Source organism: Mustela nigripes, chromosome 5 (genome assembly GCF_022355385.1).
Source record: "Mustela nigripes isolate SB6536 chromosome 5, MUSNIG.SB6536, whole genome shotgun sequence".
NCBI lineage: Eukaryota > Metazoa > Chordata > Mammalia > Carnivora > Mustelidae > Mustela > Mustela nigripes.
Window position 1 is genome coordinate 85,978,870 of NC_081561.1, and position 123,397 is coordinate 86,102,266.

General features: G+C 40.3%; 1 protein-coding gene across 5 annotated transcripts; it reads right to left on the reverse strand.

Moving 5' to 3' along the window:
* Nucleotides 1-62,939: 62,939 nt before the first annotated feature.
* On the reverse strand, nt 62,940-103,226 carry OLIG3 (oligodendrocyte transcription factor 3). 5 transcript variants are annotated; one of them, XM_059399187.1, is made up of 2 exons: nt 103,075-103,226; nt 62,940-64,760 (listed from the first exon to the last, which is right to left on the reverse strand). In XM_059399187.1, the coding sequence occupies exon 2, from the start codon at nt 64,752-64,754 to the stop codon at nt 64,074-64,076; it is 681 nt and encodes a 226-aa protein (XP_059255170.1). In that variant the 5' UTR covers nt 64,755-64,760; nt 103,075-103,226; the 3' UTR covers nt 62,940-64,073. The 5 variants fall into 5 exon arrangements, with proteins under 5 accessions (XP_059255170.1, XP_059255168.1, XP_059255166.1 ...); XM_059399185.1 differs by having other exon boundaries at nt 62,940-64,860; XM_059399183.1 differs by having other exon boundaries at nt 62,940-64,863.
* Between the last annotated feature and the right edge of the window lie 20,171 nt (nt 103,227-123,397).

Here is a 123,397-nt window from a genome sequence, read left to right on the forward strand (position 1 = left end):
CTGGTGATCATCCTTGAGGAATCAGTCTGCAATCAGGAAGCCTTATTCAATAAAAGTTTTTCCTTGGAATATAAAAGTAAAACCCGTTATTTTGACAGTGCCCTACTAAACAATACCAGTATTGATCAAGAAGTAAAAGACAAAACTTGTAATCAGGTCATTCTGTCTGGTCCAACTGTCATAGCAACAGTGCCGCAGCCAGCAAAAACCTGAACCAAAGATAGATCAAGCAGTGGCTTCCTTCCCTTGTAGAGACCACGTTTTGGACCCACCAAAATGATACGCATGATTAAAATTTGCTATGGGAAGATCCTACAATATAGTTAACTTACCGAAAAGTGATGGCTATTGTCATTCTCTGCTAACTTGAATGTGTCTAAGTAATATCAGGGAACCCAAAGATGTATTTTCTGGGGCACTTGAATGAAAAGAGGACAGATAGGGAGAGTTCCTAAACAAACACTGTTCCACCATCCCTACTGCAATTGATAAAAATGCAAAGAGATAAGATTTTGATGATTACAAAATATCTGAGTTGCCCTGGGCAAACAGGCCCCAGCCAAGCTTGAGTGTTAGTTGGAGAGACCAATTCAAAAGAGGTCAAACACCCAACAATCAAGGGAAAGAGTCTATCTGGAAGGATCTTACAGAGAAAGAGTAGGAATTAGGCAACGGTATGCCAAGCAGAGACATCAAGGAAAGCAAGGGCTAATGAGTGAGTAGCCTGAGTCTCCAGAATGTAGACACAGCACATTATTTATTTTTATGGAAACCCACTGATCACTTAGGAATGAGAAGGAAGTTATCAAAGGTGTTGAGGAAACCTGGACAAAAGTATTGATTTTTGCCTTCTGACCTGTTTTTAATTCTTTGCTCATAGCCCTTCCTTTTCTTCTGCTGCAAACTCAAGTTCAAAGACCCATTTGTACTCCAGCTCTTTCTGTTGACTTATTAAAAGTAAATACTCCTTTCTCTTCTAGATACTGCCAAGAAAATGAACTCATTGTTTAGTCTTTGGAAAAAAGACCTTTCTTCAAACTTACCAAATTTTATTTATTTATTTATTTTGATTTTAATTTTATTTTTTATTTTTCTGTAGGTTTTATTTATTGGGTGGCTGGGTGATGAACATTGGGGAGGGCATGTGCTACGGTGAGTTCTGTGAATTATGTAAGATAGATGAATCATAGACAAGTACCCCTGAAACAAATAATGCATTATAAATTAATTTTTAAAAAAGATTTTATTTACTTATGTGTCAGAGAGAGAGCGAGCTAGTGCAGGAGCAGGGGAACAGCAGGCAGAGAGAGAAGCAGGCTCCCCACTGAGCAAGAAGCCCGACTTGGGATTCAGTTCCAGGAACCCTGGGATCATGACCGGAGCTACAAGCAGATGCTTAACCAACTAAGTCACCCAGGTGCCCCTATTTATTTTTCTAAATACATCACTATTACTTCGTTCATCCACTCTTCTCAAAGCACTTATAAGTATCAACTAGTCCCTGCATTTTCAGAGTAAAACATTTTAGAAGATCTAAAATGGCCCTTTGACCAATAATAGTTTAGGAGTCTATATGGCTAGTATTTTGTAGGACATTTTGTCAGTCTTAATCCTGAAATTTCCTCCTTTAAAATTAAAATTTAATTTAAAAATTAAAATTATGGTCCATGTCACATGAAAAGTTATCCCCTAACTTACTCAGTTATAGTTTTCTTTACTATTGCTAAAATCTGTGTTCTTGATCATATAATTTAAATATTAGGGCCCAATTATCATTGCATATAAATAACTCTTTAAATTTAAACTTAAAAACTTTTTTTTTCCAGAACATGAGTTATCTGAGTTTTCAGGATCTCATCCATTATTCATTCTAATTTTTTGAAGTATCTTTTGCTTTTACAGTCCTCTTTTTATTCTTTCTTCAAATTAGAAATAATATTTAATTCTGTTCATGATCACAGAATTAAATGAATTCTGTGAATTCTGTGATGTTCATGATCGTTTGCCTCAGAAGCATTAGTACTAACATTAATTTGACATATAGATATATATGTGTGTGTATATATAAAAGATTACACTGAAAACAGGTAATTCATTTAAAAAGCACTCTTATTTCAGATTTGATTTTCATCAAAATATCAAACACTTTGCTGATGTTTTGTTTCCAGAGCTTTAGATTGAGGAACCCATTTTTATTTACATTCATTAGTCAGAAAAAGATGATGTTTATTTTAAACACTACTTGCTTAAAACTTGTTTCTTTAAACTTCATACTTGTTAAGTCACTTGCTTTCATTTGAAGACACAAAAGTATGCCATTTTTTTTTCTAGATGACTTCCAAAGGTATCATTGGAACATCTATGGTCCTCAAAGAGCCCAGGAAAGTGCTTGCTGGCCTTTTAAATATGATTTTGCTTTCCATGGAGTACCACAACCAACATCTGATTATTATTTGGGAATTTGAGTTCTGTCCACGTCAAAAAGAGTCACTATGCTCTATTTTGAAATTCTGTGAGTATATGCATGTTCTGTCAAAGGGAATCTGTTAGCAGTGTAAACGATCCTCAGATCTTGGTGCTGGTTCAGGAGTGGGAGCTAGCTGCTGGCTGTGAATTCCTGAGCCAGGTATGATGGAAACAGGATTCTCCATTCTCCAACCTCTCCCCCCACCGGGCTAGCCACAAACCTCCATAGCCAGGCTGCCAGGCCGGCTGGGGCTGCTGGCTCAGAAAGGGGGGGAAGAAATGAGGAGCATGGCAGGAGAAGAAAAGTCTTCCAAGGCTTTTGGAGCCTCTTTGTTAGACTGTTGGGGAGATCTATAAAACACATTTTCATTCATCTTTAGTAAGGTTTGATATGTCCTATCATCTCCATATTTGGATTGCAGGTTTTTAAGTTTTGTCCTTTAAAAAAGCAGCCCTTCTAAATGTACTTGAGTAATTATGATGTTAAAATTTAAAAAAAAAAAAAACTTTCTTCATCCTCTACCTATTTTCTTCTTATTTTTAAAGTATGTGTCAAATAGTAAAGAATGCTCTTCTTCAACTGGCTAACATAGGTCTCCCATCTGTTACTATCCTTTATTTTTTTTTTCCCTTGAACCTGTAGTTAAATATTATGTAAGTCATAAGGGGCAAGTGAAATTATCCATTCCTATTTTAAAAAGCTGATGATAAGACAAATTCACATGTCTAGACCTGGGTACTTACTGGCTCCTAGAGTTGTCTCTCTGTCCTCACATGATGATTGCCAAGGAACCAGATTTTTAAAGTATTTTTTGACATCGCGTTAATGTCCAGATCTGTTTATGACCATAGGAAACAAAACATTTAGTAAAGTCGAGGAAAACCCCTCTCAAATTGCCCTTGACAACAAAAGCTTTAACTTTTGGCACCCCCAAGATTACTTTTTGCCTCTTCCATTGTCGGCCCTAGTGATTTCATCTGTAATATGTATAGTGATTGTTTGCAGCCTGGCAACAGCTCGAAGGAGTGAGGGGAGCTGGAAAACTATAGCCCCTTGTTAGTTGCAGTCCAAACTTCAAAGGCTTTGGGAACATTGAACAGACAGGTTTCAGCGGCGATAAAGCAGCCCTGCAAACAAAAGGCAGCTTCCCTCTCACCGAGGTGTCTCCAGATCCAGGGTGATTTTCAACCCACTTTTTTCTTTTATTTGTGATGAAACTCCTGGCAATGAGAAAGACTCATTCTGCCCACGGTTGTGTGCCCCCTTGATTCAGCATCAGAGGGAGAGATGGGCATTTATGGCACCATAAATCAAGGGATAAACCATACATGAGCAGCTGGCACATGTGCTAATAACTATAATTATTAATCATGTCAATTTCACACCCTTCAAATTTATGCTATGTGCTTTCTGTAGGAAAGCCATCCCTGGCGCCTTGAGCTGTTTATGGTATGAAAATATGATGTTCTGATGGTCTTTGATAATTGTCTTATGACAGTATTGATCTGCCTACAATTGGGTTTGTGGGGCATCGAAGCCCTGCAAAGTGGTTGTCCTCGTCTCCTGGTATATATCATTGTCACACATCCCCCATTGTTAGTGAGTGGCGTGAATTACTTTCAGCATTTGGCCAAGTCTCTGGCTGCTAGGTCACCATTATTCTATCCTTATGTCACTGTGAGGACATTTACTTTGATGTTTCCTTTGTACCTCTTCGAAGGCAAAATCCTTTAACTTCAGAATGGTAGCCTGCAGCAGGGTTTCAAAGAGGAAAAAAACACTACAGGTTTGGGGCGGGTGGAGACCAAACATTATAGAAAAATGTGCTCCCCCAAAGAAAGCAGTTTTTGCTTTCCTTTCCTTGCGCCCCCCCCCCCCCCAAAGGCTGGTCTGCAACAGAGAAGTGAACGGGGAACTGGAGAGTCCAGTCAATCGTCAAGTCTTGTGCTCACTAAATAGACCCTCTCAGAACACCCCAAAGTTGCTGCCACACACTGAATTATGAATTTCTGCACAGATGGCCAAGCTAAGAAATCAGGCTGGCCCTGAGTGAGCAGTTACCTGGGGTGAAAGTGGCCAGTTAACTCCAAATGATTCATCCACTCTGAAACCGGAATGTATCTTAAAAACAAACCCCTCCAAGACCAAGAGCAAAGCAGCACCTTGCTGGATGGTCTGCATATTAATTTGACCTTGCAGCCAATCATCTCTGAGAGGCCGCCAAGAGTGCAGAGTGCATGGGACTCTGCCCACTTGTCTGGAACTCTACACAGCCCTCATTGGGCAGTGTCAGAATCACTCCTGCTGTCTCTACAGCTGCTCTGTTCCAATGACCCCCGGAAGGTTCTGGGGATTGTTAGAAGAGATTTCTATTAATCAACTACAAACCGACTGTTACAATTTCACACTTTTTTTCCCATCATTTCACACATTTAATGAATTTGGGTGTCTTTTAAATTCAAAACATTTACAATCGGGCCAAAAAAAAAAAAAAAAAAAACAAAACCCCACCGCTCCCCTCACCCAAATAAACTCTCTAACACAATAGGCAGCAGCAAGACAGCAAAGGCCCCTTCCAGACTGAGTTGCTGAAACTGGCCATGTAACCAAGAGTGGCCGCCATTCTGTGGATGGCTTTCTGAAATTATCACCAGACAGCAGCAGTCCATGTAGCTCCTGATTAAATCGCCAGTGAGCAAACACTGAAGTCCTCTGAAGTTTCAATTCATTGTTCCTGGGATAATTTCAGGAAGTCCTTTTTTTAGGCCAGACTAGAGTCCAGAACTAAATCTTGCCTTTTCAAAAACAGACTCAAAGAAAACATGACATTACCCCCTTTCTGGGCAGTCCGAGACTCTGCATTTCTTGCAGAGAAGGGCCTCAGGCTCCCTTAGGAGACGGGAAGAAGTCAAATCTCTCCTGCTCCCTCTCCTTCCAGTGTCCCCAGGTCATCAGTTCCTGGAGAAATGCGGATTACTGGGGCTCTACAGACTAAAATCCGTGTATGACTCGCAAAGATCCAGAACCTTCAAAACAAGAAACACCACTTGCTCATTTTTAAATCTCTAAGCCTGTCATGGCTCAATTCTCCACTGCGTACAAAACTTCTTGGGTTGTGAGGGGCTTCAAGACCCTAACTACCAAGCGGGGCTTTAGTGTTCCCAAAAGCTTACCTTTCTCGGGCCTGTGAGAAACCTCTGCACGGAGACACAGGGGCCTGGACTGTTCTCTAGCAACCCCTGCTGGTTGGCACTGAACGCCAGAGACTAATCAGAGGACTTTCTACATTTCCCCCCAGAAGGGAAATAAAGAATTCTAGGGTTGCTGGGCAGCCGCAAACACAGGACAAGGTGGGTGTTACAGCAGGGAAGGAGCATTTAGTTATTCTTAAAAAAAAAAAAAAGTCACGGTGAACACTGAGTAATGTATAGAATTATCGAATCAATATGCCGTATATCTGAAACTAATTTGACATTTTATGTCAATTATATGTCAATAAAAAAGAATCAAAGTTGATTATTGTTAATATTTGGCGTGATGGGAATAAGACTCTACAAGTCTACAAGTCTGGGGAAATCTGAACATTTTTCTGTAAAAGTTCATTACATTTCATTGTTGACTATAAATTACTAAATACTATACTTTGTTTAAAAGTTTACTAATTTTGTCCACCTTCATTTGTATATTCTCCCTGGTTTTAAAGTCTGGCTCTTCTTCAGGGCCATATTATTACTTTCATGGCTCCTGGCTCCTACTTCGGTCTTTGTGAGCTACTCCCACCAAAATCATATCAATATGTTTCTGCATAAACTTAAATATGTCAACTTTGTTTTTTCTTCTTCAAGTAAAATGAAATAGATTTTTGTAGGTCCCTAAAAGTGTCGTGGGCACTGTGCCCGCTAATGGAGAAGACAGTTCTGTCTCTTGCAAATATCCCCTCAAGGGTGCTGGGACACTTTTCTTCAAATTGTCTTTGTATCTAAAGATGTTTTGGGACCAGTTTACCTGTTAATAAGAACACCTGGTTCTTACTTATATCTTTATAACCATTTTCTCCAACACCATACTGTACATTTTTAAACAAACTTTGGTTATGAGTCAGGAAGCCACTGTAGGGGAAGAAAAAGTTTTCCTCGACCCTCTTGGGGTCCCTGGATGGATGTGAAAATTAAACCGGCAAAGACAGGATAACAGGAGAAACGCATCCAAATTTATTTAATGTAAGTTTTGTGTGACACGGGAACTTTCATAAAGATCCAAAGAAACAGACCTGTGTATTTTTATGCTCGGTCTGAAGAGAGGACAGTCACAGAACAACATGGTAGGTGAAGGAGTCTGAGGTAAGTGTAGTAAAACTGGGAAAGACCTGTTCTTTGTTGTTGTTTTAAACTTTGATAAGTTTAATGAGATTAAAAATTTTAAACTTTAGTAAAACATCAGTAATATAAAAAAACTTCAAAATATAAAAAGATAATAAATCGTTAAAATATTTGCTGTAAATATAATAGACAAAGGACTAATATAATTAATATGTCAATGTTGGAATAGACCTGTTTGTTCGGCTTCTTCGTTGTCTTTGGACAGAAGGATGCTCTTTTTTACTGGGTACTCAGAGAGCATGTCTCCTACATGAGGGCTTTATGAACTGCTTGAGGGGAGATAAGAGGCAGACGGTCCTGCTTCTGCTCTTTTCTCAAACTCCTTCGGTTTAAACTACTCAGCCAGGGTGTCACATTTTGGGGGTAGCATGAACCCCATAAGCACCAAACAGCTACGTTCACAGGCTCTGGATTTCGTCCGGCTCTGGGATTGAAGATCTAGCCTTAAGTCCCTGTAAACATTTCACCCTACCTGGAGACGTGGGACAAAGGTGCAAATGAATGTCTTTGCCCATACCCACCTACTTCCATCCAAATTTGTTCTGGAAAAAATAAAACAAAAGCCGAAACACCTAGTTTCTCTTCTTTTAATTAAATTGACCCAGGACTTAGGGAATGAAACCAGAAACTTGCTTTCATAGGAAATTTTTCCAGAGGAAAATCAAAAAAAGCCTCATGTCAGTCATCTGAGCTGGTGATGTTCTATGACAAAAGCAAGCCTGTTCGTGAGAAATGCTGCTGAGTAACTGCGTTCCCAGGAGTCCAGGCTAGGTGTCTGCCTTGCCATTCAGCAAAAGGCAGGCTAAAGAGATGTCAGGGCAGTACCATTTTACCACTAGAAATGAGACATCCAAATTCAACAGGGAGTTTCTTCTTCTTCTTTTTCTTTTTTCCCCCCCTTTCCTTTTAAGGATCGTGCTCCCTGACAAGGAATATCGGAGAAAAGCACAGCTTCCTTCAGCTGTCCTTTTCTGTGGGTTTTCCCATACGAAACTATGCCCAGGCTGCCGCTTTGCACTTTGTTATTATGACAGGAAAAAATGAATTTCTAATGTGCTACCTCTACCAGCTGCAAGGAGCTTGTGGATCTTGTCACCAGGCACCCGAGGGCAATGAGTCTGAGCTGGAGTGGCAGGCCAGTGCACGTAACATCCTGTTAGGTTAAAAAAATAACATATATTTTTTTTGCAATCAGCAAGGGGATGTTTTTAAGAACAAAGGGAAATTTACAAACACACATTGGATGGAAAAATATCTGTACCAATGTCCCTTATTAAAACCTGACTGTCACATAGGTTATTTCATTAGTTCTCAGAACATTCTCAGATCGTGTTAGTTTTTACTAACCGAGAAACTGTAGGTCAGAGAGACCAAGTATGCTGCCTAAGTTAATAAGTTAGTAAGTACAGTTAGTAAGCAGCTGAGCTCCGGCATTTCCCACCCTGACACCCCATATTTTAATTATGTGTTGCCTTGTAATGAGCAGAAATTGTTTGTTCTCTACCCCATCATGTTGCAGGAAGGAGTCTGTCCGTGCTTCTGACGGCATTTGGTTTTTTATGAACACCCACTGAGTGCAGGCGTGTGAGGAAGCTCAGTTTTTAAATGTGCTTGGTTCTTTCCAGAATTTTCAAGCCATGCAAATTAGCAGCTACTCATATCACAGTAGACTGCTAGAAGGAACCAAGAAAGGTCTGAGAGGTTGTGTGGGTCCAGTCTGATTCTTACCTCTAGGACACCTTTGTGCATTCAGATTTCAACATTTCACCTTTAAATGATTGCAACAGCTTCGCAGCTGGTGATTGGTTTTACTTTGGGGCTCCTTTGACACGCAAGTGGAAAATTTCTAACCTGATTCTGATCATCTCAGGCTACCTGTTTGCTTATAAGTAATTCTACCAAAGTTTTTGGATTCTGTGGCAGCTTGACCTTTGCCTCTCAAATCCATTCTTTCCTTCTTCTGGGATGCATCCACTCTCCTCTAACCTCAGTTAGAGATCACGTTTCTTAACATCCCTTGGGACTAAGCGGTCAGGTGACTAAATTCTTACCAATGGAATAAGCTGAATTAATGAAGTGATAAACTTAATTAACATAAAATTGCACCTCCTGCTTTTCTTTTTTTGTGTCCCGTGAGCCGAAACGTGGATATGGCCAGGGCATTGTCGCAACAGTGCAAGCAAAGTCAGAGCCCCCACGGATGCAGAGTGACTAGGAGAAAAGAACACAGTCTCTGACCTACAGCCGTTTACCTCCAGGCTAGTACCTGAATTAGAAATAATTTCTGCTTTGGGGTACCTGGGTGGCTCAGTCGGTTGAATATCTGACTCTTGATTTTAGCTCAGGTCATGAGCTCAGGGAATCCAGCCCTTTGTTGCTCAGCGGAGAGTCTGCTTGTCCCTCTCCCTCTGCCCCTACTCCTGCTAAGGCGCACTCTCTCTCAAATGAATAAATAAATAAATAAATAATTTTAAGTTAAAAAAATAAAATCTTAAAAAGAAATAATTTCTGTCTTATTTAAGCCACTACAGCCTTGGGGCCCTTGGTTCCAGCAGTTTAGTGTAACCTTAACTAAAGAAGCATTACCCTTCACAATGGGCTTCCTGCCCCCTTTAGATATCATCAGTGGCCAAACCTCCAGATGCTTTCTACACTCTAAATATAAATTATAAATCTTCCAATTATATGATAAAAACGTACATTAAAAACCCTTTCAACCCTTTAACAGAGGATGTTGTTAACTGCCTATCCATCATACCTCCCCTTTTCCTGGCAATAATATTTTGATGTCCCCTTGAAAAACCTAACTCTCCTTTATTCTTAGCCATGTGATTAGGACAGGATTGGCCCACCTCCAGTTTTAGGGATGGTTCTTGATTGGCTAAAGCCATAGTTTCTTTCCATTAGCTACATGGTAAATTAAGATATGAGTACGTAACCCAGTCAGGTCTAAGGAGCAAAAATGAATCCCAAGACTTTTGCCACATTTGTCTAGATAATGGTGAGTACAGATATACAGAACTGATTTGTCGTTTTGCTTCCATAAGCAGACCCAGCCTGATGACAACAAAATGCAAAGCTGAGAGAGTCACAGAAAGATGGAACCAGAATCCTAATAACAGACCTTGACCCCTAGATCAAACTATAATTGAAGAGAGACCTACTCATCTTCTAATCCAAGCCAATTTGCATTGTGTAGTCTGTGATCTTTAACATAAAGTATTCTAATATACTTCGGCAATGATCTTCCTTTGGACCAGTTTGTTCTGAACACACTTCCCTGTTGGCAAAACTCCTATTCATTCTTCAAAACTTAAGCTATCTGGGTGCCTGGGTGGCTCAGTGGGTTAAAGCCTCTGCCTTCGGCTCGGGTTGTGATCTCAGGGTCCTGGGATTGAGCCCTGCATCAGGCTCTCTGCTTGGCAGGGAGCCTGCTTCCCCCTCTCTCTCTCTGCCTGCTTGTGATCTCTGTCTTTCAAATAGATAAATGAAATCTTTAAAAACAAAAACAAAAAACTTAAGCTATCTTTCACCTTCTCTGTGAAAACTTCTTTTACTCTCCACCAACCCTGTATCTTTTGGCCAGAGTCAGTTGCTTCTCCCAACCATGTCATTAGGCACTGGGGCTGAAGATCATGTCTATTTTTGCTATAAATTTTAATCTAGAAGAATGCTTGGAATAAAGTATTCAGAACATTTGTTATTATTTACTATTGGGTGAAGGGAACAATAAAGTTTATTTAAATTAGTAGCAAGAAAACAACTTAACAAATTCTTTTCATAATCTGAACTTGTTGCTTTGTGAAGCATTGAGCTGCCCACCATTGGAGGGGATGAGCAAAACCTGAGAATAGTAAGTAATAGTAAGCTTTGCTTACTATTGTAGTAAATGCAAGGCACGGGCATTCTTTCAGTTCTAAGATTTTCTGAGTGGTGTCTCATTTCAGTCCCATTGATTCTGTATGTATGGTGATTGGAGTAAAATCAAAGTAACCACAAAATAGGAAACCCAAAAGGTTAGATGAAAGTTTGGTTAAAGCCATTACACGTTGAAAATGTTCCATACTACTTATTTTCTTCCATAAAAGCCATCCTTCTTCCCACTCATGTATCTAGCTCTTCTCAGAAACTTTGAAAGTTTTACAGATATCCAAACCATATCTATCGATTTAAGAACAGTGCATCTTGAGGATCGGTGCTGGATACAATGACTTCTGAGGTTTTATTCCTTCAGTCCTGGGTTTCATGATTACATCACTTAAATGTGTGGGGCGTTGTAAGACTTTGGTGCCATCAGTCTCAAAGCAGGCGGTCTTTGAGAGTCTTTGAGACTTTGGCAGTCTCAAGGCCAGGGAGCAGGTGGGGAAAGATCAGAGCCTACTCCCGGGGAGAACAGTTGGGTATGTCTAGGTGCAGTTGCTCAGTAAGATTCAGTCTCTACTGGGAGGTGCAATGCCTAGCCCAGCACGGCAGAGGAAAACTAAAGTGACTCCTTCACAGGTGAATTGCTCCCACATTTGTCTGGGAGGTGATGCAGCTTCAGTGAGAAGGCAGGATGCTGACATTGGGAAGATGGAGGCAAGAACCAGACCTTGACCAAGTGTGTTGGGCTTCATGGTAAGGGATTCAGACCTGTGGGGAGACCGGGAGGCCATGGAGTGAGGCCCCCACAAGGAAGCCCAAGCATGAAGTTTGGATCAACCCAAAAATTGACCATGGGGCAACTTGGAGACCATTGGGCCTCACTTCTAGGAAACTGGATTGCATGGTTGGTTCGTGCTGAAATTCTCAGACCCAGGCAGATGAGTAAACTTGGGACTTGTGTTTGTAACTTCAGATTCCTGTGGACTCTAGAGTGAAGGCTGCTATCTGTGTTTTAGTCTGTCAGGACTGACTTAAAATATAGGGTCGCTGGATTCTGCATGGGGCACATAACAGTAAATACAGATGTAAGGGGCTGAGTTAGGATCAAGGCACAAGAAACAAAAGCAGAGCTGATAGGACCCATTAATTAATAAGGATGTTAATTAATAGAGACATTAACAGTCAACTGAATTCCTCTTATGGCTACGGTGATCATGGTTCACCCTGATATTGGCAGTGATTTTAAATTTAGTGTTAAGTCTCTATCCTGGGACAAAGTTTCGATATGCCATGTCCAAAATGTTCAGATATTGAGTTAAAATAAATATGTAGACTTCTCCCATCTGCTTTCTTTTCAGTGTTGAGCTAGCCATACATTTTTTTTTTCTACCCATACATTTTGCACTCACCCTTCCATGGAATAAAAGAGATATGATGAATCAGACTCCATTTAAGTGTTGCTAAAATAGAATTCAAGCATGTTTAGAATCTTTTGCTTTCTTGTGAGAATCTCTTATATAATTCCTTGTACTTTTCTCTTCCTAAGACTGGATAGTCACTTCCTCATCAGAATATAAACTCTCCAAGGGCAGACGTTTGCTCACCAATTATTCCAAGAATTGAGGACTTGGTGTCTGGTACAGCACCCTTGTTCAAAAAATATTTGTTGAATGAATGTTAGCATTGACAATTGGGAAGTGGGTGAGTTTTTTTTTTTCTTCCTTTCTTTCTTTTCATTCTCTAATATTTTCTTCTATCCTTGGTCTCTTGTTTGTTATGGCCCCTAGAATGTATTTGAGATTTTAAAGACCTATTCTGACTTAAAAATGATGTGAAGACTCTACCATTAATTTTTTAAAAAATGAAAAATCCCTGCTATGGACAAAATACCAGTTACTATGGGAACTACAAGTAGGAAAAAGAAGAGGACCCTGTCTTTTAAGTGTTTGCAGTCCAATAAAGGAGATGGAAATATTCATAAGTTACTGTAATGGGCATAGTATAAGATATGTCATTGAAAAAGAGGCATATAATCCATATTGTGATCTACATGTGGTTTTAATGGTGTGTACATATGCAAAAAATCATGGCACTATATACTTAAGGTTGTAAACTTCATTTTACATTGAAGTATAATTAATATTCCTCAAATTTATTTTATTTTATTTTATTTTATTTCATTAAGATTTTATCTATTTACTTGACAGAGAGAGACACAGTGAGAGAGGGAACACAGCAAGGGGAGAAGGAGAGGGAGAAGCAGGTTTCCCGAGGAGCAGGGAGACTGATGCAGGGTCCATCATGACTTGAACAGAAGGCAGATGTTTAACAACTGAGCCACCCAGGTTCCCTGATATTCCTCAATTTTAAAAAGGGTTCAGAGAAAGAGAGTTTATGACAAAGAGACAGGTTTCAATCCTTAGTACCTTATCTATTTAGCTAATTGACAGTATTTAGCCTAGATTTGTTTGATATTACAGTGTCAACACTAAAATAAACATTTAAAAATGTCTGTTTTTGCCATGCATAAAAAGTGCATGTTACTGTTACGTTTGCCTGAACGGCCCAATATTTTATTTTAAGTAGTGACCCATACATTTTAGGTAAATACAGAACAAATCTCACCCTTGATGGGCCTCACACTGACCACTAGTCATGAAGGTGAGCAAAATCACCAATATCTTTGGTAATTCTAAAGGTGGAGAGGGTCCTCGAACTCACAGGTCTGAGCAAAGAAGTCAGTGGCTTATATCTTCAGAACCCAGAGCATAGCCCCCACTGGGGACTGATGGCCAGCTGTCAGGCCTGAGTGACTGACTGACCATTGGCTGGTTCCCCGCAGGTGGTGGTGACATTGATGGAGGGTGATGGATGACTCCCGCACAGCCCCACCCCACCCACTTGCCCATATGCATGACAGAAGGGGTCCAACCTAGATACCCCGCCTGACAAAGCCTCCAAGTGGGCATTCAGATGTGTAAAAACAAAGCATTCAGATCCAGCAGTGCTTGCTGCAAACATGGAGGCATTTAATGAGTTGCTAATGTGAAAATAATGTTCTTTTCTGACTCTTGAATTGTAGGAATAAAGATAGATAGAGGGAAGCCATACAACTGGTAATGACTCTGTTGGGAAAAAAAAGAAAGTTGCTTTCAGGAAATGTAAAAAAGTTGAACCCATCCTGTCAGAAGTTGATAGGAGCTTCTTGAAACATCTCTCCTATACTTTTCTTGGCTTCCTCTCTCCACTCACCCCAAGCCCCCCTGCTTTGTGCATTTCTCCATCCCTCCTTCCATTCCTCACTCCTTCCCTTGCTTCTCCACTACCCACCCCTCTTCTCCACCCTCTCCTTATCCATTATTTTCACACAAGATTATTTTCCTTCTCTCATCCTTGTATTTACGAAGGTTTCAGGACAAGTGCCTTTAGAAATAAAAACCAGGAATATTGCAGCATAAAAAGAGCAAGGACAGTAAGAAAAGATTTTTCAAATTTAAAACCACCTTGGGAAAGGGGAGGGGAGAAGATTAGTCCCTCAGAATTCTCCTGTCTGTCTAGGGGGCCTGGTGGGGGAAGCCTCTCTGGACAGATCAGCTATTCAGGTGGCGTGACTGATGGGGTACCACGTGCACTGACACCATAAGGTTCACAGCCAGCCTCACTTCCAAGAATTCATGTTCTGGAAAATTCTGGCTAAATTAGGGAAGAGCGAATTATAAAGCACTTTCAAAGAAACAAACTTTTCAAGTACACACAATGACAGAATGAGTATCTTCAGTGGCGGCTTCTAGATCAGGTGGTTTGAGAACCATTTACTTCTTTTATTAACTGAAAAGCACTCTCTTCTGTTTTGCTTACATTATTAATGCCTGTGGCAAACACTCCTCTTAGAGAAAATACTGGCTAAAATTGATCCCAGGCACTACTTCAAACAATCACAAACCCTAATATTGTGAGACCTGTATTTTGTAAGTATTTGATATCTTCAAATAACCTTGGCTGCAAACACTTATAGACCAGGAATATTGGTTGAGCATACCTGTAATTTCTAGTTCTAAGTTGCTGAGAAGTGAATGGAACCTCATGTTACAAGTATTATATGACAACCAGCACCAGACCTTTGAACTTCTGGATTATGATCTACTTATCAGCCTCTTTGAATGTTTGCTCTGCACAATATAGGACTTAGGCAACACTTCCAGAAAAACTCACAAAGCATTACCAAATGGTTGTGTCATTAGCAACACCCAGGGTTTTTGTCTGAGTGTTAGACATCCACTCTTTGCTGGACCACAGGGATTTCTGTTCCCAGCCCTCACCTCCAGATTACTCCAGCAAGTCACGGAGCATCTGAAAGGACCAGAATATCCATCCAGGTAGAAAGCCGCTGCCTAATTAGTTAGGAAGATGTTGATAAGATAGAGAAGTTTCTCTTGGGGCCCTTGTAGGCTAGTTTTGAAACTCTGTCTCCTTGGAAAAGATGAAAGAAGGACACAGGAAGGATGTGGCATGAATGAGAAGGAGAACCTCAGGACAACTCTTGTTTCATAACCTCCAAAAGCTCTAAAATGGACCCACAGAAGTTACTCTTTATCTTAGTGGCTACTGGCTGCTGGGGGTCTCCGTGGCTTGGTCCACATGGATCTGCAGTATATAGAGGCCATTGGTGTGACCTAAACTATTGAGAGATTGCCAATTGGGGCACCAGCATGAAAGTAAAATTTTGGAGGCCGGCCAGTGCAAACCCTAGGTTTAAATCTGAGCTCTATGACTTACTTGCTCTGCTGCCTTGGATGAGTTATGTGCCTTAGATTCCTCCTTTAAAATGGAGCTGGGATAGATAAAATGATGTGATACCTGAGATTTGATTCAGAAATTGGCAGTCCACTAGCAGTAAATAGGTAAACTAGAATTAGCCATAAACAGGTAATTGTTGAGTTGGGTCATAGACATACTATGTTTATAGTATAGTATAGACATACTATGTCTATAGTACATATAGAACATATATGTTTATAGTACTACTCTCACTACTTGAAGTTTTCCATGATGAAAAGTTTGAGATTTTCCATTAAAAGTTTTTTTAATTTTTTATTTCTTTTCAGCATAACAGTATTCATTGTTTTTGCACCACACCCAGAGCTCCATGCAATCTGTGCCCTCCCTAATACCCACCACCTGGTTCCCCCAACCTCCTACCCCCCACCCCTTCAAAACCCTCAGATTTTTTTTCAGAGTCCATAGTCTCTCATGGTTCACCTCCCCTTCCAATTTTCCTCAACTCCCTTCTTCTCTCCATCTCCCCTTGTCCTCCATGTTATTTGTTATGCTCCACAAATAAGTGAAACCATATGATAATTGACTCTCTCTGCTTGACTTATTTCACTCAGCATAATCTCTTCCAGTCCTGTCTATGTTGCTACAAAAGTTGGGTATTCATCCTTTCTCATGGAGGCATAATACTCCATAGTATATATGGACCACATCTTCTTATCCATTTGTCCATTAAAGGGCATCTTGGTTCTTTCCACAGTTTGGCGACCGTTTTTAAAAGTAGCAGTCATCATTGTATCTACCTCACAAGGTTGTGTTAAGGATTAAAAGAGAAGATACCTAGAGCCCTTCAGGCAGTGTGCTACCTATAGGAAACACTTCAGGGGTGTCAGCTGTTAGCATTCTTCATGTTGTCGCTGTCATCAGCCGACCCCTGCTGCAGGCTTCACACCCAGATAGCTATTGTGGTAACTTGAAGAATATCAGAACTGGCTCATCTCCACAGTCCTATTCTTTTCTCTCTGTTTTGACTGCCAATATTTTAGTTCAAGGCCTCTTTTTCTCTTTCCCAAAGATTCCCAGAAGTTTCCAAGCTGCTTCCCTGTCTCTGCCTCACCCTCCACCACTTTCAACCTAGCCAAATGCAGGATGGATCTTGAAAGGGCACCAGGAGGTAGGAACTTCAGGGAATAAGCATGGCTGCTGCTTAGGATGTGGGTAGAGATGCAATGCTGCTGAGGTCAGATCATGGGCTGGATGGGGAGGGCAAAGGAAGCCATTTTGGAGGCTAGAGTAATACTCTAGATCTGAACTGATGGGAAACTGAATCAGGCCAGTGGCAATGAGAAGGAAAATAAGGTGACAGAAGAGAGAGAGAAAAAGAGAAAGTCTTCTGGAGACAGGCTGAATGTCAAGGCTGAGAAGGTGACAGAGGTATGAGAGGACCCTCAGAGCTTTAGGTCTGGATAAGTAGGACCATGGTCATAGCCACAGTGCGACCATAAGTGTTACAGGCAGAACTAGGAGGGCTTGGGGAAAGAGGATGGTTTGAGCTTCATGGGGGAGGGAAGAAGTTCTCCTTGATCATCTTAGGGTCCCTGGCTGGTCTGAAGAGTAAATTCACATAGACAGATTACTGGGAGAAAAGTATCCAAATTTATTTAATATGTTTTATGTGGCATGGGAGCCTTCATGAGGAAGTGAAGACCTGAAGAAATGGTTAAATCTGAGTGTTTTTATTTGGTATGATGAAGAGGGGACAGTCATGGGGGAATGCAACAGGTCAAGGAGGAGGAGGTACGTATAGTAGTAAACAAGGAAGTTTGGCAAGGCCTGTTTTTTGGCTCTTCATCTTGGAGATAGTATCACTCTGCCTTGGAGATAAGGATGCTTTTCCTCCTGGTACAGAGACCGTACCTCTCATAAGAGAATCTTATTCCTGCTTCAGGGTCAAGAATGGGGGAAAAGCAGAGAGACCTCCAGCTTCTATTGTTTTTCAGATTCCCTCAGTTTAAAATATTCACTCTACCAACATAAGACATTTTGGAGCAGCATGCCCTGAATCCCAGCAGTTCTAGAACTATGTTTGTTGTACCTCAGAATGTCTACAGAGAATTGTCAGGAAAGCCAACAGAAATGAGAATCTAGTTCATCAATGAGGTTCCCCTTTAATTTTTCCTTTTTGATACATAAATATGTTAAAAATATTTAAGCTTCTTCAAATAGAGAATAATTAGCATAAATTAAATGGGAGAAAAAGAAAAGACCTAATCAAGAAAGTTCTTCCTGATATGTCAAGGTCGAATACAGTTGAAATCAAGAAACAAATTGAATTCCAGGAAACAGGCTTAAAGATGACATTGAATTGCGTGTGTATGCATGTGATAGACACATCTAGATTCTCTTCTTTGCCTCCTGTATCTGTAGCCCCCCCCCCCCCCCCCCCCCCCCACTGTTTTCTCCATTCATCACGGAACAGAAAGAAACCACGGTGCGAGATGGAGTAGATGATCACACCCAGCGTCCCGGTTTGATTAATAAGTGTCAGAATCGTGTTCCTGTTTTCAGGGAGCTTTCCTATCATGGCTGTAATCTCTGGAGAGCCCAAGCCTACAAAGCGATAACATCTGGTGCCCATTATTTCCCCAGATCTGTTGTGATTAGTCCATATGATAAGCCTGGCCAATTGCTATGGGCAAGGGATGGCTACACTCCCCCCATCCGGGTACTGGAACCGTCACTTCTGGTTTGTGGCCCCTGTTAATTTGCCACCATAATTTCCAATATCTGCTAGAATTCCACAAGGAAATCTCAATGCCTTGCAGGGGCAATAGGCTGTGAGGTTGTAGACAGAAGGCTAGCCCCGATAATAAAAAGGAGAGGTTTATCAATTAACTCAAGCAGCACTGTGTAGACAGTGACCGGCTGCCTGCTCCCGCTCCCACTTCCGTTGTGCCTTGCTAGTAAAACAGTCAGGGAAAAGTTCAGAGTTGCTGCTAACAGAAATGAGGAAGCCTCAGAAAGTTCCAAGGGAGGAGGAAAAAAAAAAAAAGGATCAGAGTAAGTTTAAAAATGTATTTTATTTATTCTTCTTAATATTTAAGAAACGAGAATTATCCGGCTTTCCAAATCCTTCTCCATGTCCCTCACAAGCAACCATGCACAAGAATAATTGTTGGAGGCCATCCAGGTGAAAGGAGAGCTTAACACTTCAGATGGTTGAAGAAGGTTCAAGACCCCAGAAGAGCAGTTACACTATTTGATGGAACTCATTAGCATCACAGCTGACGAATGAATTATGGGTCCCCTTAAAAACTTTTACACAAGTTTTGCAAATTTATAAGGAACAATTATGTTGTGATTGCCAAAAGTGGAAAAAAACAAAAACAAAAACAAGCAGTCAAATAATTGTAATTTTTACAGAATCCTAAGGATAACTGAAGATCTTTTTCTCCAAAATGAATGTTAATTTTGTCATTAAATGAGTGCTACAGATGCAATGTGGGATATTTCACCAAACTAAGTTAGGAGGTACAGAGATTAAGTTAGCCCTTTCTAAATTTTTGTGTGTGTGTGTGATCACAGTAACCATTTAAAAATTATTTGGCTCAAAAAACATTTTTAGAAGCAAAATTTGTTTCGATGCCTTTGAAAGAAATATCAGTTAATAACTCAGAATTTGAAATTAAATAGTAAAATATAACAACTTGCTAGCACTTATTCAAAAGAATCTATAGTTCTTAACTAATTACATACCAAGTGTTGTGGCTAAATGTTGTTACCAATAACTTAAGTTCATATGTCACTTAGAGGAAGTAACACTGTCAATTAAGCAGGTTTGACAGGTGCTGGAATTTCTGCTCTGCCACCTAGGTGTTTTGCCATTGTGCAGATATGGACTGAAAGTCTAGAGAAGAAAAGGTAGCCTTGGAATTAACATCAGAGATGTTAGGAGCAACTAATTGCTAGATGCTTAATATTGTAAAAAACAGTCTGTTTTGTATAGCCAGAGTCACGCCAATAAATGTAAAGGTGGGTGAAATCAAAGAATGTCGGAAAGACAGAGGGAAAAGTTTGGTTTGAATGATCAAATAATTATACATCTTTTTCCATCAGCATCAGTGACAAGAAAGAAAAATGCAATGTTGACTTAAGGCACAATACAAATAGTCCTCTGATCTTACTTGGAGTCCAAAGAGCCTTTTTCCCTTTTCTTTTTTTTATTAATCCAATCCTAGTCTTGCTCCTGCTGTCCAGAACCCTTTTAACTCAGGACTTCTGGCCTGACCTTGGTGATCATTCATTCTCCTCTCCCTGCTTCCCCTTACTCTCCCCTGCCTTCTCCCAATCCTTGGCCTTTCTTCCCAACTCGGAGAGCCCCTCTTGCAATAACCAGGTCTACCTAGTAAGGTCAAGTAACCTCAGAACCTCGTAGCTCTTATTCTCACAACTATGGGACCTGATCATCTGGGCCGTAACTGGATTTGGAGAGGCCTGAATGTTATTGATTAGTTGTGTACAAACAACGTTTCCCCAGTAATTAACTCCTCCACTTCACTTTGAACACTGTTGATTTAACGCAGAGGTACCCTGTAGGCACCTAACCAAAGGGAATGGAATGAAAAATCCGTCATAAACGAATTGGCCTCCTGGTACAGATCTCCGAAAGCAGATCCTGGCTGAGTGAAGCGTGAAATCCTGGGCCGTTAATGTGGACAATGTCGGCCCCAAAGTTTTGCTCCAATCGTGATCCTCTTGCCATTGTTTCTGAATTACATACTAATGTATTGTTTCCTTCAAAGAGAAACTATCTTAAAAAAAAAAAAGGGGGGTTTTGCTGTTAACATGAGTAAATCAAAATGTAAAACTGATCTGCAGAATTATGTGAATGATACAAAAGTATTGGAATCAAAATGTAAAATTGTATTTTCAGTGTGTTTCTTTAAAATTGAAAATCAGTGCTTCAATATTTTGGTTTGTCTCTGCAGGAATAGTTATATTTTATCTTTTTAGAATAATATCCATCCATCATATAAAACTGATGATCCCAGTACAAAGTTAAGCTCTAGGAATCAGAATATTTTGCAAGCTTTCAGGTACATAAACAGATTCTGGTCGCAAGTAATTTACCAAAAGTAGAAGATAGTCCTAATCTTGGACATATTGTCAGTTTCTTTTTCTTTAAAGATCCCTTCTTTTTTCTTTAATAAATTTATTACCTAATATTTTCTTCTGTTAAAAGTAAATAATTCAGTAAAATTAAGTGTAATAAAAAATAAAGAAGACCCAGGAGCTGTTTTCACTGTGACTCCAAATCACATTACCCCTTTTTCCAGCAAATGTGTTTTGCCAAATTGTCACTTGCTGCTATGGATCCATCGCTCAAAAATGTAAAAGCCAAAATTCAGAGCAAAAAGTGAAGAATAAATTTGATTTGTGCTAGCACCAACACAGTTTTGGGTGTCCGTGTAGCTTTGTTGTGATGAAAACACAGTCATTCTGCTGGTTTAAAATATTTTAAATTAATAAATAGACTATTTATGATAGTTACTATTATTTTTTTAATCGTGAGTATCTGGGTATGTTTGAGTGCTTACTTATCCAACTTTGCCAAAATGATACTTTGTAACTTGAAAGTGGAACGACTCTTGCTTTTTGCATTTAGTGCAAGCTAATGTAGAGTAAAACCTCCTGGGGCAGAGACATGGTGTCCCAGTCCTAGCCCAACCTGGTGGTTCCACTTGACTGGGCTTACAGAGCAGCCGAAGGAGGTCAGACCCTCTCCATTGACACTAATGGACCGTTTTATGCAAAACTGTTCATTTTCCGGAAGGAACCATGTCTGACTGGTGGAGTGATTCACAAAATTCACTTCATTAAATGAATCCTCTTCATGCGTGGCCTTATTCCCTTTAGTCGGGTGGAAACCTAGAGCCATGCATGGGTACCCAAGGAGGGGGAGCTCATCCCCGCATCCTGAATCCGAACTGGAGTTCCAGTTCCTGTGCTCATAGAATGCCATTCTGAGGCTGGCACATAGGTGAAGGCCAGACTCATGACTCCATATTTCCCCCACATGCCTACTTCCGTGCACCTGAGCACCGCACTCTGAATTCAGGGAAGATAATCTCATAGGACAGTCCCTGAGAGTCCCCCCGTCTCTACAGTAGCCCTCGTTTTATTCTTCCCCTAATTCTCCACAGAGCAGCCAATGATGCTGTTCCCCGTGGGTGTGGCCAGTGGGGACTCCTGTCTGACTCCTTCTGGACAGGTGCTGGAAAGCTCTAGTCCCCGCGCACCTGGGAAACTAGCAGAAACCGAAAACGCTCCCTACTCCTGAAACAACACTCTCTCCCAGAAATTCCCTCACAGTCTCCAACAACGTGGCAAGTCCAAAGACACGAGACTATCAGAGGAGGAACGTCCTTCATTTGGAAAAGGAGAAGGAACAGGACCTACTGAGGTTTGGAAGGCAAAACGGAAGTAAAAAGATGAGAAGCCGAGGGGCTGGTGAGAGCGTGGTGAACATGCTGGGAGATTCAGGCACAAATGTACCCTAAACCTTTTGAAGTTCAGAAAACCACATTATCTTTGCCCTTGGGCTGCTCTCTTCTCAAATTGTCTTGCTCTGTCCAAGTCGGCTTCTAGCTGTAAAACGCCATAGCTTCTTGTCAGTCTGAATGGTGATTCTTCTTTTCTGATCAGGAAGACTCTCCTGTCGCTTTTCAGCCATTGCATTGGGTCTGGTGATATTAGATTTCGTTTACTGTTCAGACTCTAATCGCTTTGACCTTTCAAAATACTAAAAATGGTTCCTTTGCCTTTAAGAGTGCAATGGCCAGTGGTCTGTGAAAGGTCCGTTTTGCTGTGATTTGCACAGCCCAGGACTGCTCTGAGCTCAGCTGCACCAGGCTAATTTCCATAAGCATCATGTGGTGTTACAGAAACCACATTTTGCCAAGCTGTCAACTATACAGCCTTCTCTTTGCTAAACAGACTCCCATTAAAACTGTCTGCACAATTTGTCAGTTAAATGAGGTACAAGAGGGACGCTCTATTTGCCCCTAATTAGCTGCGCAGACTACCTTTGTCTGTTTGATTAAGCATTCACATTATCAATTTTGTTTAATCTGATTCATTTCACACACTTCCCCTGGGACAAAGCCCATACGGTTAACTAATCTCTGATATCATCTCTCATATCAGGCAGTTCTCATCTCCCCCAGAATAGATTCTACCCACAGGCACCATGATCAGGCTCCACAGAGGGGAGCTGGTCTGATGAGGGGCAGAAATTGAGCTTAGGGACTGGAGCTGAACCCTGACATGCTTAACTTAAAGCATACAGCAGATTCTCCCTCAGTGCCATCTGTCCGCCATCATCCATCCATTCATTTATTCATATTCACTAATTCATTCATTCCGGCAGTAAACATATTGTCCGCCTACTATGCACCAGGGGCTGTGCTGGGAGCTGGGAGGGAAACAAAGATGTATAAGATAAGGTTCCTGCTCTCCGATTGCTTATTTTCCCGGCCCTGGAGAGCACTGTGAAAACAGTCGACTAGCCCTGAAAAGCACACTTGCTCCCTGAGGCCAGTCCTCCTAATGTCTGTCACACATGGCCTGTTCCACTCAGCTACCAAGCAGCCCTCCGAAGAAAGATTTCAGATAAGTGCATAAAAGCAAGTGGCTTTTCATGGCTTCCTGAAATAATCTCCCTTCCCTCTCCCACTTGGAAAAGTAGTTGACCATGGAGAAGGAGTTTTCGGAATTAGGATGAACAGATCACTTGTTCATAAACAGATCTGAAATGTCATTGGATCTAATACTTTCACTGAAGGGATTGCTTAGAGAAGCTGAACTCGTTGCATTGAACCTGGTATCATCAGTAGGTTGACAGAATGAGCACATATCAAGCACCGGTAGAGCACAAGTCCAAGGGCTGAGAGAATTAAACTGACTGGCTTAAATTAGGGGAAGTAGACAACTCTTCTGGCAATGGGAGTAGTTGAAAAATAGATGGGAGTAGTTGAAAAATAGTTATTCGTGGCTCCTGAAACCCTTGTGTTCCCGAGGAACTGTATCAAACCCTTTACACTGATTAAGATATTACAGTTTCAGAAACATATTTCCCAGAAGGCTATTGGGTGCTGGGTGAAAAGCACTTGGAAATGAAGATTAGAACCTCAGAGTTGTCTACTACAATTCTCTGCTCTGTCTGGGAATCTCCTGGGTGACAGTCCCAGGTAGATGGTAGTGGAATTCTGCACAAGAGCCTCTGCAAACATCTTCTCCTGTCCTTCGAAGCTGCCTTCCTCTGGGGGCCTGTTCTGACTAGTATAAGTGTAGTCACACTAAAATCTGCACCTTCAAAACTCCCACTCGAGGACTGCGGGGAAGCAGAACCACGAGGTTAAGTCTAATCCCCTAACAATTTTGAAGACTGCTTTATGCCCCCTACCCAGAATTCCCTTCTCTAAGCACAACTTTTTCTTTTGTTGAGCATTTTCTTCATCGGGTTGCTTCTAGCTTTTCTACCATCTCCATTCCCTTTTCCAGATGTTCTTTGGTTCGTTTTCTTTCCTCTCAAAGTGTGGTCCCCAGAACTGAGAACTATCTCCAAGAATGTCTGACACTTGCAGCTGCAGTGGGACATGCCCAACTCCGGACCACAAGTGGTCCAATTCCACTTATGCAATGTAAGCTCATGTAAGTTCTTGCAGTAGCCTCGTGGCTCTGTGGATTTCCACGGACCTAAAACTCTTGGGGTTTGTTTATATGTTGCCTTTATATACTTCTCCCCACTCTGGATTTACCCTGTTTTTCAATTTTATGTCAATCCCTGTGACATATTATCTTGTTAACATCTGTTCATTTTAGTTTATGGCTTGAGATCTGTTTCTGCCCCTCTCAACTTTGTGTGGGCTCTCAATGTGAAAAGGATGACATGACTGTTTCATCCAAGTTAGTGATTAAAACCTAAAAAGAAGAGTAAAAGTGAGTAACAGAAAGTCACTGAGGTTTCCAGAACAATAAAAACAATTATTACCAGGTACTGAGTACATGCCAGACATTAAACTAAGTATTTTATATGCCTTCTGCCAGTTAGTATTCAGAAAACTGTATTTTTAGTATCATTAGCAGCAGGTTGGTTATAAGATGAGAAAATTGAGGCTGGGAACCTAATAAAATAACTTGTCCTAAAGAATGTGGTAGGGCACCTGTGTGGTTCAGTGGGTTAAAGCCTCTGCCTTCGGCTCAGGTCATGATCCCAGGGTCCTGGGAGCAAGCCCTACATCAGGCTCTCTGCTCAGCAGGGAGCCTGCTTCTCTGTCTCTCTCTGCCTGCCTCTCTACCTACTTGTGACCTCTATCTGTCAAATAAATCTTTTAAAAAGAAAAAGGTTGTGGTTAAATCACATGGGGCTAGAATTTCCGCCCAGAACTGACTGATGCCTGAGCCTGACTTATCAAACACTGTACTGTATTCACTATCTCATATCTAAGAAAAAGAAATCAGGCCTCAGGCAAAGATGATGATAGCAGTGAGAAAGAAAAATGCCATAAACCCTTGCCATTTATCTTGTTAATTTACCGTGCATCTTCCTCAGGTACAAAGAATTGAACTGATCGTACTCCCCTCTCTCAAGTCACATAATCATCCTTGGAGGGGTCTTTTTTCATGTTTTATTATTTTTCCTTTTAATCCCATTTTCACATCCATTCAAGAGATTTCAACCATTGGGGTGCCTGGAGGCTCAGTTGGTTAAGTCTCCGATCCTTTGCGTTGGCTCAGGTCACGATCTCAGGGTCATGGGATTGAGCCCTGTGTCAGGCTCCATGATCAGTTAGAGTCTGCTTGAGATTCCCCCTCTCCCTCCCTTCTGCCTCTTTCCTACTTGCACTCTGTCTCTCTAAAATAAATAAAATCCTTTTTAAAGAAGATTTCAACCATCAGTTGTAAGATAATGACTTTTTTAAAAAAAATTTTTTTATTTATTTGACAGAGAGAGAGAGATCACAAGTAGGCAGAGAGGCAGGCAGAGAGAAGGGGGGGAAGCAGGCTCCCTCCTGAGCAGAGAGCCAGATGTGGGGCTCGATCCCAGGACGCTGAGATCATGACCTGAGCTGAAGGCAGAGGCTTAACCCACGGAGCCACCCAGGTGCCCCTAAGATAATGACTTTTAAATCTATGATTGTCTTTTAGCTTTCTACGTATGTAGACTTTGGGCTTCAGAAATGCAGCATGTCTTATACTCATTATTTCTACCCTATCAGGTATCTGGGTATATGACTTAGTGACATTGCCATCTACCTAGCTGGCCAAACGTGAAACATCATGGACTCCGATGGCCAGTGTTTTTCCTTGATTCACTGCAGTCACTCACAACATTGTGCCAATTCTACCTCAGAAATGCATCTTTTACCTCTCACTTCCTTTCATTGTCTGTTACCTTACGCAAGTGCTCATGATGCATGGTCTCCGCTCTCAAATAAGCCTCCAAATGGCTCTTTCTGCAAAATACCTCTACTTTACACCATCCCTTCTCTACCATTGATGCTCATTACAAAAAACAGATGTGCGAGTTTCAGTTTTAGTATAGCAAGATGAGGAAGTTCTGGAGATGGATGTTGGTGATGGTGACACAGCAATATGAGTGTATGTAACATACACATATGCATATTTTACCACAATTTAAAAATGTGTATATATGGTCTTGTCATTCCCAAGCTCACAAGCCTTCTTTGCAATCATGATTGGCTTCTCACTACTTGCTATGGAAGAAAGTCCAAATGTCTTTGCAGTCTGACCCTACCCATCCTCAAGAGGCCATTTTGGCCATTGCACTCCATACTAAAGCACACTCTCATCCTCAAATATGCTTCAGTTTTACACATTTCTCTCAAAAAGTCATTCTGCCTCCAATGTTTTCTCTTTATTTATATATGATAAAAACTTACCTTATAGTTTTAAGTTTATACTTAAAACTTGTTCAAGTATACAGTTGAATCTCTTAACAAATTATATAAAATATTTTCAGCTCCCCAGATAGTTTCTCATACCCCTTTGCAGTCTACCCCACCTCCCTTCCCCTACCTCCTGGAAATTACTGTGATCTGTTTTCTGTCTCTGTAGTTTGTCTATAGGGATTCCTATAGATGAATGATAAAGTACATAATCTTTGTGTCTGGCTTCTTTCACTTAACACAATGCTCTTCAGAATTTTTTTTATTTATTGGTTTGTTGTAGAGTAGTATTCCATTTTATGGATATACATACACATAATTTGTTTATATATTCAGCACTTAATATACATTTTTGTTTCCAAACTTCTAGTAATACTTGAATACTAATCTTTGTATAGACATATGTTTTTATGTAAATTGGGTAAATATCAGGGGCATCTATGTGGCTCAGTCAGTTAAGTGTCCAACTCTTGATTTCAACTCAGGTCATGATCTCAGGGTCCTGGGACTGAGCTCTGCATCAGGATCCCCTGTCAGTGAGGAGTCTGCCGGTCTCTCTCTCCCTCAACCCCTCCTCATGCTCACAGTGCTCTCTCTCCCCCAAATAAATAGATAAATATTTAAAAATAAATAAATAGATAAATAAGGTGAATATCTCAGAATGAAATTGCTGAGTCATAGAGCAAATATGTATTAAATATTATAAGAAAGTACAAATCTGTTTTCCTGTGGTTATACTATTTTGTATCTCTGCAAGCAATTTTATAAGAATTCTAATCACTTCACATCCTCACCAAGATTTAAACATCGTAGAATTTTAAATTTTAGCCATTCTAATATGTGTGTAGCAGTATCTCCTGGTAGTTTGAATTTGCCTAAAGACTAATTACACTGGACGTTTTTTTTTCCAAGTAGTCAATCATATCATATGGTAAAATGTCTATTCAAATTTTTATCCATTTAAAAATTCAGTTGTCTTCTTATGATAGATAAGTAATAATTCTTTATGTATTAACAGAAACTAGTTCTTTTTCAAATATGCACTTTATAATATTTTATATAAATATTTTATAATATTTTCTCCCACTATTGATTTATCTTTTCATTTTCTTGATTACATCTTTAGAAGTTTATAACATTTATCTATAAACAGTTATAGTTATAAAAATATCTTATTCATTCTAATGGCTAGGGTAGACAACTCTTTATATTCATTTTATTGTAAACTTTATTTTTTTGATGACTGGATATCTAAAAACCTGAAAACACAGTTCTTGTATATCATCACATTTCAGCTGTTCAGCATTCTAGGGAAAACCAGAGACATTTACAAAATAAAATTAAAAGTTTGGGTGGTTCTGATGTTCTGAAATTTAATATTTTATAGCAAATAACGAAGTAATATGGTGAGATCTCAAGTAAAGTTGAGTCTAAGTTTTCAACATTGTCCTTTCTTTCCCCTGGATACTTCTTGCTTGCAAAAGGTTAAACAATATCTTCCTATTAAACTTGTATCTTTTAGTTCACATTCTCATGAACATAAATGTTTTCTTGAAGTAAATAGACATGTCACTATCTAATGGACTGTTGGCTGTAATCAGAGCCCATTTGTGTCAATAGAATTTTAAAGCAAGATTTAACATAGTTAAGCCAAATTAGGTCAAACAGTCAGGAACTGACTATATCTTTCTAGTCTGTTATATACATTTTATTTCAGGGTAAATAAAAATATTGTTATAACAAAGATAGCAGTTCATACATTTAGAATTATATACTTAGTAAACATTGAAAAGAAGGGTGATATGTCTGTACTGGTGAATAGTGTTTGTTTTAGATTATCTGCCTAGGTATATCTCTGTGCTTAATTTAAAAAGTCAATTTTTCCAAATAGAGGAAAGGGATAGAGGTTTTAAGTCTAGAAAATATAGAATTCATTTTTCCTGACTCAGAGAAAAAACTCTCTTTGGTATTTCTTAAAGTACAGGTCTACAAATGACCAATTTCCTCATTTTTTTCTCAAAAATGTTTATTTTTCTTCTTTTGTGTATGCCTGGGAGGCTTTTTTGTTTATTTCATTCATCCATTTGTTTGTTTTACATAAAATAACAAACATTATCATACTTTCTGTGAATCAGAAATACAAGAGTGGGATAGTCTGGCTCATAAGTTTCAATCAAGCTATCAGGCAAGGCTGCAGTCATCAAAAGCCTTGACTGGAGCTAGAAGGTCCTCTTCCACCTCCCTTTACATGACTGTCCGAACAAGGCCTCAGTTGCTTACTGCTATTGGCCAGAGGCTTCCATTCTTTTCCATGTGGGCCTCTTCACAAGAAGATTGGAGTATACTCATAACTTAGCAGCTATCTTGTCCCTATGCAAGTGATTAAAATTGCCATTTGCCTTATTTCTTGAAAGATATTTTTGTATGAATAAAATTCTAGGATGTTAGGATTGTTTTTCCTGTTAGTACTTTAAAGAAGACTTTCCATTGTCTCCTAGATTTCAGAGTTCCCGATCAAGAGTCTGCTGTAAGTCTTATCTTGCATCTTTGAAGATCACATCTTGATTTTCGGGCTGTTTTCACAATTTTCTCTTTGATGGTGATATACATGTGTGTTGTTTTCTTTGCATTCATTGTGTTTGTGGTAAGCTGTTTTTAATCTGTCCATTCAAGTATTTCGTTAATTTTAGAGACTTCTCATTTTTCTTCAACTATTATTTTGGTTCCATTTTCTTTATGGTTTGCTATTGGGACTCCAAGTACACATGGTAAATATTTTTAACAGCTCTAATATTTCTCACACTCTATTTTGTTTTGTTTCAGTAATTCTTTTTTCTCCCTTTCCATGCCTTAGTTGAATAATTTATGTTAACTATTTTCTAATTTTTTCAGTCCTCTGCTTTCTCCCATCTACTGTTAATCAATAAGGTCTTAATTATAGATATTATATTTTAAGTTATGAAATATTTATTTGATTTTAATATATTTTAATTTTCTACCAAAATCCTTCAACTTGTATTTATTTTGTCTGTATTTAACTCTATTTAAAAATAAATATATCAATCATAGATATTTTTCTGTCTTTCTTTGTTAATTCCAATATCTTGATCATCTCTGTGTCTTCTTCTATTGGTTATTACTTGTCTTCAATAATGATAAAATTTTCTGTTTCTTTGCATTCTTGTATTTTTTAAATTGTATGCCAGACAATTTGGATGATACATTTTAAACTGTCTAGACTATTTTTTCTTCCTCTGAGGATTATTCATTCTGTTGGTTTTATTCTGACAGATAATTAAATTATTGCTTATTACCTTAACCTGCCAGATATTTTTGCTAGACTTTATGAAGCTGACTTCATCTTAGTTTTTCTCTCTTTCCTAAGGTGTAGCCCTTACTTTTAGTACAGATTGTCTACTTAGTTCTCTCTGTTTTGACTGAGACCAAACTCCATTTCCTTGCAACTCTGAACTCCCCCAAATTTCTGCAAAGCACTCTAACCTCCCATAGTTATAATCTGTGAGGTCTGCTAGAATCTTACTCTGGGCATGTGTATTGAGGAGTCATCAAAGGAAAATTTTTAATGCATACTCAGGGACTTTTGATGTGTAGCCTCCCTCTTCTAAGGCACTCTATCCCTAACTCTTAACAGCCTTGCAACCCTGAATTCTGCTTTCTATTTTCTCCACCCAGGGGGGTTTTCACTCTCTGTTTGGACTTTGAACCCTGCACCACAGTTTAGAAAATAATCTTATGGAGAAAGCCAGTGTAAATGTTATACTGTCTTTGATTGTTTTCTTTCTCAAAGATTACATCCCTGAATTAGTTGCTGACTAATCCTTACAAATAATCTATATGAGGAATTTTTAAATAATTTGTGTTATCTTTAAGAAAACCTGATTTTAGAGAGGCACCTGGGAGGCTCAGTTGGTTAAGCATGCAATTCTTGGTTTTGGCTCAGTTTATGACCTCAGAGTTGTGCAACTGAGTCCCATGTGGGGTTATGTACTCAGTGTGGAGTCTGCTTGTCCTTTTCCCTCTGTTAGCCCCCCCCACACACTCACTCACTCTCTCTCTCTCTCACAACACACACAAATAAATAAATAAAATATTTTTTTAAAAAGGAAACCTGACTTATAAAAATAATTGACTATGATCAAGAAGTGCACACTACCAAAATGCAAATACATTTAAATTAGAACATATATAATGTACTATTTACAATAAAAGAGTAAAAAAGAAAACAGTATGATAATTTTCATAGATACAGGGAAGATCATGTGATGAAATTCAAGAACTATGTACAATTTTTTTAAAAAGCAAATATTTTTCTTCATGGTGAAATATTTTAAGCATTTACAATCAGCAAAAAGACAGTAATCTCTGATATCACCATTTCCATTCAACATTGAACCTAAGGTCATACATAACATAAGAAAAAGAAATTTAAGCACAGAGATTGGTAAGGAAATTTTGAGATTATCTTAATTCACAAAATTCTATACTAATAAAACAATGTAATCTATACACAAATTATAAAAGTTAGCAGAATAGCTTAATGTGGGGACTATAATAAAAATCAATATTGCATTTTTTAAATCAGCAAAAATACTAGGAAATAAATTTTACAAATAGTAATAAATCATATTATGAAATAGTACATAAAAATGATCCTGTTCAAATATTTTATATATATTTTGTTCATTGAAATTTGGGAAAATACTTGTCAAAATGCTAATCATAGTTTCCTTCAGAATCTTGCCTCATTTTTTGCTTTCATTAAAATAATTTCTATAAAGCTTAATTTTCCAAACAAATAGATTAACTTCATATCCAGTACATCAGGAATACTAGACATTATCAATTTTTAAAATCACACTTTTACTTCAGCTATTTAGAGCTGAAGAGTGAAATGTGAACATGTAATTACAGTTTAATATTAAAGTCTACTTCATTGCTGAAACTTCCAACTGGTGGGAAACAAATGGTCAGAATTAGTACTTGATGTTGTAAATTTAAACTGTTGGCTCATTGATTTATTTTAAAGATTTATTTACTTATTTGACAGATAAAGCCTGAGAGTGTGGGGAGAGACAGAGGGACAGAGGAAGAGGGAGAGAGACAGACTTCCTCTGAGCATGGACCCTAACTCAGAGTTCACTCTCACCACCCTGAGATCATGACCTGAGCTGAAATCAAGAGTTTGATGCTTAACCAACGGAGCCACCCAGGCACCCCGTTGGTACATTGATTTAATATAACTTTAAAGCTTTTTGAACCTCTTAGAACATTAGAGGATCCAACATTAGAGTTATCCAACAAATATTTGCTGAAAATCTCAGTAACTTAAAAATAGGCTTTTTGTTCCTTGGTTGAAATGATTAAGAGAAAAGATAGGTTTAGATAAAGGATTTAAGCTAGCAGTTGTTTAGAAAGTGTGTTTTGAGATCACTTAAATGTACCAAATGGAATTTTATTCCCATATTTACTTTCTTCTCAGTGTTTCCCTAACATCTACTTATATGTTTTAATTTTTAATTTAAGTATTCTAAAATCTCTTATTTCCCAATAAACAAACTGACTGATTTACATTTAAGACTAGCACTAATTCAGAACTCCAACCTCAAGAATAACTAGATTATTCTTCCTGGTATTAAACTTCTGTGAATAAACATAACTTGGAATGTTTATAAGCAGCAAAGAACATCTGGCTTACATTCCTAATAAAACAAAACAAAACAAAAACCCATAGGTTAAGAAAAAAAAAATGGTGGGTGTCCCCAGAAAAATTTAACTTCATATGGATTTTCTTTTCATCCCATTTATTTAAAAAATGAAATAATTACAGGTAGGAAACTAAACCGTTTTTTCAACTAATTACAAAAATACCATATTTATTGTGAAAAATATGAGAAGTTAGATTAATGTAAATGGATCATTCTAAACTTCATAGCAATGGCTTAAATTAATCAGTCCCTCATTTACACAAATAAGTTTTTAAATAGCTCTATATGCTCTGCTCTGGGAATCATTCTGACTCATTAGTTTCTTTCATTTGATGCTATTAAGTATCAATACTTATGCTCTTTGGCATTGCCATCAGTTTTATATCAATCTAATTAGTATCCCTATATGTAGTAATGTTAATTAAGAAGGATATCAAGTATCAAAGATGAAAGATTTATTCTCCTTCATGGCATTTGTTCAAAGAATCACAAATAATTATGAATAAGTACAAGAATATAAATTCATTCTGCAAAGAGAAGCAAATATATTGAGACACAGCTTGCCTCCCCCTTTTTAAGGAAAGTTGTTTTGTGGACAGGGCTTTACTGTGTTCTATGACTGAGATACAGAAATTGGCGGAAATTGTGGTTGTTTATTTATTTATTTTTAATTTTTTTTTTCCTTCTAGTTTTAATCCAATACAATGGATTAACCAAAGCATGTAAGTCCCAGCCCTAATGTAAAAAACTTTTTGGAAATTCTTTCCAAATTTTCTCTGAATTTTATCTGTCTCCAGATTTTCTTCTTTGAAAAAAGAGCAAATTTATTGGATTAGGGTCCCACCTTACTCCAGTATGGCCTCATCTTAAGTGACTACTTACATGATGTCCTTACTTCCAAATAAAATCACATTCTGAGGCACTGATTAGGATTCCAACATATGAATCTTTGTGGGGGGAGACACAATTCAATGTATAACAAGGCCTCAAGCCTATGGCTTTTATTTTTTTTTTCTCAGTACATTTGCTGAATACTGAAACTGTACTAAGAAAAGTGTTAAAATTCTAAACCTCTTAGAATCAGAGCAAAGTTTTTCTGTATCTTGTGAAATAAAGATTAGCATAAGGTTCTCACCAGGATGTGAGGCCACATAAAATACACCAGCCTCCTAGTTGAAAGTTAGGAAAATTAAGGGTTAACCAGAAGTAGACTGTGTCCTTCTAGAGCTGAAATCCAGTCTTGGATCAGCTTCATTAAATTAAGGTGGCTGACAAGCAATCTCTCTAGCTGCCTAGTGAAAGAACTGTTAACCCTCTCTGGAGGAAAATTTCATGATATGGAGCCTCTGCAATTATTTTATATATAAAAATTACTATAATTCTCCCAAGATAAGGCCATGTGACCAAAATCAAAAAGGAAATAAAACAAATAATAGAAATAACCTACAAATGGTCCAGGTATAAAATACAGATGACAAAAACCTTAAAATAATTATGACAAATACATTCAAAAAGATAAATAAAAATGAGAAAATAAGCAAAAAGAGTTCAGGAATCTTACCAGAGTATTGGATTCTATAAAATCTGAAAAGATTAAAAACTGAAAATCAATAACTCCTTTCAGATTAGATCCATCAGAGAAATCAAAGTCATGGGGCAAACTATCACTTAGAAAACTTGAGAGAATACAGAGAATCATAGCTTACCTGAAGAAGCTCCTGCAGCCAGTAACTGGTAAAAACACTAGAAGAATAATTAAATTAGTGGAGGCTTAGTGTGGACAAGCTTGAGAGTTAAAACTCCTGATGGCTCAGTCCTAAGGGGGAACCCACACTTTCATGAGTTTTATCTCCAGAAGTCCCAATAGGTTTTTACGGTAAACAACAGAGAAAGAATTTCTATATGCATTATTCAAGGGGGAAAAAATAAGTAGCCATTTTCAAATATCCCCAAAGGGCCACCCTCAAGGGAAACTGCCTTACCAGATGTTGACCCAGGAAAAATGGTAATTAGCCAATCCAGCATTTTCTAGCTTTCTTGTCTCCATAGAGGAGAAAAAAGGCTAAGCAACTCTTTCATTGGTCACATCCTTGTGCAATACTGGGCCAATTTAAAAACATGGAGATTTAATAATAAGATTATAGAATGCTTCCCCTTCTTCATACTTAATTATTCCATCAGCAGGACTCCAGTGTAAACCAGTGTATTACAACTGAAAACTGTAAACTACAGACATTTTTTTCCTTCTTTTTCAAGATTTTATTTATTTATTTTTCAGAGATAGAGAGCACAAGTAGGCAGAGTGGCAGGCAGAGAGCAGAGGCAGAGGCAGAGAGGGAAGCAGGCTCCCTGCCGAGCAAGGAGCCCAATGTGGGACTCGATCCCAGGACCCTGGGATCATGACCTGAGCTGAAGGCAGCGGCTTACCTGACTGAGCCTCCCAGGTGTCCCATATAGACTTTGTTTAAGAAGAAGGTTTTAGGGAAACATTAGAAACAATGTAAGTTTGAAGACACTTATGAAATAAAGAGTTGGAGGGAACCTATCAGACTAGAGTGCAAACAACTGAAAATAAGGTAGAAAAAAGAAAAAAAAATAGGTACAGCAAATAAACAAATTCCAAGGTGTTAGATATAAATAGAATCATATAAAAATCACATTAAATATGAATAGCCTGCACATTTCAATCAAAAGTCAGAGATGGTAGGGTGAAATTTTTCAAAAAGTTCAGACCCAGTGGGGGCCACTGGGTGGCTCAGTGGGTTAAGCCTCTGTCTTCGACTCAGGTCATGATCTCAGGGTCCTGAGATCAAGTCCCGCATTGGGCTCGCAGTGGGCTCCCTGCTCAACAGGGAGCCTACTTCTCTCTCTCACTCTCTCTTTCTCTGTCTTTCTGTCTACTTCAGATCAATCTCTGTCAAATAAATAAATAAATAAAATCTTTTAAAACAAGTAAGACCCAGTTATTCATTACCTTCAAGAAACTCACTTTTAATAATAAGACACAAGTAGAGTAGTAGTAAAAAGATGGAATAATATATAAAATACATACTAATCATAATTATAATGATACATACATAATATGAATTAAAAGTAAGACAGAATGGTTATATTAATATCAAATAAAGTGTATTTCAGAGCAGAGAATATTCCCAGGGTTAAAAAGAGTTATCTCATAATGACAATGGGGCTGATTAGTCTAGAAGACATAACAATTCTAAATGTTTATGCTTCAAAATACAATAAATAAAATTGGACTACCAGAAGAAAAAGACATATGTATAATTATAGTTGGAGATTTCAATAGCCCTCTTTTAATTAGCAAATAATAGAAAATAGTAAAGATATATAATACTTGAACAGTTCCATCAACCAACTTGACCTAATTGACATTTATAGAACTTTCTAGCCAACAACAGCAAAATTCATGTGTACTTAGAACATTAACCATAGATCTGGAACACAGACAAATGTTTGGCTTTATAAGGTCACTTTCTATAGGACCACTGACTAAAGTAGGAAAGTTTTTATTTTTTATTTAATTTAATTTATTTATTTATTTGACAGAGAGAGATCACAAGCAGGCAGAGAGGCAGGCAGAGAGAGAGAGAGGGAAGCAGGCTCCCCGCTGAGCAGAGAGCCCGATGCGGGACTCGATCCCAGGACCCTGAGATCATGACCTGAGCTGAAGGCAGCAGCCTAACCCACTGAGCCACCCAGGCACCCCAAGTAGGAAAGTTTTTAGACCTGAGATTACAAAGGAATCTGCACCATTTACCAACCTCCACTGAAAGTGGACTGCTGGAACACCATGGTTTTCATTAGAGTTGCTATTTAAGGAGAGTAGGCAAGGGGAATCTTCTGCGTGGGAAGAATCAAAATTATTTTATCCAGATGTCACTGGAAGATGAGCAATAGTACCCTCCTTCTTAACTACTGCCTTATGATTTTACCAATCACTTGGGATTTGGACAGAAAAAATTAGACAATTCATGATAACGTTTGAGGAAGGGGTTAGGGAATAGACTTCTCAGAAACATACTGATGTGTAAATGTTGTGTACCATTTGAATGCTCATCCAGGCCACTAAAGGAGTCTCTCAACTATGTATGTCACCCAGTCTCTTCTTCAGCCATTCCAGGAATATGCTAAATGGGCTCATGAACAAAACTGTCAGTGAAGCAGGGATGGAGACCAATCACCTACTCAACACGAGCACTTTGTCTCACCAAGGCTGATCAGGATAATAATATGCTGAATACTCACCTGGTCACCAGAAGTCAACACTGAGTCCCATACACAGCACCATGCTCCAGATGTAATAACCTCAGTCTGATGTCAGCCTGAATACACTGGAGCCATTGCAACATGAAGGAATTACTTTCCTGCCTAGAAGAGATACTTAGTGTGAACATCCACTTTCCTTTCCTTTCCTTCCACCAAGGATGCTGCTAATAACTCTATATGCAGGACTTACTAAAGTTTTTTAATGTAGCTGTGTCTCTTTCAATATTGTTTTTAAATCAGAAAATGATTTTACTGAAAAAGATGTGGGGAAATGTGCTAATACCCACAGGCCTTATTAATAATGACATGCACCCACTACTTGGAAGCAGCTGGCTTTATGGAACAATGTATTGTCCTATGGAAGATTTGGTATTAGTACCATCTGAGACAGCACTTAGCAAAGTTAGAGTACTATTTGCTTACAGGCTATAGTGTATGTTCAGAATGAATAAACAATATACAGTGTTGTTTTTCACATAGACAGAGTTCATCAATTGTGGGGTGAGTATTTCACCATAGGGTAAAAATGGGACTGGTTTTCTCACTATGACACCCAATGAGTCACTCACATTTTTGCAATGTATCTCCCTATTTTTGAGGGGCAGTGCATATTACTAAGCCTTAGAACCTAAAGAAATATTTTCACTCAGGATTTTTCCACTGTTAGAGAAGTTGGGTATTTTATTTTGTTAATTATTATTATTTTAAAGATTTTATTTATTTATTTAACAGACAGAGAGAGAGAACAAGCAGGGAGAGAAGCAGTGGGAGAGAGAGAAGCAGGTTCTCCACTGAGCAGGGAGATCAATGTAGGGCTCAATCCCAGGACCCAGGGATCAAGACCTGAGCCAAAGGCTGACACTTAACTGGGACTGGTGCTCAGAAGTTGGGTATTTTAAATATTCATGCTATTGGACAAATAGTTTTAAAAAGGGAGGGCTGGTTCCTGAGTTGGCTACATATGGTAATTAAGTCAGGCTCTCAAGAGTAAACAGAATTGCTTCTCAATAGTACATCCAAAAGGAGAATGTCTGGAACCCAGAGATTTTTTTTTTTAAAGACTTTATTTATTTAACAGAGAGAGACACAACATGAATGGGAACACAGGAGGAGTGGGAAAGGGAGAAGCAGGCTTCCCTCCAAGAGGGGAACCCCATATGGAGCTCGATCCCAAGAAGCTGGGATCATGACCTGAGCCAAAGGCAGACGCTTAATGACTGAGCCACCTAGGTGTCCCTTAGAGATGCTCTTAATGATAAAAAATTAATAGAAAATTTTAGCTCCATGCAGGAAAAACCATTCTGAGTTCAGGTGCCTCAGGAATGAAGGTCTGCATCAGCATACCAGGTGCCAAATCCTTCCTAGGTAAGGTGTTTGCTGTGTAGAAAAATCATGGAATGGAAACACCCTACCAGTAAGTGGAAACAGGTATACAAAATAAGGTAAGGATTCATGGATAAAATAATACCTACCCACAAGGAACCAAGGAAGATAAAGCTGAGCTGCATTCTTCAAAGTGTGTTCTCAGACCCATGGAGACCTGTGAACCAATTACCAGTCTATACAAGTAAAGTTTGGAAATTGAGAATTATTGTGTAGAAAATTTCATGGCAATTTAGAGTAACTTTACTGTTGAACTTTAAAATAAAAAACAAATAATGGGGGGAAACATAAACAGGGTAGTTGAAGAAGGAAGTTAAGATATCAACCATGACTTGATCTTTTGTAGAAATGAGCACTGTGGTATCTAACTCTTTTTTTTTTCTTGTTGTGTCATGTATATATATTCATTAACCTGTATGTAGACTAATTTTATTTTTCCTTTTCCTTCACTTTTTACTTCTTCATATGTTATTTTATTTCTTCATATGTTAGCATTCATGAAATGTGTGAATGTATATTTTTCACATGTGGACATCTGAGAAACTCGAGTCCATCTTACAACTAATAGCATGTTATGGTTTAATGACAGTGTTTCTTCTTTTTGAAATTTTAAGTGGAATGCATTGATAAGGACGAACCTTGCAAATAATAAATGTCTTAAATTGGTTCAAATTCAATAAATAGAGCATATTTGGCAGTGGTTAACTTTAAAATCTAGTATTAAAAATTATAGAAAACCAAGATGGGATTGTGACTGTGAAGGAGAGGAATAAGCATCACCTAAAAGCACTGAAATCAGTCAGTAAATAATGACACTGAATCTTGCTCTTTTTGGAGAAAATGTGAGAGTGTTTTGTTTGTTTGTTTGTTTGTTTTGAGAAATAGTTGTGTTATGTTAGATTGAAGTATGCAGTTGATATTCTAATTTTGGGGAGGCTTACAGAGAAAAGATGTATGTTGGGCAATCAACAAGTGGACTAGACTGGCCATCCGTTGTATGCCACTCTAAAATCATTTGCCCTTCCAATCATCGTAAATCCCATATTCTTCAATGAAACACCAAAACTATGTCTTCTAATCACTCGTGAGCTGGTGGGTACTGCCTTTCACCAAGCAAAAGTATCCAAGACACCCAAGATGGAAGAGACATAAGAAAAGAAAATTTAACAACTCATGTGGTAAGGGAGAAATGTTGTAAGTTACAAGCAGTAAGATTCATGTGATTGTCAAAGTCATGCTAAAGAATGTAAATTTCTTCAACTTTAGGATTTCTTCAATGTAGGATCATCTCAATGGTCCCTTGTTCGGAATTCACACTACAGAGATATATGGAAATTGTTCCAAGTTAGAGATTAATCAGACAGGGATGGCAGAAATTCACTAATACAATAAGCCTAAGGCCCCGGGAAAGAAATTTAAAGTATTTAGTAGGGTCTAAGATAAAGCAATGAACTTTAAAGTTAGAAAGAAATTGAATGGTGATAACAAGCACCTAATAAATAATGGAGGGAGGGAGAGAAATGTTTATATCTTAAAATATATATAAAACAAAAAAGTGCACATAGAGAAAAACAAATACTGTACAGCTTGTTTTAATGATACCCCAATATTAGAAATACTCTTTCATCTGTTGTCCACTTCTTTGTTCCTGCTGCCAGTGGGTCGTGAAAGCCATAACCTCAGGGACAGTTCAGCCCTGAGGATGAAGAGATCTCCAGTGGGAAGAATTTCCCCTTCCACTCTCTTTTTGGAGCTATCTTACTGTTCTTAAGGAAAGTTTTACTCATTGTTTTCTCTCTCACTTTTTTTTTTAACACATTGAAATTTAAATAGAATACAGTCTCTAGAAGACATACCCCTTACAGTAGTTGGCTTCAGCTAATAGATCCTGAGAATCCATGCTCCCAGCTTCTGTGGTGTTGACACTGAACTTAGCATTGTAGTTATACAGTGTAGTTGAAATACAAAGTTAACAGAATGCCTTTCTAGAATAAGGTCAGAACAAAATACAAAGATCCATCCATTAATTAGTTCCTGCTCCCAACTACTTTTATTCAACTAAAGTGTAGCCAATTAAAAACCAACGAACAAAGACACAAAATCCTGACGCTTCTTCTGTTGACAGCTGAGGTCTGTGTCTTATTCTCTCATATCTAAGTGGGTTGTGTCACTGCAGTGACCAAGAGAATAAAATAGAAGTGGCAGTTCTGGGACCTGGCCTTACAAGACTGAAAGCTTTCATTCTTCTCTCTCAGAACACTTGCTCTTGGCCCTTCTTGACCGCAGGAGGCCCCAGGTAAGAAGTTTTAGTATCTTCTAGAGAAACTAAAGGACAATGTCCTGATTCTACACGGAGAAGTACCCGACTGACCTAACTGAGCCTTTTTTTGTCAAGAGTCCAGGTATGATAGTGAACCTGTCTTTGATCCTCTGGACCAGCCTAAGCTAAAAGCCAAGTACCACTGAAAGAACCCTAGTCAATGTCATGTGGAACAGAAGGGCCCGACCATGTTCTGCCCAAATGCCCGATACACAAAATCATGGGATATAATTAAGTGGTTGTTATTTCAAGCCACCAGGATTTCGGATAGTTTGTTATACAGTAATAGATAATCTGAAAAAGAAATATGGTTGAAAAGCTGCATATAAAGACTATTATTATAAATCTGCCATAAATTTCACCTTACATTACTTTCATAATTCAGAGCTGCCTTCTGTTCTTTTGGGGAAGTACTTTAACTTTAAGAATTGTTGTTCCTTAAGTCCCTCTGTTAAGGAACTAATGACCTGTAAACATAAGCTTATCTTCATTTGGGAGTTTCATACCTAAAGCGATACAATGAATAATTTTTTTATTAAAAATAATATAAAGCACAAATCTTCCTCTTTTCTCTGTTCTTACCCCTGTTTTAGCTTCTAAATAAAACACGTGAGCAAAGCATTTGCATTTTTATGTTTTATAGTAACTCAGATACATATTATTGTGCACATTAAAAAAACAAAAAGCAGTAAGGTAATGCTCCCAGCGGTGGCTTCATTCCAAGTTTGCTCCACCTAACACCTACAGGCAGAGTGGGTGAAGCTATTTGCCAATCCATAAAGCATTTGGGATCCTCCTGGGTAAAATGTGGTGTTGGAATTATAAGACCATTATCATTAACAATTGGCAGGAGGCACCTCTCATTTCTCCTGGAGAGATTACAGGGGTTGAAGGATGTTTCCCTTAATCACCACACTGACCTCACCTGACAGAGGCTTGCACTTCTTGAAAGCAAGCCTACTGCCTGGGTCCCTGAGGTCCAAGCCTCCCATCGCTCCAAGCATCAGGGACACAGTCCGGGGTATGGAAATGAAATTCTTATGCCGGGACAAAACGGTTATGGCAGTTGGCGGTCATTACTCAGAATATTGCTTCCGGGGGAATTAGATGTGAGAAATGTCATAGCAGGAGGAAGAGATACATTCAGGACAGCTTCAGTCATCAACCCCATCAATCTGTGCACCTAACCCGGACACTCTAGGACAACATCTCTGGCCCACACTTGAGTTGACCTAGATAGCTACAGGATACAAACCAGGATTTAGTCACTGAATGAAATAATAGTAACTATCATAATGGAATACCTATTGTGGGTTTGGCACTCTGTTTACCTTTTCTCATTTAGTCATAATAGTAGTTCTATAAATGGGAAGTATTTTTCATTATATAAATAAGCCCACTGAGGCTGTGAGAACTTTAGTAACCTAGCCAGGATTATATAGCTAAGAAATGGTATAAATTGGATTCAGCCACTTTCTGATAAAAAGTTGTTGCTTTTCCACTCCCATACACTAAGCTGATAAAACAGCCTTAGAATTCAGATTTTTTTGTTTAAAAAAAAAAAAATCAAACAAAATACGCAGTAACTAGAAAGACAAGAACATTGGAAGAAAGATTATTTTGCTACAGTGAGGATTCTAGAAGTGTTATCCACCAATGAGGAAACAGTGAAGTAAATCCTTGACAAACACAAAAGCAGTGAAGAAGAGAGAGCTTACTCTTGTCTAAGTATTGCTCAAAGTACTTCTGTACTAACTTGTCTCACAACAATGCCCCCATGAGATACATATCATTAATAGCCCCATCTTACAAATGAGGAAACTGAGGCACTCAGAGGTTAAGCCAAGGGCTTAAGCTTACACGGCCAGTGGGTTAGCCAAGCCAGATTTTGAATCAGGATCCTCATGCTGGAGTCTAGTCTCCTAGTTTCCAATGCATGCCAGGATTGGAACGCTAGTTCTGTCTCTTTCTAGTTTTGTTCCTTAACCTCCCAGAGTCACGTTTACTTCATCTCTACAATGGGAATGATGCTACCCAACGAAGGAAATTGCTGGGAGGATTACACATTTGGTGGTCAACAAGACATCAACCAACACCATGCTTGGCCCATCATCCTTCCTCCCAAATTCTTGGCCAGTTCCCCACTTGCTTCTCCCTTCATTTTTCTCTCCTTAGTCCTCTGTCCTCTTCCCTCGTGCTCTCCCATGCTGGTTCGTTAGTGCTGACCTTGTGTGTATCCACAAAGGCATTAGAGTGGAGTAAGCTGCCTGCCTTCCAGCTGGGGGTGGTGCTCAGACCCTGGTCAACACTCCATTCTTTTTTCCCCTTCATCCGAGCTCAGGCCACAAATGGTCATTTGTGTATAAAGTTTGACTGGAGCTCTGGGGTGAGAAAGTATATGTTGCTCTAAAGATCAAAACACCACAGGAGGTGCTGGTACCAGAACTGGGGTTGCTTCCAACAGCGTTTATTTGGGGACAACACCATTGTCACAAAGTCTGCTTTTGGATTCATCTGCGTTCGGCCCATAGAACCAGAGCTGAGGAAACATCAGCTGGGCTGGCACAGTCCTTATTCCTTTCATGTCCCCCTTGTCAACAGTTTGAAAGTGAGATGGCTAATTTTGTGCCTGACAAGAAAGGACGGATCATTTTCTCAGATGCTGTTATCAGCAGAGTCAGAGCTGGTACACTCTCTGAGGGAGTCCCTGAACCACAGGTTACTGGCAGGCAGACAAACACTCGCTGACAGCCATTTGTGACCAACTATGAAACGCCATCTGCTGTGGCTGGGGGAGGAATGGCTCCAGCAAGTGAGAGCCACTGTACAACCTTTCCCTGTGTTAACTCAGAGCGGCCTTTCGGTAGCCCTAGAGGAAAACCTGTTTCATATTCCTAGACAGTATGTCTCATCCAGATTCGTATGTACAGAAATTACAGAATACTGATATTTTTTCTAGGAGTGAAAAAATTCGAATCTCTCTTTATATTAAAATTCAAACATTACTCCACTGAATATAGCAAAACAATATCATGGAACAAATACAGTCCAGCACTGTGTAAACTTCCTCTGGAGATTTGAGTCAACTTGTGCATGGACACCATCGAAAAAGACAGCAGTGACTGGATTGATGGTTCTCTGAGGTTTGAGTTTGGGATTTAAAAAAAAATCTGATCATTTCAGCATTTTGAGGGAGGAGAAGAGGCTGAAAATTTCAGGAAGGATTTTTACTTTATAACTCAAGTTTTAAGTCAAGAAAAGTAGTTATTTATAATGAGTGACAGAAACATTATTCAGAAGAAAAGGAAACTTTACTGAGAAGAATGATGGCAGGTTTTGAAGATACTTGGGAAAGGGAAGTCTTTTTTGCTCATTAACTAGAATGAGGCACACAGCCAAGGGCAGATGCCAACCCTCTCTCTCTCTGGTTGGAAGTCTGGGTTTTCATTTTTAGGAGTTTTAATAGTCTTGTGTCTCATGATTAAGTAATGAGAGCTGCCATCAGAGTATCTAAAGTTTAGCTGATCTTGCATTTATCCTCATAGACCAGGAAAGACTGTAAGACATGTTTTAAAACCAAATGTGCAAGTGAATACCGATGAATAGAAAGATAGATGTTAGATAGATAGATAGATATAGATACACACACACACACACACACACACACACACACACACACAAAATGCCAGTTCTTTCTGACTCTGTGCTTGGACTCAGGGGACTTGACAGGGGTTACAGTATTTGCTGGTGGAAAATACTTCCCACAGATTAAAATATCTGAATCCTGCATTCTAGCTCCCCACTGAAAAGCCAACTCATTACCGAATCATTCTGGTCAAACCTATCAGAATGTCCATGCCTATGTCCTTTCAAAGTTCTTAAGATGGAAGAGATCAGGGATATGTGTGTGTCCTTGCATTTTAATCTCCTAGACCGGAAGAGGAGCTTCTGTTCCAGAGCTGAAATCCAATAACCTCAAGAGAAGAATCCAGCTCGTCCCTAAAATCTGTGCCTCACAGGGAGGGGAGGACGGGGGTGGCAGTCCAGGCCTTTATGAATCCCATTACACCAAAGCGTGGGTATGACCTGCTCATGGGAACAGAGCACAGCGGTGATGGAGGAGAGGGGGAAAAAAAGATTTAAATGTGCTTTCACTTATGGCCGTGAAATATGAAAAACAAATCTAAACATTTGTCTGTAGAATCAGGTGATGATTGGCTGTCTGCTGTCTCAAGGGGGGCAGGAAAATGGTCCATGCACCTGCCACCTAATTCAGTTTAAGACCTGACACATTTACCAAGAGTGGGCTGGCATAATGAAGTTCATTCAGGCTGTCAGAGGAGTCAATAACTTATCCCCAACTGCTTTTGTTTCTGCAGCGGCAGTCCCTCTGATCGGCTGAGGTACTTATTCAAGTAAAATTTATTTTCAATTGCCGGCCATAATGCCACGGGCACAAGCCTGGCTTTGACAGAACCTTTTGCTCAAGGCTACGCTATTGTTAAAGTTCTTGTCCATTGTCTGGGGTCTTTGATCTGTCAAAGCTGCTTAACAAGCTGGTTAAAAACTGTTTCAGATAACAGGTGTGTCCTTTGAGGGCACAGGGACATTTTTCAGCCCCTTTAAAAGACTGGTTTGAGGATTGACTTCAGATTTACAAGCTGGTTGGTGGTGATATATGTAAAGCACTTTTAAAACAAGAAACTGAGATTTAAGGTCTTTACTTCCTTGGATTTCTGCAACAAGCCATCTTTTTAAATGAGAGATTTAAGAGGCATGTTGTTGTTTTCTCAGCAAATCAAGTGTTAAATTGTTTGTATGCGGGTTTTTATGGAATTAGGGCCAAAGTTCAATGTGCACTAGAGGTGTGAGAGGAAGCTACGGTGCCCACGCAAAGGCCCCCGTGGTCACCAATGGCCAACTAATTGCTGGCTGAAAATCGGAAAGTCTTCTGACTTCCAGAAAGGGCAATCTGACAGCACAGGGAGAGAGTCCTGCCCTAGAGAGTATAGAAAACTTACTCATTTTCCTAACTCTTGTGCCAGAAAAAAACCAAAAGTACATATTACACAGGCTTTTTGGAGAACCAAATGATTTCTCCCCATCAGTTTCAGAAGCCCCCTTGTATTTTTCTGAGGGCAAATATACTCTCAACTGCCTCTTTTCAAGTTATCATAAACCCTCTTACTCCCTCCTCTTTTATGGCAGTAATTTTGTTTTGGCTGAAGATTAATGGGGCTAAAATTATGTGAAGCTTGGACCAAGGGCACAATTGGGTCATTTACACTATTCATCTGCATAAAGCTGCTTCAAGTTCACCCAACCTTCTTTGGGAAAGAGTAAAAATTAAAGTGAGTCTCAACTCTGCATGGAAACTTCGGCAAAATATCCCCCCATCACACCCTAATTTTCTAGATAGTTCTAAATTGGGTCAGAAATAGGAAATTTAAAATTCAAAAACCCAACCATATCTTTTTGGTCTAAAAATCATTCCTAAAAAAGAATGGCAAAATTGGCCAAAAATAATTATTTTATTATTAGTTTTCTTTCTATAGTAGTTAAGTCTAGATAGAGATATGACAGCTGAAAGAAGTGTCCTTCAGGTCTGCACGGAAAGAGGTTAAAAAAGGAAGCAAGTAGAAAATTATTATTTTAAAAAAAAAATCTTTTTAAACTTGTTTCTTATTCCCCAAAACAAAGCAAAAGAAAACAAAGCAAAGCAGAAGGAGCATAGCTAATGTGCTTACTATGTATAAAAAAGCCCTTACCATACAAAAGTCTTCTCTACATATAAATGTTTCATGTGTTGTAGAGACATCCTCAATAATGGGAAATAATGGGAAAGAGGAGGGAAAATTAATAAATCACTTGAAGAAGTGTAGATAGTTATAAAGGGAGAAAAATCAATTGTTTCTTATACTGCCTCGTGTTCCAAATAATTCCCAGGTAGAGACACTGTAGCTCACACTTGAGTGGAAGCTGGAGTTTAAATTTGGGCAAGATATTAGCTTCTCTGGATGTCCTCCATAAATCACTGCTCATTCATAAAATGAGGATATTTATTTGATCTACTTCAAGAGAGTGTTTGGGGATTAAATGTGACAACTTTGAAAAACGAAGTTTAGCCCACTAGGTATTACTAGTTGTTATTGACTCACATCATATAGTTACTAATACAAAGATCTGTTATTACCAATTCGGGGATATGGAAGGTCTTTACTAAAGCATAAAAATAATCAAAAGTAAGCAGATTCGTGGCTATAATAACATGGATTTATAAATTCTCTAGAGCTTAAAAAAAAGTAATCCAAAGAAATTAAATATGTGAAAAAAATTTCAAGAAAAAAAATGTAAAGGAAAACAAAAAAATTAAAAATAAGTAAATAAATAACAACAAAGTCACCAAAATTAAAAGGCAAATGACAATTCAAAGAAGACATTTTTAAAAAAAAACAGATTTACCACCTTCTATATAACTTCTTGAAATTCTAACCTGTCATCAGATAATTTGGTAAGAAAATATAAACCAATAATTTCCATGGAAGGATGTACTATTTTTTGATGACCATAACATCAGATTATGAGCTCTAGAGGGCCCAGGAACTTTTATCGTCATTTACCACAGGATCTCCAGAATCTTAGAAAGAACCTACCAGCCTATGCATGCCTCCCATCTTCATTATTTAACAGAAAAATGTTCTTTGTTATCAAAAAAAAAATGCAATTTTAAGTAAGTGTATAAGAAGACAACCCTAGGTATTAAAAGAGCAGTATACACCCAACTGTTTCTTCAAACTGATTTATAAGAATGAGATACTGGAGAAAGATTCAGTATACAAATATAGAGGAAAGGCAAGTTTTTATCTTATAAAAGGAAAAAAATAATCTTAATTCTTCTTTCAATCATCATTTTAAAGGAGAAACAAAATATTGTTCTGAACTAAACATTGCCTTTGAACTTCTGTAAATCTAAAGCTATAAAACACTGCATGGGTTCCTTTCTTATTTTTGTGAAAATTGGATTTAGGGGAGAGCTAAATGAGTTGTCAATGAGGTATTCAATAATAACCTGTTTTCCTAATCCTTTTCTATTCCAAGAGCAGGTCAGAATGGTCTCTCACATGTACTCATCTCTAGGGAGCATTAAAATTTCTTCCTCCCTGTCCATAGCCCTTCCCATGTCCTATTTCAGTTCCATTCCTCTGACTTGAATAACGCACCCCACTAAAATTACATACATACCTACAAACATACGTGCACACATCAGCTTTTATTCAGATCAAACAGAGCATGTATTATCAGTCTACAGATCTATGAAAGGGTCTCTGCCTAGAACAGAACAAGGAAGCATTCTGAGCTCTCAGGCAGCCATGATCACCTCACATTCTCCCCCTGATTTTTCCTCTTGAATCTCATGGTCAATGAGACTGAGCCTGCCTGGGAGGTTAGATGATGGCAGGGAGGGTGTATGGCTAGAATAACAAACACCCTCTCCAAGATTCATGTCCTCCCAGAATCTGTGAATATGAACTTATTTGGAAATAGGGTCTTTGTAGATGCAATCAAGTTCAGATGGAGGTCATCCCAGAAGAGGGTGCGGTCCCAATCCAATGATGGGTGTCCTTATAAGAAGAGGGAAATTTGGACCCAGAAACACAGGGATACACAGAGGGAAAGCTGTGTATAGACAGAAGAAGAGTTGGAGTTATGCAGCCACAAGCCAGGAACACCTGGAAGACTGAAGAAGGATTCTTCCCTAGCACTGCTGGAGGGATCGTGGCCTTGCCAACATCTTGGTTTCAGAATTCTCACCTAAGAGCATGAGAGAATAAATTTCTGTTGTTTGAAGCCACCTGGTTTATAGTACTTTGTTTCCGCAGCCAGGGCATGAAGTCTCAAGGGAAGCATTGAGCACACCTGCTCAAAATCCGAGTCTTCCACCAAAGGAGCTCACGCATGGTTGGAAGACCTGGAGGAGACCTAGCCAAAATCCTGGCTGTGGACAACTCATTGACCTGGATAGTCTCTGTCCATGGCCCTCAGAAATCCCTGACCTTGCCAGCAGCTAAAGGTCCGGATGGGTGTTTGTGGATCCTAACAATCCTTCACATGTTACATAACTAGTGACAACCACCTTCAAGAACTGGATTTCTGAAGTTTGCTGCTCTCATCGATGGATCAGTAGATATTCATTTATCCTTATCTGTTTTCCACTTACTCTCAAAGAATCACAGATGATTAGAAAAGGAAAGAGTCTTAAGAACATTTATTCCAGTGGTCTTATCTCACAGAGAAGAAAACAGGCTCAGAAGAGTTAAGTGTATGATAGAACTGGCAGCAGAACCTTGTACTCCTGACTACAAGTATCATTCCTTCAGATAGTAAATATTTTCCAGTACCTCTGTTGCTCAAGACCCTAATTCTAGGCTTAAGGAGATGTAAAGAAGAATAAAGAGACAGCCTCTGTTCTTAATTCTTAATTATGCAATCCATTATTTCATGTCTCTCTCTCCCTCTGTAATGAAGTCATTTAAGGGGGAGGTTGAGTCTTTCTGTAATGATCATCAGGTATCATTATAGACAGAGACAGGGATTTATTTTAAGGAATTGGCTCAAGTAACTGTGGAGGCTCCTTAGTTTGAAATTTGTAGGGTCAACCAGCAGTCTGGAAGCACAGGCAATATTTCTATGAGAAACCTCAGGTTTTCCTCATAAGTGCTTAAACTGATTGGATGGGACTGAACATGCAGATGGTAATCTCCTTTACATAAAGTTGAATGGTTGTAAATGTTTATCATATCTATAATATAGCTTCACAACAACATCTAGAATAGTGTTTGACCAAACAACTGAACACTGTAGCCTTGTCAAGTTGACACATCAAATTAATCATCACGTATCTCTACCATCTGAACCAAAGATGATGGTTCCCAGCACCTGGATTTCTCTAGCTTCAGTTTGTCTTTCAGGATATAGCTCACATGTCCCCCTTCAGTGAAGCTCTCCCTAACTTCCCTAGCTAAATTTATATATGTATGTGTGTACATATTTTAAAGATTTTTTAATTATTTATTTGAGATCGCTCAAACAGGGAGGAGGATTGAGGGAGAGGGAAAAGCAGACTCTCCCATAAACAGGGAGCCTGAGACATAGGGCTTGATCCCAGAACCCTGAGATTGTAACCTAAGCCAAAGGCAGACACTTAACTGACCTAACCACCCGGATGCCCCTCCTTAGCTAAATTTAATTAACCAAGTCACACTCAAAATATTCTGCTATTTGGATTCCTTTATACCTCTTGTCTCTATCTTGTTAATTTATTTGTTGCTTGCCTGCTTATTTGCTGTCACCTCTGTGGATTGGCATTAGGGAGCCTTATCTACCTTGTTCACCACTTTATTCCAAAAAGGAGTTTACTGCAGTGGTTAAGAGCACGAACATTTGGGATGGGCTGCTTGTGTTGGAATTCCACGCTTGTCACTTAATAGTTATGTGTCTTTGGGGAAACTACCCAATCTCTCTGAGACTTAGTTTTCTTACCCCTGGACCCAGAATAATAATAGTGTTTATTTCCCTAGGGTTGCTGTAATGGTCAAATGAGTTAATAGATGTGAAGCATGAAGGAGAGTGCATGGCCCGTAGCAAATGTTGTGTGTGCAACCTATTTACTAGTGTAGTAGAAAATGAGTTAATATAATTGGAAAAAGATGAGTGAACGGATTGAAATGATTCTTGGCAACTGGCTCCGCTTACCTGTGCAGCACCATATCTGCCTTTGCTCTGCTCTAACCCCACTCGCAAAGAGGAATTTGGCACTCCAGCTGCACCAAAACCTCTTTCAAATCCTGGATGTTTTTCTCCTGTTTCCTGTTGCCTCACCTCTACACTTGACTAACAGTTCAGCTTGACATACCCCAGGCAGGGTGAAATGCCCATGGGAATTGCTATTGTGTCCTCTATTAGATTATTTAGTACATTGTTTTCCATTTGCTTGACTGTTTTCTATCACTAAACTGTAAGCTTTTTGTGTGTCGACACCACATCCTTCTTATTCCCTACTGTTCCCTCAGAACCGAGCACAGTATCCAGAGCAGGATAAGGTTTACTGAATGAGTGAAGGATTAAGGGGAAAAAAAAATAGCCAATACTACAAATGATTCTTTGAAACAAGACTTCATTATGGAGGTGATGGAAGCCACTGGAAATGATGGACAAGAGCAATATTATGTAAGTTACCATCAACATGACCACCAAGAACGAGGAGAAGTAGAAGCCAAAGAAACAGATTGAAAGGAATTATTCATGAAGATGTAGGACAGCTTTTCGGAGCACCTATTTTTTTTTTTTTTAAGATTTTTTTTATTTATTTGTTAGAGAGAGAGAGAATGAACACAAGCAGAGGAAGTGGCAGGCAGAGGAAGAAGCAGGCTTCCCACTGAGCAAAGACCCCAATGTGGGAATTGATCCTAGGACCCTGGGATCATGACCTGAGCTGAAGGCAGACACATAAGCAGCTGAGCCACCCAAATATCCATAGGATCACCAATTTTGAAGTAAGACAACACAAGTGTTCAAAATGTAGTTGTACCATTTCTTGTCTGGGCACCTTTTCCAAGTTACTTAACCTAACCCTTGCTCTCCTCATCTGTAGAAAGGAGCTGCTAATGCCATCTTGCAGGATTATTGAAAGAATGAATAGAACAGCAATGCATGTTATTCATTAAAAGGCAAATACTATTAATAAAACACATAGAAAATGGAGTATTGGGGGTACTAAGGTGACTCTTTCCTCTTAATTTTCTCTGTTTAAGTTATAAAGTTGTTTCCACTCCAAAAAGTGCCTAGAACCGTATGTAGTAAGAGCCCCTATTCTAATGTAGTTACGTTTTTAATCAGAAATAAATGTATCTAAACTTAACAATCTGATTTAAACTGTGATTTGGTGCCATATGATCTGATATCTCACAGTTGGAAGGGAAACTAAAAGCCATCATATGAAACTGCCCATCCAAAGCCAGGACTGCATCTATAACATTTCTAATTCAATTCATTTGCAAAATGTTCTTTACGTATGCATGATGTTCTAGATAGTCTGTTGGGTCCTGCCTTATAGGGTTCACATCTCAGTGGGAGAATGAGACAAGCAAATGACTTCACGAGGGGATGTTGTGAAGAAGTGCACTGGCCTCTAGGAACCCATGGGAGGGGGAACCACCACCGGCCCAGTCTCCCCAGGAAAGCAAGAGTAAGCTGCAAAGTGAAGGGTGGACAGGAATAGACTAGGTAATGGGGGACCAAAACGGGAATGAGTTTTCAGGCAATGGGCTTTGAAAGGATTCCATTTTGATTTGAATCCATCTGCAAAATGTTCTTTCAGAATGAGCAGGAAGTTCCTTTTTGAGAAAAAATTTACTCCTTACTGTATAAGACACTGTACAGTTGGTATATAATAATGTAGGATTATTAAATATAGTAGAATATAATAATTAACATTATCTCTGCACCTCTATAAATAAGGGGAAACTTGCTTCTCTAAGCTCAAACTAATATAGCACTGAACTGTCTCAAACAAGGGATCAGGAAGCTTGAGAATTCCTGCCCATGACTATTAACTTTAAGACTGAGAAAACAGAGTAAAAAAAATAAGATTATTATACTAACTCCAAGAGGCCTGCTTATACAACCTGTACCCTATCACTTAAAGAAATAGGTGATAAAAATCTTGTACTAATATTAGCATGGGATTTTAAAAAATATCTTCATTCCAGTTCACTCAGAATGTACTCTGTTGGGAATAAAGTAAGACAATCCTATTATAAATCTATCATCTCTGGATTTGCTTTATTATATATCAATATATATGGGGTACTTGGCTGGCTCTTGGTCTCAGGGTTGTGAGTTTGAGCCCCCACATTGCATGGAGAGTTTACTTAAAAATAAAATCTTAAAGAGGCACCTGGGTGGCTCAGTTGGTCGAGCATCCAACTCTTGATTTTAGCTCAGGTCAAGATCTTGGGATCATGAGATCACAAGGAATCTGATTGAGATTCTCTTTCTTCTTCTCCCTCTGCCTTTCCCCCAACTTATGCTATAAATAAATAAATAAAATCTTTAAAAAGTAAAATTAAAAAAAAATAATACTAAGTCATACTAATAATAATATACTGGCAATGCATGGAAAAAGACCAATACACCAATGGTATAGAATAGAAGGTTCAGAAACAGATCCATGAGTATACAGAAACTTGATACAGGAGAAGAGTACTACCAGAAATTATAAAATTAAGATATTAGTCTGGGAGAAGATAGTTGTTATATCTAAAACTTTCTAAATTATACAAGAAATTCTTGAAAAACTTTTACATTTTTCTTGATAGAAAAATGAGTAAAGGATATTGGTTATATATCTTGGGAATAGATATGTAATATGTGCATATATATACATATATATATGAGAAATTCTTGAACAGATGCAGGAGGATATATATAGATATATAGATACAGATATATAATGTCTATTGCAATATATTGATATATGCCATAGACACAGTATGGAATATTCAGCAGAAGCCAAAAGCAAGAAACAGTACATACTTGCAACTACTAGATAAATAAGTCCTAGAGACCTAAAACATAGTATAATGATTACAGACAACAAAACTATATTATGAACCTTAAATTTGCGAAGTGACTGATCTTAATTGTTTCCAACATTAGAAGAAATTATAATTAGGTGAAGCAATTGAGGCGTTAGCTAATGCTACAAAGGCAATCATATTGCCTTGTAGTTATATTGAACCGATAAGTTGTACCCCTTAAACTTAACGCATGATGTTGTATGTCAAATATATCTCAGTTTCGAAAGTGGGGAGCAAGATGGACAGATCTTAAAGCATAAAGCTAAGTGAGAAGAGAAGAGACAGAAGAAGGGCTACAATACAATCCACATGCAAATTAAAAATGGGTACACACAAAAGAAACACTGCGTATTTTACAAGGACTCCTACATTTGATACACATTCAAGATGCAGTCATGTCTGTATGAGAGAGAGGAATGGACAGCAGCCTTGTCTCCAACAATGACAGTAGTGTGCTAATTGCTGAAGAATGTACTCAGCTCTCTGTTGGTTAACAATCTCCACAAGTGTTTTGCATTTCTGCACATCTTGTGATCCTACACGCTGCCCCACTGTGTTCTAGACTGTCTAGTCAAGAGTGTTTGTGTAGAGAACATCCTTGGAAGACAAAGATAGTATCTCTCTCCAGAGCAAAGAGCAGGTTTGTTTGCTGCCCAGAATTATCCCTGTAATAACACACCCCAGGACAAAAGCTGGGCAGGTTTGCTAGCAGCCCATTGTAGAAAATCAGGGATTTCTAAGCTCAAGTTTCCTCATATGTAACACAATCCACTACATGGGCAGCACCTGCATCTGCATTGTTCTCATGGGAATCAGCAACTGGGAAATCAACGTGAACAAGTATCAATGTTCATGATACTTGCTAGACACTGAGAAATAAAATCCTTTGTTTTTGACCCAGGCATCTTTTGTTTTCTGCCAGTATCCATGAAACTGTAACAGTCTATCTTACCAGTTTGCAAGAAAGGGAAAAACCTCAGAATTTGGGTTTCTAACAAGTTCCCAGGTGATGGTGATGTTGCCTGCCCTGGGATCTAGTGCTGCTGGCCAGGGAACACCAGTGATCTAGATCATACCAGCTGTGTGACCCTAGGAGAGTTACTTCCTGTGCCTCAGGCTCTACATCTGCAAATGTGGGTATAGAAATCATATCACCTTCATAGGCTTGCAGGGGAATTAAATGAGTTAATTAGTGTTGATTATTTATCAATACGACTGGCATATATTAATAACTTTGTGTTTGCTGTTAATTGTTAATATAAATATTTCCTTAACATTGACACAAACTTGGAAAACATATACGACATCTACCACAAAACCCCTGTCACCTAGAGAGACATGTTCATGATAATGCTGCTTTTGAAAGTTAACATGGATTGAAAACCTTGGGTTCCAGAACAACCTTCCCTGGAGCTCATTTTTCTGTAACATAATACAGGCTGAGAGCAAAGATATTATAAGAGATTTGGCGCTTCCTAGAAGCCACAACTTGCTGATGGAGTAGGCAGATTGTGTGCGCAAGGACAGAAGGAGAAGCCTAAGGGAACACAAACCTCATGCTCCGCTAAAGCAATGGAGGGGCAAGTGGAAAGGGACAAAGAGAGTGGAGTGATGAACTGGGTTGGAGAATGAAGTAGAGACTGGAAGCAGAGAGGAAGAAGGAAGCTGGAAGGTGATGAGATCATCAAGAAGTAAGACAGAGGAAATGAGGAAGAGAGGACAATTGAAGAGGAAGACCGAGGAGGAAGAGAAAAAATTACACAGGAATCTTTCCTCTCTTGGAAAGGAACAAACAGGTTCCTTTTTCTAGAATAGTGTCTTAATGACCTAAAGCCTATTGTGTGTGAGGGTCAAAGTAATACAAGTCACTCTTGATCCCGTATCACCAGTAGAAATGTCTTCCATTTTTTTAAAAGCTGGTCTCCTTGCTTGCCTGCCCCATGAAGAAACCCATTTTATCCCTGCTTGGCTGACTGTACATCCCATCTCTCATTTATGACTTTTTTCTTTCAAGGTTAAGGGGTAGAAACACACTGAATGTTTCGTTGAACCAATTCTAGTTTCCACAAACTCTGAAACATCCTTTTATACCACCATAGTACATATTTTAGATAAGTAAACCTCATATAATATTTCAAAGGAAGTTAATTATAGAAAAAGAAAAGAGTGGTCAAGGAAATAACGATGAGAAAAGCACCTCACCCCTCACTGTCCCATTGGATAAGGTTTAGGGTTTATACAGGGGGAGCTCAGGGGAACACAACTGGAGAAGAGGACTCTCCTATCCTCTCTCTCCCACCTCTCTGGCCACTCTTCAGTTCACTTAGCATCAGCCAGTTCAAGGACAAGTTAGCATTTGTGACTGAAGTTTAAGTAAAACTGCTGTTTAAAAAAAAAAAAAAATTAGTTCTTTTCATTTTTAACATGCTCCAAACAGTTTTTACCATTAGTGTATTCCTTCAAATTACGGTTCTTTTGTAAATTCTTTGGATTGAGACCTTATGTTTACTATGAACAACACAGGACATGCTTCTTCATGTTTTATATTTAAAAACTTATCCACACCAATAATGATGAAAGTTCCTTCTCATAAGTCAGTGAACTCTGTGGCCCTGAGGACAACACGTCTTAGTTAAGAGCCTTGAAAACTGTGTTCTCCACAGGTTAAGGAAATGCTACAAAATCAGGCGCTAAGGGTTAAAAAAAATGCAAATCAAAATGTCCTTTGGGAAGGAGCATTAATCCCCAAGTGCATTAATCTCTACAAAGGAGAAAAAGAGAAATTAACCATCTCTTCACTACATGGTCAGGCAATATAATCTCTAACCTGTCCTTTATTCAATCTTGGAGCCCAATTTGTTCATAATATAATTCTAGTATCAGTTAAAAACAAAGTGCCCCCTCTACTTCTAGTACTCCCCAGCACTATTTAGCAAGAGGAAATGACTTCTTGTTTTTAGGTTTGTCTATTACTTACCCAGTACTCTGGGGAAGTCAGGATCAGAGAACATTGATGAGTAGACATGCAAAGATGGACTATTGTATAGGTTTTATTGAAAGAAAAAACACTATTTGGGCTACAGAGGTCACTGTCTGTCACCCTGTATTTGGCTCCTGTTTCTGACATAACTGGGAAAAACAGCCAGCCTCATGGACAACCAAAATAAAAGTTCCACATTGACTGAAGTCAAGCTGAGTTGAAATGATTAGTCTTTTCTCAAATCCCTAGATTTTCCACTTTCCCAATGATAGGAAAGTGTGTGTTCACCACAATTCTTTATGAAACACATATAGTGAATGCCAGTCCCCTTTGAGTTAACCTTCCTCATGCCCCTGCCTTCTATTGAATAGCTCACATACCACATGGGGTCCAGTCAACTGTGCCAAGGAAGGCAGAGGTTGGCTTCCATTAACAAATGATCCTTAAGGGTCACTTCCTTAAGAAGTGACAGTTCAGATGGCAAATCCTATGGCCTGATAGACTCTTTGTATTATTGCCTAATTCAGACAAAGAACTCATTTTCAAAACAGATCATATCCACATCTCAATCACTTTTCATAATCCATCCTTAGAACAGCCACATTTCATTTTTCAGCAGTGTTTTATTTGAATGGACCCATAAATGCCAAATGTACATCAAATTGAAACCAATACTTTCTCAATTGGTATAGCAAATGTTTATGTGTATTTACTTCCTTAAAGAGGCATGTTAAAAATTGAATTTTCACCTTAACTATCTCTGAAGCCAAATTAACTAGATGATTGTTCAGTTTTGCTGGGGCTCAAGTAGAGCTTTGCAACTTTTTTGATTTTAGAAACATACGCACTTGCATGACTAACATATTCACCTTACAGATGTGAAAAGTCATGGAGAACAACAACCCAAATCTATCTCCTAAGTATTTTGATTCTCTACTTTGTTCTTATTTACTATGACACTCAAATTTGTCTTCTCAGGTTTACATGATTAACAGAGAAACCACGAGAAAAGATAACCAAACCGAAATATATTAAATGATGAAACAAACTGTAATTTGTGCAAAAAAAAAAAAAAGATGAAACAAAAGTATAGTCAGAGTCTCAAAAAAGAGAAAGAAGTGAGACATGGGGGGATAAGGGGACAGGAAAGTCATACAAGCTCTTTTTTTAACTTTTGTCCAGGAACCCCTGGCCTCAAGCTTTAGAGATTACGGGAAGCCCCCAAGTGCTCCCTCTGGTCTTCTCTGAGGATCCAGCAAAAATGCAACAATTGTAGGCTGAATCTTTGTGTTCTAGGTAGGATTATTTATCAGGGATTTTGTTTTGTCTGGGTTTTCAATGGCTCAGCCCCAGCTGTACACTTGGGGACAGAGCACAGCTTCAATCATCAGAGGGTTTGTAGCAATCCTTTCCGAAGCTTCCCTCCCCCTGCAGGGATGGAGTAATTAACAGACCATTAAGTCAATTCTGCTTTATTGAGGGGGACACTGTGCAGGTCATTTCTTTGAAAACTTTTGTTCTTGAAGGAAATTACAGGATTGTTTTATGTTTAGAACACAGCCTGGTGAACTCCGGAGTAGAGAGGCAAGCTTCTGGAGCTTGGGGACCCACAGAGACAGGAAGATAATGACTCTAATCCCATTAAAAAAAGATTTCTCCCAACCTCCCCCCGTCCTTTTACTTTTTCTTTTAAAAAACCAGTTAAGAGAAAAACGATTTGCTCATTTGGTAATAACTAATGGAGACATGAATTACGGAGATGCCCCAGACTGAAGTTTATCTCGGTGTCAATAAATCTCTAAACAAGCGCGATGAAAATAAGTATTGCCTCCATTGCTTCTTTTCATTTCCGTATTAATCAAAGGCATCTGCTCCTGTCCTTTCTATCTGAGAGAGGGAATGGGCAGCAAGTATTCTATCATCTGAAAAAGCCTCTACGAGGACGTTGTTCGCAGCATTTGTGTTTTGTGAGACCGGAGGAGTTTTTACCACCGGACTTAGGTGGCGGGTGTTTCCCCCTCGGCTCAGAGGGCCTTGAAGGGGCGGGGGGCATTTCTTATGCATTTGAATGGGGGTACTTCTCTTGCTGTTGTGCTATTTTCTCATGTGCCCCTGACAGTGTCCAACGCATAGAAAGCACCCAGAAAGTGTTCAGTCCTGAAGCGGAGGAAACTCTAAAGGATAGGATGTAAGGAAGGGGTGATAAAGGCTCGCATTGCTGGGGTGCGCTGGAGTGCCAAATGTTTACATTTGAATTCAAAGGCTGATGTGAATTTCCTGGTCCTTTCCCAGAGCAGAGATGTGGGATGGGGTGGAGGGGCAGTTGAATACCCGAGAGGAATAGAAAGTCTCCCTGTAATGTGTTTGCTCCAACTTCTATTTCCTCGCACGCAGCGAAGAATTCTGCCAGTGGGCAGGAATGCTTCCTCTGCACGGCAGCTCTGCGGTATGCGGAGAGGGGCCCCTCTCACAGCCCGGCTTCTGGAGTTTTCCACGCCCAAGGGAGATGCAGAGTGGAGAGCCTATATCTTGCACGTAAACTGTGGCGCCCCAGATCAGATCAGACCCCTCTGCTCCTGCACTCTCCGAGCTGTCTGTAGCGGACCGCAAGGGAAAGACGGCCCCGGATCACATCAGGGCCGAACGGAACCCCAAAACTTTCGGGAGCAGCTACCCCAAGTGACTTCCCACAGACACAGGCCCCTTCCGCTCCTTGTTCTCATGGGTCGCGAGTGACTCGACCACTTTGCCACCACCAGAACCCCAGGACACCGCAACAGCATCCAGGCCCGAGCTTTGAGAGCCCAGGTCTCTGCCTCCCTCTTCACCCTCCCTCCTTCGTTGGAGTTTTAGCCCAGCATCCCCAGCTCCCCAGGACCCATCTCGGGCCCTGTGGAACTTTCTTTCCCGAGCGCTGGCAGGAGCCGGGACCAGGGCCGGAGCTTGGATCAGAAGCAGGAGCTCTGTGCCAGGGGTTGAGGTCCGGGGCTGCGGCGGAGAGCAGGTCGGCCGCTGCTCTGTGAGGTCCCCAGCGAGGAAAAGTGTCTGGTGAGAGCGCAGCAGCGGGGGCCGTCCGGGCAGACCTGGACCCTATCTCCTTAGCAAACTTTGCAAATGGTTGGCGCGGGGCTGGGCTTAGGGGTGCAGGGAACAGAGAGGAAAGCATGCCTGCAGCTCTCCGTCCGAGTTTGGATTTGTTTGTTGTTAATGTTACTGGTTTTTCTCTCTCCGGGTTTCCATAAATGCTTAGGTGTTTCAAGACTCTTGCGAGTGTTAGCGCAGTTGGGGCTGAGCCTTGCTCCGGGTCGTCCTTCCCCGGCTTATCTTTGCTTTGTTACCTGCGCCCCCGCCTCTGTTGGCCTGGCGTGCAGATGGCAGAGCCCAGGGACTGTCACTTCCCACGAGACGCAGCTCCAAGGTGTGGACCCCCAGCTCCCGCAGAGCTGGAGTCTCGGCGCCGACCCCCTCCGCGTTAGGCCCCAGAACGGAGGCAAAGTTCGGGGCCAGTCTCTGCAGCGCTGGACCCTGTGGCTGGCGGGACTCCGGGCTCCCCGCCGGCAGGTGCTGGAGCGCTGAGGGAGGGGCCACGCTCCCAGCGGGTGGGCCGCACAGCCGGCGTCTGGCGCTGAGCAGGTTCGGAGGCTCGCGGGGCTCTGCTTCTCTTCCCGGCAGTGTCCCGCCCACCCACTCCCTCCGGCCCCCTAGCAGCCCGCGCGACCTCGGCGTCCCAGGAAAGGGTTCACTGAAAACGGACACTCAACTAAAAAGCGGTCCCGCAGATCTGAACCTTCGGGTTTGGGCTCCTCCGGGCTACTTGTAAGCGAAATGGGTACCCGAGAGGCTCAGAAACTGCGAGGTGGGGAGGCAGACACTCATTCTTCTGCGAGTTGGCCGACAGGCAGGCGGAAGATGAGGGTGCGTCCGGTTCCACCAAAGTCCCCCCCTTTGGCCCATTTCTCTCTGAGGACACTTCCAGCGCCCTTCTGCCGAGCCTCCTCCTCCAGCGGCGCTTCCTAAGCCGGGGCGCGGGTCGGCACTCTCCGCGAGCCGCGCACATCCCGAGCGGCCTCGGTGGGCGCCGGGCCCCGACGTCTCCTCCTCACTATTCCCCTTTCCTGCTCTGGCCAGGAGCCGCGGGCGTGGGGTGGCCACGGGCCTTGGGACGAGGAGGGTCCCGGGGGAGAGTTACGGGGACTGGGATGCCTGGAGCCACGGACTAATTCCTGCAGCCCGGTGGGTCCCAGCAGGAGTCCAGAGGAGTGAGGCTGAGCTTCCGCCGGGCGCCTTCGGGGTCGCCGAGGCTTCTCGGTCCCCGAGCCCCGACGCCTGTTCCTAGCGCCCCAGGGCGGCAGAGAGGCGGGGGCGAGCAGCAGGCAGAGCTAGAAGTGTACCCGCCCGGGCGCGGAGGGTTGGGAGCCCAACGTTCCGACGCGCAGCCCAAGGAGGAGAGTGGGGCCCGAAGTCCCCAGGCGGGACCTAGAAAGGGCAGTTAAATCCTCTTGCCTGAGTGAAATGCTCAGAGAATCCGGGCTTTTGCAGTTACTGGTAAGGGTATCAGTGGAGGCGACGAAATTTCGCTTGACCTAGCTGCTCGGTGGAGGGGGTGGGGGGGAGTTTGCAGAGACACAAGTCCTACTCCTGTAAGGAAACCTTGGACGTCGTGGGCCTCCTCAGGCCGCCTCTCCCAGCCCTTTTTCTAGATAGTAATCCAGGGTTCCAGAACCTATTTGCGAGAGGAGTTTCTCAGAAAGAAACTTCTAGCGTAGGCAGCCAAAGCCAGCCTGCGTTCCCCATTCTAAGTGCGACTTTCTCCCTCGCTTGAAGTTCAGTCACCTGCTTAAACCACCTCGAGGTTTCTAGGGCAAGCCTTCTCAAGATATCTCCGCCCACGAGGATTTTGCTGTTCTTTTAAATGTAAAGCAATGTTTATTCTGGAATGAGGGAAACCTAGTCGTATTTCTAGATTGAATTAAAAACTGTCTTAAACTTGAGAACTTTCCAGAAAGTGGTATATTTACAAGGAAACAATTTCGGCCAAGAACCATCCTCATCTTAGGGGTCATAAACTTTTCTTAGGGGCGTCAGTAATTCAGAGTACTTAAATGGGAATTGCAAGTGCTCCCAAAGTCACATCCCCAAGAGGACCATCCCTGGCCGGGGACAAGAACCTTCCCTAGAGGCCAGTGGTTAATGTTTTCTCCCAATAGACCAAGAAAATCCAAGCAACTGGGTTCCAAATAATTTTTCTCCTGGAGTTCCTGTCCTGTTCTTAAAGGAATCCTTTCTCCCAGTCTCCCTTAGCCCATTGGAGTTTTTGTAACCCTGAGAAGAGTTCAATTTGCCTGGGGAACTCCCCAATGTTTGAAGCAATGTCTCTTTTCTGCTTTAGTTGGATAATTCAGGGTAGAATTTCCTGGCCCAGTGGTTCCTTTTAGTGCATTTTCCCAGGAAAATGGATCTTAGAGCTCTTTAATTTGACCACTGGTTGTATCTAAAGGGATTCATCACAGCAGCACAATCTCAAAATTCACCTCTCCCCGGTTGTAAGGAGTGTGGTTTTACTCCTTTCCAGCACCCAATTTAAGCTTCAGCGCTAGAGAAGGGGTGAAGCCCACCATTAATTCTGTGGCCAGAGTTCCAGCTTTTCCCCAAGACCAGGCTTTTGGAAAGAAGATCCAAAGTTGCAAGCAGCTCAGGGGAAAGTCCTTTCCCTGATTGATGAAACTTCTCCCTACCCTCCCCTTCTTAAATAATAAACTCACCGGGAAAGGCTGGAGGGCTGGCCTGTGTTGGTTTCAAATAAATCCTCAACAGCTCTTTCCTCACCCAGAGAAATGAATCACCCTTGGGAAACAGACGATTATTCCCCCATTTGTCTGCCGAAGACACAGGGAAATAAGCACCCTCCACTGTAGACACTCACTTTGGTCTTTCTTCCTGGCTGTAGGGGAGTTTGCGGGGACAGGGGAGATGGAGGTGGATGAGTTAAATAGAACCAGGACCCACTGAGATGCCCTCCCAAGGGCAAGTGGTGGGGAGCCCAGGGAGGAAAGGGCAGATAATTCCTAGATGCGCTATCCATGCTGGATCCTGGAAAGAGACAGCTCTATTGGTCTGCAGTGGAAACCACTAGCTTCCTCTCTGTGAAGAGGAGTTTAAGCCTCAACAAACTCATGGTGATGTCACATCTAATCCAGAGGCCAATTTCAGGGTGGTATATTTTAATCAGATTTCCATTTTCCTTAGTAAGAAATACAGGCTTCTGCCGTTAGTGTTACTATCGTCACTAGATTGTGATTTTTTTTTTTTTTGGTCCTTTGTAAATGAATAAACAAAACCTTCTTGCTGGATCACTTTTGCTCCTACAAACTATATGACACTGTCAGGGGACTGGGAGTGAGGGATGAAGAGAGAAAAGTAATTGATTAAAATGACCCCTGTCTTAGCCATCATTTACATAGCAGCTGCCCAGTATATTCAACTAATCAGACTTGCAATCTAACATAGGAAAGAAGGGAGAATTCCTGTTGTAAATCTCTGAGATGCTGGGACTTACAAGGTGGTTGGCCTCGTCGGAGCTCGCCTTACAAAGCACAGTGGCCTTCCTTTCTGTGTGGGTCACACAGCCAACGGGGGCAGGCAGAAGAGTGGGTATTATTCGATTATTTATTTTCTAGGACCCTCTTTGTTGACTTTAACAACATATACTAGATTTTAACCTGTTTATTTTTTTAAAGGCCACATGGTCAATTTGTAGTGAAAAGAAGCTAACTTACTGCTTCATTCCTGTCTGTTGTCAACACACACAGCGCCTCTCATTTCCTGTCACTTTGGGTTTTCAGATTACTTTTTTAAAATCTCAATTGCTGAGTTTATGAGTGTCTGATTACTGCTGGGAAATAAGGAGCTCAAATATCACAAGACTACCAATGTGGACAATGCCCCCATTTGAAAGACATCTGGTTGTAATAATTAACACCAATTTATCTGACCTTTTTACCTGTGAATGACCAGAGAAAACTCTTTGTATCTGCCCACCCATCCAAATCTCTCACTCACTGCCAGATACACCTTACCGGGGCCAGGCATTTTTTTACCCACTACCCCCATTTTCAAAAATTTTAGGCAAAAGCAAAGCCAGGATTTAAAGGTTCTTTTTTATTTGAAATCTCATCCAGAAACACTGGTTATTAATAAATATATCATAGTTATCAAGAATATATAAAAAATAAAGACAGGTATTGTCTTTGAGGCCCTAACAAAATATTTCAAGCAAATGTTCAGGAAAATAAAAACAGCACCCCTCCCCAAACCACAATAACTTTTCAAAGCTGATGATAGAGAGAGCTGACCCCGCATGCAGAATCACTGAGCAAGTGGGGGATGGGGCAAGCTAGTAGAGGGAGCCCACGTTCTGGTGATAGCTGGCCCCTAGAACAGGATGGAGTTTGGGAATGGAGTTCGAAGGGGTTGGGGTGGGGGGAAGAAGCGCCTGTGCGTGAGTTTGGGTTTTTGCACCCTGCCCCCCTCTTTTCATTTCAAACAACCACAGACAGATATATGCATACTTGGGAGAATTCACTAATAAATCCTTGTTACAAGGAAAATGGCCTCATGGCCTGCACAACATGTTTAGATAAGATTCATTTAAAAGCGTGCATGCATTCTTTTGACCTACACTGCGTCTTAAGGAAAACCCACATAAGAGATGTCATGCCCTGGACCGGAGTTGAGATTCAAAACTTGGGTCTTGATCAAATTCGCGCGCGCGCTCTCTCTTTCTCTCTCTCACTGTCTCTAGAAAAACAACTGTGGAGAGGATGTGACACTCATAATTGCATCCATCTCAAGGAAATATTTACATTTGTTTTGCAAAAAAAGGGATGTTGTCTTTTCCAAGGGGAGAACGCAGAGCCAGAGAAAACCAACTCTAAAGTCCCTTCGCAAGTTTTTAACCACACCGATCCCGTCTTTATACAACAAATGCAGTTTTGACAAGAGCATATGTAAGTGAGAAATACTGGCGCGGCATGGGGAAAAGAAGCATGCATGCAAAACACACGACGTCTGGTTCCAGTCCCCCTTCGTTACCACCTAGAAATTGCAGTTTGGTTTTGGTCCTTTCCCTCTGGGGGTCTAGTGGGATCACACGGCGTGGGAGGCCTCAGGGCCCCACGCTCACCCTCCCGCCGGCCGAGTGCTCAGCCCCCCTCTTCCCTCCTGGCCCAGCACCGCGGTCCCTCCCGCCTCTCTCCCCTCAGCCTCGGCAGCCGGTCGGTCCGCCGCTCACTTGAGCAAGTCCTTGGACTCGGCCGACAGCCGAGCCATGTTGGCGGTGGAGAGAGCCGAAAGGTGCGGCGGCGGCGGCATCTGGCAGATGGTGCAGGGGCAGGGCAGCCCGGCCCAGTGCTGGAAGCCGCTGCCCAGCTGCAGCGCGGGCGGCGTGGAGGGCGCCTTGAGCAGCGAGTGGGGAGGTCGAATAGTGCCGATGGCCGGCAGCGAGGCGGCGGACAGCGGGGACGAAGCGTTGCCGGAAGAGAGCGCGCCGCCCAGGATGGGGTGCACAGCGTGCACGGCGTTGGCGGCGTGCGCTGGGTGGCCGGCGGAGTGGCCCACGGTCCCGCAGTGGAAGGCAGAGTGGTGGCCCCCATAGATCTCGCCAACCAACCTCTTCATCTCCTCCAGGGAGCTGGTGAGCATGAGGATGTAGTTTCTGGCCAGCAGAAGAGTGGCGATCTTGGAGAGCTTGCGCACCGAGGGCCCGTGCGCGTAGGGCATGACCTCGCGCAGCCCGTCCATGGCTAGGTTTAGGTCGTGCATCCTCTTGCGCTCGCGGCCGTTGATCTTCAGCCGTAACTGCTGTAGGTCCTGCTCCGACAGCTGCTTCTTGATTTTGTACTTGCTGCTTTCGCCCGTGGCCTTGGCGCCGGCCCGCGAGAGGCTTTCTCCAGGCATCTTTTGCACCATGTCGCCCTGCGTGGAAGAGACCGAGTTGAGACGGCTCTCCTGGTGGTGGTGGTGGCGGTGGTGGTGTTCCCTCAGATACATCTCATCCATGTCCGGCGATGAAGCTCTGCTGGAGACAGAGCTCGAATCAGAATTCATTTTATTACGGGGGATGCGGCCCTACCGTGGGGAGGATTTAGGTGGAAAATTAAAGAAAATCTTGAATTTAGAAAAATCTGCACTGCCCAGCGACCCACTTCTCAGCGGCAAGATGTGAGAAGAAAAGCTGAGGCGCTGCTTTTCCCCCCCGCCTTTCTCCCTCCCCACTCCCTTCTCTCTGGTTCGGCTGTTTCTTGGACAGCGGGTTGGTGTATGCTTGGACTAACCTCACGCTGAAAAAGAGGGGCTTTTATAGAGCCGCGCCGGAGAAAAGAGACAAAAGGAACCCTCCTATCTATCCTGGGCTGGTTAGGATGACGTGCCATCATTCAGGGCGGTGCGCTTTGCTGTCCCATTTAGCAAGGATTCCTATTCATATTCATTGTGGGGCCGCCCTGGGACACCTCTGCTCAGAACCGCTAGGAGCCCCAAGGCACAAAACCCTCTGATTGACACACTCACCGCTCCAGCTCGCTCCTTCCTGATTTTTTTTTTTTTTTTTAACTTTACTCCCCCTCCCCCTCAATTTCCCCAACCAAGTCACACCTAAGGAACCGCGGACCGGAAGGAAAGGGGGCCGGGCAGTTGTCGGAGATTCCTCTGGGTTTGGAGAGAGGAATGGAAACCTCTTTTCTTCATAGCAACTCTCAAGTTTTGGGAAATGTGGGCAAAAGAAGTCCTATGGAACTGTTTCAAGGATAGAGATGAGGTTGGGGGGCAGGTTCCACGGGTACGGTGGGGGGGGGGGTGTTCCTGGGAAAGAGAGGGGGGACTGCGTGTCAATGTGCACGTCTGAACTGGTTTGCGTTAGATTTCTTTTCCTAATCCCTGACATTGTGTTCATTTTGCTTACTGGGACGTTCTGGTGTGGTTTCAATGGGTTTGTCCATATCTGGTGAAGGGTTTGCCTCTGACTTGGTTGTGGGATGGGTCTGTTGTTTTTGTTTTTGCTTTTTTGTTTGCTTGCTTGTTTGTTTTGGTCCTCTTGTTTAAATAAACAGATTACTGAAAGAATTTGCTTTGCACAATTCTCCAACGTCTCAGACCTGGATCTGAGTTGGGGTTGGGGGGGGAGCAAAACCAAAAAATCCAACCCTGGAATTCAGACAAGAGCAACTCGAGAAGGGGAGGGTAGGTAAAGGATCTGAGGGGACAGAGAGAGATTGGAAAGGTTCCCAAGAACCCCAGAGAGATTCTTCCTGTTGGGGCTACCCTGTAACCTTCAGACCTTGGCGCTCCCAGAAACTGCTGGGGCAGTCCCTGCCGCCAGCTCCGCCTGTGGCCTCTGGCCACTGTGGCTGCGGCCGGGGAGTTGGGGAGCGGGGAGCATCTGCAGCTGGGTACCACCCGGCTGGAGCCTGTAGGTCCACAGAGTGAGGCCGCCCCACTCCGCGAAAGTGGGCGCTTGGGATCGAATAAGAAACGGTATTTGTGCGCGCGTGGTGTGTGTGTGTGTGGGTGTGGGTGTTCCGCAGGAAAGGGATCTGGAAAGCCCCTTAAGCGTGTGCGCGTGGGCACTGCGATCAATTGCACCGTGGATTCTGCGGATAAAGGAGGCCTGGCGTTTGGAACCTCCCGTTCCAATACGGAGGTCGGCGCGGATCTTTCTTCCCCCTTGCTGTGTTTTTGTCAATAGCGACTAACTAAGCAGTGTGAGGGGCGGGAAAGGCAGAAATCCCCAGGAGCCCCTGGGTGGCCTCTAGAAGAGCCTGGGCACAGCCACGCTCTGGGCTCCAGGGAGCAGAGACAGATGCTAGGATGTGGCTGAGGGGATGGAAAGTGTGAAACGGAAGCAATCCCGGAATCTATGCCGGAATCTGAGTCAGTTAGGGCCTCGGACTGCCTTGCAGACCGTTCGCATTTCTAAAACTCGAGGTAGTGGAGGCCTCACTTTCCATAGACAAAAATGGAGCCGTCAACAGAAGAGGGATGTATGCCCATGCCCGAAGTCTGCTGCTCTGCGAAGCTGTGCCTCTTTGAAAGTCTCCCCTCGAAAGCTGCGCTTGGCAGTACCGTTTGGATAGGGAGATGCAACGTTGGAATGGATGCTTTTCTACAAGGAACTTTGCTGCTCTTTAGTAAAAGAAAAGGGCCAAGAGTCCCTCTGCAAGGCCAGGACCTTGGTGTCCTTGAAGACTGGACAAAAGCCTCCTATCCTCCTACCTCTTCCATCTCCGGAGAAGGAAAAGTTATTAAAACGAAGAATCCCAGACATTCGATTGGATGTGGAAAGATTGATGTCCAAACGCAGTTCTAATATCCAAGCCAAAGAAATGTTTCTTAATTCACCAGACACATCCATTCGAGCTCAGACAGCAACAAACCCGGAACAACTTAAGAGAAAAAATGTTCCAGAACATCTGCATGTATTCGGACGTAGTGCCAGGTGATGGAGGGTGGGACTGGGTGGAAAGGCGTGTCCAGGCCACCGCCCTCTGTGCTTCTCTGCTGATCCTACCCGGCGGCGGGGGAGCCCTGGGAGCCCTACACTGGAGGACAAGCGGTTCCCCAGCTTCCGGGCCGATTCTCAGGCCCGGCCCACGCTGTCGTCCTGTACCTACCCTTGGACATCGACTTCTTTCTTTCTCATGACCAGACTGAGAATACTGTACCTCAGTTTTGATTTGGGGAAGTAGCGAAGTCTACTTTGAGTGACGGATTGCAAATGAAGTAGAAAAAAATCAAGCTGCTAAAAGGTATTTTAAGGTTTAAAAAAAAAAAAAAAAAAACAACTCAGTGTTCCCAGTGGACAATACGAAATAGGGTGTAAAGTTTCCTCAAATTAATAGAGAAGGTGGCAGGGGGAAAAAAGGGAAGCAGTCCTTAAAATGCAAGCTGAACAACTCAGTTTAGGGCCTGGAAAGACAAAGCCCAGGGTTCCGGGAGTCCGAACCAGAAGTCGCTCTTCCTCCACCGCCTCCACCGCCTTTCCACCGAGTGGGGGACGCTGGCCCCTGTGGCCAGAGCTGAGGGAGGCCGCGTTAGGCGCGGAAGGGGTGCCGGGTCTCTGCTTACGTGGACCAGACCCCCTCCACTCTTAACGGATTTTTAGCTCAGTTAAAGCGAAGGTAGATCTGACTGACACGGCACATCTGTCGTGTCCAGGCCAAGGGCCCTCGGTCCTGGTCCAGGACGCGGCGCGCCCCCTCCTCCCTGCTTTCCTGATAGACCTCTACACGTGTGGATGGTCCAAGCCCCAGGGCCCAAGTCAGGCAAGCATTTCTGGTGAGGCCTTCCAGGGGCCCACACTCTCCCCCTAGGAGGCTTGTTCCCCATTCCCTATCTCTTGGAGGGATTAACAGCGAGAGGAGGCAGAAGGAGTAAAGGAGCCACAACTTTGCTCTCCATAAAGTGGGTTGATACTGATCGCGGCTCAAAAGACTGGGGCGCCCCACCTACGCGCTCGCCTAGTGGAGCCGCTTTGGACTCGGGATCCCCGGCAAATGCCGCTCAACCCCAAGCCCGAGCAGGCAGGGAGCTCAGAAGACAGAGCTGCCCGTGTTCCTTCGAAAAGCTGTCTCTGCCCTCGCCCATGCCCGGCGTCAGCACAGGGAAGCCCGCACTGGGCCAAGGCTGCAGCAGTCCAGAGGGGCTGCAGCAGTCCAGAGGGGCCGCGGCAGCCGATAGGGGCCGCGGTAGCCCGGAGGGGCCTCAGCCCGAGTCGCACCGTGACCTTGGCCCTGGTCAGGGACCCATTCAAAGGGCTTCAGACAACGAAGGAGCGGGAGCGAGCGACCCGGCGGCTGCGCGGGGCCGCGCTCTCTCGGGCCACACCCCGCGCCCTGGCAGCTTTCGGGCTCAGGGGGCGGCGCGGAGGCGGGGGTCGTCCTTCCGCAACAGGTGCGTCCCAAGGCCCGCGGGCCACTTCCCGCCACTCAGTCTTGCTCTGGGCAGTGCCTGTGAGTTTCTCAGTCTTTGTACTACCCGAGCCAGCAGCGGGGACCCGTTCTGGAGAACCGCGCAGCCTTCCCCTCGCGCCCCGGGCGCACAGCCTCAGAACTGCAGCCCCGGCTCCCAAGGACCGCGGGCTCCAGAGGCATCCCGGATCTTCCTGTCTCTCCGCCCCGAACCCAGATCTCGCGGGGAGCATCTCTTACCCTAAGCCGGGTGCGTGCGGCTCGGCGCCGGCGCCCACCGCTCCGCAGCTCCAGCCACCAGGCTCCTCTCCAGAAACTGCTCGCTCTGCCTGAGGCCGCGGCGATTTGCGCTCAGGAGGCAACAACCTCCCAGAACTGGCTGACCTGCCGGGTGGCTACTGCGAGGAGTCGGTCAATCAGCAGCTTCCAGGGGCTCCCCACGCTCGGCAATCCTCAAACTTGACCGGTAGAAACTTTGGCCGAGACCGAACGGCGGGAGGCTGCCCTGTGGGCTTCACATTTTAACCCAACCCCCCTTCCAAAACAAAAAAGATACAAGGGAAACACAAATATCTCAAAGGATGTTCCCTCAAGAGCAGTCGGAGGAATAGACTAAAAAGTAGCTGACCACTGAGGACTTCTCCAAAAGTAGTTTCTTTCTTTATCCAAGTAAAACAATCACTTCGCCACAATAGCCGTGGGGGGGCGGGTCATCGAAGCTGTTAGGTTGATCAAAGAAGCCGTTAAAGAGAGACCCAGAGAGAGAGAGAAGTTTTATAAAAATTAAATATCAACATAAATCGGAGCCAGGCAGGAATTCTCTCTCTCCTCTTGCAGCAGCGCACACCGGGAGTTGGAGTGTGGAGAGAGTACTGAGCTCGGAGCCCCGAGGTTGGAGCTGCCAAAATTGAAATCCCAAATATTAAGTAGGTGCTAGAAGGGCCGGAGAGGGTGGATCTGAGCCGACCGACTATTTTACATAATATCTTGAACATTCCCCGATCCGTCTAGTATTTCGTCTCATCTTTAAAAAATCTGACTTTCATACAGGAAAAAGCAGAAGTTGAAGGACAGCAGAAATTTATGAGGCGATAGTAACTGCTCTTTGCAATGCTGGATGTGAGATTGGAAGGTGTAAGGAAGTCCCAGAATAGCACAAAATGATGAGGTGTTAATTATGTGAATATATAGACAAGTTAATACATTGGCAGAACTAGAAGTTTGATTTTAATGATGCAGAAGGAGCAAGTCTGGCTAGAACTTATGGACTAATTATAATTTAAAGACTGACTTTAGTCAAAGGAGATATGAACTTCTGGGCTTCCATTATAGGATTTTGCTCAATTAGTAAGCATACTTCAGTACTTTTTCCTCTTTCCTTTCTAGTAACATCTGCTCTATTGCTAGAACTACTGAGTTTTCAATTCTGCAGAAAGCCAATAAGTTGAAAACATTTTTCCTCAAGATTGGAATGTTTAGGTTGATTTAAATATCACTGGTGATCAGTCACATAAACTGATGAGTTATATTAAAATTTGCATTCTTGGCATATGCCCTGACATTTTGGATTTGTGGCTCTGTTAATACCAATACTTTAAAAACCATTAAGTAGATGATTTCTTATTAGTATTTTATTGTTATTAGTTTAATTCTTTTGTGATTTTTTTTTTATAAAGACACTGTATGCAGCTTGATATCTTAACATAGCAAAGAATACTAAATTCTGCTTTTGGAAGTTTTTACATCATCTTCCTGGTGTATTTAATTAGGTAGTTGAGTTCAACACATGTTGTATTTTTTGCCAAAGTGTTTAAAGAATTTAGTTTTATTTTAGAGATAAATGTTTACCTTAGATATAAATATCTTACATAGCAAATTATTCTTTTCATCTTGTGTTTAGTAATATTCATGCTTATACACAAAGTGTATAAATAAATAGATGCCACAAAGAGATTAGAATATAAGAACATCAGTATAGAGCACCAAAGGATTAAAAAGATGTTACCTTTTTTGTCATCAGTTTATTACATTGTTTTTTTATTATAGGTATTTATACACATACATTCTGAAACTTACATCTGTATTGGTGCAAATACATTAAAATATTTGTACAAAAAGATTAAAATATTTATTTGAAGGCTTTGAGTCCTAAATGAAAAGGGATGTTATTTTTCCGATGCTAATAGAAGGAGAAACATTACACACCTGTTCATACATAGAAGTTGGAGTTAATAGGCTATATTGATCTCTAACAAATATAGATTTACACACATTATTTTGAAAAAATGATAATTAAGGTGTCTGTCTGCTACTGAACCTTGAAAAGCCAAAATGGCAGTTTTCAAAAATTAACATTTCTATGGTTGATTCATTTTATACAGAATCTGTGGATGGACCAAGTCGAATCTGCTTCATTTCTAAAAACAAAAGAAAATGTTATACATGTTCCTTTCTCGTTAGTCCATTATGTTTTTCTGTTAATAAGTATGTTTTACATTATTTGTTTAACACCAACAGACTGGATGTAAAGTTTATAAAACCAAACTGTCACCATTTACAAAGTGGATGAAGTTTTGTCTGATGAAAATTCTGGTATCTTTATATCATATCATAATAAAAAAATTGTATCAATTATTCAGACATTTCATACCTCAAGTCTTGTTATCTTTTGGGGGGAGGGGGGAAGAAGTAGGCCAAAAACAAATATTACCTCAATATTTATAGATATTCATTCCATATTTTACTTGCAGGCCAGTCTGAGTTTTCTCCTTAACAACTGAAATGATATTCTTAATAGTACTATATCACACACTTATAGTAAAAACATCTTATACATTTGGGATATGTTAATTTTTACAACATAAAATTATAATGGAAATTAATATATTTTCATAACATGGCATTATTTAAGATAATGATGAAAGAAACTTGAGAATCTTCTAAACTCATATTTGTTTCCTAGTAAATTTGATTATTTATTCTACAACCTTTGTAATAAGAAATAGCAGATTATTGGACTACTTATGTTCACGGAAGAATTTCAATTAGATACCTTAGGCCCTTCTTTTTTTCTCTTTTTTTATCATGGCAAGTCTAATATTAAGAATAAACTTTTAGAAAAGAAACTTTGTAATGGGGGGGAAGAAAGACGGAGGTCATATAAAACACTGTGTACTGTGCATGTGTCCTTAGATCATAATACAAGATCTTCATTCTGCTTTTGAGTGTGTTTTACAGAATTGTTTGTATGAAAGGGCTTCCCAGATATATGTTTACTTTATACACTTAGGGAAATGTGAACATTGATTCTAATAGTTCAACATAGAGCACATCTGTGACTGCTTTCTAAAGTCTGAGCAAGTTTGTCTGATCATATCTACATGTCCAGGGAACTCCATGATACTCTCCTGCCCCACTCATCTATCCTGCAATATGTGTTTAGGTCAGAGAAATTGCCTGAGAGAAAGCCGTGGGAATGAGAACACTGTCTAATCCTTCAGGGATGGGACTTCTGAGTACTGGGATGGCCCAGAAACTCCTATAGAAGTAAAGTAATAAAGTGGAAAACTGAGAACACTGTCAGACTAAAACCTTGCTAAGAAATAGAATTTTCAATAATTAATAGCATAGCTACCCTAATGCTGCTGGACAATGCTCCCAAATAAGTTATTTTTTTTACTGACAAAAAGAAAAAAAAAAAAGCTTTAACCTTTTTTTTTAAGCCTTTTAACTTTATACTGAAGGACAATACCAGTGTCCCAATAATCGCTCATAATGCAATAATGCATTTACTTAAATAAGGGTATAAGACCAGACGTGCATAGTTAGAAAAAGACCATTTTTATTTTGTTGATGTATATGTATAAGCTTATTTCAAAATTCTTTCCAGCATCAATTCCCCCCACCCCTGGGAAATGGTTTTATATGTGATTTATTTCTATGAAAAGAAAACTGTAATTAGGTATACACTTTTCAAGTTACACTTGCTATACTTAACCTATCTTCTCATCTTTATCAAAGTTTTGCCTCCTATAAAAGTAAAGCAGTGGATAATAACTCTTGTGGTCCCATTAGATTTATTAACCAAAGTAATTACATTAAATGGAAAATAATGCCTTTGGGGAAAGTAATGTCAATAACAGACACCCCAAAGAAAAATACCGTTAAAAGATAATGCTTGGCAGGAAAGATGGAGGTTAAGAGTCTATAACCAATTCAACTTAAGAGTTTTTAATAGCTGTAGAAACTAAAAAGTAAAAAGTAGCTTGGCACTGAAAACTTTTTCAAGACAAGACTAGAGTAACAAGGGAATAGTTCCTCTGAACATCTGTGGGTCCTTCATGTCCCTGTTTGAGAAACCATCAATAACAAAGGGAACAAAAATACATAGCAACAAAGAATACAAATACACATGGAATAGTGTGGAGGGTTCTCCAATAAGCTGTTTTCTGGCCAAAGCTGGAAAATGCCATAGGGCTATTGGAAAGATGAGCTCTTGGAGAGATACCCACTACTTTCTTAAAATAATTGTTTTGTTCTAAACATAGATCTGTCACTTTCCCATTGTTGAGAGTGCCCTTCTCACGATATGAAGACCAGAGAGGCTATTGCACAAGCTAAGACCTCACACAACCCAGAAAATTTCCTGGATAGGATGTGCTGCTTACCAGCTGTGCAGTTACCTAAGTTTCTTACCATTTCTGAACTTCTGTTTTGTCATCGGCACAATGAAAATAGTAATATTCATGACATATACTATATGAGAGTTAAATTGTGTTTTGCAAACCTTTTAAAATCATGCAGTATTATGCTTTTGAAAAGAGAGATTGTCTTACCCTGTTTTGTATATATATTTTTACTAGCTAAAAATATTTGTACAGCTTATTCTTTTATAGTTTACCTTGTAAAAATATTATCCTGGTATTCTTCTAAAATTGTCTTATATCTGCCCTCATTATTAAGGCACAACTCATCCTTTCCCATTGCCCCATTCCCTAGCAAGTTGAGAATCAGTAGTAAATATAAAACATACCAAAGTACCTCTTAGAAGTTGGAGCTGATACTTGGAAACTGTATGACTTTTAGAAATAAAATTAAGGTATAGAATTCACTGGTTTTAGAAAGCAGTATAAAAAATTCTCAGTTCCTCTAAACAACGTAGTTGGGAAGTTTCTGATTATTTATGAGATATGAAGAAAGACTTTTGGAAGAAACATGACTTGAAATTTGTTTTATTTTTCTCTTACGGAAAGCCCTGGAAACCAGTATGCTTATTTAAAATCTGAGTCCTAGGCACCTGGGTGGCTCAGTTGGTTAAGCCTCTGCCTTTGGCTCAGGTCATGATCCCAGGGTCCTGGGATCAAGCTGCCCCTTTGGGCTCCCTGCTCAGCGGAGAGCCTGCTTCTCCCTCCCCCTCTGCCTGCCACTCTGCCTACTTGTGCTCCCCACCTCTCTCTCTATCAAATAAATAAATAATATCTTTTTATAAATAAATAAATAAATAAAATCTGAGTCCCAAACAAAATTTTACAAACTCAGTCTTACTATTAATGTCTAATCACACATCCATCCTTGATATCTATGGCTCAGTGTGGGGATTCTTTGGACCAGGATTAGACCCGGATTGGTCTCATTCAGGGAAGCAGGTTTGTGGTATTTGTACTTTGGGATTTAGAAAACTTGCCAAACTTTATTCTAAGAGAATAAAAAAATTTTTCCTAAAAGACTTTGCAGTGACTGGCACTGAGTTAATCCTACTTGGATCTGGTAAGAGTCTTACCAATGTTATCTTGAAAACAAAACAAAACAAACAGGGTATTACTCATTCATTCATTCATTCATGCATTTCAGTATTTCTTGAGCATGTCCTATATGTCACCTCAATTGGAGGTCTGGGGAAACAAAGTCAAAGAAAACATGACCCCTGAACTTGTGGTGTTATCATCTAGGTGCTAAAAAGGAGGCCAATCATCTCCTGAAAGACATGGTAAATGTGACTTTCAGGTTTTGGCGATTAATAATGGTCATTTTAACAGATTGGGCCCTTGTTTTGGAGACACAGAGAAGAGACCTTAAAGATATGTCTTCTTGTCTAAGGTTGGTTTCTCTTTGTGCAGGACATTTATTTAGAAAGGGACTCCAGGAGTGTGGGTGTGGGGAGAGCAAAAGAGAAAAGAAGGAATAGTCAATGAAAAGATATTTTGTCAAGCTGACCACTGCTATGGAAAACTGGGGCTTGACTTCTTTTGAGTCCTTCTTGTGAGGATATAGAATGTGTTCACCTGAGGGTGAAATGGAGAAGCATTTATTCACTGTTTCTAGCCTTCCCCCTCCCATGAGGGCGGGGTGCTGGTCATGATTAAATACCTCTACAATTCTGGGCCACACATGTGGGAGTGACAAGGCAGTTTCCCAGGCCGTCTCATGAAGCCCCAGGCAGAAAGTGAGAGACATGTAGAGCACCTGTGGCCAGCAAAGGCTGGACTAAGATGGGCCAAGAATATGGGAAGTAGAGCACAGGAAAAGTCTGTTAATTTCCTAAATGGAGCAAAGTGATGCGTAAGTGACATCTCTGAGTTAGGACATGGCACAAAAGGGATTTCTAGCCACAGTATAGGACTATGGACAGGACTGCCATAATGGACATTTAGTGAGTGTTTGAGGAGCCACTGGAAGAAATGAGGGGAGCTGAGGCAATATACTTCCAGACGTGGAGTGCTTCCCAAAAAGAGACATCTCATAGAAAGTATCTCACCAGCCTCTATGCCATTTTGGCTCTCCTACCCTTGGTCCTGAAAGAATTCCTCCAGATGGCTATAAGTGTAATTGGAAAACCTAATGCCCATATTCACAAGTATGTTTTTGCCATGAAGGAAATTTAACATGATGGAAAATCCTCAAACCATATTGCTTATATAATTTCTTCCTATTTTTTCTGACTACTGGATATTTTAAAAAAATCACAATATCTTAAAACTCTTCTTTAGAAGGTTAAATTAAAAACAGAAGCAAGAAGGGCACCACTAAAATGGAAAATCGTTTCTTGTTTGTAATGGTAGCGTCACAATGTCTCTCCTGTCACATGAGGACAATCGTCTTATTAAAATTGCCAGAGATGGGAGTCGGGAGGCATTTATGTCTGTCTGATGCAGCCTAACAATGTAGCAATTATGTATAAAATGTCTTGCCAGTCATGTACTCCTTAAATGTTTATAACACAAATGTATTTATAACGTTAAACTTTATAATGTTAAATCATTTTCTATAAACATTGTACAACTCTCCACTTACTTCATCTTCTAAAAAGCATTCAATAAAATTTTATAATTTTTCCTGGAAGTCCTCACATATCTTTAGTCAATGTACATTCTCCTCCAATCGATCTATCATTTCAGTAAAATACAACAGAAAATCCCAATGGAATATTTCATAGAACTTGAGCTAATTCTAAAATATATAGAGAGAGAAAAGGAAAGGACCAAGAAAAGGCAAAACTGTTCTGATGAAGAAGGGTACAGATGAAATAATTGCACTATCTGATGCCAGTCTTATTTTAAAGCTTAAGAAATAATGGCAGTGTAAAATGGTTACAGTGGGCCAATAAATAGAATAGAAGGAGCAGAAAGAAATCTGTGTGAATGTCAACCATTGAAATATGATAAAAGGATTAAGTTCATGAAAACAGAGAGAGACATGGGAAGGAAATGGAAAAAAAGTGGTTATCCACATAGAAATTTGAAATTAAATCCCTACCTCAAATCATTAACAAAAATGAACTACAGGTGGATCAGACTTAAATTTCAAGAACAAAACTTTAAAACATTTAATCAAAATGTTTTGATACATTTAAGATTTTGAAATAGAGATACATTTCTTACACAGGCAAAAAAAAAAAAAAGAAGAAGAAGAAGAAGGTTGATTTGACTACATTAAAATTGTGGACTTCAATTAAAACTCATCTTAAAGGATCAGAAAAGACCATTTCTAAATTGAGATAAGACCTTTGCAACATACAAGACCAATGAAATGCTAGTACCATAAATGCATGAAGAATGCTGACAAACCAATATGAAACATAATAGAAAAATGGGTGAAAGATATAAACAGAAATATCGCAGGAGAGGAAATTCATCTGGTCAGTAAACTTATGAAAAGATGTTCAACCTCATTAAGGAATCAGGAGAACACAAAGACCATGAGGAGATAGCATTTTCAAGCCATTCAAATGCCAAGTACTAAGAATTTTGAAAATAATAACTACTGAATGCAGTGTTGTTCAACAGAATCTCCTATGCATTTCTGATGGAAGTAACAACTGGTACAGCCATTTTGGAAAAGTTTGGTTTTTACCATGTAAAGTTAACATTCATGTATGCTATGACTCAGCAATTCTACTCCTAGATTATATGCCTCCACTCAAAATCGTTGAACCCATACACCTAAAGATCTATCCTGCACTAGGATGCTCAAGGCATCTCTGTTCTAGTAGCAAATGATTATTAATAGGAAAACAGATATATAAAGTGGGGTATACACAGAGTTATTCAGTAGTTTAAATGAATGAACTATAGTGGCATGTGAAAATATGAGATAAAAGGCTAGTATCCAAAATCTATAAAGAACTTATCAAACTCGACAAAGAACAAATAATCCAATCAAGAAAAGGGCAGAAGATATGAACAGACATTTCTGCAAAGAAGACATCCAAATGGCCAAAAGACACATGGCAAACTGCTCAACATCACTGGCATCAGGGAAATACAGAACAAAGCCACAGTGGGATATCACCTCACACCAGTCAGAATGGCTAAAATTAACCAGTCAGGAAACAACAGGTGTTGGTGAGGATGCGGAGAAAGGGGAACCCTCCTTCACTGTTGGTGGGAATTCAAGCTGGAGCAGCCACTCTGGAAAACAGCATGGAGGTTCCTCAAAAAGTTGAAAATAGAGTTACCTTATGGTCCAGAAATTGCACTACTGAGTATTTACCCTAAAGATACAAATGTAGTAATCCGAAGGGGCATGTGCACCCGAATGTTTATAGCAGCAATGTCCACAATAGCCAAACTATGGAAAGAAACTAGATGTCCATCAACAGATGAATGTATAAAGTAGATGTGGTATATACATACAATGGAATACTATACAGCCATCAGAAAAAAAAAAAAAGAAATCTTGCTATTTGCAAAGACGTAGATAGAACTAGAGGGTATGCTAAGTGAAAGAAGTCAATCAGAGAAAGACAATTATCATATGATCTCTCTGCTATGAGGAATTTGAGAGGCAGGGCAGGGGTTCATGGGGACAAGGGAGGGAAAAATGAAACAGATGGTACCGGGGAGAGAGACAAATCGTAAGGGGGTGGAGGAAGGTATAGAGTAGCTGGGTTATGGACATTGGGGAGCATATGTGCTATGGTGAGTGCTGTGAATTGTGTAAGACTAATGATTCACAGACTTGTACCCCTGAAACAAATAATACATTATATGTTAATTTAAAAAAATAAGAGAAATAATGACAGTCCCAAAAGATTACATGGAGAATGATAATATTTTTGTGAAGTTAAAAGAACTAAAACAGAGGTGCCTGGTGGCTCAGTGGGTTAAAGTCTCTGCCTTTGGCTCAGGTCATGATCCCAGGGTCCTGGGATTGAGCCCTGCATCAGGCTTTCTTCTCAGCAGGGAGCCTGCTTCTCTTCCTCTCTCTCTGGCCTCCTCTCTGCCTACTTGTGATCTCTGTCTGTCAAATAAATAAATAATAAAATCTTAAAAAAAAAAAAAGGAACTAAAACAAAACATACTCATTAAGAATACTCATTAAGAAGTGGAAAAACTCGGGCGCCTGGGTGACTCAGTTGGTTAAGAAGTGGAAAAACTCTATATTAAAAAAAGAGAGAGAGAACAGAATTAAGAGAAGGATCAGCACAGATTCAGGATAGTAGATACTTTAGGTGACAGAGGGAGAAGTATGGGACAGAAGAAAGCACACAGAATTACAGAGGACATATCCAATATTTCAGTTTCTGTATTGGGATGGGTGTTCACAGGTGTTTGTTATAGTATTCAGAATAAACAGCAACACAAACAAACACACGGGGACCAATTATGAGAGCATGCTACGAACAAAGAATTATAATCAATCTCATTCTCTGAGCCACTTTACTTTCTCATGTGCCCTTTTGTGACTAGTTTCTTCTGCTATGCGCAGTTTCTCTAGGCCTCTTCACCCATTCCAATTCAGTCTTTGTTTTGAAGTTTACCTAAAGTTCAAGTTCCTTCAAGAAATCTTCTCCAATGACTTCTCCAATGACCTGAAGTCTTAAGTTCTATACCACAAATTACAGTTCTTCATCAGCTACCTCAAATTTCCCGTATTAATTGCTAAGTACATATATTGTGTGGTACAGTATTTTTGATTATGACGGGACATAAATTTGATTCATATCTGATCCCCATTTACAAAGACTCTGAAGAGGGTACAAGCCATATGAACAAATTCCTATAGTACTAGGTAATTCTAGCCATGTTGGCTAGAACTTCTGAGTGGAGAAATAAAAGAAGGTGTCACAGAACAGGAGACATCACAGCTGGATTTTGAAAGATAGAGGGACATTCCAGGTACAAATAATAAGAGCTAATATTTATTACCTATTTACTATGTGCTAGGACTATGCTGAGTCTCTTATAGTTTGTATCAGTGAAGTTAGATACAGCTGAGACTAGCAGAGACCCAACTAGCATTCCCCTTCTTATATGTAAAACCTGAAAGAAGCCAGTCCAGGGCTAGAATGGCGGCCCTGCTTCATAATGTCCTTGAGGACCTGATTACCTACAGCTTATCATTCCGACATACCTAGTGTGTGACCCTCATGCTCTTGGCTCAAAGTGGAAGCTATCACATCTACATTCCAGGAAGCATGATGGAGAAATAGATAAAGAAGAAAGGGGCAAACATTATACATTTATCTGAGAGAATTCAGTGCTGGCAAGAGAAATCTTTCTAGTTATTTAAAGCAGTTTAAAATCACCTGCTTAAAATACCTTTGGAAGGACTAAAGGGTGGGTCTCCAGGAATGACTCTCAAAATAATACAAAAATAACCGGCCATGGAACTTGGAAGTTGCAGTTCAGAGTCATAAACCCCAAAATATAAAGCATTAAGTTGACCCAGAAATCAGAGTCTTGAGTCAAGAGGAAATTGCCATAATTGATTTTTGATCATCAGAAGCAGGAGAATGGACACTGGAACACTGCTAAAGAAAAAGTATAATATTTATATGACATAGCTGGCTAAGAGAGAATTTTTTTAAAGATTTATTTATTTATTTCAGAGGGACAGGGAATCACAGGAAGAGAGGGAGAGAGATTCAAGCAGACTCCATGTTGAGTGCAGACCCTGAGACGAAGACCTGAGCTGAAATCTATAGTTGGACGCTTAACCAAGTGTGTCACCCAGGCACTTCAAGGGATAATGTTTTAAAAGATACAGGAAAATGATTTCTGATTCACTTCCACTTTCCAAATGTTGCACGAGTGCATCTAATTAAAGGAATATCATTTGCATCCACTTGTGAGGTAATTAGTGAAAAGAAGTTTTCACTTTTCATTCTAATTAGAAAGAAAGTAGAACAGAGATTGAAAAAGCCAATATATCATGCCCATCATAATCCACCACTTTGGTTATCTTGCATCCCTGAACTCCTTTCTAGCCATAGCTAAACTTCTGAGCAGCTACTAAAAATATATGCATAGCCAACATAATGCAATCACCATTTGTACAAATCAATGAACAATGCGCAACAAATACAATGTATTCACCTTCTCTCCTAAAGGGGAAACCTAATATCCTACCATTTGTTACACCTGTCACTAAGTCATTCTCACTCTTCTTCCAGTTTAGTTAATTCTATTTTGACACTAGGTAATTTTTAAGTTAAATTATTTATTTAAGTAGCACTATAACAATTTATCTGAAAAATAGGGGGGAAGGCAGATGAGAGAAGAAAATACTGGCTAATTTACATTCATATATTAAATATATCCCATAGATATTAAACATTCACATATATCATGCATATTAAACAGAGAAAGAAAAACTGTGAGCCAGTATTGATGAAATTATAGTTACATTTAAAAAATTCTTTTCTTCACTATCTGTTTCCTGTTCCCTTTGCCTTTTGCCAACATTTCAACCGGCCAAGTTTCTTTACTTGGTGAAGATAGCCAAACTAGCATTCCTTCATAATCCTGCACGCAAAATGTTGTCATAGTCTATCATGACCTTATACTATTGACTCTGGAACTAGTGGTAAGTACCCAGAAGATCTCCTTCCCTTTCCTCGTTGTTTTGCAGCAAGACTATTTCCTCTTGATAATCAGGATAAGAGTAAGTTCACACAATATAGTAACATACTTCTTCCCCCTCCCTATGGTTGAGTAATGTGAAAGACCCCAAAGGACTAGATGATAGTCTCGACTCCCACTTCATTAGAAATCATATGTGTGTTCTTGGGAAAGCATTCCTTCCTTGGTAACTTGTATTGTGAAATGAGCAGAACCCAAAGTAATGAGGATAGTGTAACAGAGACTGCTAATCATCTATCAAACCTGTTGTCTTCTGGTTAGCTTGGAGATGCCCTTATTCTCAGATGTTACTATGTGGTCAAATTATTAGCAATAAAATGTGAGTAGGAGTTAGAAGGGCTATATGCAAGTCTGGGAGTTAAGACATTGCACATGTTCTTTCCAAATTTTCTTCCTTCTCTCTACTCTTTTTTTTTTTGTTGTTGTTTTTGTTTAAATTCCAGTTAGTTAACAGTGTAATATTAATTTCAGCTCTCTACTTTTTGACCACAGTTCGACCAAACAGATAAATAAAAATGTCCTTTGTATGTGTAAAGCAGAATGACTCTAGGCCCCAAATTATAGCATAGAGCAGAATTTTTCTAAAGATCTGGACCATTCATATTGGAATTATTACATGAACAAGAAATAAACCTCTTTGTTTTAGAAGTCCTTTTATTCTTGGCTCTATTTATTAAAGCAATCTTGTTTTACTCAATTTTACATAAACATAGAGCAAACATTTTGCAGCTGGCTTACTAAATAACTGTAGTATGAAGTGGTAGAAGGACCAAATTATGTCAGTAACTAAAAAGGTTAACCCAGGCCTGAAGTAATGACACAAATTTGCACTTGTGCCTTTTCCAGGTGAAACTAAACTCTGTTCTCTGATTAGTTGGATAGGAAAAAAAAAAAAAGGTTCACGAGATTGATAACCACTATCAGGGTAAGGGGACAAACTTGGCAAGAGTAAGCACCCAGACATAAAATGTTTGCATATACATATACATATATGTATACATATACATATGCATATGCAAATACATATACATACAATTACATTTCTCAGCTATTTTTTTTAAAAGATTTTATTTAATTACCTGACAGAGAGAGACCATAAGTAGACAGAAAGGCAGGCAGAGAGAGAGAGGGAAGCAGGTTCCCCGCTGAACAGAGAGCTCGATGCGGGACTCGATCCCAGGACCCCGAGATCATGACCCAAGCCGAAGCAGCAGCCTAACCCACTGAGCTACCCAGGTGCCCCACATTTCTCAGCTTTACCAGGGCTCAGAAAGCCTAAAGTTTACTCAATCTCATACCTCCAACCACAGCAGCCTGAAACCCCACAGTATTTACCTGATGTGCCCTGTATCATTGGCCCTAGTGTCTGTGCTCAGTTTCTTATAGAATCACCAGTATCACAATGTTCCCATGTTATTTTATAAAAGCTAGAAACAACTCATTCATTAAAAGGTATTTATTAAGCTACTACAAAGTGTCAGGAGCTATCTAGGCACAGGGAATTTAAACTGAACTAAATAACCCCAAACTTCCCCACAATTGCCTTAAATTATAAGGGGAACACATAAATTGGTAAAATATACATTATGTCAAATGGTAACAATTGCTATGGGAATAAATAAAACAGGGAAGCAAGTAGGGAGTCGAAGGGGGAAGAGATAGGAGACTGGGTGGTTGCAATAATAATGCCAAGGAAGATTTCTGAGGAGTTGATACTTAAACAAAACCTGAAGGAGGTGAAAGACTACAAATAATTTCGGTATCTGGGGTGGAGGGCGGAGAATGTTCCCTGCAGAGGGAAGAGCTATGCAAAGAGATTCTGAGGCAGGAGCAAGCCTGCACATTAGAGAAACAGCAAGGGGACCAATGTGTTGCAGCAGAGTGAGTGGGAAGATAGTTTAAAACAATGTCAAGGAAAATCATCTCTGGGGTTGGGGCAACAGTTAAGGATGCAGAATATACAGAGCTTTTTGGAAATGCTAAGATCTATGCTTAAGTGAGAACTTTGGCTTCTTCTCCAAGTATGAAGCCACAAGCAAAGGTGGTTTTGAGCAGAGGAATGACTTAAACCTACTCATATTTCAGAAGGCTCACTTTGTTTTATTAAGAATAGATGGAAAGAGGCAAGGTTGAAAGCAGGGAGATCAGAAAGAAGGCTACTGTAAGAATCCAGGCAAGAAACAATGGTAGCCTGCACCACCTGTGTGGTGGGGGTCACAGGGACAGTCGTATTCTATGTGTAACTGGCAAGATGAACCAGTAGGATCTGCTGAGTGACTGGACATAGACTGTGGGAAAAAGAGACAGATCAAAGATGAACTTTAAGTTTTGGGGTTGATCCTCTAGAAATATGCAGATTCAATCCACAGAGTCAAGAAAAATTGTGAAGGGCTTTGAAATAGGGGGAAAAAGTTTACAAGATTAATGAGTGTTCTAACACATTCATTCAGGTCATTTCTGCCTTCCATTGTCTTTCAGATGCTTTACAGGGATGCAAATTGTAGAAAACTGATAATAATGTAAGTTATTCTTGTCCATAAAATGCACATTGATTGCGTATAGTGGAACACAGTTGCTTATCTTCTGTAGAAAGACTTGTTTTGCATGTATTTGTAAATTCATTTCAGAATTTCTCATTCCCTATATATGTCTTTGCTCTTTGAATGTGTTTTTAAACCAGTTGTAACATCTTACTTATTTCCCTCATAAATTAAGGGGTTAAATAAAATCTTTGACATGAGTTCATTTTATATCTCTGTGCATTTTATATCATTGTTTGACAATTTTCTTTTAACGATGATATGGGAAAGACTGAGGAAAAAAGATATTTGGGGTATGTTAAGTTTGAGATGCCTATGTAAATGAAAATTATAAGTAATATAGTTTCCATAATTATGTCTGCCAACCAGGAAGAGATATGAGATCAGATAAAAGCACCACGGGATTGAATGAAGATAAAGAATAAAATGTTTCAAGGATTAAAACTTGCCACACTTCCTGGAAAGAGGGAAAGAGAGAAAGAAAGGAGCAACAAAGGAGACAGAAGGGGTAGCTACGAGGCGAGGAGGAAGTCCAGGGGATAGTGGTATCCTAGAAACCAAGGGAAAACAGGATTTTAGGAGAAGGCAGTTATCTGCAGTGTCAAATTCCCTTGACCTGTCTGATGAGAGGAAGGTTGAGATTTACCTGTGGAAATTTATCAACATGGGAGTCATTGACAGCGAACACTAGAGCAGTTTTGATGGTACAGGATGAGCAATAGTCAGAATGGAGTTTGAGAAGAAAATGGAAAGGGAGAAAATGGGGAAAATAAGTACAAAACCCCTGTCAAATAGTTTAGCTGAAAAAGAAGAAGAAAAAATGGTCCTAGAGAAGGATTTTTTTTTCTTTTAAAATGGGAGAAATTTCAGCAAGCTTGTGTTTCTGAGAATGATGTGGCGAGAAGAAACTGATGATGCAGAAAAGAGAGGGGACAATTGCTATATCCATGCCCCTGAATAGGTAGGAAGAGATGGAGACTATGCATGAATGGAGAGGACAGGCTTTAAATAGGAACAAAGAAGTGATAACAAGAAGGAAGACAGAATAAATGGACCCAGATGCAGGAAGGTAGGTGGAAGGTAGGTGATTGTGGAAGATTTGTTCTTTTAATCCTATTTTCTCAGTCAAATAAAAAGCAAGGTCACAGTTGAAAGTGGGAATTGGGAAATGAAAAAATGAAGACTTGGAGATAGAAGATATGAACTAGTAAACCTTTCAGGAGAATGGAAAAATACATGGAATAAGAAATGTGGAAGGCAACCTACTGGCAGAGCAGAAGGAAGAAAAGAGCAAGCGTTGATTGAGCCACTAGGTCAGACTTGGATCAAGTTCCTAAGAATATTTTTCTTGAGTCTAATGTCATATTAAAAAAATATATATATATATATTTACTTATTTTAGAGAGAGAGTGGGGGAGGGGCAGAAGGAAAGACTCTCAAGTGGACTCCCCACTGAGCGTGGAGCCTGACTTCAGGACCCTGAGATCATGACCTGAGCCAAAACCACTCAACACACTGAGCCACTCAATGTCTTATATTGTTAAAGCCATTTATTTGAGTCAGTTATTTGCAGCTGTATACATTTTGATTACTCTTCCTAAATTCCAAAATGATAACCAACATTTTAAAAATTGACATTATAATACACACAGTATGGGGCTGTATAAAAAGAAGATACAGTTCCTCTTTTCTTCAAAAACAAGATATGCAACTTAAAAAATGTTACTAAGATTCCACTTTGGATACTTATCCAAAAAGTTGAAAGAAGGGTCTTAAGATATATTTGTATACCCACGATTATAGCATTATTCATAAATTTTAGCCCAAGTGGAAGCAAACAAAATGCCACTGACAGGCGAATAGATAAGCAAAATGTGATATATACACACAATGAAATAGTATTCAGCCTTAAAAAGGAAGAAAATTCTGACACAAGCTACAACGTGGATGAACCTTGAGACCATTATGGTAAGTGGAATAAGACAAATGCTGTAGGATTCCACTTATATGAGATATATAGAACAGTCAGAATCATAGAAACAAAGTAGAATGGTTGTTGCCAGGGGTTGGGGAGAGGGAGAAATGGGCAGTTGTTTCATGGGTATAGAGTTTCAGTTTCATAAGATGAAAAAGTTCTTAAGGTTGGTTGCACAACAATGTGAATGTGCTTACCATTGCTGAATTGTCTATTTAAACAAGGCAAAGGCGGTAAGTTGTATGTCATGTGTATCTTACCACAATAAAAAATAAAAATGAAAAATAGTACTGAAAAGAAAGGTAAGGATAACTCACAAATAAAGCCATAAAGCTTAGTGAGACCTATAGTATCCGTGAAAATCAAATGCGATATCACAAGATTCCTTTTATCACCACGAGATTTCAGCAGTTTTTTTTTAATTGTTCACTTGTGTGAAATAATTGGACTACTACAAGAAACAAGTAGAACTCAAGAATAAGTCAACCAGAAAGCACTTGCCTGCAAGTTGTGCCACTGACACCAGGAGGGTTTTTGTTTTTGTTTTTGTTTTTTATAACTATGTCACATTTGTATAACATACAAATTAATTTTTGGAAAACAGAATTGTTTAGGAAAAAATATGGAGAGAAAACAGAGTTGTGAAATTTTTATCCATTAGGAATCTTCTGGATTCTGTACTCAACTGCATGTCCATTAGAATACACTAATTTTTACTTCATAAATGGAGCTGATTAAAATTTGTTGATCATGTATTACTTGCTAAATTTTTCACATATAGTATTATTCCTAATTCTAGAAACAGCTTCCAGAGCGTATATTATCGTCTCTATTTAGGGATGAAGAAACTGAGGCTCAGTAAGTTTTTGTGGCATATCCTAGAACACATAGTAAGTATGTGTGAGTCCAGGATTCAACTTAGTGTTGTCTGATTCCAAAATCTATACTTTATCTACTATGCCATTCTCAATGCTCATTATCAAAGTCTGATCACAGGGAATAAGGAGTCTGGATTTATATTCCTACCCAGTGGCAAAGAGTCAATGTCTCTCTTGCCCATGCTGGATAGGTTTCCACTGAGACCTGCTAATATAGGAAATTGAAATAAGATGCAGAGTTCCATAACATAATACCCAAAATGTCCTGGACACACTGAAAGTGACTCATTAGACCAAAAACCAAGTAATCAACTTTAACAACAACAACAACAAAATAAATAGACACCAACACCAGATGACACTGATGTTGGAATTACCTCACAAGCATTTTTTTTTTTAATTTTTATTTATTTATTTGACAGAGATCAGAAGTAGGCAGAAAGGCAGGCAGAGAGAGGAGGAAGCAGGCTCCCTGCTGAGCAGAGAGCCCTACGAGGGGCTTGATCCCAGGACTCTGCTGAAGGCAGAGGCTTTAACCCACTGAGCCACCCAGGCGCCCCAACCTCACAAGCATTTTTAAAGTAGCCATCATAAAAATGCTTCAAAGAACAATTATAAATACCCTTGAAACAAAAAACCGGAAGAACACAGCAAGACAGAAGGCATAAAGAAGAACCAAATGGAAGTTTTATAACTGAAAAATACAATAACCAAAATAAAAATCTCACTAGATGGACATAATAAAAGAAGGGAAGTATCAGAGGAGGAAGCAGTGAGTCTGAAGATGGAACAATAGAAAATTTATCCCATCTGAACTACCAGCTGGAGGAAGGAAGGAAGGAAGGGAGGAAAACTGCCACCCAAGATGTAATTTGACACCACACAAGCTTTTTGATATTTGAGACCATGTCTTACAGAGCCTCATTATAAAATATCTATTCTAAGATAGATATTTTACGGCTGTTGCAATTGATTTGTTTGAAGACAACTTTTCTCGTCTCGTGAAGATATGATTGCTCTATGGCAGAGATAACGTAACATAATCAAAATGATTATGAAGAGGAACAGAATGTTTAAGCTTAAAAACACTTAAGAAATGTGTAAAAACAGTTTATAAATTGTACTGTGTGAGGAACACAAGCTGTTCATATTTTAGTCCAACCCCTTCACTCTGCACATGATGAATGCAAGGACAAAAGAAAATATGGTACTGCCTTAAGGTGAACTCCTAATTAATGACAGCCTTGGCACTGGATCCCAGTTCCAATGACAACTAGTCAATAAACAAGTTACTAAAATGAATTTATTTTTATTTATTTTTTTAAAGGTTTTATTTATTTATTTGACAGACAGAGATCACAAGTAGGCAGAGGCTGGCAGAGAGAGAGGAGAAAGCAGGCTCTCTGAGGAACAGAGAGCCTGATACGGGGCTCGATCCCAGGACCCTGGGATCATGACCTGAGCCGAAGGCAGCGGCTTTAACCCACTGAGCCACCCAGGCACCCCCTAAAATGAATTTAGAAAGCGCACCTTATCCATATGAAAAGAGATATGATTTTTAGTACCCCTGTTCATTGGAAGTCACTTTTAAGAATTCATGAGAGGTTAATTTTTAAAAAATCTACAGCATTGTGAAAGATTTCAAAGTTCTCTAAGAACCTCATAATCATGGTACCTTGCTGCTGAGCAAAATACAAAGGAATGAAAAGCCAAACTTCTTGCATTTTCTCGCGTATCAGCTAATGGCAGTTACAGAGTCAGTGGGGATACGAGCTAGCCCAACACAGTGCTAGCTGCTCTCCATGAATATTTTTCTCCTTCATCAAGGAAAACAGGCCTTAATAGGAATGGGAGATGGAGGGGGAAAACAATGGGCTGCTTCAGGACCCCAAAACAGAAGTGACTGGTAAGAAAAATAGACCTCTTGTGTGGGTGGGAAAGGGTATCTCTTTCTGTCTCCTCACAAAGTAGAAGAAACAATTTCACAAGTTCAACAACTGGGTTTCAGATTTTAATTCGACTGCATTTTCCACCGGTAGATAAATGACAACACATCAAACCTCTTCTGTGTCATTGCTGGGAAGCTGAGTTCCACGGTTACACCCGTGCAAAAAAATCAGGACTATCCTGTAAGGGAGCTCCTCAAGGAAGGCCTGTGTAAGGAAACAGCGAATCGTAACTGGCAAGGGCATTGCCCTAAGCATCTGCACCGGCCACACTACTCAGAACGCTGGCAAGCACCAAAATGCCGAAGTTTGTGATTTTCAGGCCTGGGCGCCCTATTTCGTTCCCCCCAGATTCGAGAGACCGTGGTGTGCTGGCCTGGATTAAACCGAACAGGAATCTGTTTATCCCTGCTTTAAACACCAATCAAAAGCACCGTTCCTCTCTTGAAGGTGCTGAAATGCAAAGCGAGCTCCTGGCTCCTTTTCTCTCTTGGTGGCATTTGAAAGTGTAAAGCTTTGAATACCAATTGCTTGAACTGGACATATGTGAATCTCTTCTAATCCTACTAATCCTGTCCCCAAGTGCTTCTTTGTATGTGGAGGCAGCCCACATAGATCTAAGTGAAAGTGGCCATAATCCTGGAAATGTGGAAAAATGTCCCAGTGTGAGAGAGGCAGAGGGACCTGCTGAAGAAACTATTGTGTAGTTCAAGGAAAAGAGAAAATACGAAGGAGCCCTCTCACCTTTTCTGAGCTCCTGGGAGGAGAGCAAACCCCCTCGGCGGGGGTCCTCCCTTGCAAACCGTCTCGGTGCGCCGCAGCCAACCCACAGAACCCAGACTCCCCAAAGGCTGAGAAATTTACCCCGCGGCCGCTTTCAGGGGCTTGAACCCAGCAGGCCAAGCCGCCGCGACGTGCGGCCTTCATTATGCCCCCGAGTTTCCTTTACAGCGGAGGGGGGAGGGGCGGAACCCTCTGTTGAAAACCCAAGAAATAAAATAAGCCGGCAGACGCAACCTTGTCGAGACTTTTCACACAGAAGCAGGAGACAGACGGCAGTTTTCTAAATTACTCTTTGGCCCAGAAGACAGCTCTGCCTGGGTCCTGCCTGCGATTGTCAGTAAGGAGGCACCGGCAGCTTTTGAACTTTCTAAAGGAATAGTGGCCGCTTTCCCATCCTCGCGAAGAATGCGTGAATCCACCCATTCACAAATAATAACTTGTGCAAACAGCCTATGTTCACGTTTGTGGCATATTTACTTACTGAGTTTTGCATCCAGTTATCTGGGCAGCGGGTTGATTAGCCAAAAGTGTTGCTTTTTTTTTTTTTTTTTTTTTTAAGAATTGTAATTTTCTCTTGTACAAACCTGATAATAATATAGATAATAGACAATAATATAGATAACATAGATATTGCCATTTCCACTTGAAGGAAAAGTTATTATAATTAAATGAAACACAGTTCATTTATCTGAACCGATTCATGTTTCCCCCACTCAAATAAGTCTGTAGTATTTTAAAAGATCCATCAACAACAACAAAAAATCCATGAACACAACCCCCCCTTCAGCCCGCATTCAGATGGTTCTTATAAAGTTGTATCAGGAGACGCAACTCAAACGTCTTTATTTCTTCTACCTTTTAGGTTCATTTTTGTTGTTGTTCGTTTGCCATTTTAAAAAAAGTATTAATGGCTATGGAAAACTATTGAAAAATTTTAGGCAGACAATAGTTTAAAAATCCAGGAACTGGTAGGGAAATGGCCTTACTATATTTAATATCAAAAGAGAAATCTGTGCCATGAGTAACTGAAATAGAGTATATAATGTTTAATGTAATAATACAAGCTGGACGTACAGAAATAAACAGTTCAGAGATGTCTCTCTTCTTCCACATCTCAGAAGAAAAGTTGAGATAGTTTTGAATAAAAATAGGAGACATGGTCATGTTGTAAAACCCAAACCAAACCCAAAACCAAAACACAGACAAACCAAACAGTTCCCTGACTCCTGCACCCCCTCCCATACCCCCCACCCCATCCAAAAGAGACCTGTTTTATTATTTTGTTTGTTTGTTTGTTTTTAAAAGAGACCTATTTTAAAGGTCTTACTTACTTTAACAAAACTTACTATGTGTAGGGAGCTATTCTAAGGGACTTGTAAATGTCAACTTGTTGAAGCATCATAATAGCCCCATGGGATGATTTTGTTATTGTCCCCATTTCACAGATGAGGAAAAGGGCGGGGAGCAGTATAACCTGCCCCAGGCCTGCATCCCTGGAGCCCACCTGTAAAGCATGCAGACCCGCTGACTCCTGGCTCTCTTCAGCTGCCTCCGGTTCTGATACCCCTGCTCTGAATATATTATTTTCTGTGCGGTTGGTTCTAAAATGTACAAAGATTCAAACAACAACAACATAAACACTTTAAGGGAATTAGCAGTTAGATAAACAAAAGCGGAATGAAGACCATGGTTGTCTGCCTCTCCTGGTAACAAATTCCTGTACAAATGTGACTCACAGAGAGAGCTAGTATCTGTGAGATTGGCAGAAATCAACCTTAAGAAAGCTCCCAAGGAAGGTGATGGCATTCAAATCCCCGTTTAAGTCTTCCATATGTGCTCGAAGCCTGAGAAATATTTCTCAAATGCGTAGTTTCAAACATCTCTACAAAGTAGAACACTGAGGCATTTAATTAGACCAGATATGTGACCTTGGGAGGCCAGTTTCTCCAGTGTGTGCCTCAGTTTCCTTATCTTCTAAACAATCTCGGAGGTCTGGTCTGTCTCTAATATACTTGTGATTCTGTAACTTTCAAAAATTCAGATAATCACAACAGTAAGCCCAGCGGGGGGTGGGGGGGTAGGGCGGGGGGGCACAAAAATAAAGGATTTATAGGGCTAGGGGACCACAAGCTAAATAGGACTTGGCTTTGGGGTTCCATTACCTATGTCAGAGACCTCTCATGCCTGCTCACATCCTCAGCCTTTCCTGTCAGTAAGTGGCTTCACACATGGGCGCTTCATGCCTCTCAAGTCCCATTTTCTCGTACCACGGCTTCTGATGCCCTAATTGGTCTTGTACATGCATTAGGAAGGGTGAGGGACTTCACAGTCTGTGACCAATGATAGCCCCTGACCTAGATCCATGAGGAAGGGCAACATAGTGGATACATGTGTTCTTCTGTTTTCTGACAAATGCTTCTGGTGTGGGTTTTACTCAGCTCTTAAAAGGGTCTTGGATGGACAGAGTCCCCCGCGTTACCCACAGCGGGCACCAATTGGGCAATGTACTCCGTACTGACTTTCCTTCACTCTGGTTTGTTGTCATTGTTTTCAACCCCTTTTCCATTTTCTGACTTTACAATCCCAAATACACTGTCTGCGTGTAATTTCTTATCTTAGGTTCTGTTTTGTGCAGTAATCTTGGCTAACATACCTGCCAAAACAAATGTAATCAGACTGTATTAAAAGGTGTATGGTGTTTGGAATCAGGGAGATGTTACTATATTCCTTCCTAAGCTGGTGGGTCCCTGCATACAACTCTGTGTTTGGAATTGCCACTATGCCTGAAGACAGCACACACAAGCAGGATTGGGTCAGGAGGCTGGAGCCAGAATACGAAAAGAACTAAGGTTCTTTGATTGAGTATGGAGAATAGTATTCATCAGAGAGCATACTTTATATCATTAAATGTTAGAAGAATTTTTCTGTGGCCAATGAGGGGAAGCAAAAGCAGGATAATTTTAAAATAATTTCTGATGAGCTAAATTCATACTTGCAACAAATGCCCGAAGGGACAAAAATGGTCCAACACAATTTATTAAGGGAATTAATGAAGAAGTTAGGCTATCTGCCAAGTACCAGACTAGAACTGAGACGTAGCTGACTGCATTGAGTGGAATTTTTGACTGGTATTCTAGAATATGGAGGGGATTCTTTGAGAATTAAAGGGTGGGAAGGAACGATCTGAAATCTACCTTGCAAACTTTTTCTTGTGATCAGGACCCTGTGTGGTAGGCAGATAAAGGGACTTGTTAGGACACCTGGGTGGCTCAGTTGGTTTAAGCGGCTGCCTTCGGCTCAGGTCATGATCCCAGCGTCCTGGGATTGAGTCCCACATCGGGCTCCTTGCTCGGCAGGGAGCCTGCTTCTCCCTCTGCCTCTGCCTGCCTCTCTGTCTGCCTGTGCTCGCTCTCTCTCTCCCTCTATCCCTGACAAATAAATAAATAAAATCTAAAAAAAAAAAAAAAAAAAAAAAAAAAAGAAAGAAAGAAAGAAAGAAAGGGACTTGTCTCCCAAACTCCTCCTAGAACCTCATGGATGATGGCCTTTTACTAAGCAGAGGGTTATTTGGTCTCTGTGTGAAGAAGCATGTGATAATGCTACCTTAAAAATATTTCTCATGTAAAATATTATTTAATTGGGCATAGTGCAGCCTTGGAAAAATGTATAAGCAGGAAAGTGATATTGATTTTCTTATTACCACCTTCATTGTTGATTCACATGTGTTAAAATTGAAGCAGTCTTTCAGCTGCAATGGCTAATGAATTCCAAGATCAAACAGGATCTTGCTAATTGCTAAGTTAATGAGGACAAGTTCACAAGTAGAGTTGTGTTCATAATGACATGTTTCAAAGCATCCTGAAGCAAAATAATATCCTGATTTTGGCTCTAATACTGCATACTTGGCCTCTCTTAGATTACACCGAGGAAGCACATTGTGTGGGTTGTACACTATTAAAAATGTAAAATTTAGGCAAGATGACCTTTTAGTTAACTCAAAGACATATTACTGTTAAAAAACAAAACAGCAGGCTCCAAACGGTGTCATTTATGCTAAGTCTCATGTCACTAAAGTAAGGCTTAGCTTAATTACAGTTGTGGCCTCTCCCAGAAGTGGAACATTAAATGAAATCAATCAGGAATCACCTTGTCAGCAGTAGTGAGGTAATCCACTTGATGGACTCCCGCTATCCCCTAAAGAAAAGTGACTTTGCCACAACCAATCTGCTTTTTTGCTAGTACAACTCCCTCATCCTCTTCCTTCTGCCTGTTGGAGTCTTCATTTTGTACAGATCCTCAGAGCTCCTTTCTGTCTCATAGATGGGACGCTGCCGGATCCATGAAGAATTTCATGAAGCCAATAAGATCTTTCACATTTACTCTGTTGAATTTTGTTTTCTAACAGGTTTGGTGGCAGCAGTGGGCTCTGAAGGAGACTTCTGATGGCTTCAGGGACCACGAGAAACATGGACAGACATACCATAAAACCCCTTTGAGTTGTCTTTCTTACCATTTCCAAGGGTCATGGGCAAGTTCCTCTTGGTTCTGAGCCCAGTTCTCACTATCTCAAGCTCCTGATCGAACTGACTTTTCAGTCCTGCCACACTTTTTCCTGCAATCCAAGCCCCAGGTCTTGGGTTAGTCCCCAGTTCCACACTGGGAGTCACAAGTGGTAACCACCTGAGGCCTTCTCTTGGTAGGTCCTCAGTAACATTTCTTTGGTCCACAGTCCCATAGTCTCTGCTACTGTTGCTTCCTTCTAATGTGCATGTGAAGAAAAGGCTATTGCTAATTACAATCTCAGAAGTCAAAAACTGCAAAGTTGGTAGGCATCAGTTGAGCGCTTGAAACTGTTAGAGCATTCATCACTTAAGTCTAAGACTCTTCTGTCAGGATAAGTTGGACACGGAATGTGTTAGATTGACACTAGGTCACTTGCCATCCTCCAGAAAATTTCCATGTGGTGAGGTACACTGGAAAACACCACCTAGTCCCAACCCAGTGACACCTCCCTCTTAGGTATTAATTTGGCTCTGAGAGACCCAATACTTAGCTGAAGACATAGCATCCTCAAGTTCCAAACACTGAGTGGGTCATCTTCTGGCACATCTACTTACATTATGTCTAAGAATTGTGGTCTTGGAACCTGTCCATATCTAAATTTGACTTTCTTTTCTTTGTAATTCAGGTTTTTCTCCCACTTTTTTTTTTTTTTTTTGGTACTTTTTCAAGGTGAGTGTCTTTTTGACATGCATAATTGTTTATGGTAAATTTTACATGTATTTGTGCAATAGGTATTTTCTTTTCTTCCATCAGTTCATTAGAAATATTTTAAGTTCAACTCTTGTGAAGATATGAGTTCCAGAAAGGAAAGGTAACATCAGAAGAATTGTCAGAAGCTATTTATTTTTAAAGTAGCTATACGATGATCTCTGTCTCTGCCTCTGTCTCTCATTTTCTCTAATTGAGTCATAGCTTTGAACTTACCCTTTGAAAGCTAAGGGAATACGGATATATGGTTTTTTAGTACGGGAAAAAAATCAGGTTCTTTTCTTCTAAATATCTTGGACAAATAACATTTTTTAAAATTTTTAATTTTTTTTCAAAGGTTTTATTTGTTTATTTGACAGAGAGAGAGAGAGAGAGAGAGAGAGAGAGAGAGAATACAAGCAGGGGGAGGGGGAAAGGGAGAAGCAGGCTACCCGCAAAGCCGGACCGGAGCAGGGCTCCATCCCAAGACCCTTGGGATCATGACCTGAGCTGAAGGCAGATGCTTAACAACTGAGACACTGAGTCACCCCCAAATCACATGTTTTTAAAAAATTGTTCTTGTATCTATTGTTTTGCAAAAGAAGGCATTGTCTTACACAGTATTTGTAACCAAAAGAAAATCCTTTGGTTAAAAAAGGCAGTTTGCAAAAGATATATATTTTTTAAAGACTTTATTTATTCATTCAACAGATAGTAGGCAGAGAGGCAGGCAAAGAGATAGGGGAAAGCAGGCTCCCCGCTGAGCAGAGAGCCTGATGCAGGGCTCAATCCCAGGACCCTGAGATCATGACCCGAGCTAAAGGCAGAGGTCTTAACCCACCGAGCCACCCAGGTGCCCCTGCAAAAGATATTTTTGGTCTTTTAATTCTTTTGGTCTTTTATAATTCTCACTGAAAGAATATCTGGCAAATTAATAAAAATAAAGTAAAAACTTGGGGCACCTGAGTGGCTCAGACTTTAAACGTCTGCCTTTGGCTCAGGTCATAATTCCAGGGTCCTGTGATGGAGCCCCGTGTAGGGTTCCCTGCTGCGTGGAAAAGCCTGCTTCTCTCTCTCTCCCACTCCCTCTGCTTGTGTTCCCTCTCTCTCTGTGTCTCTCTCTGTCAGATAAATAAATAAAATCTTAAAAAAAAATAAAGTATAAACTTGAAAAGTGGCTAAATCTTACTAAGACAACCTAGAATTGTGATGGCCATTACAGGGAACATTCCATTTAGGCTAGATTGTTGATTTAAGATGTGCACTTGAGGGCGCCTGAGTGGCTCAGTCAGTAATTGTCTGACTGTTGATTTAGAATCAGATCATGACCTCAGGGTCATAAGATCCGAGCCCATGTCAGGCTGTGCACTGGGCATGGAGCCTGCTTAAAATTCTATCTCTCCCTCTGCCCTTCAGTCACTTCTCTCTCTCTCTCTTTCAAAAAGTGAACTTACAAGCGAGGGTTCCCAAATCAATCAAACAAACAATAAAATGGGATACCTATTTTAATTGGCATTCAGAAGCCTCTAAAAGGCTTCAAGATTTCAAAATTGCTTCATTGAAAGATGTGTTGCAAAAGGTTAATGAAAATTTAAGGACACAAAATGTACCTAAAACAAAAGACAGTTATACTGACGTGAGGGCTCCTGCTCCCCTCTATCCTCCTTTGCCTCAGTATTCAGGTCCTATCAGTCCTCTATCTCAATTACCTTTCCACTCTGTAGAGACTTTTAAATAATTTCCACTCACCTGAGGCTGCAGGTGATCTTCAAGTATCATTCACATTTTGCTCAAAGGCCAAACTAAGGGCTACAAAAAATTTCTTAAGCCCAAGGAGGATCCCTAAAAGTGTCCTGAAGAGTTTAGAATCCTGGGGCGTCTGGGTGGCTCAGTCAGTTGTGCCTCTCCCTTCGGCTCAGGTCACGATCCCAGGGTCCTGGGATTGAGCCCCACATTGGACTCCCTGCTCATTGTGGAACCTGCTTCTCCCTCTCCCTCTCCCTCCTCTTGCCCCTTTCCCTACCCTTTCCCCTTCTCCTCTGTACCTCTCCCCTGACTCCTTCCTGCTCATGCTCTCTCTTACTCTCTCAGATAAATAAAATCTTATATATATACATATATACATATGTACATATATAACAGTTTGAATCCTTATTAGGGCCAAGGCCCAGGGACTGCCAGATCTTTATCAGGCTGTGTTCATGTTGGTAGGATGTGCTAAAGACCCAGAATGGTCGCAGGAGCCACTACGGCATAACCCCAAGGATAATAGTCAAGATCCTTGATCTTCAATATGGTCCCCTTACGGACCAGAAAAAATTGCAAAACAGCAACTGATCTTTTGAAAATTATTCCTAGAGTCTTCCCCACTCACACTGATGGGTCTGGGGTTCAAACAAGTAAACGACAACCACAAAAAGATGAATCTGGGGCAGACTTTAAAGTCTGTCTAGACGCTCTCTTCCCATAGCATTCTGGGTTTTGTACACTAAATGAAGCTACCCAACCCATTCTATCTGCCTTATTTGTAAATAAATTATCTAAGATCAGTGGACTCATTAAAAGACAGAAAATAGTATGCGAAGGCTCAGTTCTGATTAACTGGTAACCATCACTGAGCACTTTGAAAGGACTCTGGAACAAAAATGTGAATGAGAGTCCTCCAAATTATTGACCTTGTAGCTGCAATGGCTCCAAGGCCAGAAACCAGAACAACACCTGGGCCTTCCCCACTGCACCCTTTAAGGGGTCCGTCATCAAAATCCCGGCCCAGAAATAAGTGTCTCATTTGTCATCAACTGGGACGCTGAAGAAAAGATTGTCCTCAAAGGTTTTGTGTAAATCTTTCTATATCAACTCAAATGTCCTCTGATCTTCCTCTGCAGGAAGAATCCCAGATGGGCCCCTTCCAGGGTTGCTGGGACTTGGATTTTCTGGTCAACTGCTATCAGTTATTCCTTTAAACAGACAAGGGAAAAACTAAAATTAAATGTAATAAAAATCCTTGTCAAATTTTGGTAGACACTGGAGCTACACTCTACCTCAGATCCCACGAGGGGCCTCTAGATGTGGTTCTGGGGAAAATGGCAGAAGCTGGCTAAGGGTGAGAATTCTCCACAGTCAGCTTGCCTGGATATCTTTCTGTAGTACCTGGTAGAGAGAGGAAGATAAAGTTTCATTTTGTCCTTTTCTTTCCAAAGGCAGGCCCATCGGTTATTGATTCTTTCTCTCCTAGAAGTAGCTATTGCCTTCTTGCTTGAATAGTTTTATGTCCTGAGAATCTGGCTTGGCTTTCTGCCTGCCCGGGACAATGCAGGTTATTGGTTCTTGTATTATTCAGGCAGCTCAACAATCAGGTTGGGGGGTGCAGAACTGTGTCTGGACCGAAATGTGGGTTGCATGCCATTTGTGACTGCGGTCCTACCAGCTCTCAGGAAAATTGTCTAATACTTTCTTTCTTTTGACTATTTTTAGGAATGGTTCTGGATCTTGGGAGGGTGGTATATTTTGTACACTTTTGGGGATACCTCTTGTGTCCAAGGGGAGGATGTTCAATACTGTCAGGAATATTTATTGCTGGTCCTGCTTGAAACCCAACATGATATTTGAAAAGATTTTTTAAGTAGCTCTGTGGTCAGAGCTTGCCCAAATTGGAAGCTGATATTTAGAGGTTGACAGAAACATTTCTCAAAGGCTTTTTCCAAGCTGAATGCACATGAGGAAAGAAAAATACTCCTAAGACAAACCTCTAAAACTAAAACATAGGAATCCTTTTCATTTCCATTTTAATTGATAATCTCCCTAGTATAGAGAAGCAAATTGAGGATTATATGGTTATATGGGTGGTTCTGCCCCTTGATATTAATCAGGCTGCAATCCAATTTTGGGAGGAATTAAAAACAACTCTCCTTATCGTACAAATTTCTTCAAAGCCAAAAATGCAGCTCCAGAAACAATTCAAAGCCTACCTACCTCTTCTATCGGTCCCCAAACTTCACCTGTTCATTTCAAAAGGCTTGTAGGTATTGTAAATTTCCAACCTTAGGAAATAAGAGACCTTCTTGGAGAAACTTGCATTCTTTACCTGTGCCTTTAAGATGTAGATATCTACATGCCCCCCCCCCCCCCACGCCGGAACTCTTAGGAGTCCACCTCTTTGAAATGAAGACTTGAGGGAGTTAATTCTCATCAGAAGGAAAAATAAAGGGAAAGGCTATTTTGGAAACTAAGTGAAGAAAACAATTCTTACATGTCTTCTTCACAAACATTAGTTAAAACATTTAGACGTCTGAGCAGGTAATCTTAACTTATTCCAACTGCCAGATACATAATTTGAATCCAATTTGTGTAAATAGCTTTGTATTGTAACTAATTCATGGCTAAAATTTTAGAAGAGAAGCTGTAAGTTCTCTTTTTGTGTCTGTCTGTATGTTTACGTGGGTCTATAAATGTATGTTGTAGATACATGATATTTTTCTACATCTGGATGGTATTGCCAAAAATAATTTTAAGAGCTTGTTTGGTTGGTTTGAAGACAAGTGCTTGAATGGATTGAGTACTCCAACACTCTCAGAAATATAGAAATGAATCCAAATATTTTTCAAGTTCATGTGATCTAGAATTAATTTTTAGTAAATAAAAACTAGTTCAGGTTTGTTGGTTTAGTTAAAATAGGCATTCTTTAGAGTTATCAATGTCGAATATAAGACTTTTTCTATCTAGATGTATTAAAGGTCAAATAGGTTCTTTATCTTTCTTATAAAATTTGTCAGCAAGAAAACTAACTTTGGATGATGGCTTACTTTGTCTAATGTCATATTAAGTTTTTTTTTTTTTAAAGATTTTATTTATTTATTTGACAGAGAGAAATTACAAGTACACTGAGAGGCAGGCAGAGAGAGAGAGAAGGAAGCAGGCTCCCTGCTGAGCAGAGAGCCCGATGCGGGACTCGATCCCAGGACCCTGAGATCATGACCTGAGCCGAAGGCAGCGGCTTAACCCACTGAGCCACCCAGGCGCCCCGTCATATTAAGTTTTTATAGGTAGTCTAAACATAATTGCTAAGAACAAGTGACTTAAATAGATGTAAGTGGGATAAAGTTTCTAGGTGAATTTTGCATTAATAACTGTGTTTTATTATATGTCTGCTTAAAAACTTTCCAAAAATCTTTTTGGTTACTTGAAACCTTAGAGTTTTGCTAAATTAACTTAAATGATGGATAGTCATTGACTATCTAGTTCATTTCCAAATAAGATAAAATACTGGAGCATTAGTTACTGAACAAGAGTTTATCTTCTTTTGGCTACTTATTACCAGTAAACTTAAGATATGTGGGTCTTTTAGTAAACATTTTGTGTCATATTGAAAATTTTACTATGAGGGAAGATGTACTTCTAGAAATGATAAAATGTGTTTAAGTTTGCCAGTCTCCAGAGTGGTAGTGAGAAAGAGAGTCCACAATTGCTTACCTCTTGGTTTTCACTAGAAATTAAGGATTCTAATCAATATATGCAATTAAAACTACTTAGAAATAATAAGGGTGAAAAGAAACAACTGTATAAGAAAAGTAGATAAGGAAAGTAGAATGATTGATTGTTCCAAATAAAGAAAAAGAAGATGAAAAAAACATAGGACAAAACTGTAGAGGTTTTTGAAAAAGGAATCTTGGGAAAGGAGTTTTGAATAAGTGGACAAAAATTTAAATTAATTTCTTCAAACTTAAAAAAAAAAAAAGTTTCATGTGGCACCTGGGTGGTTCGATCAGTTAAGCATCTGCCTTCAGCTCAGGTCATGATCCCAAGGATCCCTGGGATCAAGCAGGGTGCCCCGCTTCTTCCTCTCCCTCTGCCTGCTGCTCCCCTTACTTGTGCTTGTGTTCTCGCTCCCTCTCTCTCTCTGCCAAATAATTAAATAAAATGTAAAAAAAAAAAAAAAAAAATGGGGCACCTGGGTGGCTCAGTGGGTTAAGCTTCTGCCTTCGGCTCGGGTCATGATCCCAGGTTCTGGGACCTAGCCCCACATCGGGCTTTCTGCTCCACAGGGAGCCTGTTTCCTCCTCTCTCTCTGCCGGCCTCTCTGCCTGCTTGTGATCTCTCTCCGTCAAATAAATAAATAAAATCTTAAAAAAGAATACTTTATAAAAAAAAATAAAAACAATTTAAAAAGTTGTTTCATATCAAAGTATACAAGTACAAAATTAGAATGTGGTTTTCTCTCTATTAGAAGGACAATTTCCTTGGACTTTGTATGCTTTTGATAACAGATTGTGAAAGGTTTTTTACCTTTTAAGTAATTTGCCTAGATACCAAAAATTTTGTGTCTTACCAAGATAATTTATTGTGCTTCATGTCGTTCTTATCAGATCTTTGATTACTTCAAACAAACAAACAAAAAACAAAACAAGCAAAAAAATCTCCTCCCTATTGAAGGAGATAACTTTTTCTCACAATTGTGTAAATGTCTGTATTTGCCTTTGGCACCTTCTATTGCCATTTTGGTTAACTGGATAGCGATGACAAACTTCCCCCAAATCAAAGTCTAAATAAACTCTTTTAGACCTCAAGTTAACTTTGGGATTTTTTAGAGGGTCTTTGAAAAAAAAATCTCAAATGATTTGTTCTTTCTCCTTATAAAAAGGGAGATATTAAATGCATTAGGCTTATTGGATATGTTAATTTCATGGGAAATATTGTCAAATAAGAAGTAACAGTAAGTCTTCTTTATATTGTATTTATATAGGTATGTTATAAGTGTTCCAGAAATTATGTGAAATTCCTAAAGTCTGATAGGTTCTGGTATAATGTGATCAGTCATAATTCTAATTATCTTAAAATGTTGTATGTTACTGAAATAACCAAATTTCCTTATCACCCATTACACTGGACTCTCATCAGATCTTCAACAATGGGCATTTTTAAGTTTTTTGTCATTTATGAACAGTTTTTGTTCTACTCTGATGATTCGGCAAAAATGAGACTCATGAAAAAGACCTACCAAGAGCTCTCAATCATTGATGCTGCTGCGAAGTTACAAGGTATTGAACCTTGGACACATAGCTTACAAGTGAAGAAAGCGCCACCTAACATCTTGTCCAACTTAACCCCCCACTTTATTGTGTCAGACTCCCTAAACCTGGGCATCTCTTTACCTATCCCTAAAAATCCCTAACCCAAGGAACCTTGCTTCCAAGCTCTGCAGAAAGATAGGGACACAAGACAAGAGTAATCAGAATAAAATTGCTATGTGAAATTTTCCTGGCCTCTCAGGTTTCACATTTCCCAAACCAGAGATTCCAACAGGAATTACTGATTGGAGGCATTCCTGATTCAAAATTAGCTTCCTTTGGTAGATCACAGCTCCCTTGGCTAGGAGTAAGTGCAAATGAGGCTATGATAGGGAACTTCACCTTAACTCTTGAAGGTATTGTAGAATCTGTTGCTAAAGCCATAGCTTCCAGCAAAAATTCCTAGGTGCCATGGCCCAGGTTGTTCTTGGGAATAAGATAACTCTTCATTATCTTTTCAAGAGAGCAAGGATGTGTTTGTTCTCTGGCCAATACCACTTGCTGCACTTGGGTCAACACTTCTGGGGAAGTGGAATTTCAAAAGATCACTGAACAAATCAGTTGTCTTAAGAAAGTGACTCCTTCAACGAGGCCTTTCTTTGACTTACTTAATTCTGATTGGTTTGGGTCTTGGAAGCCACGGCTCTGAAGTACACTTCAGACATTGGGAATTATTCCACTTATAATAATCAGGGTAGTCTTTTTGGTCTGCTGAATTCTCTCAAAACCTTTAAATATTATGTTTGCATCTGACAACCATCAAGCAAATGATCGCCCTAAGACTAGAACATAGGAAAGAAAATGAAGACAATGGAGAACTTAAAGAATGTGAACTTGAAGTTGTGACCTGTGAAAACTGAGAAAAATTCAGCAAAAAGATGTCATACATGACTAGCAGAAACTGTGAGACTTCAGAGGGTAGTTGAGAGTAGCATTAAAGCCTTATATTTTGATCACGTCTCTCTGATTCAGAGTCTGATCCAAGGGAAAGAATGGTTAAAAACAAGACAAAAGGCCCCAAATAGTCACTCAGCCCCACATCACCAAACCTAGTCGTAATTACAGTTTTGGCTTGTGCCAGAAATAAAATCTTAAACCACTCAATCAGGAATCACCTGGTTAGTACCAGTGATGTAATCTACCTGATAGACTCTTGTTATTTCCTAAAGAAAAGTGTCCTTGCTCCAACCAATCCACTTCTTATTAGTATGACTCCCTTGTCCCACTCACTCTTTTCTGCCTATAAAAGTCTCTTATTTTGTACAGTTTTCTGTGCACCTTTTTATCTACTCTATGGAATGCAGCTCAATTCATGAATCACTGAATAAAGCCAATAAGATCTTTAACATTTACTCATTTGAATTGTTTGTTAACATAACAAAGCACTTGAAGCAGAAAACTCAGTCCATCATTACCTATTTAAAGTGGGAGAAAAGTGGGCTTAAGGGAAGAAAAATATGACATTTAATCAATGAAATGGAATTAAAAACCAATGGGCCTATGTTTTCCTTTATCCATGCTCCTTACCTGTAGACTGGAATTTAGCTCATGCAGAAGTTCATCCCATTGCTTCCTTTCTTGAATTTTCCTTTAGTTGCTCTTATAAGAATGGGAAAGCACTGATCCTCATTCAAGACACTTTGCTATATTTTACCCCCCTAAGCAAAATTCACCAACAATCTGAAATGGTTTAACACCCCTTGCTTTTGTATAATTTGGGTATTTCTGAGAATGTTAATGAACAATTCATTTTGGCACCTAAGACAAACACAGTCTGGCAGTGTTATTTGTCTATTACTCACCCTTGCTAATGATTGACTCTTTTTGGCTTTTATGTGCTGGAGTCCAATCCACCACATTTTTGGGGGGCAGGGCTGAAAGCAAGTAATAAACTCATCATAGGTGAAACTTGCAAGCTTGAGGTTTAAACTGGTGGCAGCTTAGATGCTACCTACTCAACACAAGACTAAATGGAGCAAAATAAATTCTGGCCATGTTCATTAGAACCACCATTGTGGTGGCATGCAAGTATTTACCATACATCCACTGTATGGAGCACTCTGTTACATACATTACCAGGCAAGGTAAACAGAGTTCTTGACCTTCTGAGGTTTTATAACCTAAAAGGTTAGGGGCAGTAGAGATAAACATATTAGTGATTAAAAGCAAATATGCTGTGTTCATTCTTGTTCCAGGGCTCAGCAGATAGAGGTGTGGGAGAAACACTCTTCACATTAATCAAGCATCTGAAGACAGTCTCTGTTTCTAATTTTTTAAGGAAAAAGACCAAAAGAAAGCATAATTCTCCCTTCCCTCAGTTTTCTAGATGAAAAATTGGGACTTTATCAACTATATTTGCTGAATTCCAGGCCACATAGTACCAGAGACCAGTTTTAGCTAGAAAAACCCATAAATCAATGACTATAAAAGTTCATATAAAGGTGAAGTTGTTGTATTCATTTTGCATGAAGGGCTGCATTGTCCTGATCTTTTTACTTTCTCAGAGCAGGCACTCTGTGCCCCTCCACTCTGCTCCATGCTTTTCTTCTTTTTCTGTCTGAGAAGAAACCTTTCAGGAACATGGAGCTTAGAGATATTATATCTTAACAGTACTTTAGTGCTTTGGACATTTGTTGCCAGAAATTATTCTGGGGAAATGATAGTTCTGGAAGGGTCAACAGATCTTAGCCACCATCCCTCTCCATGGTGGAGGTGAGGGTGGAAAGCTCAGTGTTCCCAGATATAGAGGGACGACCAAGGGGTTAATCCCCTCTACAAACATTATATCTTCTCCTGACTCGTGTATGCATTGGAATCAAGGGTAAGACGTTTCAGTTGAAGCTTTCCTTCCTTTCCTTCTTTGTGTACCTCAGAAAGTAAGCTACCCTCTGCTTTGCAATGAGTGGTTCCAGTCTGGCCAGCAGAAAAGATACTCAGCAATTCTAGCAGGTTTCAATACCAGTTCTCCTCTAGGACATAAGGGAGAGTCAGTTATGTGGGGTTTACAAGAGCCTGAAGTCTGGGATTGAATAATCTTCCCCTTCTCTCTCTCTTTTAATGATTTAAGTTTAAATAAGACTGACACAATGTGCCTGGGTGGCTCAGTCAATTGAGCATCCAACTCTTTCAGCTCAGGTCATGGTCTCAGGTTGTGAGATTAACCCCACCTTGAGCTCTGCACTGCACTAGGAGTCAGCTTGAGATTCTCTCTGTCCCTCTGCCCCTCCCTTCACTTGCAGGCACATGCACATGCTAAATAGATAGATAGATAGATAGATAGATAGATAGATGATAGATAGATAGATAGATAGATAGATAAAATCTTTAAAAAACCAGAAGACTGGGGCGCCTTGTTGGCTCAGTGGGTTAAGCCTCTCCCTTTAGTTCAGGTCATGATCCTGGGGTCCTGGGATCAAGCCCCATGTCAGGCTCTCTGCTCAGCAGGGAGCCTGCTTCCCCCACCCCTCCTCTCTGCCTGCCTCTCCGCCTACTTGTGATCTCACTTTCTGTCAAAGAAATAAATAAAATATTTTAAAAAACCATAAGACTGATCTCTAGCCTAAATAATATTATATTGTATTAATTAAAATAGTAAATAAATAAATAATAGTTTGATAGATAACTTGTAGAGATAGTATCTCCTTTCTAAGTATATTAACATATTAAATTGTTGAATGCTTTTTTATTTTATCACAGATAGTGTTTTGATTGGGACAGTAGAGCAAAACCCTCTCAGAATTTGGGGTTTAATAAATTTCATTACTAGTGGAATGACTATCATCAATTCTTCCAAAGCAGACCAGTAAATTCTGCCAGCTACTCATTTTCCAAAACTTGGTCACAATGCTTTCAAGTAAAAAAGAAAGGTTCTTTATCTCTAAAGCCATTTGCTTCTTACCATACTAGCACAATTTGTGATGTTGCTCAGGCATTTGTGTAATGTAAACTCTGTAGCAATTCATTTCTAGTTTGCAAACCATAAACAGGTGGTTGACAGCAACTTTTGTGGCACTGGGTACGTGAAATATACATCTTGAATTAGGAAATATTAATATTGTTTAAACTGTAGTGTAAATTTATTTAGATTTTAATGTCTTCATGTACAATGTAGTCATCTGAACACACTATTAAAACACAGTGAATCTGTGGGCGCTTGGGTGGTGCTGTTGGTTAAGCGTCCAACTCTTGGTTTCGGCTCAGGTCATGATCTTAGGATGCTGAGATTGAGCCCCTGTGTTAAACTTGTGCTCAGAGGGAGTCTGCTTGAGTTTCCCTCCCTCCCCTCCCATATGCTCATGTGCACACTCTCTCTGTCAAATAAATAAGTAAATCTTTTAAAAAAAGAGTGAATCTGTTGTGCGGAATGTCAACAGCTTTTTATCAACTCTGTTTCAGATGAGGAAAACTGTAGCCCACAAAGTTAAGGCAGGGTACTTGGTGCAGAGAATAAAAAGCACCCACCCTGTCACAAATGAAATTTGTCTAAACTATCAATAAGTCAAGGAGAGAACTGATCCTTAAAACTTGTCCCATATAAACCCCTGCTAAACCTTGGAGAAAAAAAATATTTTGAGCAATATTTTTTCTCACCAAATAGCAAACATCACTCCATTCTTCTAGAGAATGCTTCAAAGCATTTCTTTACTTAAGGAAAAGACAAATCAATATTTTGCGTAAGTATTATGCTCCCTACATCCTTTATGAGTCCTATTAATCTCACTTCATAGGTGAAAGAGCAGAGATTCAGAGAAAATTGTTCACTGAGGCTTTCACAGCTGGTAGAGAGGACAAACAACATCACCACCATATCTAGTTATGGTTTAGGGAGATTGCTGATTTTCATTAGATTGGCAGTTTCAAGTGGAGGCATTTGCTAGTGGGATAAAGCCACTTAAGACAGTTAAGGAAAAGATGGTAGAATTGAAGGGATTCCCAGGTACCACTTTGAACATGGATTCTGGAAGCTTCTCAGGCTTTGGTATATCAAATGGCACCCCAGTGAGTGGTCTCTGTTCAGTTTTAGAAAAGAAAGTATGGGTAGTCCTTAAGCACTACTTAAGAATCAAATAGACAGATTGGCTCACTTATATTACTTCCTGATTATGCGTTCACTTCAAAATAAAAATATTTATACTGAAGAAAATATGTAGAATATTGAATGGACTATCATACAAAACGTCACAGCTCTTCCCACACCATTTTATATTCTTAGCACCTAATGCTTATTGAGATTCTGTCTGTCCAGGTCAAAAGAGTCAAAAAGATAACTCTTAATGATCATAGCTGCTAGATTTTTTAGACTGCTAGTGTTCTAGAAATAGCGGGTGAACTCTTCCGATTGCAAATAGTTCATCAATATTTTCCAAATGAAAGGCTGTTCATTTGGCCCACCTGTCACAAACCATTCCATGTTTTATCCTTGGAAAAATGTCTAACTTTCAAAAACTGTTATTGAAGAACTTTTAGGAGATCACTGTGAATTTTTTGAAATAATTGTGAATATTCTGATTTAGAGCTTCCACGAGCTGAGACAGCAAACCTTCTCATTTAGTCGACAAAAGCACTAACTAAATGCACTCCAGAGAGGGTATTTACTGAGACACCCTCTTTCCCGATTCTGCCTGCTGTTGAGGGTCCACAGGGTATTGCAAGAGGCTCTACAATGGTTTTGTCATCTGACCTCTGGAGTTTTACAGTAACTGCTGGAAATCCTGCTCTGGTCAGAGTAAATTCAGAAAAAATAATTATGCAGGATCAAGATGCTACAAGGGTTGTTGGGGACAGTGTCAACATTGATATCACAATAAGAATACTGCATTGGAATAGGAACATAACCTCAGCCACTGGTCTGTACTAGGAACCTGCCCACATCAGCCTTAAATTCCATCCTGCTCACATGGATTCCGGGGTCTTTTTTTTTTTTTTTTCCTTTATGGCTATTTTCTAGATTACCTAGATTTGGGGTCTTTCAGTTCTGTCTCCATTTAGCTTTAATACTTTTGTGTGTTTTGTATGCCTCCTCCCAATGAGCTCCAATTATGTGAAGGAGGTGGCCGGTGGTGGTTGTGTGGATTATTTTTCCCTCCCACTCCTCTCCTTTTTTGTCATTCCTTTTAGCCATGGAGGTGGAAGAGGGAGGAGAGAGAGAAAGAGTAAGATGTAAGCTGGGTAGATAAGCCTGTGACTGGTTTTCTACCTGCCCTGAATGGGGGTACAGGATCTAAAGGTAGCCTTGCTTTATTTGAGCCAGAGCAAGCTTCGTGGGAGACATGGTGTTACTGTGTGCCACTCCAAGAAAAGGTATTTCAGTAATTACACATTAACTCTGTTCACTGAGTAGCAGGTAGTTAATTTAAAAATGCACATGTTTCTGCAGCCCAGTGGAATGAGAACCACGTTTGATCCTGTCAAAAGAACATTTTGAATCAAAGGGGCTTTATGGGAGCGAAAGAGTTTTGTGGTTGAGTGCTATGCTGTGGCCTTTTAATCATTAAACTCTTTCACAGTGGTAAAATGAACGTCCATTGTCATGGCCACACCAATGAGGCCATCGGACTGGGAGAAAAGGGAGGACTTTGCTATGGGGGAGGGAACTAAAAGAAGGGGACAGGCAGGCAGCCCTGTGGCATTCACAAGTAATAGCAGCAGAATGTTGAAAAGAGAGAAAAGGCAGCCCAGGTTAGTTTGTTCACCTGGGCAACACCTTACTAGATCAGTTTAGTTTTTACTGTTCTTTAAGTTTACGTAGGAAAGTTGCTTGGAAATAGCATTTATTATTACTGTTATTTTATATAGGGAGGGGCTGAGGAAGAGGGAGAGAGATAATTTTAACCAGGACCCATGCCCAGCAAGGAACTTGATATCACAATCTTAAGATCATGACCTGAGTTGAAATCAAGAGTTGGATGCTTAACTGACTGAGCCACCCAGATGCCCTGGAAATGGCATTTTATCCTTAATCACTTTTCTACACCTGTGGTAGAACCATCAGCATGACCAGGCGGACAAATTGCACTGTCCCCTCTCCCGAAGTTAGTCAAACTATCTTCTGAGCAACGTGTGAGATTTATGAAGACACTGCCTCCAACTCCATTCCCGGAAAGGAGCCTGCATTTTGGCTGACCTCATCATTGTTGGCTCACGACCTTTTTTTTTTTTCCTTGAACATTCCCCATGACTTTGAAGTTCCACTCTTCTTTTTTGCTGTAGTTTTCTATGGAGACAAACACTACATCTTCTAATATAGCATTTTTTCTTTTTCATCTTCCCCATTTGAAACTGTACACCCATTAAACCCCAACTTCCCTTCCCCCTCTCCCTGAATCCCCCAGGAACCACCATTCTACCAATTTAATCACTCTAGGTACCTCATGTAAGTGGACAGTCAGGAGAAAGTGAGAAATGAGAATAGGAGAGAATTTCCAACCAATGAAAGTTCACCAAATAGGGTAAGTCATTTGGGTTTGAGGCTTTCACCTCGACTTCAGTAGAAGGAAGTTGGGAATAAATATCAGAAAACTTCTGTCACGACTAAACTGTGTTGCCTACTCTGTGACGTCACCAGGGACCAGGGCAGCTCCACCCGCTTGGAGAAGAACACCCCACCATACTGCTGGGTCTTTCTTTCAGCTGCTAACCACTCACCTCCCATGAAGCTTTCCGGTGGCCTAGCAATTCTTTGCTTCTTTAGGCAATTCATTGTCAGATTTTCCCAGCCACTGTTATATTTTTTCTCTTCTATCCTCAGATTCCCAACCCTCTCTTCTCACCCTCACTCTTGGCTTATGTCACTGACATAAAGTGCAGCATTCAGAAAGGAAAGTCCAAAAGCTCCCACCATAAAATTTATGCATTCACTTGCCTCCGAGCTCTGGGCTCTGGGCGCACAGCTCTACACTTGTCCCTCTGGTTACTAAGGGTAAACCCTCTCTGCTCCTACCTCAGACCAACCCCTCTACAGGGGCATGGCTCCCAACTTACCTTCCCTGCACAGAAAATTGCTCTTCGGTTCTCTGCCCTCTCCCTTTACCCTTGTTTTCCTCCCTACTGAATCACTCTATGAGCATGCAAACATGTTATTTCTCCTTTTTATTTTTTTTAAGATTTTATTTATTTATTTGATAGAGATCACAAGTAGGCAGAGAGGCAGGCAGAGGGGAAGGGGGAAGCAGGTTCTCTGCTGAGCAGGGAGCCTGATGTGGGGCTCTATCCCAGGACCCTGAGATCATGAGCTGAGCCGAAGGCAGAGGCTTAGCCCACTGAGCCACCCAGGTGCCCTTATTTCTCCTTTTTAAAAAAGAATTCTCTTTTGATCCGCACTCCTTCCCTGGGTTATTGCCAGATTTTTTTTTCATTTCTTTGATAGCAAAAATATGTGAAAGAGTGACCTGTAATTACTGTATTCACTTTGTATCCTCTTAGGTTGATATCTTGAGCACACTCCAGTCAAGGTTTTAGAACTTCACCAAAACTACATTTACATGATTAAATCCAATGGCTCATTCTCTGTTTTACCTTATCTGACCTCATCAGCAGCCTTTGACCAAGCTCCTCACCCTGCCTTCATTGGACCTTCTGCATGTGGCTTCCAGGACACCGCACTCTCCTCGTTTTCCTCCCACCTTACCGGTCGTTCCTTCTCAGATCATGCTCCTGGTTCTTGTTCGCCATCACTCCCCCTGAAATTTGAAGCAGCGTGGCCTCATTCCTGGGACTACTCCTATGTCTGTGAAAGCTCATCCTCCTGGTGAGCTCAGCCTGTCTTATGGCCTTTTAACTACAGAGCTGCATGTCTAGCTGTCTATTTGACATGTCCTCTGGAGGAGTAGTAGACATTAGTAGCTAATTTAATATGCACCAAGCACAATTTTTTGGAAAGATATATTTATTTATTTATTCGAGAGAGAGAGAGAATAAGTAGGGGGAGGGACAGAGGGAGAGATAATCTTAAGCAGACTCCCTGCTGAGTTAGGAGCCTGATAGGGGCTCAGTCCCAGGGATATAAGATCATGACCTGAGCCTGAGCTATAAGCAAGAGCCAGACAGACACTCAACCGACTGAACTACCCAGCCCACCCCACACCAAGCACAACTTTTTAATTCAATCTCAAACCCGCTCACTCCTTTCTCAGTCATTCACTTCTCAATTAGGGAAAATGGCTATTTCTCAAATGATAGAAACTTTATTCCTCTACTTACTTACCCTCAAAACTTGGAGTCATTATTGATTTCTGTCTTCCCTGTAGGCTTTACATTCAATTCATTAGCAAATCACATAAACGCCTCTTCAATATCAGTCATAATGTGACCACTTTTGTCATTCCCTTCTTGCCACCCTGCTTCAAGCTACCATTTCTCCCCTGAACTGTGTAATCTCAATACACCAGTCACAGTGATTCTGTTAAAATGAACTAAGGAGCTTTCCCCATCCAAAATTTACACCATTACATGTGTACTCTTTATGTAGACTACCTTTTATTAAAGAGATTTACAATATCCCTTAGTGGCTTCTACTAATTCAACTGATTAATTGATTAGTTAATAGATTCGGGTTAAAAACAATTTCTCTGTGACTCGATATAGCTCTACTCTCTCACGTGACGTCTCTGAAGCATGTCCTACTACACTTGCCCTCTTTCATTCATCCCTGGACACAATGGCTTCCTAGATTGTACCCCACACACTTAAACCTTAGGGCCTTTAATCTTGCAGTTCTCTCTGCTTGGTTGTGTTTTTCTCCTTGAAATCTGCACTGTTGGTTTTCAAGCTTTCTTCAGATCTTTATTCAAAACTCTTCTTCTCAATGAGAACACATTGGTCATCCAATCTATTATTGCAACACTGCTATTGACTGAATGTTTGTGTCTCCACCAATTCGTATGTTGAAACCTAATTCACCATTTGTTTGGAGGAGAGCCCTCTGGGAAGTGATTAGGTCATCAGGCTGGAGCCCTAGTAACCTGGATTGTTGCCCTTATAAAAGAGATTCCAGAGAACTCCCTCATCCCTTCTATAATAGGAGGACTCAGGGAGAGGCCAGCTGTCTATGAACTAGGTAGGGGTTCTCACCAGATACCGAATCTGCTAGCACCTTCATCTTGGGCATTCCAGCCTTCAGACCTGTAAGAAATAAATTTCTGTTGTTTATCGGCCCCCTAGTCTGTGGTATTCTGTTCTAACATTTCAAATGGACTACGACACTTGCTCCTGATGTTTTGTATTCTCTCCTTCTCTGATTTTTTTTTTCTCCTTTTATGCTTAGGACAATCCTGAGAGTACAAATTTCCTTATTTATCTGGTTCATAACCATGTCCTCTACTAAAATGACAGCATAAGGGCAGAAATTTTTGGCTGTCTGCTTCATGGCTGTATCCTCAGCATCAAATATTCATAATAACCAACATTCATTTATATAGTGCTTAGTACTGACCGGTTTGCCGGTCACTTTAAGCACCACTTCAGATTCTCCAGTCTCAAATTGCCTTGTGTTCCAGTTGCCACAGCAGCCCCACATATATGTGGCTCTGGCTTCACACTTATGCAACTTAACAGGGCATCACCTCACATCTGACCTCATGCACCTTTTGCTTCCCAGCTCAACGTTCCCCTCTAGGTCCAAAGTATAAGTCATCCAAATACCTTGCTTGGTGCTCAGGCACACACCCATGAGCACATTCTTGAAACTCCCGGAGATGAAAGCCATCAGGTTATCCCCCTCCTTTTTCCCCAAGGGCAGACAGTCTAAACGTAAGTTATATTGCTTCCCAAAGGATGGTCCCATGAGAGTGGGCAGTTAGTTCCACTTTATGTTGAACAACTTGATAGTGCAGCCTTGTACTCTGCTTCCCTATGATTGAATTCCCTGATAAAGTTATGGCACAGATGCCTTTCTTCAACCTCTTCTCTCTGGGGGAACCCAAGGTAAAAGACTTGGTAATAGGAATGACTCTAGAAAACAGATGCTCAGAGTGAAATAGTGAACTGTATTGCTCACCAGGCTGACAGCAATAGGGTCCTTTGTTGGGGTTACTTGAAGTAGTGACAGCACCTGGCAATAATTAAAGCTTTCCTCTGGAGTTAATTAGGATGGAAGCTGTTGGGTTGAGATGTGCATTGGCTTTAGAATTTGTTTACATGGGAGAATGCTAATTGTATGAATTGTGGGATGAGCTGGCTTTTGTTAACATCACTGGAAACCTTGGAGAAAGAAAATGATGGGCTCAGAGCAGCTACTGCCAACTCAAAGCTTGACATGAGATCCAGAGGATTTCTACAGAAACATTTAAGGAGACACTCATTTTCTGCAGTGACAGAATGGCTGTGGTGAAAATGAGGCCTAGGTTATTATTGTAAATGTGGCGAGTTGCAGAGAAGACAAAATGGCCAGCCAGGACAGATTTCCTATGTCAAAGTTGGAACCTTTATAAGAAAAGAATGGGGGGGGGGGCACCTGGATGGCTCAGTGGCTTAAAGCCTCTGCCTTCGGCTCAGGTCATGATCTCAAGGTCCTAGGATCGAGCCCTGCATCGGGCTCTCTGCTCAGTAGAGAGCCTGCTTCCTCCTCTCTCTCTGCCTGCCTCTCTGCCTACTTGTGATCTCTGTCTGTCAAGTGAATAAATTAAAAAAAAAAAAAAGAAAGAAAGAAAAGAAAAGAATGGGATCTTGAAATCTTGAATAGGGACATTTAGTTGGACAAGCCTGAGAATAATAAGCCCCCAGTTTCCTCCATAACTTTAAAACTGCCTCTTTCTTGGAGCAAAGATGGACCTATACCTTACAGGTATCTCATAAAATAGTGCTTGACCATCTCAAGATCTTCACCTGCCACACCACTCACTGAGCCCAGGCCTATAACCAGAACCAGGTCTCCACATGGCCTGAGCAGAGTAGATCAGTACTTATTCAAGAAGAAAATTGCTTACATATCAAAATAGTTGTAAGATTTGGCTAATAACACCTGTAAGCACTGGAAGACAACAGGTGAGAAAGGATCCTGAAGGTCCTGGGCCAAGAAAATGGGGGAGGACACTGTATAAGGCTAGAGGGTGAAAATTTACTAACGTGAAGGCATTAAACCATGACTCAAGATTCAGTGTTTTAAAAAGCATGAAGCTGGTCCTAATGACTTATTGGATTAAATCTTGTAAGTTCAGAGAAAATAACAATGTGCTGTAAATGAAGGGGAGATGCTTAAAATTTTTTATATTCTTATAGTAATGAGTATGGATCAAAAGAGTGAAGGAGATAGGTATGTCAAACTGGATTTATTATGTATGTCAGAGAATTCATTTCTTAACTCTTCCCTAGGAGTGCCCAAAATATATTCCCTTTCCTGGGGCAATAAGGAATGTGCTGATGAAGGGGATGCTGACCCCTTTGAGAAACTCATTGACGCCTGTCATCTGAAGGATGTGGTGATAGCGGGAGTGGATCTGGAATGTCTATTAACGATAAGGATGAGAGATACTAGAAAGCCAGAGACCAATCAGAGGGAAGGTCAACATAACCAGCAAAGCAGGCAACAAGACTGGAGGGAAAACAAAGTCTTTTTCCCAGAAAGAAACAGTGGCCATGAGGACTAGATCATAGTGTTCTGAGAATGAGATAGATAGGATGCTGAATAGGGTGTGGCTTGACTTGCAAAAATGAGAGAGATAGAGGTAGAGATAGACCTAGACATATAGGCAGAGACAGAAGGAACAAAGAGATGTTAGACAAGGACCGGAAAACTAAAATCCCTCACCAATCTTCCAGATAGGAGCTAGTTCTCAGATCTGGACATCATAAGTTGAAAGGAGTCTAAGTCTGTCTAAGGAAGAGCCTTGCAGTGCTATTACAAGCATATATGGTAAACATCATCCTCATCTTTCATCAGAATAACTGGATATTGGAGAAAAAGAGAACACTCAAAGATTTCAAAGATTTCTGATGAGAGGTCAGAAATGACACTAATTTCAGAAAACCTGAAATGCTACACTGGCCCACCAGTCAGAGGGGTATATCCCATTTGGGGCATATAGTTAGCTCATTTTAAATGTCCTCATATTATGGTTGCTCTTGCAAAAAAAACTAACAATATTTACTGGTGGCCAGTTTAAGATATTAATTCCTCACATTTCCCTGATGAGAGCATAGATCAATAAGGCAATTTGAAAAACTATTTACCATTATTTTATGAAGCTGAAATTCACCTATCCTTTGACTAGGCATTTTCTCTTCTAGTAAGTTGTCACACACACCTGGAAACATGTGGAAAATGTTTTTAGCACTATTCATAAAGGCAAAGTGAAGAGATTATACATATATTATATACAATAATAGTATTTATGTACACAATGCAATATGTAATTCAAATGAATGGTTTATGGCATTGCAGTACTATGGATTAATTTAAGCAACATAACATTGGATGGAAAAGTAGGTTTCAAGAGATGACACATAATGTGATAAAGTTAGAAAGTCTACATTCAAGGAGTACATAGAGACATGATACGATCATGAAAATGGGGATGATGACGATGGGGAAGATAATGGTCATTGCGGTGATGACGATGATGGAAGAAATGTGATAAGATTATTTTTTTAAAGATTTATTTTTGTATTTGGGAGAGAGAGTGTGTGTAAGAATATTGAAGAGGGACAGGGGGAGGAAGGGAGAGAATCCCAAGCAAACTCTGCACTGAGCACAGAACCCCACACAAGGCTCAACCTCAAGACCCTGAGATCATGACCTGAGCCAAAACCAAGAGTCAGACACTTAACTGACTGAGCCACCCACGTGCCCCAAAATGTGGAATGATTATTAAAATCACTCAAGGTTGACACGGCTTGAGAGACGTAGAAGAATAGGATAAAGAACTATGTTGGCAATGGCAGTTTTGAACAAAATTCTAGCTTCTACGTTAGGTGGTAAGTCCACACTATCTACTATATTATTATAAACATATAAAAGAGAACCTTGTCTGGGTCAATGATGAGAGTATGTTATGAACCAAATATTGTGATCACTTCAGTTCTACATAAAACAAAGTCACTTCTCTGGATTACGCTATTGTGTCTACAGAAACTTCCATTAAAAACTAAGTGTAGGGCACCTGGGTGGTTCAGTCTGTTAAACGTCTGCTTCCAGCTCAGGTCATGATCCCAGGGTCCTGGGATCAAGTCCTACATCTGCCTCCCTGCTCAGCAGGGAACCTGCTTTTCCCTCTGCCCCTCCCCCTGCTCGTGCTCCCTCTCTGGCGCGCTCTCCTTTCTCTCAAATAAATAAATAAATAAATAAAATCTTAGAAAAAAAATAAAAACTAAGTATCTAACCTGGGGTCTCCTTCAGGGAGAAATTTTTGTGGAGGAAAGAAAGGAGAGGATAATCAGTGTGAAGGAAAAGAGATTTTAGAAAAAATGTGCAAAATCACTTTTCCTCTATTTCCAATAGAGGCCATATCTAGCTTTGCTCCTATACATTTAGCTCTCAGTCAGTTACTTATTTGCACAATATAGGAGTTCACAATCTAAACAAAGCATGGTGGTAAGATTCCAGGGTTCGATCTGAATTACGCTAAGCACATATTAGGACTCTAAACTTGACCTGTCACATTTAGGAAAGAAGATAGATGCATGTAATATATTCCACAGAGAAAATGCTACCCAGTTTGTTGACAAGAATCATTCTTTTCTCTGCCTCTGAGAGACAAGGGAACACATGTATGCATTTGTCCCCTGAACTTTAAATAATTAACTCCCCCCCAAATTTTTTTAAAACTCATTCGGGACAAATTTTCTTTTCATTTCATATCTCCTTAAAATCAACATTCAATCCTTGATGCCAGAAACTTTCTTGTAGTCCTTATATCCTTTTTTTTTTCTTGTATTATTCAAAGTTGGGAAGACGTCACTCCCCAATAAATAGATTTTGGAGAGCAAAATCTCCACAAAACATGAAGGTCTTGCTTTCCCTATACTAAATAAAATGTTTGGAGAACTACCTATCATTTTAAAAGAATAAAAACCCAACATTCGAAATAAAACAAACAACAAAACACACCATCAAAACACGCTGTTCCGAAACAGTCTTAGACCATGTTCACTTTAAAGAAGTAAAAATGTCAATGTAGGTTAAGAAATAGTGTGTTTATGCCTGGGTCATGTTTATAACAGTCAACGGTTATGATTTTCTGAAGATTTTCCTTTGAGAATTTGGTTCTTTTTGCAGCAGCACTGTGTGCCACATTTAACATTCTTCTTCGACCTGCAAAAATACGAACAAAAGGATGAAATCCCTTTGCTTGTTGCACTTTATTCTCTTGTCACAGTTAAAGCAATATTTATTTTCCTCCTCCCCGCGTCTTATGGGGCTATAGTAAATCAAAAAAGTAAACTCTCAGGTTCATTGTGTGAGGGGCTTACTTCTAGGCTTCTACAGTTGCCACAGTAACTAATTAGAAATTTGCATCTCTAAGAGAATTATTTAATGCTGATGTGTAAGCCCTTTTATTCTTTGGAGCTTGGCCTTTTGCTAGGAAGTTCCTGGTAGATGTTGGGCCTCGAGGTCATACTGTACAAGCTCTGAACGTAGGTGGCCCTGGTTTCTCCTTTTTATCTGGATGATTCATACCCAGTGAAGAAAATGTCTTGCCAGGTCTTTGTTGAGTGGTGGGCATCTGAAAAGCAACACTTGATTCATTTAGGCACATTTGTTTTCACCTGTAACTTCTTCTCCATTGCTCATTAGCTAACTCTTGTGTAATTGAGTCACGCGTGTTAAACTAGCAGAGCTGAGTTATGCCAACCAACCCACTGACGGGAATCCCTCCTCCAATTCGTCCTGAAGCCTAAGAAGACAATGTTGCTAAAATGCAAAACATTTTGCAGGCTTGGACAATGGGTACTAGTATTCTGAAGGTGAACGTTTCCCCCTGAAGAACTGCTTTTTTTCAAAGGTTTCAACCTGGTGTTCTCCCCGGGCAGAAAGAAAAAGGGAAGCCGCCCTCTATGGTGCAAAGACAGAGTCCAAATCAAAGGGACTCCCAGACAAGGTGTCCTGAACCCCAGAAGTTGCTGACTGTATCAAGAGCTGTCATTCTGTGCTTGCTGGCACTTGCGGAAGATAGGCAAGGTGATGTAAGGAAGACAGACGGGTTTGGTTCTTCCTGATTCCTATCAAAGTGGGGGAGCCCCTGAGTTTATTGCAGCCAAAAGACAGAACAAATATATGTCCCAAGTCAATGACCAAGCCTGTGATCAAGAGTAGATGCAGTACACTCATGTTCCATGAAGCATTATTTGCAATAAGCAGAGTTGGAAGGAACCCAAGTGTCCACTGATGGATGAATGGACAGACCAAATGTGTAAATACATACAATAAAATCTTATTCATCCTTAACAAGGGAGGAAATTCTGACACATCCTATGATGCAGATGGATCCTGAGGACTTCACGCTAAGGAAAACAAGTCAGTCTTTTTTTTTTTTTTTTTTTAAAGATTTTATTTATTTGACAGAGATCACAAGTAGGCAGAAGCAGCAGAGAGAGATGGGGAAGCAGGCTCCCTGTTGAGCAGAAAGCCCGATGCGGGGCTTGATCCCAGGACCCTGGGATCATGACCCGAGCTGAAGACAGAGGCTTTAACCCACTGAGCCACCCAGGTGCCCAATAAGCCAGTCTTGAAAGGACAAATCCTGCACGTGTCCACTTAAATGGTGCATCTAGATATTACAGACTGAACGTTTGTATCTCCCTAGCCCAAGTTCATATGTTGAAACCTGATTCTCAGTGAGATAGTATTTGGAGGTGAGGTCTTTTGGAAGTAAATAGTTCATGAGGGTAGAACTCTTGACTGGGGTTAGTAGCCTATAAAAAGGACCCAGAGAGATCCCTCACCCTTCCACTGCATAGAGACAGTGAGAAGCAGGCTGTCTATGAACAAAGAAGGGGCTCTCACTAGATACAGATCTGCAGCCACTTCAATCTTGGAATTCTTGGCCTCCAGAACTTTAAGAAATAATTTTCTATTGTTTATGAGACACTAAGTGTTTGGTATTTGTTTTAGGAATTTGAACTAAGGCTCTAGATTAGTCAAATTTATAGAAACAGAAAATAAAATGGTGGTTGGCTGGGGCTGGGGGTGGGGTGGGGGGTAGAAAGTGGAATAGTTGTTTCATAGGTAAGAGTTTCATTTTTGTCAGATGAAAGAGTTCTGGAGATTGGTGACACAAAAATATGAATACGCTTAACATGATTGAACTATATACTTAAAAATGGTTGAGATGGTAATTTGATGCTATGTGTTTACCATAATTTAAAAAAACAGACTAGGTTTTTTTTTTTTTTTTAAAGATTTTATTTATTTATTTGACAGAGATCACAAGTAGGCAGAGAGGCAGGCAGAGAGAGAGAGAGGAGGAAGCAGGCTCCCTGCTGAGCAGAGAGCCTGATGCGGGGCTCGATCCTGCGATCCTGAGATCATGACCTGAGCTGAAGGCAGAGGCTTTAACCCACTGAACCACTCAGACACCCCAGACTAGGTTTAATAGAAGGATAGATAGAACTCCTTCTTGAAAGGAAGAAAAGGAGGGTGGTCACTCTGGGGCCTCTTTAGAGAGAGATAGAGAGATCATATTCCTTCATATAAAAGGAGGTAGAACAGGGCCACGAAGGGACTGGCGTCCCCTGTGGATGGGCCAAAGGGGCACCATGCTGACGGAAGTGACAACCTTAATCTCTGTCATCAGCAGCCTGGTACATCTAAGGAAAGGAACCCTCGAAATATAATCTTGCCTACGTTCTGAAAGCAGGAGGAATTGATCTAGCTAATAATTATTTCTTAAAAATTTTGATCAAATAAAACATCTTTTCATTAAGAAACTGAACAGAAAATACTACCATTTGAGTAAGTTCCTGCATATTTTTTTTTCCTATCTGACTTCTACTTCTTAGGCTTGTGAAAGCCATTTCTCTGTTAAGAAGTTTGAATAATCTGTCAATTTTAAATGTAAAATAATCTTTCTTCAATATTGTGGCACTTAAAAGGCATTGTCTGATGAATTTAGAGATTCAGTCTTTAGTTCCAGTGAGTTTTTCTTGAAGTTAGGATCTGCAGGTATCTTCTAAAATGAGTGGTTTAAATTACTGCTTTAGCCGTAGGTCCCAGCACATTGGCATTATGCTTTAAGAATCAATAGATTTGACTTTGTCCAACCAGAATTATATTTATTTTTAACTGAACTCTTGCCATGAATCTACATTTCAAATCAATTTATATGGAACACCAGTAACGCTGCCACTTGATTTTTGGGCTCATTTCTAGAACATTCAAAAGTTTGTACAATAAGTAACTTATTAGGCTTATTAGAACCATTTCTGAAAACATGAAATGTTTCCATGAAAAAAACAGATATATTGCATGTCTCTACAGCACATATTTTATTTAAGAAAATAATTAAATAATTTTAAAAGCTGCTTTTAAGAGGTGGCCTTTCATGCTGTGCTCAGTGGAAATGTTCTCATTTCACAGCAGACCATAAGGTTGCAATTAGTGTACCAATCATGGGCTAATAAATGGAAAGCTATTCCCTCAGGAATGGATCAGTTTCTCCAAGCTCAAAGTCCTTTCATTAACACCCATATGCCGAAGGCCCCTCAGGTAGGAAGAAGGAAGCAAATACATGTAACAAATGCTTAGAAGTGTATAAAACCTGGAATGTCAGGGTACCTGAGTGGCTCAGGCAGTGAAGTGTTTGCCTTTGGCTCAGGTCATGATCTGAGGGTTCTGGGATTGAGCCCCAAGGGCTCCCTGCTCAGTGGAAAGTCTGCTTCTCCCTCTTCCTCCGCCCCTCCCTGCTTTGTGCGCTCTCTCTGCTTTCTTTCTTTCTCAAATAAATTTAAAAATCCTGGGGAAAAAACCCTGGAATGTCAAAATAAAAAACACAAAAATTATGAAACACGTCACTCAACGCCCACAGAAATGTGCTAGAATGTTTTCTAAGGATGTTCCTTCCTTCATTCATTCATTCAGTTATTCCCATCTACACCCATTGGAATGACTGCCATGATAATCCTGGTGTTCCCCCTCGGGTATCATTCCCTCTCATGAACATATGGAACATGTTTCCTCTTAGAGCACATTTTCCTTTTAGAAAATTTGTCACATTCTGTTTCATACTTCTGTTCTGTGCTAAGTTTTGCTCCTTACTGTATCATTCACGGGACTTGACACAATTCTTTACATGCTTGATACCTATCTATTGGATTGTGCTTGTGCATTGGTCTGAAAGATTTTACCAAGTGTTTACTATGTTCATTGCTGGACGGAAAGCCTGACACATCTATAATTATTTTTATTGACAATTACTTAAAGATTTTGTTTCCAGAAAATAAAGTCATTCAAAAGCTGTTCCGAATTTATGATTCAGGAAGGTTGGCCAAACCATCTGGAATTCAAAGCAATAAATGTTTAGAAAGTAAATTTGAGAAAATGAGGTAAAGTCCAGCATGGGGTATGTCTACTAGAACAGCACAGCAGGGCAAAGAAAAACAAAACAAAGCAAAACAAAATGAAACTAAGCCTAGACTTGTTAAAAAAAAAAAAAAAAAAAAAGAATGTACTATCTTCTATGTTGTTACAGCAAATTTCTGACAAAAAATGATCTGCCTGTCAATGATTATGAGGAAAGAGGCATCCTTACACATTAGTCGTGGAAGAATAAATGTACAGCCTTTAAGCTAGGGAACTTGATTTTATCCATCAAAATTACAAGTGCATATACCTTTCAACCCAGTGCTTTTATTTCTGAGAATTTATGCTACAGATACCGTCCCTCAGTTGCAGAATGACCTAGGCACAAAGCTCTTCTTTGCCTTGTTGTTTCTAGTAGCAGAAGTTGAAAATAATCCAAAAGTCTATCAATAGGGGATCAGTTTTAAATTATGTTACACACACACACACACACACACACACAGAGGAATATTACAGAGCTGTGAAAATAATTAAATATCGACATTATTAAATATTGATATGTGTGATTTCCAAGGTTTGTTGGTAGGTAAACAAGTAAAAGCACCGAGTGCAGAATAATGTACACTGTACGCTACCATTTGTGTAAAGAGAAGGACGGAAAGGAAACATCAATCTGTTTGAACATGCATAAAATATTTCTGAAAGAAAACACAAGAAATTAGATACATTGGTGACCTCTGGAGAGAACTGGGTGATTGGTAAATAGGGGAAGGGGGGAGACATTTACTCTATTAACTTAAAAATAGTACTTTATTGAGATGAAATTCATATGATATAGAACTAATCATTTTAAAGTGCACAATTCAGTGGTATTTGTGTGTTCACAATGTGTCTTACTTCTCTCTAGCTTCAAAACATGTCCAGCTACCCAAAATGAAACCCTTTACTCATCAACCAGCTCCTCCTGGTCACCCCTTTCTTGGCTTCTGGCAACCCTTATCTTTCTTCTGTCTCTATGGATTTATCCCTTCTGGATATTTCTTATCAATGAATCAGACACTATGTGTCCTTTGTATCTGGCTTCTTTTACTTAGAATGTTTTAGAGATTACCCTTTCCTTTCCTTTCCTCTTCTTTCTTTCTTTCCTTTTTTCTTTCTTTCTTCCCAGCTTGAAATGTGAAATTTCTTGAGGAATTATGTATTCAAAAACTAAAAATTTAAAAATAAAACTGCTTGCTGCACACCATGGGAACTAAAGTAAAGATCTGCAGCCTAAATCAGGAGTGGATATTCTGACCAAGACTTATAAAGAAAGAGAAAAATACCCTTTCCTGCTACATCTCATAATCCTTTTCCAATCTGAGCGTTCTCTGATTACCATAACAATATACTGGGGGGCATTATTTGCAGAATTCAGTTTTGCCTCCAGTGACCTTTGTCATTAACTTGCAGATATTTGTCTAGAGCAATGAACTCCTATTATTTTATTGTGAACTTCAGTAGCTTGTGAAACTTTGCCCATAAGCCAAGGGCTTCTATCCCCCTTGGTACCAGTGCTAGTTCTTGATTGCATCACCTTATACAGAATGTAGATCAGGAAAATATCACTGTTACATAGATCCCTTCTAGCAAAACATTGGGGACTCAGATAAAGAGATTTTTGCCATCAATAAGGAAATGTGGAAATTCAGGGGAACAATGCTTTAAGAATAATAACTGAGCTTTTCTCTAAGACTTATCATTTAAGTGGGGATTCCAGAAGAATTCCTCAATTCTAATTGCAGACTTTTTTTTAATACCTTGAAGATTGGAGTGGGAACACACTTTCGAAGTCTTCCAGGCTGACCTTTAATTACTCGTATGGGAGTTTATTCTATTAGTAATGGCTGATCATTGAGTAGATACTGGTATGCTTTCTGTGACAGTGAGCTCACAACACAAAAGTTACTGCATTAGATTGATTTCATTCCAGCCTGGAGTAACAAAATCATGATGATTTGCTTGAGACTTTCCCCGTCTTAGTGCTGGAAGTTCCTTGTCCTGGAGAATCTCCCAGTCCAGGGCTAAATGGAGTAGCTGGTCACTCTATTCCAGCCAAGTGCAAGGATGCCAGGTAGGTACCCCAGAGAACAAAGCTATGAAGACTGGATTGGTTTTCTAAAGTCAAGGAGGGAGCACAAAAGAAGGACATGAAACTCTGTATTAACATACAACATGATCTCTGATCAATGTATAATTTCTAACGCATTCCGGTGATTTTCCATCATAATTTCGGATCCCTAGCTTGGAACCATAGTTGTTCCAAACCACATTTGTTAGCAGGGTTGTATCAAAATCAAAGATACCTTCTAGGATTTTGTTGAGTATTTTCGCATCTGTGTTCATCAAGGATATCGGTCT

Bases quoted from the DNA above. Each gene is read 5' to 3' on its own strand.
- OLIG3 (XM_059399185.1), bottom strand. From the start codon at position 64,844: ATGGATGAGATGTATCTGAGGGAACACCACCACCGCCACCACCACCAC.